This window comes from Pipistrellus hanaki (assembly GCF_964339955.1).
Source record: "Pipistrellus hanaki genome assembly, chromosome: 5".
NCBI classification, from domain to species: domain Eukaryota; kingdom Metazoa; phylum Chordata; class Mammalia; order Chiroptera; family Vespertilionidae; genus Pipistrellus; species Pipistrellus hanaki.
Window position 1 is genome coordinate 23,755,231 of NC_140507.1, and position 130,297 is coordinate 23,885,527.

At 39.7% G+C, this 130,297-nt stretch overlaps 1 protein-coding gene across 3 annotated transcripts; it reads left to right on the forward strand.

The window, feature by feature from the left end:
• Positions 1-6,938: 6,938 nt before the first annotated feature.
• On the forward strand, positions 6,939-106,301 carry NR3C1 (nuclear receptor subfamily 3 group C member 1). 3 transcript variants are annotated; one of them, XM_084884983.1, is made up of 9 exons: positions 6,939-7,183; positions 11,472-12,677; positions 78,202-78,368; positions 85,745-85,861; positions 89,516-89,794; positions 91,317-91,461; positions 95,332-95,462; positions 101,441-101,598; positions 102,144-106,301. In XM_084884983.1, the coding sequence occupies exons 2-9, from the start codon at positions 11,485-11,487 to the stop codon at positions 102,294-102,296; spliced, it is 2,343 nt and encodes a 780-aa protein (XP_084741109.1). In that variant the 5' UTR covers positions 6,939-7,183; positions 11,472-11,484; the 3' UTR covers positions 102,297-106,301. The 3 variants fall into 3 exon arrangements, with proteins under 3 accessions (XP_084741109.1, XP_084741108.1, XP_084741110.1); XM_084884982.1 differs by lacking the exon at positions 6,939-7,183 and adding an exon at positions 8,711-9,058; XM_084884984.1 differs by lacking the exon at positions 6,939-7,183 and adding an exon at positions 8,711-9,058 and having other exon boundaries at positions 78,202-78,365.
• Positions 106,302-130,297: the final 23,996 nt, after the last annotated feature.

A 130,297-nucleotide genomic window follows, 5' to 3' on the forward strand; every position in this document is an offset into this window, starting at 1 on the left:
TGAGGCATTGGGGTGAAGAAACAATCCCTTGATGTAGGCAAAAATCTCAATCAAATTTCTAGAGGAGTAAGAAAACTGACAATGTGAGGTCCAGTTATGACATGTTACTGTACTTGGAGTCCCCCATCTCCTCTCCCCCCATCCCCATTCCTATTGTAAGACAAAGAGGCCCAGCTTTCTCCAGGTGTTTCAAAGATATTTACTTAAACTCTAACACTACCAGTATTTCCTTACCTTCTTCCACACGCTGCTCCTTACTCTGTTCCTCAGGTATAGCTTTCTGTGCACTCAATTCCTTCAACCATTGAGCCTTCTTAGTATCCGCCACGCAGTCTTCCTTTAGCATGGGCGTTCCTTGAAGTCCATCTCTTCCATAGAGCTGCAAATGACTGGATTGCCTTCCTTTAGTCTCCAAAATGCTTCCCTTGTCCCACCATAGCTTCCCACTTCCACTGCCACTACCTTGGTACAAATCCCATCTTTCCCGAACCAACGCCCCTGCCTCCTCACTGCTCTCTCTGCTTCTTTTCTTTGCTCCTACATCTCAGGCTCCAATTGTAGGTGGAATGATCTTTTTGAATGGCTAACTAGATTGTGTCCACCCCTGTGCTGATAAATGTTTAACAACTGTTGGGAGTGGGGCAGTATGTATGTATTTTCAAGGGAGATGAAAGTGAAACAACAAAGATATATGATAGATGACATGCATTTTTCAATGATGTGAGAGACTTCTTTGCTGATCAGATAAAAGTTTTCAAGTACTAAATAGATATTGCCTCAATTTTTGTGTGTTATTCATAAATTAACACAGTTTTAAGTTTAATTATCATTATTAAAATTTCTCCCCTCACTTTCTTAAATTGAGACAATCAACAAACGAAATAAAACCTAATTTGTAGTGTTTTCCAATTTTCACAGTGTAAATACTCTGCCGTGGTTGATTTCAAACTATCAAAACAACATTTCTGAATGCAGCATTGAGAAGAGATATGCAGTATCACACCATATAAAATAGATCCAATATGCAGAACAGAAGAAAATAACCTTATAAAGCATATATATTAGGAAAATTTAAAATAATTAAGAAGTTACATATTCAACATTTATTGCCTTTGTTTAAAAATATTTTACTTAATTTTTAAGCTCATAAATAATTTAATTTTTAATATTGGCCAGGATTAACAACTAATTTACACAATTCCTGAGAATATGACAGTCAGCTCCAGCACACTACTGAGTCATCACTCCTCTGCCTGGACCTTTAGGTCTCCCATTTGTATGGGTTATCTGGGGAATGAGTGAAGAGAGGCAATGATTATATATATATATATATATATATATATATATATATATATATATATATATATGCTAATTAACCAGGATGCTGTAATGGGTCAATGGGACAGGAGGAGGTTGCACACGCAGCATCAGAGGCGGCAGGGGCCTCTGTGCACCTGCACTGGGGAAGGGCATGATCAGCAGTGGTCGTGGCTGCTGTGGGGCCCCCGGACCAGCGACTCAAGGGTGGGTGGCGCCGTGCAATTTTGAATCGCGCTCTGGGTTCCTAGTTTTTAATAAAATTAGTGGTCTCTTTTGTTGTGGTGAAATGATGATGCAAAAATTCTACAAGTCCCTCCTTGTTTTCCCAGCCAGGCTTGGTATTGAAAAACTCATTTGGAGCCTCCCTTAGGTGTTCCTATGAGACAGGTGGAGTAGATACCATTATCCTACTTTTACAGATAGAAAAACCACGGCTGAGAATAAGTAAGTGTCTGCCCCAGCTCCTTTGGTTAAGTCAACAGCAGAACAGGATTTCAAACTCAGGTCTTATGTTGAAAACTTAAGAAGAGGCTAGAGAAAATTTAATTAATACTGATATCAAATTTTTAAAATTGTAAATGTCCTTTATAACTCTTCAGTCTGATATAAAGCACATTCCTATCTTGTTCTAGGATCCCTACACCAAGGATATTTGGATCTTTTAAACCCCACTATTAAACATGTTGTAAGCACAAAAATGAAAATGCAGGTTTTCAAAAGTGAGCTGAGAGGGCCCACCTAGAAATTGAGCTGCTTGAAGCAATCTCCACCAGAGAACGTGGGATAGAAAAGGAGATTAAATCAGTAGAGGAAGAAAGCTAGTGGCATAATGGCCAGCCACAATGGCCACAAATGAAAAACAAAGTGCACAATACTAGCTACAGTTTTTCAGTATTTGCTCTACTGTCTCCAAACACTAAAAACATTTGGTTTCTGCTTATTTCAAAACTTACCCTTTTTATCTGCTGATATTCACCTCATCCTTGAAGCAGGTATTGCTTAAACTACATTCTGCCAACATAAAGGATAAAGGCTACATGGATATGAGCACAATTGTGATATTTTAGGTTTTATGATGGAGTCATTGAAAATATCATGAGAAGCAGCAGGACACCAAGGATGTTGGTAATAACTTAGCATTTATCAGTGCATGTGGTAGTGCTAATTCTAATTATAAAGAGAAGTACTAAAGTGAAATTCATTATGCTTAAGAATGTGCTATACTACATGTGAGTTGTTTATAATAGGCATATCTGGTATAAAATGGAAATATTGAAGCAGAAAAAGATGGGATATTCAAAGCTCAGCTGGGTTCCCTTAAACCTCTTACCTTACAAAGTTAAACAAGAATAGAAATGTATCCTAAAGTCAAGGTATTATTTTTAAAAAGCATCTAATAGCTATGATATCTGCAGGAACAATTTTTTAAAGTAAGTTTTGACAACCTACAGGATCTGTTCATGTTGGTTTAATATACAACTAATATATTCAATGATTTATCATAACTCAAAATGACTTATACAAACATGATCATTTATTGCAATTTACATTTAACATCATAGATTTAAAGTAAGTGTGTGGGGAGACAGGAAGATACAATAAATAAAACTAGAACCATGACAAGGAATTATGAGCTATAAGAAAATAAGTCACAAGGAGGTGTCCTTATGTAAAAGGAAATAAGTGATAAACAACAGTGGAGGTGGGAATGAATGTGGTAAAAGCTGTGATCTCTCTTCACCAACACTACTCAATGCACTCATCTCGGCTCACCCAGGTTCTCCCTTCTCCCTGGAACACGTACTGATTGATGCTCAGGATGTGCTGAACACTGGAGCCAAGGCTAGTATACTCTATACATTTCTTCTCCCATCTGTTAAGCTGTATGTTTACCAATTAGTCCCATGTGTTTTTTCCCCTCAAAACATGTTTATTTCCCTCAAAACATTTTTATTTCATTTGCACTTGTTATTGTATTTAATTACTTAAGTAAATAATGAAATGAGTAAAAAAAAAAAAAAAGAAATAGTTGTTCTATACGATCTAAATGTAAAACTGCTATGTAAACAATTGCTATTAGATGAAGTGAGTGTAAAACAACTTTAAAAGATTAAGATGAGAGCAAGGGGATGAAATCTACACTCTCATGAGTTAGTACTATTCTCATCCTCCTTTCACACATGGTGGAAACTAAGGCACAGGTCGTTAGGCTACCCAACATTACTTCCTCAGAGAGGTGGAGGGACCCAGGCAGTCTGGCTCTTCATTGCAATGCTATAGTGCAGTTCATACATGAACGAAGGCAACAAACTCCAGTCAGTGGGCTCACAAAAGCTTTAGACCTTTAGCAAAGGGTTAGGAAACAAATGTTTAATTCTAGGTTTTAGGTTTCAAAGCCTGTATAATTTTTTTATGATTCCCTTGCTTTAACTGACTTTTTAATCAAATATCAGTCCAATTGCATCAACTAGAAGATTTTGCCTGACCTAGAAAGAAGCAGGTAAAAGACAGTCTTAAATACCCAAATGGAAGTTAGGAGTCTGCATATATTACCCTGTTTCCCCGAAAATAAGACAGTGTCTTATATTAATTTTTTCTCCGAAAGTTGCACTAGGTCTTATTTTCAGGGGATGTCTTATCTTTCCATGTGCTAGGTCTTATTTTCGGAGGATATCTTATTTTCAGGGAAACACGGTAGAATAGGAAGTCATTGTAGTTACTTTTTCTGAAAGATAAATTTTTAATTATATTAAATTATAATTCTATAACCTGCAGGCCTAACATTTAATGCCTTTTCCTAATCTTTTCAATGCCTCATTTTTATTAGATATATGGAAATATAATTTATTGAAGGATAACTAAATATCAAACCCAAACATCACCTCATGTGCATCTAACCATCACAGGCACATAGAAGAAGTTAAATGATTTGTTCAGGGTCATACAGCTAGAATTTAAAATCTGCTATTTACATCCCAGAAATGACGTTAAAGCCCAATCTTAACTATAAAACTACTTTCCCTCTCCCCCATTTAGCATAGCTTCAACATTTTCCACACCATTAACAGTAATAATGTACTGGCAATCTTGACCACTTTATTGCATATATACACCATGATTTGTTACGTGAGTAGGAACATGACATGATTTGATGATGTGTTAGAGGAGTAACCTGGCAGTGAGGCATGGATTGTTTTAATGGAAACGGAAATAATAATACATGTGAACAGGATGGGAGAACTCACTTGGATAATATATCAATTGCTGTACAAATTTAAAAGGTGGTTTGGTTACTATTTAGATGTAAGGTTTACTGGCCTTAGGTTATAGTCTTAGACTCTTTCCATCCATACATTCATTAATTCATTAAGTAATTCATTTATTCAACAAACATCCACTGAGCACCTACTATGCCGTAATGATACAATGATAAAAAAAAAAAAAAAAAAAAAAAAAAGGAAGAAAGAAAGAAAGAAAGAAAAAGAAACACAGGCTCTGCCTTCACAGAGCTTATGTTCTAAGCAGGGGGCAGAAATTTAAGAAATGAGCCACAAATAATGAACTACCCTTGTAATGTGCTACCAAAGTACAGGAAACTATGAAAACACATAATAATGGGTCCTAGTTGTTTTTTGTTTCTGTATAATGAAAGCACTCTGATATTTAACCATGCGATAATAAAAATTAGTATCTGAGTAATACTTGTGCGCTTTTCATTAGCTCACTTGGCCTCCACAACAACCTAGTGGTATTGGGTCTCCTTGGCTCTGTTTTATAACTCTGTAAAATATTTGCTGAGCACCTACTATGCAGTGGGCTCTGTGTGGGAGTGGAGCATACAGCAATGAAAAAGACTGATCAGGTCCTTGCCTTGATGGGGTTTGGATAACTCACCTTCATTCCCACCTCTACTACTGAGACATCAATTATATTCCCCCTCACATGGGATTCATCCTATTTATTATAACTTCTGAGGGTTACTGGTTAGTAATTGTCATAGGTAAAGATTTAAGATGGTACGTATAAAACACTGTCAATAATGCCTAGCAGACATAAGCTCAGTAAATTACTAGTAAGTTTGCTTAAATTGTTAGAAATCCTGTTATTATTACAATGTTTAATCTCACTTTCTTTCTGGTACATTGGATTTCATTTCTTGAACTAAATTCTATACACTTTTTTTTTTTTTTTTTTGCAAGCCTATCATGGGATTTTCATACTCTTTCATGGGAATTATGAGATCAACAAAGAAAAACCTCTTTTAATATTGTCTAATTCTACCTTCCTTCTCCAGCCAAGATAATCATGTGACCTTGGATAGGCATCATCCTCTGTAAGCTTCAGTTTCCTCTTATTTTCATGAAAACTGACAATAAGACCTATCTATTCAGCTCTTGTTTGAATTTAAAATGAGTGGGGGGAAAAGTTGATTGGGAATGTTTGGATATTATTTTAAAAAGCAGAGTATCCCCACCTAGAATTTAAATAAGTAAAAAAAAAAACACACACACACACACAAAACAAGGCATATTCTTAGAGCAGGGTCATACAATTAGAAATTAATTGGTTTATGTTTTGGGGAGAAGTTAGGTAACTTATAGTGTGTGTGTATATATATACTATATATATATATATATATATATATATATATATATATATATATATATATAATTTATCCTATATAATAAAAGGTTAATATGCAAATTGTGCCCTGGGGAGTTCAACCACTCACTATGATGTGAACTGACCACCAGGGGGCAGCACAGAAGGAAGGCCCTGCTGGCAGCCAGTAGGGTCCCTCCCCATGCACAAATTTCATGCACTGGGCCTCTAGTGTAATAAAATGAAAACAAAAGAAAAATTGGGCTACAAGACACTGAAAGGCAACCCAGGGAAGGAAGGCCCCTATAGGCTCTGATTGCCAGCCAGGCCTCAGAAATATAATTTATTGAAGGATTACTAAGTATCTCCTACCTGTGCATGTATTTTGTGCACTGGGCCTGGATTAAGAATTAAGACATTCCTAATATAACATTGAAGCCTATTTAGAAGGGGAATCACATTGGCATGAGTTATTTAACTGCCTTTTAAACCATGCATAACATTATTGCAAGCTTGAGTCTTGACTTTCTCCCTCTTGTACTGCTGGTGGTTTGCTGACCTCTGGCTCTAGCCCTGCAGAGGTGGGAGGTGGGACACAGGCAGGCCTGCCAGGTAGCTTTCCGAGCAGATTTTCACTTGTCAACCACTGTGCGCCCCTAGGCAAGGCCGGCACCAAGGGAAAAGAAAGGAGAAGTCATCCCTTCTGCGTTCAGAAGAAGGTGGGTTGCTCAGTACCCTTCATAGAAATCCCATCTGGGCCAAGGTTTGGTGCCCTCTCCTTTGCTTCCCTCTCCCTTTGCCAAGATGGCGGCCCTGACGGAAAGCGCGCCCAGGGCGCCTCAGGAGGAGCCGCTGTCTGAAGGCTTCCTCCTCTCCTGTCACCCCCGGCCACCCCGGAGGCGCGACCCCCGCTCAGACGCGAGGAAGAGCGACTCCGGAGGCCCTGAGCGAAGCGCTGGGCCAAGATGGTGGCGGCGCGGCGGGCGGCGTCAGCGCCCTTTACCAAGATGGCGGCGGCGGCTTCCGGCACGCGCCGCCCGCCCCGCTGGAAGGTGTCAGAGCGGAGTCGGCCAGGCCTGTAGGAGAGTGGCTGCGCCGCGCTCCGGGCAGCGACGAGGTGGAGCGGCGGCAGCCTCCGCCCCCGGCAGGAGCTGGCGAGCGCTGTCACCTGTGGGGGCGCACAAGTTACCTCCCGACACCCCGAAGCCGCGCCGCACCGCCTTCTCCCGAGCCGCGAACACCATGGTGCGTGCCGCTCCAGGTAGGAGGCTCCGGCCCCGCGCCGCCGGGCGCCCCGGGTCCAGCGAGCGGGGCAGGGGGCTGGGCGGGCACCTCCCGCGGGGACACCCCGGCCCCGGCCCCGCTCCCGGGGGGCTGGCCGCGCGTCTCCCCGCGTAACGGGAACAGCTGGAGGGAGTGGGGCGCTGACATGTCCAAGCTGCGTGCGCTTCGGCTGCGGAGGGCGGGCTGGGGTCCCGTGGGCACGGAAGGGCGGGCGGTGCACGGAGTCGCGTGCAGCCGAAGTCAGGATTCCCGGAGGGGCCTCCCCCGGACGCCTGGGAGCCGGTCCCGGGCGGGCGGGCTGGCGGGAGAGGTCAGGAGTTTGGGGGGTGAGGGCGTACTTGACCGGCAACAACTTACTGTTTCGCCTGCAACTTGCTTTTAGGCCTGCCACCCCCTGCTTTCCTTAAAAAAAAAAAAATAATAATAATAATAATGGGGGGGGGGAAGTACAAAGAAATGCAGCTCGCTGGAGGTTTTGCTTCTGGCGTGCAACTTCCTTCAAGTGTGAGCGCGCGGGGAGGGAGGGTGGGGGTTGAACTTGGCAGGCAGAGCCTCCTGCCGCCGCCGCCGCCGCCGCCGCCGCCGCCCGGGAGGCTGGGGAAGCAAGCGGGTGGGGGCCGGCCGGACGCGGGGTAGGGTGGGTTCTGCTGGCAACTTCTCTCCGGGGCGGGAGCGCGGCGGCGGGTGCCGACCCGGCGGCCCAGAGGGTGCGGGGGCGGGTGGGGGCCTGGTGGCACGCAGCCGCCCCCGCGCCCGGAGTCCCTACGCGCCGGCCCCCTCCCCGCCCCGCTCCCCGAGGCCTCCCCGGAGGGCGTGTCGGGCGGACCGGCCCCGCGCACAGACGCTGCGGCACCGTCTCCGTGCAGCCCCGCCGCCCCGCGCTCAGGGCCGCACGTCGCGCACCCCGGGGGCGGCGGCGCGGACCCCCCGCGGCTCCCGGGGCGGCGCCCAGGTCCCCCCCCCCACCGCTGTCTGTCAGCCGGGGGCGCCGGCGGCGGCGGTTCAGGGCGAGCTCCCGAGTGGGTCGGGAGTCGCGGAGCTGGGCGGAGGCGGGAAGGAGGCAGAAGAGAAACTAGAGAAACTCGGTTTCCCTCCGGAGCGCTCCCCGAGAGATGAGGTCTGCCCCCGCCGCCTCTCCTTTTCTCCTGGGGGGTTGGGTGGGCGAGGACCCTCTCCGCGCGGCCCGGGGGCGGCGGGGGCCTGGGCGGGGGCCGCGGGCGTGGGAGGGGGCGGAGGGCCCGCGCGGAGGGCGTGGGGGCAGGGGCCGCGGACACCCGTGCAGTTGCCGAGCGTCGCCAACAGGTTGCACCGTTCTCCGCGCCGCCGCGCAGCCCCTCTGGGCGGGGAGCGCCGGGGGCGGAGTGGGAGCGCGTGTGGAGAGAGCGCGCCGTGGCGCCGCCCCCGCCCGCCCGCCCGCCCGCTCCCTCGCCGCGGCGGGGCGGCCCTTTCGCGTGTCCGCACTCCCTCCCCTCTCCTCTCCTCTCCTCCTCCTCCATTTTGCGATCTCGAGTCGGTGACGGGAGCCCGAGTCGCCGCCGCCCGTCTGTCCGTCGGGGCCGGAGTCTCGTGGGTGGAAGGAGACGCCGCCGCCGGAGCGAGCCGCCAGGCGCCGGGACGGAGGACGCGCGCCCGAGACCCAACCCCGGCAGAGGGGCTCGGGGCGGGGGCCGGCTTGTCAGCGAGCAATGCTGGACTTTTCTTAGAGAGGGGCTCCCCCCCACCCATGGAGAAGGGGGCGGCTGCTGACTTCCCTTTTCCAGGGGAGAAATCGGCCTCTTTCCCGTGCTGAGTTGTTTATCCGGGCTGCCCGCCGTGGGAGCGCGGGCGGCGGGCGCGCGGCGCCTCCACAGAGGTAAGCGCCGGGGGCCGGCCCGCTCCCCGCTCCCCGGAGGCGCTGCTCGGGGCCGCGGCCGAGCCTGCAAACTTTTATCAGCCGCGGGGCTTGGGGGCGGGGGGGCTGCCGAGGGCCGAGGGCCGAGGGCCGGTGACGAAAGGGCAGTGCGCGGGTGCCAGCGCCGGGCTCTTCCTCTCCCGGGGCCGAGGGGGAGGAAACTGGGCTCCGACTCTGCGAGTGGAGCCCGGTCCGGCTGCCTCGGGTTTCCAGCCTCTCTTTTTTGTTGTTGTTGTTTTCCAAGTCCCCTTCCTTTGCTTCTCCGGGGGTGTGTTTGTGTGTGTGTGGGGGGGGGGGGGGGGGAGGGTGCCCAGATACCCATTTTCATGGTGAATACCAAACCGCTTCTGAATTCTGTTCGCCCGAGTCTTCTCACTCCGCCCCGGTGCGCCGAGCGCGGCTGGGTTTCTGTCAAGGCTCCAGCGCGTCCCACTCGGGGCGGGCTCGCCCGCGGCTGTGGTGCGGGTGGGCGTGCGGGTGTGCGTGCGGCTGTGGTGCGGGTGTGAGTGCGGGTGAGCGTGCGGCTGTGGTGCGGGTGTGAGTGCGGGTGAGCGTGCGGCTGTGGTGCGGGTGTGAGTGCGGGTGAGCGCACGCCCGCGGGAGGCTGACCGCCCGCCGCCTGGAGACTTTGGCCGGGGCCGGCGATCTCGGGTAGGAGTGGGCGTGTCGGGAAAGAACGCAGCAACAGGTCTAGGCGCCTTTCTCTCACCTCCCACCCCCATCCCCCAGCTGAGGTTTGGCGCTTGGCGGTATTTCTCACCTGAGTTTTATAAGTGACCCTTTTTCCAAAAGACCCTCCCCAGTCGTCACCGCTTTCTGGTGCGGTTTTGACGAGCCGCGCGTTGTTGGACGTTTGGGATGTAGGCTGGGTCTGGCAGCCCGGGACTGGCCCTGAAGACCCCCGCAGCGCGGTTCCTTGAGGTGTCAGTTATTTGCATCTTAAACTGGGGGCTAAAGCCCTTGAAGGAAGGGATCGTTTTCGTTTCAGGAGGCATTGTTTTGGTTTAGAGTTGGGAGGCAGCTGTCAAGACGGTGTGGAAATTCATTAGGTTCCACTTGATGCCCAGTGTTTAAAGATCCTTATCAGATAAAAGGGGGCGATAAGCAATTTACCACCAAGATTTCTCCCTTCCACCTTCATCACACTCCATTTTTTCTGTGAGGGCCAGTGAAGTTTATGTTTTTTAAAGTCTCTGTACAGGACAAGTTTCATTTGGGTGTGATTTGACTATCATGTCGCAAATATGCTTATCAAAGTCTTTGCCCCCCCCCCTTTTTTTTTTTAAAAAAAAATCCTGATTATTGATATACTGGCAATCTAACCGACTTGAGAATAGGCTCAGAGTTGTCATAGGTGAAGGTTTAGAATGCACAGAAAATTAGCAGCATTTTACAGGATTTTTTCCCGCATGGATTTATACGAATTAAGATTTTAGCGTTCTGGGTTTTTGTCTTGTTCGGTAGTTAAAAATTGGAAAGGAAACGTCTTTATTTAGAAATATATTGTTTTATACTGAGGATCTTAAGCAGTTTTAAAGAACTGTAGCGTCATCCATATTTTATTGTGTTGTGCAGATTGAGAGGCACTGCATTTGTTATATTTAAATAAGTTAAAGTTGTTGTGAAAAGAGCTATGTTCTCTTCTGCTTTTTAAAATCTAAATTTTAGTTTGCCTTTATACAATGTATTTCATTTGGTATGTCAAATTTGAGGGCAGGCATTATTCAACAGGTACATTCAATAAGAAGTATGAGTTAAAAATAAGAGCCTTTTCCTAGCCTATTGGAAGATAAGCAAAATCATCATTGTTTATTTTTTTCAGATAAAATGAGCATGATTTACTAGGAGGTTGTACTAAAAGGTTTGAATGTATGACTAGCTAGCTAGTAGGAGGGTAATTGGGGAATAATCAGATAAAGAATTCTATCATAGTACTTATCAAATTTTATGTGTATTGATTCTCAGAAAAGCCTTGATTGAAAAGAGGCAGGAATTTTAATGATCATAGTTCTTTTTTTAATGAAATACTTTGGCATCAACTCTAACCTTTAGAACAATCAGATGTAATGAATGATAATGTCTGTAATTAACAAGTTACAGTTCTGTGAGTGTCAGGATGAATAGCCAAGCTGCGTTGGATATAATTTTTCTCTCAGCCATGCAATGGACTGTATCGTACTTTCAAGTGTGGCACACTGAATGGGAGCAGGGGACGTGCATGGCTTTTCATTCTGCATGACAGAAACTACTCTTCTGATAATGAGGAATTAGATTCAGGGTTAACTAAAAGGTTCATTTAACAAGCTCTTCTAAACGGATCACGGAGATAATGTGACTTTATAGCTTATTATGCCCCCCTCTCTCTTTTTTGTAGCTGATTTTCATTGATGGACTCGAAGGAATCCGTAGGCTCCCCCAGTAAAGAAGAAATCCCCAGCAGCGTGCTTGTTGGGGAGAGAGGAAAAGTGATGGACTTCTATAAAACCCTAAGGGGAGGAGCTACTGTGAAGGTTTCTGCATCTCCCCCCTCACTGGCTGCTGCTTGTCTGACAGACTCCAAGCAGCAAAGACTTTTGGTTGATTTTCCAAAAGGCTCAGGAAGCAATGCGCAGCAGCCAGATCTGTCCCAGGCAGTTTCCCTCTCCATGGGACTGTATATGGGAGAGACAGAAACAAAAGTGATGGGAAATGACCTGGGGTTCCCACAACCGGGCCAAATCAGCCTCTCCTCTGGGGAAACAGACTTTCGGCTTCTGGAAGAAAGCATTGCAAACCTCAGTAAGTCGACCATTGTTCCAGAGAATCCCAAGAGTGCAGCGTCTGCTACTGTTTCTGTTAACCCCACAGAGAAGGAGTTTCCAAAAACACAACCCGACATGTCTTCTTCGGAACAGCAAGATTTGAAGAGCCAGGCTGGCACCAACGGTGGCAATGTGAAGTTGTATTCCACAGACCAAAGAGCCTTCGACATTTTGCAGGATTTGGAGTTTCCTCCTGGGTCCCCAGGTAAAGAGATGAACGAGAGCCCCTGGAGACCAGACCTCTTGATAGATGAAAACTGTTTGCTTTCTCCTTTGGGAGGAGAGGATGATCCATTCCTTTTTGAAGGAAACTCAAATGAGGACTGTAAGCCTCTCGTTTTGCCAGATACTAAACCTAAAATTAAGGATAACGGAGATCTGATTTTACCAAGCCCCGGCAGTGTGGCCCTGCCCCAGGTGAAGACAGAAAAAGAAGAAGATTTCATTGAACTCTGCACCCCTGGAGTAATTAAGCAGGAGAGACTGGGCCCGGGTTACTGTCAGGAAAGTTTTTCTGGGGCAAACATAATTGGTAATAAAATGTCTGCCATTTCTGTGCACGGTGTGAGCACCTCTGGAGGACAGATGTACCACTATGACATGAATACAGCATCCCTTTCTCAGCAGCAGGATCAGAAGCCTGTTTTTAATGTCATTCCACCAATCCCTGTTGGTTCAGAAAATTGGAATAGGTGCCAAGGATCTGGAGACGACAACCTGACTTCCTTGGGAACCTTGAACTTCCCGGGGCGATCCGTTTTTTCTAATGGCTACTCAAGGTAAGATTTGGTTTTCCATTTCTTAAGTCTGAGACAGATTGGTAGAATTAAATATTCATTTATTTGTATGTTTTCTCCAGCAATTAATGTGCTTCTTCATGTGAATAAGTTTAAGGAGTTTTTTTTTTTTAAAGTAGACATGGTAGACAGCCTATTTCTATACATTTCAAGTTTTTGTCTGAATATTGGCATTCAGTATCCCATTGGCAAATGGTTGAAAATTTTATTTTTAAAAAAATACTGCTCATTAACAGGGATTTTAATTAAAAATTGTATAAGTTCAAGAGGTTTTAATGTTTGCAGATACAGCATGTTCATGGTGCATGTTCATTTAAGCTGTTTTAGAATATGCTTACATCACAATGAAAAGAGCCCTTTATACTTCACATAACCAAGAGTTGTGCTGCTGTGTTTGCACACTTGTGGAATGTAACGAGATTAAAGGGTTAAAAATCAGAAGTACTGACAAGTCACAGAAATGCAGTGAACAATGTATGGGACCACAGCATTAGGCAAAGGACTTGCTTATGAGGTTCCTGACCTAAAGTAGCCAAGTCTTGTTTGCTGATCAGTCTCTTTAAAAAAGGAATTGGTGGCAACATAGTGCAAAACAAAATTTTACTTTCAAATGTTCCCACAACTTCTTAAGTAGAAACTGATGGCCAATATTGTTAAGCTTCAATTCTCACCGTCATTTGATGCTTTTCTTTGTTTATCTCAGTCGCTTAAAAGTGTATTGACATTTCTGTTTGACATCCAAGGGATCTATTAAAATGGAATTACTGGGGAAAAAGTTCTGAATTTAGATGTACCTGTTCTTAGTTCTGTACCTGCACCCCATCCCCAATTCAGATAAATACCGGGTTGTATACCACATTTTGTGTGTGAAGGAAAATATTTTAAAATGTGATTATAGAGACAGTCAGTGGTGGTGGTTTTTTTTAAAGGCACAGTAGACACAGTGATTTATTTATACATAAGCATTTCAAGCTTTTCCTTAAATGTTAGTGATAGTCCTTGTTCCCATTAACTAATCACTGGAGATTTTATTTAAAACTTCCTTTAAAATACTTTTTCTGTTAAAGGGATGTCCTAACAGAGGTGTCTCTTCTTCCCCTCCTTACGTAGGAAGCTTTTCTTGATCGGGAAGAATTTTACACTTAGATTTAAGCTATGTTTTATTCCTTTAAAGGGCTTAGTTGTTTCTCATCAGAAAAATATCACCTTGGTTCTTGTGTGTCTAAATGTAAGCAACCTACTACTAGTCTGTTATTTAAATAATAATTATCTTCCTATAAAAGAACACTACTCCAGCTTTGAATTGCTGTCATTCTGAATTGAGGTTGAAAATGTTTTCAGTAAAGAGATTTGAGATGTTTCTTACCACATAAACTATTCTGTTTGAATGTTAAAAGACATGCCTGTGTTTTAAATTTTTTAATCTAAATTTTTGGCAGTGGAATTCATGGTTGAATGTGCTTGGTTGATTTGACTAAGCTATCTGTAGGAAGTTATCTGTAAGAAGTTATTATATTGATTTATATAAAAACAGGTAATTGTACAAAGTAAAGTAACATATTTGAAGAAACTCTTAGGGATTATTAATGCATTTTGGTCTGATAATTATCAAGGTATTGGTGCCATTTTTCTTAACTATAAAAAAATGCATGGGACAAGGTTATTTTCCATTTACAATGAACTTTCGTTAAGCCCCATGGGATCTGGAGCATAAGTCAGGTGACATAATTGCTCGTAGATCATTATAATGCCTTCTATAGTAATTTATGACATGTAAAAAAGTACCTTCATATTTTGAATTTGAGTCTCATAGCAACCTTATGATGTTGTGGCTCTTTTGAGATTTTTAAATATCTAATGCAAAAATTATTGTTATGCCGATGTGTAATTTGAATTATAAACCTGTAGTGTGTGTCCTAGTGATAAGATATAATAATTTGTAGGGAATTATTTGGTAATGTTTGAAAATTTGGGCACCTTTTGGCATTAACATTGGGAATTATGATTACCCAGAACAAAGCTGCTTCCAAATAAATTGAAACAATGTTTCTTTTCTAACCATCATTGAATTACTCTATTGTTTCCAAACAACAACCCTGATAGAAACTAAAATTGGTTGCTTTCTCCTCTCTATATGCTACTTGGTTCTAGCCAAACATTAGCTATGACCGTGACCCTGAATGATTAGCAGATAAATCAATATGTTGAGACCACAACAGTATTGAGTACAGACTTTCTGACTTTTGATATAAAAATATTAAATGCTAATAACTGCACTTGCATTCCTTTTACATAAAAAGAAATAATAATTTGACTTTTTAAGATGACACCTAAATTTTTTTTTCTCAGAAAGCTTAAAAGTAATTACACTGTTTTGAGGGGAAGGTAGTTTGTTTTTGTTTTTTTTAACTCATTTTTTTTAAAAAAAAAGAATATGTTTTTATTGATTTGAGACAGAGAGAGAGGAAAAAAGAAAACAAAAAACAATAAACCAGCTGCCTCCTGCATGCCCCCTACCGGGGATGGAGCCCCAATCCCTGCAGGAATGGGAATCCAAGGATGACCTCTTGATACATGGGATGACATCCAACCACTAAGTTATACCGTCTGGTGCAGAAGGTAGTGCCTTCTGATATGTAAACATAGCACAGTTTCCAATTACCACATTAAATTGTAAAATTATGGATGTCGTGATGAACATGTTAGGAGTTCATTAGTTGATAGTAAAACAAGAGAAATCTTATTGATATTCATATACATTCGTTATGTAAAATGAACTAGCCATTACAACTTAATATGTTTTTTAAATACTGAAATTCAATGAATTTAGCATAAAGTTGTAACAATGATGAAGGCACATTTCTGCATCATTTGGTTTTCAACATTGTTTCACTTTAGCATTGAGGGTGAAACGGCTGAAAAGGGGCAGGGAAGGAAGTAATTGGTTTCAGGTGGAGTTAGAGCTTTTATTGGGATTATGTTGAAACTTTGGTGTTAAAAGTTTCTGAAGCATAAGATTATTGGAGGGAAAGAAGGATGCAAGATGAATTTGTATTCTCAGTCTTGGAGTTTAGGGCTCTGATGATTGTGTAATGCTGTATTTATAGGTATTCATTACACCTAATGAAGCTACAAAAATTTGTCTATTTTAACCTTTCTCATTAATTGCATGTGTGTCTAATTTTATTAAGATAATGAAAGTGAAGACCTATACAAACGCAGGATGAGTGGAGCAAACTCTGTCCCTTGCTCATTTTTATTATTAACATTGAATAGAATGTTTCCTCGGAAGTGGAGTAGACATAAGGAAAATACTGTGTTTTGAATTTATTTATCCCCTTTTTGGATAGTTCTTTACATTCTTCCTCTCCTCCTCTTCTCCCCTCCCATAGGATCTAGCAATGAGTCTTTCAAAGTTTTTTTTTTAATCTTAATATTTCTGATATTTACTCATATAACATGATTACTAAATGTTAAAGGAGATTTGCTTATTTTCAGCTTTATGGTAAGAATCTTTTTTTAAATGCTGTACTTTGCTATGGCTATATTAGTAAAATATTTAAAAAGGTAACTCACTGTGTATTTTGGTGTATCATTTAGTGTGGAATGATTACAGAAATGTGTGACTAACGTGTGGTCTGATTTTATTGAAATTATTTCTGGTGACGTTTCTTTGGCTAACCCATGATATTTTTGTAATTAATAATGTGATTTTTATTATAATGCTGTTTTGGTTTTGTCTGTTGGTGTTGCAGGTATTTTAATTAGTCTGTGTGACCACTTTCAGTATATTATTGAAAGTATATAAATTTTATGACTTATTCTGAAATACACTTTGCATAAATGTAGGTTAAATGCATATTGTATTAATAGTGGAATTCATAAGTGGGTAGAGATCACACTGTAGGGGCCTTCTGAGATTTTAGAGATTGGATCATAAGGATTTAATTTAGTATGAGTGCCTGATGTGAAAGAGCATCTGTATTAATTGGTTGATTACATAAGGCTTATCCATTCTGGTCTGTAGGTGATTAAAATAGCCTAGTTGTTAGAAAACCTTAATTTACATTGGGTTTAAAATAAGTCTGGGGTATATTCTTAAAACATTTTTTTTCCTTCTTTAAAGATCACACCAAATTTTAATTAGCAGTTCTCATTGTATACTACTATTTAAGTCAACAAATTAAATAGGAAAAACAGGTTTGTGCTTTTATTCCTCTAAGGACATCCTGATAATTGTGTAATGCTGTATTTATAGGTATTTGCCAAATTAAAGGGCACTTGCTTCCATATTTCTGAAGTCTTGGAAATATATATATATATATATATATGTACACACATACATATATATGTATATGTATATGTATATGTATTTGTTGAATTAAGCTATAACTAAAAAATATCAATTCCTTATTAACCTTTACAGAGGGTTTAAAAGCCCATGCTGTCCTTATTTTTGTCATTCCACAGAGCCAAGAGCCAACTGTTCGTTCTCTCTCTCTCTTTCTCTCTCTAGTTTATTCTACATAGACTTTGTATTTTTCAAGTAAATAAAAATATTCCTGTGGAGGACTTTCATTAAAGAAAAGATTCATTAGTACCCCCCCTTTAAATATATTTGTATTAATTTCAGAGAGGAAGGGAGAGGGGGAGAGAGAGAGAAACATCTATGACGACAGAGAAACATTGATCAGCTGCCTCCTACTGGAGACCGAACCCACAGCTGGGCATGTGCCCCTTGATGAGACTTGAACCTGGGACCCTTCAGTCTGCAGGCCTATGCTCTATCCACTGAGCCAAACCAGCTAGGGTTCCTTTCCCTTTGAATTGTGTGTGATTGTTTCTATGCTAAACTGGATTAGAGCTTGACTTTTAATGGTGATTTTTAAAATTTATTTTACACATTAAGGTATAATTTAGAAAATGTCCAATTTTATTGCAGTTCAAATTAAAAATTCATTGTAGACAGTGATTTCAATCCCCAAACAAGTAATTTTTGTCAGGTGGCCTCCTTTTAACAAACTACCATCACCAATGCCCTTTAAATACAGGATTTACAATGGGGTTTTTGAATTAATGAGTGTTATGGGAAAGGCAGGGTGTCAGGGTTTGGGAGAGGAAGGAGCAGAAGTGTGGAATGGTAAGAGAAAAGTTTAGAAATTTCAAAAACAATTCCAGAAACCAACAATTTGGCCAACTGACATTAATTCAGAGAACTAAAAAGAGAAAAATTTGGAGCTCTGTTTATGTAAAAAGAGTGTATCAGCCAGGATTACACGTTAGTGTCTTTAATTTGAGAAAGAAATTGAAAGCTAATTGTGGCAGTATAGATCCGTTTATCTGGTTGTCATTGGCTTTTGCTAAATTTTATTACCCAAAAAAGGATGGAATGAACATTTTAATTCTTTTTAGATTACTTCAGCTAAGATCAAGTTCATATTTGTCTAGTTTTTATTTTAGCTGCTATTTAATCAATGAAAATCTAATTACTGGAATGTAGTTGAAACAGTTATGGTATCCTATTGTTATAACCACTTCATATTTTATGGCTTGCTTTTATATTCATTGTCATCTGACTATGGAATCAACCCTTTCCTTCAGTAATTTATTTCCATGGGTTGTGTACTTTTTGCTAGGTTATTAAATTTTCATTTAATGCTGGGTTATATGTAGAATAAATTATAGGGTTCTGCAATTGCTAGACAATCTTTTAAAACTATTTATATTGCACTATGGTCCTTAAAACCAATTATTTTGAATGGAAGTGTGTCATCCCCTAATTTATCTCGTAGCCAGTTTAAATATTAGTGGCTGATTATCTTGGTAGAGCTGCATGCTTAAACATACTTTTTACAGAGTAACTCAAACATTAATTTTGATTGCTTTAAAGTATTTTTTCTTTTCAACAAGATTAATAGTGTCTACAGTGCAGCAAATTTAATAAACATACCTTTTATTTTAGAACGAGAGGCCCGATGCATGAAATTCATGCAAGTGGCACAGCTCTTGAGGCCCTGGTTGCCCCCTGACCCTGCAGCCCTGCCCACTTGTCCTTCCAGGTGGTTGTTCTGGAAGGCTGTCCCACCATCAGGTCTAATTAGCATATCAGCTCTTTATTATATAGGATTTATTTCACTTACCCTGCAGTGCACCAAATATATATATATATGGGGAAAGAAAGGTTTAATGATATGGTCAGTTGCAAATGTGTATTCACAGTATCTTTAATAGAATTTTTATTTTTGTAACAATTTGAGAGTTAACCTAAGTATGCAATGTTTAGGACATACAGTTACAATATATGATTACTTTTATTTCTTTTTAAGATAAAATTAGCCTTTATTCTAGTTTATTTCATAATTTTCCATAATATTTAACTGAGTCTATTATGAAAGTTTATTTGATAGCCAATTTTTAAAAGCTATTGTGAAATGAACAAATAATTTAGTTCATGATTTATTATTCATGTTTGGGGCAATGCAATGACTTATGACCTTATGATGGTCACATATTGAACATTAAAGCTCTACCACTTTGTTATGAACACTGTTTTACTTTGTTGTTGTAATGTTTTGTTGTTTTGTTTTGTAATTACTGGGAATAAGGGCTTTCTTGATTTCAAGATGATTTAAATTGCAAATTTGGTGCTTTAAAAAGAAAAGTACACACACAAACGAATCCCTTTCAAACATTTGATTTAGTTATTAAATAATAGAAATAGTAGAAAATAACTAGACTAAAAATCAGACTTGAGTTCAAAGGCTGAACTGAGCCAGTCTGTGACCTTGAGTAATTAGGTGTTTTGGAGTCAAAATACTTTTACAATTATATAATAATTATTTTCAAAATGTGTGTATATGTGTTTCTGTTTAAAATTCTACCATCCTCTTAACATCACTTTAGTGACAGAGGCAATTGTGGTAGGGAATGGTAAACAAAGTTGGTTCTGGGGATTTTTTTTCTTTTGGTGTATTATAAAGATAAAAGGAAAAAATGAACCCAAATTTGGCATTTTTGTGAGATAAAGTTTAAAATAATGTAGTTGGTGGAGCAGAGACATATGTAAACACTCCTGTTAGCAGTGCCAGAGAGGTGAGGGTCCCTTGGATTCTCAGAACTGGATTTATGTGTTGATAACAATGATTTTTGATGCGAGGTTAAAGGAACGTACACGTTCATCGACTCCCCACATTCTTATGTTTTCATCCATAGAGAGTGTCTAGAGAAAGATCACAGAATTAGTTAGTGGGGTTGAATATCCTAATTCTCGGTATCTAAGCTCCCCAGGGGGCTTCTTTTTAACATCTGGTCTCCAGTTCTAGAGACCTGAAACATGATACAGATTAGGTAGGAGTTTATGAAACATCTAGTTTAGATTTTTAAAAATACACAGTATTCACATTCTTTTTAGTATGTTTTTACCCTCTTTTTAAAATATTGAACATAATAATTATGTGGCAGCAGAGGACTTTGTATGCATTCATCTCATTTAAACCTCATAACAGCCCTATAAAGGTTTTTAATTCTACTTCCTCTATTAAGTTATTGATTCTGTCAATATCTATGTATTACACAGTCAGCTGTTATTTACCTTGTTTTTACAGGTGAGACATTTAAAGAGAAAAAAAAGAAAAGTCAGAGGAAGTTAATACTGTAGGGAAATATAATATAATATTATGATAGAAATTCCTCCTAGAGATTCAAAATTTTTGTCTGGATTGAATCTTTAAATATTTAAAGGAGAAATGGGATCAAACCCCTGTTTTTCTGCATATTTTTGTATAATCATTTATTGCTTTCTGTCAAGTTTCAGCTTCTGTAAAATAGTAAAAACCCAGCATTTCTGCCTTACAGCATGGGTGTTTACTTTGAAAATTAAAATGTGCTATAAAAATTCAAGGTGGAATTTTTAAAGCTCTGCCAAATCTATTGAGTACAAACTAGCATGACCCTCTTTAGCTGAATACATTAGGGCATCTGCCTGCGTAGGTGTTTTCTATTCATCAAGCATTTAGACTTTTTCAGTGCCTATTAGGGTATGTGTGATATTTGAAGGCACACATCCTAATTTCATATGGACTACTATCTTTAAAGCTCTCTGCTGACAAGATTATCATATTTACATTGATTTTTTTATTGCTAGCTTTTCAATGGATATTGTCAAATATTGGTTACTCCTCTAAATTTAATAGCTATATTGACAACTTTACCCACAGTGTAATCTTTTTATTAGTAAATGCTCTAGCTATAATATCACTTTACTGTTTTATTGTTAATCTTTTAAGAATATGTAAAGATTCTTATTCATTTCCTGGAAGTGAGAATGAAGTTATCAGCTTTAAATTCTTTTTGTGTTTATTATATTTAGCAAAGATGTGTGAAACGGAGCTTCTAACTGTGATGAATACCAGAATTTATCCTAAGTTCATAATTTTGAGAATTATGAAACTTGTAAACTACACTTACTAACATTTTCTTTACTAGTCAAGTGTTTGAAAAAAACTTGAGTAAGACAAATTTGACAAAGAGCCAAGTACAGAAATGGTATTTTAAATTGGTAAACGTATCCATATAAACTGTAACTTTAAGTTTGTAGGCAGCTTTCTTAAAGAGAAACTTTAAAAATTTAATTAGAACACTACATGAATCTAGCTGAGTTTATTAAGGACAAAGTCTGACTATAAAATAGATTAATTTTGTTTACAACAGGAAACCCAAAATAAAAGATGCGTTTCTAAGCCTCCACCACAGAAAGCTATATGTATTATTCCTTTTCTGAAATTGCCTTCCAAACCACCTTGTAAGCCATAAAAGAGAACTGGACTTATTCATTAGACTGTAGTAATACCTAAATATTATTGCTTGATCAGAAAATGTATTGAGCCTGGCCGGCGTGGCTCAGTGGTTGAGCGTTGACCTATGGACCAGATCATGGCACATGTATGAGTTGTGGGCTTGATCCCCGGTGTGGGGCATGCCAGAGGCAGCCAGTCAATGATTCTCTCTCATCATTGAAGTTTCTATCTCTCCCTTTCTCTCTGAAATCAATAAAATATATACTTTTTTAAAAAGAAAATGTACCAAATATATTACTAGTAGCTTGATCATTTTTACCTTATTTATGTGATTCCAAATTATTTGAGTTCTTCCAGAAATATAGAATTTTCATTTTCTCCAAAATTACATTTTATTTCATTGAGGTTATTAAAAAAAAAAAAAAAGACCCATGTAGGTATTTCTATAGAAGATGTTTAAAACTGTGTTGAATAACCCTGAAATAAGCTCTTAGCTTCCCAAGGTGACTAATCTGAAGTGGACTGTGCTTAAGTGGTTAAGTTCTGATTTGTTCCCTTTAAGCTATCAAGGACTTTTTTGTTACCTTATATATTCCCTTTTCCTGACATAGTTCACAAAAAATAGAGATTACTCACCTCTGCACCTGATTTTTTTTTCATGACTAGTTCTTTTGTCTAGTGAGTAAGATGGGCCTGTCTTTGCCTTAGCCTGTGATGGTATAAATAAATGTAAATTTCTGCAACAATCTCCAAAATACTTTAATTTCCCATTCCTGTTCTCCATGTATCAGGGAATTAACTGTCTGGCAGTCATTATGATAAGAACAACTCAAGTCTACTAAAATTATTACACCCATAAAATAGTTTAAGAATTATGTAAACTTCACCTATTTCCTATTTTATTCCTCATAACCTGAAAATAAATTTTCTGCTATTTTAGTGAAAGTACTTTTAAAAACTAAATGGCCTTTGCCAAAACCGGTTTGGCTCAGTGGATAGAGCTTCAGTCTGTGGACTGAAAGGTCCCAGGTTCGATTCCGGTCAAGGGCATGTACATTGGTTGCAGGCACATCCCCAGTGGGGGTGTGCAAGAGGCAGCTGGTCGATGATTCTCTCTCATCGATGTTTCTAGCTCTCTATCCCTCTCCTGTCCTCTCTGTAAAAAAAAAAAAAAATCAATAAAATATATTTAAAAAAATAAAAACTACGTGGCCTTAGCCTGTGTGTCTCAGTTGGTTGAGCACTGCCCCATGCATGAGAAGTAGCAGGTTCCATGCCAGTCAGGGCACATGCTCTGATTGTGGGCTAGATCCCCAATAGGGGGCATGCAAGAGGCAGACAATATTTCTCCCTCTCTCCAGCTCTCTCAAATTAACATAAACATTTTTAAAGGCACAAAAAATAAAAACTGAATTTTGGTTGTTATTACCGTGTTGTTGTTTTTTTAATTTAGTCATGTTTATTCGTAAAATGCTAGATTTGGAATGGATTCCATACAACCTTTGAAATCATAAAGATACATGCAGTGGCACTAAAAATAGGATATACCTTTTGTAACCCATGCTGTTAGTGCTGAAATTCTTTGTGGCTTAAGAACTTTGTTTTCTGTGTTTGTACTAAAAACAACCTTTTTCCTCAAATATTCTTTCTCCCTCAATAATGACATAAGTTTTCAGTGGCTAAGAAGAGGGGCTACAGAGCCATAATAGCATGGCAGAATTGCTTTATTGCTAGTTTTGGTTTTATATTTTTACTCTTTAAATCTCCCAATTCTGTTAATATGAAGGTTGATAGAGTTTTCATTTATGTAGAAAATGTTTCTTATAACTAAACACGTACAGTGGGCTTGTATTGGTATAGTTGTGGGTACCAAATTTTACATACAATCAAAGGAAAATAAATGATTTTAGAGGAAAGGCAAGGTAAAGAGATGAAATCTCTAATTTAGTATATTAGAGATGTGTGACCCTTTTAACCAATAATGTTATTTAATAGGACTGCATGGTGCTTTAGGGATACCACAGACATATTTAAAAGAGAAAAGTGAAGGCAAAGGGAAAAGTTAGAACTAAGAGATGCCTGGGAAAAGAAAAAGCTTTAAATTCTAATTCCAGTGTCTGGTTCTGTGTGAATACTGGGAAGTCTATGAGCAGCCTGTCACCTTATGTAACAGGAGAGAGATACACAAATGCTTGTTCTTAGAAAGGAATTGTTGAGATGGGTGGAATGAGAGGTTAACCTCATGATTGCAAAGTTCCTTCCAGCTGCATTGTCAGCAGCAAACATGGAGCTAGACATTGGAATCTATAATAATAAAAGCATAATATGCTAATTAGACCAGATGTCCTTCTGGACGACCTTCCTGACGAAGCTGGGGCTGCGAGGGAAGCCCGGGTCCCGGGTGCCAGAGGGAAGCCGGTGCCTGCAGCTGGGGGAAGGAAGGCCTGCTCTTGCACAGATTTTTTGCATCAGGCTTCTAGTATAGAGAAAAAGAAGATTAAAAACAAAAACAAAACAAGTTCCCAAATCACGCTCTTTGGTGATCTTCTAGTGCAGCAATTTTCAACCGCCGTGCCGAAAGAGGTACTCTAGTGTGCTGGGAGAATTTTAAAAACATGCAGTACTGACTATTGAGACGGGGCACTGACCTCTTTTCCCTTAGATCGTGTTGGCTGTTGTTATTTTTAGCCAGTGTTGTTGTCAACAATAACCATTGGTGTGAATGGACAAAAATTACATCTATATTTCTTGTCTGGTTGTCAAAAAAATATTTTTAGTGTGTCACCAAGTTTTAGTACTTAGTTTATGTGTTCCATGAGATGAAAAAGATTGAAAATCGCTGTTCTGGTGATCTTCATACCTGTTCCACCTCCCGCCCAATTTGCTTTTTAAAACATGCACTTTTTTAAATGTGCACTTGCCCCAAGGAAGGCATAATTGAAACTTCATAGAGGTAAGTGTGGGGATGAGTGGAAAACAGAGGAATTGACTCAGCGATTTGGAATGAAAAAGGAGGTAACAAGGAGTCTGAGACAGGAGAAGAAAATGATGGAAATTATGAGCTGATCAGATGAGGATTGCGTAGTTGTGATTGAGCCAGCAGGAAACCTCAGTCTCCTGTGAAGGAAATGAATATGTACAAACTGTCATCCTATACATTTGTGATGCAAGACGAGAAAGCAATATTTTCACCCTTAATGCATAACCATTGGTTTAAGACTTTTTTTTTTCTTCTAGTCACTTAAGAATATCTTCTTATTCTCTAGGAAATATTTCTGGGTCCCCAGTACATGAACCCAAACCCAAGGAATTTTTGCCTGTAATGTTCTTCCTCCAGGTATCCACAGGGCCCATTCTCTCACTTTACTTCAGGTCTCCGCTTAAAAATGCCAGCTCCGTAGCTGAGGCCTTCTGACTGCTCCCTCTGAAATAATGGCCTCTTTCACACTTTGTTCCCTCCATTCTGCATCATGTAACTAATTGTTTCTGTCTTGTCTGTCCCACTGCTAGAATGTAAGCTTCGTGAGATCAGTGATCTAGTCTGTCTTGCTTACTCCTGTTCCCAGCAAGTAGAAGAGTGTCTAGCACATAGTAAGACCTGAATGTATACATGTTGAATGTATACTAATAAACAAACTTGACATGTAAACCAGGAAGATATGTAGGGATGGATTGCACTCTGTCTTCCAAGAGAAGGGAAATGTCAGCAGGTTTGATAAGAGGGATGAGAGCCCAGGGTATCTTTTCCAGATAGGACGTCAATTTTACGATGGACAAGTTATTACGTATACAGAGAGGAAATATACATAAAGAAAATGTATTTTTAATTGTTGTAAGTCTTTTAAGTTTGCTCTAGACTTTGAAATGGATTGCTTTTTGCAGATTCTTAGAGCAGCTCTGGAACTTTCACCATTGAACAAAATTAGGTTAAAATATTTTGAAATATAGATTAAAATATTAAAAGCTTGGAAATGTAGAGTTTGAGGTTTGGCTTTGTTTGGTTTTATTTGTCTTGCTCAGGACAGTAACCTTTTGTAGCAGAAGTTTTCATCTTTACATTTTTCACTTGTTTACAAATTGAGGTTATTCTAGTAGCTGTCTATGCATTTATGTAGATTTATCTAGAAATTCAGGCAAGAAATCATTTTTCAGATAAGTGTGTGTATAATCTCTGAATACTCCAAGGAAGGAGAGGTATCTGATTTTTGCCTGAATTTCTAAATTATCTTTCTTTAGCTTACTTACATTTTGGATTTGACTTAGTTCTATCTATCTATCTATCTATCTATCGAGATATATATATATATATATATATATATATATATATATATATATATATAATTTTTCTTTTTACATATTCTATCTATAGTATATATAACAACAATTAAGAAGGTAATAAATAAAGTAAGTTCTCTACTAAGAGTGGTGGGGAAATTCAACCTAACATGGTAAAGACAGTCCAGCAGAGAGAAAATGCAAGGTAGGTAGTTTTAGCAAAGCAAGAAAATCAGATGAAGTCATGTAAAAATTAACTGCTTTAGTGTTCAGAAAAAAAAAGAGGGGAGGACCAAGAACAAGGCTCTGGAAGGCATCCAAGGGGTGCAGCCACAAAAGATAATGAGTAGCTGGAGAATTGGGAGACAAAAATATTAAATTGGGGTGGGGAGAGAGGAGTTTGTGCTGTCAAGTCAACTAGGGTAGAAGCAGAGAACAGAATATCGTAATTATGAGAGAGAATTGTGGAAGCCTTTCCTCAAAAATATGTAAACATTCTCAAGAAGTCAAAGCCAGAGAAATCAGTAAAACCCCTAAATAAAACAACATAACGAGTGATTAGCTTATAATTTTTTTAAAAGAAGAAACCCTAAGTTTGAAAGCCCAACCAGTCTTTGAAATCTAGATTAAAATATTAAAATAGGTAATAAGGAACACACAGCTGAGACCACAAAGACCCTAAGACTTTGGGGGGGGGGGGGAGAGAAGGGGTCAGAGACAAGGGCTGGCGAACATGAGGGTGTTAGTTTTTGTTCTCCAAGAAGACAGCATGACAGAAACAAACGGGCCATACCCTAATTCAGACTCTTAATACTTTTTCAAATGTATTCTTACTTTCCCCTTCTCCCTTCTCAATCCATTCTGCACTCCCTGCCAGATTAGTCATCTTACAACACTACTTTCAATCTTATTCCCCTAATCAAAAAACGTCTGCAGTTATGTTGCTCACAACATAATGGTTCTCCCTCTTTCCACCACCATCCATATGCCAAATGGCACATAGCAAAGAGCCACATGAGTACCCCAGAACCCTGGAAGGATTTGGGTTATGCACAATTTCATGCTACTCCATCTCATCTATCTTTTATGCAAGGAAGCATATCTGAGTTTAAGCAAGATTATTGGAATAGTCTGTGAATTGACTTTTTGTACTTGGGTTTTTTTTGTTTGTTTTTTTAATATTGATTTTTTTTACAGAGAGGAAGGGAGAGGAAGAGAGAGTTAGAAACATTGATGAGAAAGAAACATCAATTAGCTGCCTCCTGCACACCCCCTACTGGGCATGTGCCTGCAACCAAAGTACATGCCCTTCTTGACTGGTGACTGGAATAGAACCTGGGACCCTTGAGTCCACAGGCCAGTGCTCTATCCACTGAGCCAAACCGGTTAGGGTTGTACTTGTTTTTATCCATTATTATTTTTGCAAATACCTTTTCAAAATTTACAAAAATAATGTGTGTTCATTCCCTTTAGGAAAATTATACCAAGAAAAGTTCATAAACTTATATCACCTCTCCTTTCCTTTTTCTCCCTTTCCTTCCTGCCTGTGCCCTCCCAATCCCCACTCCCATATAAGGCAATCTGGGTTTTCCGATTTTAAATAAGAATAGGAGCATATATGCCACAGGCCAGTTTTCTCTCAGCATGCTTTTTCTCACCTAACAGTACACCTGACATCCTTTCAGATAAACAGATGTGGATCCCATTCTTTCTAATAGGTGTGCAATATTCCATTCAGGTTGTTTAATGATTTTTGCCACTACGAACAAGGCCCCAATAAACAACCTTTTCTGTGTATCCTTTCATATAACAACTTGTGTTTCTAAGTATAGATTCCCTACAGTTGCTGAGTCAAGGGTATGTATATTTAATTTTTTTAATGTTTTTTTTTATTGATTTCAGAGAGGAAGGGAGAGGGAGAGAGATATAGAAACATTAATTATGAGAATTGTTGATCAGCTGCTTCCTGCATACCCCCCCTATTGGGGATTGAACCCACAACATGGGCATGTACCCAGAACAGGAATCAAACCGTGACCTCCTGATTCCTAGGTTGACACTGAACCACTGAGCACATTGGCCGGTGTGCATGTTTAAATTTTTAACAGATATTTCTGGATTACTTTTACAAGGATCACAGCAAATCACAGTGTAACCTGGCAGTGTTTTATTTTTCTTCCCATTGAAAATACATGCTGTTACCAAAAACTTCCTTGCCGCAAATGCTAAAATTGATCACAACATACCAGTGATATAGCTGAGGACTTCTGAGACTCGGGCTCCTCCTGAGACTCGGGCTCCTCTCTGCTTTTAACATTGTGTAGCCTTCTAGGTCAGTTTAATGCCTGCTACTTTGTACACTTTCCTTTATGTAATTCACTCATAGCACCCTTTTCTGTATTGGGAGGTGTCCTATAGCAACTGCTAGCCATAGTTCTTTACGCCTAACTCAGTGATAGCACATAGTAGGTGCCTAGTACTAGATTCTTGTTGGGTTAATACTGTTTTCTTTATATATTTCTGGTGTATATTTTTTCAATTAGATTTATTCTTCTTAAGGACAAGAAATGTTTTTATCACAGTAGCTAGTACTTAGAATAGTCGGTTTAGGTTGGCTATTTGAACAAGAGACCATGAAGAAAATAAAACAAATAGCATGACCTTGCCTTTAATCATATATTTTACCCCTTTTAGGGGTAAATCCAGTAACCGCAATAAGAACAGCACTTGTGTTGTGCAGTTACTATATGCAAACAGTTCAAGTTGCAAAGGATACAGTAGTGAGCAAGTCTGATGTTGTCTCGGTACTTGTGGAGCTTATGGTCTATGGATATTACAGTTAGAAGATTTGTGGAGAACATTAAACAGCGGTATCCAATTTCAGGCTCTTTCCAGCAGAGGCTGTGGGATATTTATCCATTCCGTCAACATTTACTCTGGCAAGCACTAAAGAAAAAGCCCAGGGCAGCCAGACCTTTGCTGGGAGGTGGTGCATGCTTATGGATAGTAGACTTGTTTCCCCAACTAGCTTCACTACTGTGCGTATGTGTACATAGAAGCAAAGGACTAGATAGAGTGGTTAATGTTAGCATGTACTCCAAGGACGTTCCTTTTTAGAGAAAGGTGCCAATCCCTGTCTACCAAAAACACAAACCACTGAAGAATATGCTTCTGTCATTGTCCATAGACCAGTCTTGATATCCACTCCTCACTTTTCATGTGAGGAAACTAAGGCTAGTACAATTAGTATAGTAATGTGGGTAAGAATTAGGGCTATGTAGTCAGATTCTGTGGGTTTGAATCAGTTTACCAGTTTTATGACCTTGAGCAAGTGCATAACCCTACCAATCCTCGGGTCTTTAAAATGGGCACAATGAAATAGTGCCTATAAACCACATAGCACAGTGTCTGGCAGTTATAAAGCACTCATGAGGTATTAGCTATAACTTTTAGTGAGATGGCTAAGATTAGACAGCTTATTAATGCCAAAGGTTCCTTCTTAAGAACTCTGTTCATTAAGCTATTTCAACCTATTCATAAACCCTTTTCATTAATTGATAGTTCTTAAACTGGCTCTATTATGCTCTTAACTTTCAAACTAAGTGCAGGCACACCTCATTTTATTGTGCTTCTCAGATGTTACATTGAAGGAAAGACCCTCCACCAGCAAAAAAAAAAAAAAAAAAATTCAACTTGCTTTATTGTGGTGGTTGGGAACCAGACCAGCAATCTCTTCGAGGTAGGCCTGCAATTATAGTTATGTAATGGAGACTTTAACCTTTAGTACCATTATCACCTTTTTTTTTTTTTTTTTTTTGGCATATGTTTGAAGAGGAACTGAAAATTGCATATGTGATGCGTGTTTTGTTAGAATGGGTGCTGAGTGCTTCCCATCTGGTTCTCTCCCCCTCTTCCCCCACCAAGTTCCTCTACTCAGAGACACTCTTCCACTATTTGAAACTCATAGGAACTTGATTAAGGTAAATTAGAATAAATCTGAAGGAGAGCAATCCTCTCATGTCTTCACAAATTGGTGGGGCTTTATAAATAATTTCATTGCTTCTGTTTTCTGATCTCTATATATCTTTGGCTTCTTTTTTAAAAATATATTTTATTGATTTTTTTACAGAGAGGAAGAGAGAGGGATAGAGAGTTAGAAACATCGATGAGAGAGAATCATCGATCAGCTGCCTCCCACACACCTCCCACTGGGGATGTGCCCGCAACCAAGGCACATGCCCTTGACCGGAATTGAACCCGGGACCCTTCAGTCCGCAGGCCGACTCTCTACCCACTGAGCCAAACAGGTTTTGGCATCTTTGGCTTCTTAAAGAGAATATTAATTCTCTGAAAGTTCTATTATAATACAAAGGTTCTGTCTTTTCAAAGGAGGACTTTTAAAAATAGCTTTTTATGCTTCAGTATGAATTAAATCTGACAATTAAAAGGACTTTACTTTCTGGGTTTATATTTTCAAATGCATAACTGTTCATGTTCAAATCTAAACTTACTATATACTCTGAAGCACCTTGCACATTCTTGAATGGATCAAGTCACATGTTTCAGTACTATTTTGCAAATTTAAATAATTAAGGATTAGTTGAACAAGTCCCTTATTTTAATACCAACAAGGTTTTCCATGTCGGGGCCCTTTTTTTTTTTTTAGAAGGAACCTTTCGTTTCACTTTCTTTGCTTGCTCGAATTGGGATTTGTTGGGTACTTGTGTCAGATAGTATTTGCTCTATAACAAACCACCCCAAAATGTAGTAGCTTTAAAATAACAATTATTTCTTATTCCTCACAAGTGAACAGGTCAGCTGGGCAGTTCTGATCTGGATAGGCTCCACTGATTTCATGATTTCGCTGGGCTCCCTCAGTATGCCATGGCAGCTGGCCGGCTGACTGTGTTAATGACGGGGACAGCCCCGTCTTGTTATTCAGCAGGCTCTCGGAGCTAGTTCACAGAGTAGCCGGGCTTGGAAAGAACTGGGCAAAGCTTCTTAAGGCCTGGGCTTAGGACAACTATTTTCCCCACCACATTCTCTTGGTAAAAGCAAGTTACAAGGACTGTCTAGATTTGGGAGGAAGAGGAGCTGCAAAACTGTACTGCAAAGGGCATGATCATAGTGAGGAGTCTCTCTCTCTCTCTCTCTCTCTCTCTCTCTCTCTCTCTCTCTCTCTCTCTCTCATAATTTGAACTGCTTATGAAACTTCTCCAAACTGGAAAGAGAGTCGTCAAAATCAAAAGGATAAAAGCTTAGAGTTTATAGACTAAGGTTCAAATTCTAGCTCTGTTTCTTATTTCTGCACTCCTTCACAAGTTACATAACTTTCCTGGTAGGCACTCAGAATGGTTGATTAAGCTGAACTTCAGATCTTTTTATGTGTAATTTATTATAAAGAAATGGTGATGTTCCTGCTAAGTACTTAAATAATTTCTTTTAATAACATTAAAAATATTTTTATTCTTGTCTCCCACACTTCAATAAAGGTGCAAGACCCAGTCACTTCCTTGGAATAAAAAGGAAGGAAGAGAAAGTGTGCTAGGAAAGGGAAATCTTTGACTAATTTTGGCCTCAAAATGAAGTGACTGCACACTGGAGTATTTTCCTCTAAGAATGGTTGAGATCAAAATAGTTAAGAGATAAAAATCTACAGGTTTCCTGGGGTAGGATTCACTGTTATTCATGGGGTGAGAGCTGTAACATTCAACACAATCTAAATCTAGATTTAAAGTAAATGAATTCTGGCCCTTCTTAAACAAAATAGGTACCTTAACACTAGATTTGCGAGTTGCCACACTTAGAAATCGGTTATTGAATGAGATCGGGTGGGCGGTGGGAAACTATTATCTCACATGAACAGTTAGTTGTATGTTTACTGTTTTTAAAAAGTTAAGAGGAGCCTAGAAGTATCTCTTTTCCTGAAAACAGTTGTCATGTTGGGTAGAAACTCAATGCTTAAATCTCTGCAATCTACTAGTAGTAAATAGAAGAGCGTGCGCCACACACAGTAACATTGGATTAGCTTAAATCACACAAAGGGCCAGATATTTCAGAATTCACTCAATCAAAAATATTAACGAGCCCTGGCCCATGTGGCTCAGTTGATTGAGCAAAGTCCATTCACAGAGGGGGACTTTGTGTGATTCCTGGTAAGGGCACATGCCTGAGTTTCTGGCTGGATCCCCAGTAGGGGGCGTGCAGGAGGCAGTGATCAGTGCTTCTCTTTCATAGAAATTCTCTCCTTTTCTCCCTTCTTTTCTTAAAAAAAAGAAAAGAAAAAAATAAAAATAAAAAAAGGAATGTTTTAATGGGTTTTTATTGCCTCTCTTAGGAAACATACCAGTAAGTGTTCTGAAAAGAAGTGACAGCTGAGATTGAACTATCTCTGGCATTAGCTAGCCATGGAAATACAAGCAAGTCAGTTGACCTGTCTTCACCTTTCATATTTAATAATTACATGTTGTTCTAAGAAAAGAAAGTTCGGCTATAGTTTTTTGATTTATAATAAAATATTTTAGGATGGACAATGAAAGTGCTTGGCTTTGAAGCCTTTCGTCTTTTTTTTTTTTTTAAACTTAATTGGTCTTTATATATTTCAATCTTTGCTTTTTTTTAATCAACATTTCTCAGTTTCATTCTTTACAAAGACCATTTTCAACCAGAAACCAAAGGAAACTTGAGCTTCCCCAAACATATTTGGGACTCAGGAATATTTTCCCAAAATATTCAGTGCTAATTTTATGTCAATTGATGTTTGCAGAACCAACAGAAATAGACTGTGCTGAGGAAAGAATTTTAGTTTGGAAGGACAGTTAGTTGGAAAGAAGAAACTTTTGACAGGCAAGTAAAGTTCAGTGTTCAGAAGCAGAGGGTCATAAAGAGACGGCAGGTGAAGAGTGTTGCTCCCCACTATTACCTGCTATTCAGGGGGGTCAGTAAATGTGTTATTGAGGACTTATAACTTGTTCAGTGCTGCAGTTTGTATTCAGGAAGAAAGAGAAATCATGTTCCTTCTGATTGCAAAGGTTCTTGTATCAGGCTGGGGAGACGATGCATATACATGAAATAATTAAGAAACAGTGAACTAGAGCAGGTGCTGAAGAGTATTCCAGGAGATCAGTGAGAGAGGAAGGACAGTCCATTGCTTCATCAAGTGGTTTTTCCGTCTGCAGATTGACATTTTCTGTGGATCAGGTCTGTGCTGGCGTCACAGCACCTCCATAGGTACTACTGTCCTAAGGCTGGCTTTTGAGGCAAGTTTCAAATCCCACAATATTGAGTCATGACCTTTTTGGGCCTATGAAAAAGAAGCTGCATCAGATAGAGAAACTGTTGAGTACTGAGGGGCATTTGTATTTTAACAAGTGACACAACTTTAAGGAAGGAATGAAATTATAATGGTGGAGTTTAGGCATTTTACTTTTGTTTGGTGAAGTTAGTGAGCTAATTGGAGGCAGGAGAACCTTTCAGGTGTATCTTAGTCCCATCACCTGCCTCATCTACACAGGAAGCCACTGCTACCCGCCTTTCTCATGGGGCAGGGTCTGCCTTCTTTTTCTCCCTCCCCTATCATTCTTCATCTCTAGTCCCCCACTGCAACTTTTCTAAACCCTGATATCCTTCAGGAACTAGTGGTACCAAGCTCTTGCTGGGATATGTTTAAGAAAAATATGGATTTCCCCATATTGCTTCTTTCCTATGCTTACCCCTCTTTAAGAGTTCTAGGGACAGAGCCCAAGAATCTGAATATTTTTTAAAACTCTCTAGAAAATAACCCATGTGTGGAACCACTGCTCTATGAAAGCCAGCAAGGATGCCAATAAACTCTGTTGCCAAGGAAATGGTCATGGGACTTGGACCCTGCTAACATGAGTAGAAACCCACCATAGCCAAATAGTCCATGTGCCCAGGTACCATAAGGCAGAAGCAGCTGGGCAGGTGGGCTCTGGCTTCGTACCCACTATATCTGGCCTGACTTTCTCCTGAGGGAGAGGTCATGAGCCTAGGAGGAACGTGGGCACTAAAGTGGTTGCTCTGGATGGTCAAGGGCAGGAGGTGTGACAGAAAGAAGAGACTGCCTTAAGTCTTAGCTCTTTGGGGGCCTATATGCCCATATGAGAACTTATCTAAGGTTCTTTCCCATTCTTAACAATCTAGTTCTTACTGCATTTGTGAGATGGAGAAAGACTGTGCTCTAACCCCCTTCAATTACAAATAATATATATAATATTATTGATTTTAGAGAGGAAGGAAGAGGAAGAGAGAAATATCAATGAGAGAGAATCATTGATCAGCTGCCTCCTGCATGCCCCCTACTGGGCATATCAAGCCCGCAACCTGGGCATGTGCCCTTGATGGAATCAAACCCAGGACCCTTCTGTCCAGACCGCAGGCCAACTCTATCCACTGAGCCAAACCGGCTAGGGCCAATTGTTTATTTACTGATTGTCTCTCCCCCTTTCTCTCTCTCTCTAAAATTAGTCAGGGACAGACATCAGCCTACTGTTACACTTATTTATGCATTCATTGGTTAACTCTTTTTTTGTGTGCCTTGACTGGGGATCAAACCTGCAGCCTTAATATATTGGGACGATGCTCTAACCAACTCAGCTACCCAGCCAGAGCCCCTGATTCAGTTTTTTAATTTTTTAAATTTATTTCTCCCACTGCCTTTGTGTGTCAAATATAACTTTTTCAGCTTTTTGTAATTCTTCCAAGTTTACACTTTTTTCTCTCCACACCTCTCAACTTTCTGACAGATAATGATTTCTTCTAGTTTGCCTTAGAAAAATTTTAATTGGCACAGACCTAATTTTATGGAGCCTCCCTTAAAAGCTAACTAACATTGAGGTTTTATGAAAATATGCTGCCTACTTTAAAAGGGGAGAAATAGCAAAAAGTTGCAAAATACCAAACCGGGCCCTGTGTTTTGCTTTCTCTCAAGTATTTATCCAAAGACTATTAAGAAATTAACACACTATTTTGAAATAAGGATTTTTTTTCTTGGTTTTCAAAAAAAGCACTTTACACTTTAACTTTTTGGTTCCTCTTTCACAAATCAATTTAACAAATAATGAAGTTTATAAGTCAGTTCGCAGAGAAGTAGTCTTGACAGTCATAGGTGGCAGTGTGTTATTATGACAGGTACTACTCTCTTGATTACTTTTGATGTTTTTAATATTTTCTTGGAAGTTGACAATTTACTTTTGACCTTGAACAATGTGGGATTGGGGCATCAAACTCCAGTGCTGTTGAAAATCCGCATGTAACTTCTGATTCCCCAAAACTTAACTATGAGTAACCTACCATTTTTCAGAAGCCTTACCAATAACATAAACAGTCCACTAACATATATCTTGTATATACGTTGTATGTATTATATACTGTATGAGCAGAGAGAAGAAAATGTTATTAAGAAAATCATAAGGAAGAGAATACATTTATAGTACTGTACAAATTTATTGAAAAAAGTATGCATTTAAGTGGGATCCACAAGTTGAAACCTATGCTCAAGAGTCAATTGTACTTTTATATAAAAGAGCATATTTCTTTAAAATTTTTAAATTTTGAGTATTTTGTAAATGTCAGTGGGTGTGTAAATTATGTCTCTTAGAAATGTATCATGGACTTCATTCTAATAGCTAAATTGATATATTGTAGTGTATTTAACCAGACCTCCATTGATGGGAATTTAGCTTAACTTTATTTATACTACTTTATTTAGGGGGGTTCCATTTTTCACTTCTCAATAAGTTTTATGTATTTCTCATGCTTCTTCACTCATTAACTCATCTAGTTCTGACGGGTTACTTGGTGTCATTTTGGTCTGCCAACCATCTTCATAACAAGATTTGTTGATAAGTCATGGAAGATTAATTTTTTTGCTATTATAATGTACATCTCTCTGTGTGTATACATATATTTTCCCTTCTTACTCTTTCAAGTATTTCTGCAGGTCTAAGTACCATGAGAAGCATCAAATTTTTTAAAATTACATATTACCTGTATGATTAACTTTAATTTGTTCTGCATAAAATTCCTGACATTGTCAGTTAAGAATAGATGGATGACTAGACTTTCTTCATTGAAAGAGTAAGGGCCTGTGAGGGATTTTGGAGAAGCCTGTTTGAATATAGCTGCTGACCTAATGTCAGCTGGAGTCTGGCAATGAGATGTGTTGAATCCAGCATCTGCCTGTATTTTGACATCCCATTACTGGAATTTGTGTTTTTCATTACTTCATGGTAACCATCCCGAGTTATAAGATGGGAAAATAGATAGAATGTGAAGGCCTACAGAGCTTGTGGAAAGAAACATAGTCTAGATTAGGGGTGTCGAACTCAATCAGAGAAGGGGCCAAAATTTAAAATCCAGCCTAAATCGTGGGCCGAATGGTTTACCGAACAGTCATAAACTGACAATGTCATAAACTGACAGCGGAGTGCAGTGATGACAGCGCGGTGCGGGCCACATTGCAAGGCCTGGCGGGCTGGATTTGGCCCGCGGGCCTTGTGTTTGACACATGTGGTCTAGATACTCAATAAAACATGGCCTGAGAATCAAGTCTCAGGCCCTAAATTCAGCTCCCATCTTCTTCCTTTTTTATCGTTTTTAAGCCTTTGGTATCATTTGCACTCTCCACACTAATATGAGGCTGAGGCAAATTATTAATGATTTAGAATATGGGAAAGTTAGTATAAACATTGAATAGTCAACATCCTGGAAGGGCAATAAAGGCAGTAGCATGTTTTATATATTAATCGAATGGCAAAATAAGACTAGAAGCTGAAAGACAGGAAAGAGAAACTGAATTTATGAACTATCTTAAGAACATTTTCTGTATTATCATAGGAATCACACTTTTGTGAATTATTTCGTACATATAGAAAAAAATATATACTACTTTGTATGATCTACAGAATAATAAAGCAAGCACTTCTTTGTACTTACAATCTAATATATAGAAAAGATCATGACTATTGGAGCTCACTGAATGCACACCTTCCCAGACATATATTCCTCTCTCCTGACCCATGGTAACTATAATACTGAATTTTGTGCTTTTGCTTTAAGATTCTACTATCAATTTATACATGTTTAAATATGACATTACAGGCATACCTTGGAGATACTATGGGTCTAATTCCAGACCACCAGAGTAGAGCAAATACTAGAGGTCTGGTGCACAAAATTTGTGCACTGTTGGGAGGGGCGATTCCTCTCAGCCTGGCCTGTGCCCTCTTGCAGTCCAGGAGCTCTTGGGGGATGTCCAACTGATGGCTTAGGCCCAAGCCATCAATTGGACATCTTCAGTGCTGCCGCGGAGGCAGGAGAGGCTCCCGCCACCACCGTTGTGAGCCCAGCTTCTGGCTGAGTGGCACTCCCCCTGTGGGAGCACACTGACCACCAGGGAGCAGCTCCTGCATTGAGCGTCTGCCCCCTGGTGGTCAGTGCATGTCATAGTAATCAGTTATTCGGTTGATTTGTTTGGTTGATTTGCATATTAGCCTTTTATTAAATAGGATAGCAAGCAAATCACATGAAGTTTTTGGTTTCCTAGTGCATGTAAATGTTATGTTGATGGTATACTGTACTCCAGTAGTCTATTAAGTGTGCAATAGCATCATGTCTAAGAAAACAATGTACACATCTTAATTAAAACATTAACAAATAACAAACATTGATGAACATTTGCATTTTGAACAGCGTTGCTGTAAAAAATGTCTCTTGATTCATACTCTAAAAGTATTCTCTTAGGGATTTATACCTAGAAGTGGAATAACTAGGTCATAATGTATACACCTACAACTTCTAGGTAATGCCAAATGGTTTCCAAGTAGTGTCATAAGTATTCTTTATGTCCCACATCTTCACCAACATGTGGGAGTGCTAGTCTTTTACTTCTGCACCAGTATGGTGGGTGTGAAATGTTTCCATGATGGGTTTTCATGGTATCATTTAAATAGATTTAAAAATAATTAGAAATCAAGGCAGGTTTGTGTATTGTTTTAATGAAGAAAACGAGATTAGGCATGGCATACACATTGATTATGAAAGTGGCTAAAAGGGTCACTTTTTTGGTGTTCTGCCTCATTGAATAAAACTAGTGTGTTAAATGATGCATGTGTGGTTCTGAAAGCAGAGCTGTAATTATGCTTGTTGAACAGAATGATAGTAAGCTGTTTCTGAACAAGGCACTCTTGCTGTGGGTCAGTTTCAGTCTCCCCAACTTTTATATGCTGAAACTTGCAACTAGGTTTAAAGACACATTTTCTGAGCAAGATGGTCACCAGCTTATGATAAAACACCAGGAAGGAATTCCTGCAATAAATTTTGAAGTTTACTCTTTGGTGTTAAATGAGGACAGAGTGGGGAAAAGGTTGAAGAGGATCAGTTTAGCAGTTTGAGGGTAGGCAGAACAATTATCTAGGACAGTGGTCCCCAGCCGATGGTCCGTGGACCACTGGTGGTTCGCGAGGTCTGAAAGGTTGGCAACCACTGATCTAGGAAATGATCAAGAAGTGTGATTAGTATTTTACTTTTGCAACAGTGGCATAGATAATAGTAACTTATAGTCACAAAGAACTCCAGCCATTTACTGAACATTCACATTTGTTATCTCATCTAATGATGGTGCTAAAGGAAGGGTATAATTTACCACTGCTTCAATGATAAGGAGGCTAAAGGTAAGAGGTGAGACAAGTGGACCAAAGACGCCCATCTGGGAAGTGACAGAGGTGTGTGTCCTCAGGATTCTTGCCAAGCCCACGGTTCTTTTGCTTCATATTTTTCTGCTTCCTCAGCACCACAGCTGCTGCTTCTGCTGTGGGTGGTGTGTGTCAGCAAGCACTGGTCCTCTGCCTTCTGAGCACCTCTGTGTCTCTCTGGGCCACGTTCCTGCCCAGGAGCTCACAGTCCCGCGGAACAAGGGGAAAGACTGATATGAAACAAGAAGAGATCAAAATGGTTTCTAACGAAATGCTAGACTATAGTAAGAATCTGCTCTAGATATAAATCAAAAGCAAGGGAGCATTTCAGAATGTAATACACATGTGAATTTTTTTTAAAGTAATTTTCAAAATTTGCATCAAGTTTGCTGTTATGAAAGCTTAACTTTTCATCCTGGTATTTAAGGTATTTAATTTGTCTGATAACCTCAAGTAGCCATCTAATGTAATGAATGATGTACATACAATGAAAAAAACAACACACATTTTATTTTTAAAGAGAACTTCTGAGTCCAAAATAAAGTGTTTTTTTTCCCCCCCCCTTTAGTGATCTTAGGTCAAATAAGAACTCATTTAGTTATCAGAGTAAGACTTATAGAAAATATTTACCTTGCTATATTCCTATACTTTTTTTTAATATATTCCTATACTTTTTAAATATATATATATATATATATATATATATATATATATTTTTTTTTTTTTTTAATTGATTTTTTACAGAGAGGAAGGGAGAGGGATAGAGAGCTAGAAACATCGATGACAGAGATACATCGACCAGCTGCCTCCTGCACACCCCCTACGGGGGATGTGCCCGAAACCAAGGCACATGCCCTTGAAACCAAGGCACATGCCCTTGACTGGAATTGAACCGGGGACCTTTCAGTCAGTCCACAAGCCGATGCTCTATCCACTAAGCCAAACCGGTTTTGGCTATATTCCTGTACTTTTATTAATAGTCCTCCATGCCTTGCATCTTACTTTTCATTTGTAATCTAAAGAATCCATGGACATTTAAATTTTAACAGCTTTATTCTTAATTGATACATCTCTATGGTCAGATTGCCTTCACTTCACTCAGCAAGAGTGCCTTGTTCAGAAAGTGATACTAAGTTTCAGTATCTTATAGGTTCCTGATCATTTTCTTTTATAGAGACCTAATTTCACTTTATTTAAACATTAGGTGTTTTTTTTTCCTTTAATTGCTATTTTATTCAATTCTTTTTATTTATTGATTTTTAGAGACAGAGAGGGAGAGGGAGAAGGGGGGAGAGAAGAAGAGGGGAGGGAAGGAGGGATGGAGGGAGGGAAGAAGGGAAAAAGAGAGAGGGAGAGAGAGAAACACTGATTTGCTGTCCCACTTATTTATGCATTCATTGGTTGATTCTTGCATGTGCCCTGACCAGGATAAAACCTGGAATCCTGGTTTGATCACTCTTAGCCAACTGACCTACCCAGCCAGGGCTCTTGAATTCTTTAAGTTGAGAGAAAACTTCCAAGAGGGAATCTTTGGGCTTCTCCATCTGTCATGAAGCTGAGTAGGGGTAGAGCCTGTAATAGCCTGACACCAGACCAATAAACCTCAGCTAAATGCCAGTCATTGCCAAAGCCTGGAAGGAGTAGCATGCTCTAATAGATCGGTAACCAGTGTCCTTAATATAATGGCTACACATCTTAAGACTCCTTTTCCTAAAAATGCAGCTTAATAAATTCATGTTGTTGTTCTGCTCCAGAAGAGATATCGTCAAAATGAATTTATCCCTTCATTTTAAGTAAAGGTGGCTAAATAATAATGACACGTTTATAAATAGTGAATTTTGAGAAGGATGATTATGTTACTCCACAGAATTAACACTTTACAGGCCTTTAAAAAACAAGTCAAGGGGAAAGACTGATATAAAACAAGAGATGAAAATGGTTTCTAATGAAATGTAAGACTCTGCTAGAGACTGTGCAAGCGGTACCATCTCGTCATTGGTTCCTGGCTGTCGGTGAAATAGTGACATGTGAGAATTCCAGGTTCTCAACACCATTGCCTATACTGTTGTTATCTGCCTTTTTTATAATAGCCATCTGAGTGGGTGTATCTCATTTTTATTTTGGTTTGCATTTCCCAAATGACTAGTGATATTTAGCATCTTTATACAGGATGGGGCAAAAGTAGGTTTACAGTTGTTTCTATGGAAAATGATACAATAACTAATAAATATAAGATTCAACTTTCATGTACTCACAACTGTAAACCTACTTTTGCTCTACATTGTATCTGCTTCTTGGCCATTTCTATAACTTTGTAGAAATGTATTCAAATCTCCTGCCCATTTTTTATTTGAGTTGTCTTTTCATTACATTGTTTGTAAAAGTTCTTCATATATTCTGAATACTAGACCCTAATCAGATATCAGTATATGTTTTGAAGATATTTTCTCCCACTCTGAGGGTTCTTTTCATTTTCTTGATAGTGTCAATTGACTTCTAAAATATTTTATATTAATGAACTCGCAATTTTATCTGTTTTCTTCCACTGATGGTGCTTTTGGTGTCCTATCGTTTTTTAAAAAGTTGTCTAATCCAGGGTCACAGATTTTCACCTATGTTTTTGTCTAAGAATTTTATAGTTTTAGCTCTTCTATTTAAGTCTTTGATTCCTTTTTAGTTAACTTTTGTATGTGGTGTGAGGTAGGGGTCAAACTTTATTCTTTTGTATGTGGATATGTAATTGTCTCAGCACCATTTGTTGAAAAAAACCACAACTGACCTTTGAACAACATAGGTGTCAGGAGTGCTGATCCCTGCACAGTCAAAAGTTTGTATATAACTTATGACTCCCCCAGAACTTAATTTATAATAGCCTACTGTTAATCAGGAACCTTACCAAGAACATAGTCAATTAACAAATATTTATATGTTATATGGGTTATATTGTATTCTTACAATAAAGGTAGAGAAGAGAAAAATCCATAAGGAAGATAAAATACATTTACCGGATTGTATGTATTTATTGAAAAAAAATTGCACTTAATTGGACTCTTGCAGTTCAAACCTATGCTATTCAAGGTTCAACTGTATTTCACTCCAGTGAACGATTTTGATACCCTTGTTAAAATAAACTGACCATAAACCTATGGGTTTATTTTTGGACTCTCAATTCTATTCCGTTGGTCTGAGTGCCTTTTCTGATTATTAGTACCACCCTGCTTTGATGACTATCTTTGTATGAAAGTCTGAAAATGGAAAATGTAAGTCCTCCAACTTTGTTCTTTTTTTCAAGATTATCTTGGCTATTCCGTTTTTCTTGCAAATCCATATTAATTTTAGGATCAACATGACCATATCTGAAAGACAGCAGTTAGAATTTTGATAGGGATTGCGTTGAATCTGAAGATAAGAGAGTATTACTACCTTAACACTATTAAGTCTTCCAGTTCATGAACAGTGGATGTCTTTCCATTTCTTTCAACAATGTTTTGCAGTTTTCTGTATACAACTCTTGTACTTCTTTGGTTAAATTTAGTCAGAAGTATTTAAATCTTTTTGAAGCTATTGCAAATTTGTTTTTTTAATTTAACTCATATTGTTTATTTCTACTGGGTAGTAATTTAACTGATTTTTGTATGTTGATTTTTGTATTCTGCAGCTGCTGAATTTATTCATTAGTTCTATTAAATTTTTTGGTAAATTCTTTGTGATTTTTTTATGTATAAGATATTGCCATCTGTAAATATAGTTTTCTCCATTTCTAATTTGGATTATTTTTTATTTTATTTCCTGCCTAATTTTCCTAGCTAGCACATTTGGTATAATGCTGAATAGTTGTGGTGTGAGAAGCCGCTTGAACTGCTCCTGATCTTAGGGGCAGATATTTTGGTGTTAAGTGTATTTCAGCTGTGGGGTTTTCATCGATGCCCTCTATCAGATTGCACAAAGTTCCGTTTTACCCTTGTTTGTTGAGTTTCATTATCATTAAAGGATGTTGGGTTTTTGTCAAATGCTTTACCTTCATCTGTTCAGATGATCATGTGCATTTTGCCTTTATTTTTTTCTATATTGTTTATTACATTAATTGATTTTATATGTTGAACAGCCTTGTGTTCCTGGGATTACCCTATCTTGGTCTTGGTTTATAATTGTTTTCGTATGCTTCTAGATTTAGTTTGCCAGTATTTTTGTTGAGTATTTTTACATTTTCTTCATAAGGGATAGTGGTGTGTTGTTTTATTGTGATACCTTTGTCTGGCTTAGATATCAGAGTAATACTGGCCTCAGACTGAGTTTCCCTACTCTCCTATTTTTTTGGAAGAGTTTGGAAAGCTGTATTGTTAATTTCTCTTTTAAACATTTGGTAGAACTCACTAGCTAAGCCATCTGGACTTTATTGGAGGTGTTTGATTACTGAATATCCAGTAGACTCTGCAGTTGCTGAAGGAAAATGCTACATCCAATTGTCCTGCAGCATGATGCGCCTCATCCCCTTTCCTCCTTCTGTGGGATATTGTATTTAAAGTTACATTCAGTATGATGGTGTAGCTTTTGTGTGTTTTATTTGTTTCTGTTTTCCACTAGATAGACTACTAAAGAAACTTTCTATGTCCTCTGTAGCAGAAGTTGTCAGTTTATAGTGACGACAACCTGTAGAGCTTCCACGTATCTAACTTGGAAGTCACTCTGCTCTGTACTTATCAGTTGCTTTACAGGAGTCCCTTCATGAGATAACAGAAGCCATAGAAACCTCCATAGGTGGAACACCCTCACTAATGTTTCATGAAATTTCATAGGTAAGACAAGGCGTGGTGCCAGTTTTGGCATCTGTGTGATTAAGCACTGCATTTCTTTATTTTCATGTTGACATTGCTGCTTTAATGTGGCAGAAGAAAATTTTAGGCCAGCCTTAAATTAGTCAGCAAAGATAGAAGTCTGAGAGGATCCTGAATATTTTGTGTTTCTAAATAATCTAACAGTGATCTAGTAAGCTACTCCCACAGTTGATGAGCTTGAAAACTTTATTCTCTTCTAAGGAACCATCTTGAATTTTACATCTCTTTAAGCTAAATCAAGTTCTTTCTGAAGCAGGGCAGGCATCTTTTATGAATTAAAAAAAAAATAGTTAATAGTGCAAAAAATTGCAGAGAAAGAAATTACACATCTTTCAAAACTGAATCATATATTGTACAAGGAGTAGTTTTACTAAGTTTACAAATAGTGGTAGAGATTAGAACTCATACATTGAGTATATTTCAAATTTTTGATCAAATATTTTATGAAAAACACTGGATAATAATTCTTTAATCATATTTGTGAAAAATGTGGCTTTTCTTTTGCAACCTAAGTATAATAAAACTTTCCTGTGTGCCAAATTGTGGCTTTTAAATTTTTAATTACTCAACAGGGTAAGCTGAAGCCACAAATACCACTTAGGGCAAACTGCATGCATTCATATAAGCTTGTTCTATAAAATACTCAAATCTTCATTTTTAAGATTCAGATGTGGGTTTTATTTTCTTCCCTAGAAATAAAAGCCTTGTTTTTAAAAATCCAGGCTGAGGAAACAATTGTGTGCATTTCTCTGTGAACAGTCTTAACTACATGCCACGTGGCCAGCCCATTCCTTAAAAAAGGCAGTCACTTCAGGATCCATGAGTGGCAGAAGTCAGTGGGTAATTTGGGAAGTAAGAGGAGAAAGCTTTTGCTGAGGGAGATTCTAAGGCGATAATGGGCAGAATAAGCAAAAATCTAGAGACTCATTATAGGCACTCACAACATTTTTTTTAGATGAATAAATGAGTGAATTTGGCTTATTGAGGGACAAGGAGAAAACATACCGACTGGAATGGTAGAGAGTTCCTGCAGGAGACTGTGAGGGAGAGGTGAGTTCAGATTTTGGTGGGCCTCGTTAAAGTTTGGGCTTTACTAGCATTTTTACAAGGAGGTTTGATTGGGGTTTGAAAATGAGGGTTGGGGCTGAGAGTGGAGACGAAGTGAGGTTTTAGGACAGCGGTTTCCAAGCTCTGTTTAAATACAAAATTGGAAGGTAAGCCTAACATTCCAATTTCAGTTTTACTGGTTTTGTCAAAACAGCCTCACTCATCTCCATGATTGTTTCCTGTACAGATTAATGTTAAAAATTTAAATGGATAAAATGTGCTTTCTCAGTATAATAACACGTTTACCTGTTTTATATATTGGGGGTTCTGCATAAAGTTTAATTTTTTAAGAGAAATAATTTTGCTGCTGGGTTTTAAAGTGTGTTAGGAAAAATGGATGAGAGCAGGTTGAAACCACAGGCAAAGAGAACAGTTAGGAGGTCCTTACGTTCACAGATTCTTTGCAAACTTTCACAATAGAATTCCTGCCATGAATATTTAATGGCACCAGATATTAAATGGTCATAATGGCTGAAGTGTTCCAAGGATGTTACCATATTCATGACTCATGATCAGAAGGCATTAGGGCTATCTCTCTTCAGAATGAAATCATTTACTTCTGTGGAATACTTGCTGTTAATGCAGATGTCCAGGGCCTTTCTTCCTCTCTCGGGTCTTCTCATGGCCTTTCCACTGCTGAGCTAACATCTTTGGTGGGGAGTCCTCTGGTTACGGGCACATCCCCAGTAGGTGTGGTGCAAGAGGAAGCTGATCGATGATTCTCTCTCATCGATGTTTCTAACTCTCTATCCCTCTCTCTTCCTCTCTGTAAAGAGTCAATAAAATATATTTTTAAAAAAATACAAAACTTGCAGTTAATCCAGTGTTTTGTTTATTGGGGTGGAGAATAAGAAGAGCTCCTGGTAAAAAAGGGTGTGAAGAGAAACGATATCTACCTTCATTTCCTTGCAGCCCCATTTAGCCTAACATACTTGACTGAAAATAAGTTTCCTGTTCAGTACCTCGCAATGACCTAAACGATTAAGTATTCTTAATGGGCTATTTTCAAGTGAAAAAAAAACTGTTCATTTTGCTTGAGTATATATTTGTTCAAGAAAATGCTGCTTTTTTTCTTGTTCATCTCAGGCTTTTCTGTCAGCTATTAAATCAGAATTTCAGATGTAGTTTAGATCTGGCAGTCTAACAACTATATAAGGCAGGGGTGGGGACCCTTTTTTCTGCCAAGGGCCATTTGGATATTAATAACATCATTTGAGGGCCATACAAAATTTCCAGCTTAAAAAATTAGCTTGCTATATCTGGTGAAGCATTTAATTTACTCACCCCTAATGCACTGGCAGGCCAGACCAAATGATTTTGAGGGCCTATATGGCCCACAGGCCAGACCTTCCCTTATTCAGGGAAGGGGAAAGATGGGAAGATATATGAGGAACAGACCTTAAAATAGGAGATAAGTAAATTAGAATAAAATAATGAAGGCCTGTTTGTTTAACTGAGGACAAGTAATATATTACTACAGTAATTTCTTTTTTAGTGAGTGTTAGAGATGTTATTTAGGTACTACCCTGAAAACCTTCCTAAAAAGTAATAGGGGAGTGAAGAAGATTAAAAAGGGATCATGGCATTCCCCAATTTGTAGTGAGTGGTCTCAGACTAAACTGCCCTTCCTTAATTCAGCTACAAGCTGAAGATTACAGAATTATTTTTAAATGTCTTCATTAGAAAATAATTTCTCACATAATAGGTACAATGTGCATCTTTTGATTTTCTTCCATTTCTTGCTTTCTCATGCTATAATGCTCAATTTTGTATAGAAATGGTGTTTTTTTATTATTGGTTAAATTTAAAGAGAAAGTGAATGTTAGAAATTTATCTGTAAATGGAACTTCTCCTATAATATATTTATCAACCTATTAAATTTGAATTTTCTTTGTCAAGACTGTATAATCTTAGCATCAAGCTATTGATCATTGTGTTGACAAACCAACTTGCTTTCCTGTAGCGAATCTACTGGAATACAATACATATATAAAATAAAACTTTAAACATATTTAATGAATAGTTGATGATTTTTAATTCTTTGGATTTAGAAATGACGGAAGTGAGGAAGTACCACTGCCCCTGAATTATTTTGAAATCCTGTTTATAAGCTATATAATTTTTCAGGCCATGAGTATGGCACCTTTCCAATTATTCATTTATTTATTTATTTACCTACCTATTGATTGAAATCAAATTTAAACCTCACACCCTAGTGAGATCTTAGAAATAACATATGCACACTGATCTATAGCTAGTCCCAGTACTCTCTGGGTATATTCTTGTTTGGGCTCCTAAAAAAGAAGATTGACCTAGGTATGCTGATCATGAACACTAACCACTCTCCCCTCCCCCAAAAATAAAAAATAAAAATTTAGAAAGCAGTATAGGATAACTTAGTGAGCTACTTAATAGAACTTGCACATCTTTTTTGAACAAATGGGAATTATGAGAAACACAAAAAAGTAAAATATATAGTAGAAGAAATATTATTATAGGACGAAAGGTTGCAGGAACTAAAACTACAAGAAAATTTTGGGCATAATGGACTTAAAACACTGGGGTGGGGGGGACAAACCAGAAAGACAAACCCAGACTAGCTCTGAGGGTCTAAAAAATCCTATATCAAATTGCTAAAATACTAGAAAAATGGTTGTCATTTAAATGAATTATTTTGAGGACTGTAATAGTGGGAAAAATGTAGGTCTCTAGACCCACTGAAAAATTGGCTCAAGAAGCACATATAAGGAAGAAGCCTGAGAAGCTAAGTACCACACAACAGCGCTTTCTGCCTGTTTGAGATGTTTGAAAACAACCAGCTTTGCATGTTTTCTGTGGTGTTATAAGATTCATCTTTCCACAGAGAATGTTGAAGGTATCTGTCATTTCTGTGGTTGTCATCTCTTGGCCACAGATGTGTGGCTTACAAAGTTCTTTTGGTTCCTATGGCCTTTTGAGCTGGGGGTTTTCCCAAATGCTTGTTGAGCTGATTCTCTGATCAAGCTGAGGTAGCCCGATATATTCCCTTTTTATTTCTGTCACTCATGTTCACATTCATTGAACTCACTGAGTGGGAGATATATACTGAACTTTCAGTGGTACCTGATGCCAGTGATGGCATGTAACCTTGGGAAGACACTTAGGGAACAGTTATCGTAGACAAGTTTGGTCCAAGAGAAAAAGGTTTCTTATTACCCAGTTACCCCTGAACTGGCCAATGGCCACACAGCAAACCCAATTTTTAAGGGCAGACCAGGAATCACTTATTTGAATCATTGTGTTTTTCTTACCCACTTTTCATGATAATGGTGGTTTGTTTTTCCTGTTGTTTATCCCTTCTCTGGACATTCTAGTTCTCCTGTTACTCTCAGTCTTTATGCTAAATATTGCTTATTTAAAAGTTTTAGTCTAATTGATTAAGTTAAAACCCATTTTAGATAGATATTATGGCCTTTAAAAGTTGTATTAAAAAGGCACTTAAAATGATTAGAGGACCCACCCTTTCCACGAATAAGCGGTTATTTTGTCTCCTGAGGGGTGATTATTTGAGTTAAAAATGCTGAGATTATGGGAACTGGATTGGAATATTTTGCAGCAGAATTAAAAATACCTCTGAGAATTTAATCAAGCTCATAAACCCCTATTTCCCTGTTGCTCTATCTTGAAAAGACAGTTTGAGTATGACTGTAGGCATTCCGTCTCTGTGGCGTGATTGGTAGACAGGGAGTAAACAACTTACTGTAAATGGGCATCATGCCAGCTGGCTTCAGGCAGCAGCAAGCTTGTGATTTGCAGTCATGGTTAGGAAAATGCCTTTTAACTTGTTCATTTCCGCTTCTTTGGGAAAAAGGCACAATCATACTAATTTAAGTACTTTATAAGATCGTTTAGGGTTTGCAAGATCTTCTAGGAATCCCCCCAGAAATTATTAGTCCTGTTTCGCTGAATCTGAATACCTCTCACAAAATGACAAATTTTTAAAAGGAAATTTTCATCATTAAAATGAATTTTTTCAAATAGGTTTGCCCTCACCCTGTCTGATTTATTTGGGATTATATTTTGGAGTTTCTCTGACCTACTTTCAATGTATTTGATTTACTGACCAACACTATTTTAAAATTAAAAAAAACAACAACTTAGAAAATAGGTAAAGACCTTCCCTTTTTCTTTAAAAATATATAATGCCGAAAGCATTTGTTGGGAACTGGTGAATCATTTAAGCACCTCAGGCAGCTAAGTGTCAGCCATGCATGGAAAGTGGAGGCTGCTGAATTCTGAGCAATTTTTTATTAAGAAACTAGTCAAAACCTAATGGTATTATTGAACACTAGAAGCCCAGTGTGCGCAATCGCACTGCCCTGCCCACCTCTCTGCTCTCACCTCCCTGTCAGCTGCCAGCCTTGCTGCGATTTGAGCCTGTGGGCTGTGCTGCGTGAGACAAAATCATGCAAAACCCCAGACCTGCCTTGCAAGGTGGGACCCCAGACCTGCCTCGCAAGGTGGGACCCATCAGTGCGCCTCCTGGTGACCAGTTGTTTTGCTATTATGGAGTTATGGTCATGGGCTTTATTATATTGTATATTGAATTACTGAACTCAAAAAATGCTTGTGCTTAGTCTGTGTGTGTGTGTGTGTGTGTTTTTAATGAAGATTAGAACAGTTTTATGGAATCCAATTACTAATTGGAAGGTTTCTAAAATATTTTTGTAGATTTTTATTTACTTGTAAATAGTATGAAGGAAATGTTCAAAATAAAATTTACTTTGAAACATTAAAATCTAAGAAGAAAGTTTTAAGTATATAATAAGTCTTTGTTATTAAAAACAACCTCTTAAGAATACAGTAATATAGTAGTTTATATCATTCATATTTAAATAATTTAAAATCTTTTCCATATCTGAAAAGCTTTCAGGGTAGAATTTTAACTGCATGATGTAAAATTTGATTATTAAAACAAATTAGTACGTATTCTTTGGCAGAAAAAGGTATTTATTGAATTAGCATGTTTCTCTTTACAAGATCTCTTAATTGCCTGTGCTTTCAGTGAATTTTAAAACTGATAAAACTACAAGCTGGAAACGAGACATTTGATTTTAGATGGCTGCCCATCCTTCGGTGTTAAAATATGAAAATATTTTTTAAGAATTTACAGTGCATTTTAGTGAACCTTTCAATTCTCCCTGAATCAGTATTTTTAAGCTCTCTGATGAAAAAATCAGTATTTTTAAGCTCTCAAACGCATATACTTTAATATTACGATTGAGGAACGTCTTGGGCCTAGTCAAAGCTTATTCATGAAACTGAAGTTCAAATCCTGTGGTTCTGTCTACATTGCAAACAGAATAAAACCTCAAAAGTTTAGGTTTGAACATCTCTATTGTCACCACTGTTTAAGAACTAAAATAAAGTGAAACTCCTTACTTCCTGAAAAGTAGAAAAGCAAGTCAAAACTGGGATTAGCATTTGCTATTTCATACAATAGTGCTTTATTTTAAATTACAGCAATAAGCTAAAAATTAGGTTACGATAGTTGATGATGCAAATAATACAAAGAAATGGGCTGTTAGCTCTAAAGAGTATCCATGGCAGTTTACAAAAAAAAAAAAAAAAAAAAAAAAATCAGGACACTGCTCTTGATTTGAATTAAACTAAACAATTAAAAATGACAGTGGCATCAAATAGACACTGTTTTGATTTTGTGCCTCATGTGTACCTAACAAATTATATGTTGTCACCTCTAATTGCTACAAAAAGACTAGAATGAGTAAAAACTGAATTCTGGAGTTAATCACCAAATCAGAATCAGCTGGAAAATTCTTGAGCTGCACACCAGATTTCCCAAGTCAGAATTTGGGGGTTTAAGGTGGGTAAGCTATAATTTGAGAAGGCCCTTTAAATGCTTCTGACATTTCTTCCGGGAACCATTGGTAACATAATAGCTGTGTCCATTAGAGTACTCTATCGTATTTAAATATTAATAATATTTTGCAGCTGTAAAACACAGCATGTAAAAAAGATAAGAAATGTGTATTGTAGAAGATGTTGAATTTTTAGCAATATTAGTGAAAATGGTTTTTCTCTCACTGAAAACATGCTAAATTATTAAAGAAAGGTAACATACTTCATGGCATTCCTCTGTAAACTATGATGTCTAGGATAATCAATTCATACTATTAATCAAAATTTTAAGGTCACAATGATAAATTTTCACTGTACCGTTCTAAGGAAATGTTTAATAAATATTATTTGTTTGGGATATAGGATTTATAAAGAGCACAGTAATCTGATGATTGATCCTGGGATCATTTCATTTATATTATCATTTATGATCTTTATATGTGAACACATATATTTATATATAATTTATTTCACTCACCATGTATTATAATGTAGTACCATGGCAAGCAGAGTAAGTTGAAATGAACATCTTTGCTAAGTATATTTTATTATCACTGCACAATATTAAGTACGTGTGTTGTCCACATGTTTGTCTATTTGTGTGATTTTACAGAATCTTAAAAGCTATAAAGAAAAACAGAGTTTTGAGAGGATGAGAATGTTGTGAGGGATTCAGCTATGCCTAAAAGTACATAACAAAACCTGCTTAATTTGTTAGGTCATTTTTAACACTTTCTTAGATGTGTCATAGGCCTCTGATTGTTTGGGTTAAAATGGTCTGTAAGTCTTAACATGGCTTTTGACCCACATTATTGTTTCTTGATAAGCATCTGGTATAAACGAAGAGCTTGCTTGTTTAGTGCAGTATGTACAAACTACCATCTTCCAATTGGAAACCATCAGGCACCTTCTGCAAGATTGGTTGAAGGGAACCTTTAAAAAGGAAGCCATTATCTCTTCTTTCTTTTGTCATTTTAGTTAGCTGAGGATGTTTAGAATGAGTGAGCTGATAATAGGGTGGAAATGTTTTCTAATTTAACAAATTAGTATTTATAAAGTGCATTACAATGTTACAAATACATTTCCCCCTTCTTTAAGTCATGTGTGTCATGTCAGAGCACCACAGGGAGTATCTGTGTTATATGACAGTTCTGCTCTGTCAGATCTTGTTTGTTCATTGTGCTGGGATGAATAAAGAGAGCCCTGGACCCATGCCTTAAAAAAATAATAATAATAAAAGAAGAAGAAATTATTCTCACCTACATGCCCATAATGAAAATCTTGACTTTTTAATGTTTTTTAAAATTTTTTAATGTCAGCATTTTTTACAGTCAGATTGGTGGAGGTGTCTGGAATATGGACAAAATGCTGGATACATATATTGGAACCACATAATAAAATTCATTGAATGTAATGGTAATGAGTTCAGATTTTTATTCTGAGAGCAGTCGAGAACCATTATGCAATTGAGCCAGGATTGGTTTGGAAACTGGATGTTAGAAAAATTACTCTGGCAGTCATGATATGAGCCAGTCCCAAAGATCAGGCAAGTAAAAGCATGAACAGCAGTGAGTGTGGAGTGGAGAGGACATGCAGATAGACATTGATAGGCTTCTGAAAGTTATGATGAGGCCACTGGCTTTGGGAATCACTGACATCTTTCCAAAGCTACCAATTACTTGTTGTTGTTAAATCAGTGGATACTTTTCAGTGACCTGCTGTGCATCACCATACTTTTCAGGATCCTGTTCTTAAGGGTTTGTTCCTATCGTTTTTGCAATAATAGTTCCTAGTTATCCTCCTCCTACCTCATTGGCCTCTTCTCTGCAAGTTCCCATTCCTTTTACTGTTTCTCAGAATCTGCTCCAGGCCCTCTTCTCACTTTCTCCCTCTCTTTGCGTAATCTTATATCTTCCATTGCTTCAGTTGCCATCTCTCCATATGCTTTGGACACCCATCTTTTTGTATCTCCAGCTCAGACACATTCTCTTGAGATTTGGCCCTTACAGTAGTCCCCTCTTATCTGCAGTTTCACTTTCCATATTCAAACCCTGTCTGAAAATATGAAACGGAAAATTCCAGAAATAAATGCATAAGCTGCTACTTGCAGGCCATTGTGAGTAACATGATGAAATCTTGTTCCATCCCACTTGGCACATGAATCATCCCTTTGTCCATCCTAGTCACGCTTTATACGCTCCCCACCCATAGCTGTCACAGTTATCAAATCGACTTGGACTGTCATGGCATCATATTGTGTGTGTGTTCACTTTACTTCATACCAGCCCCAAAGCATATGAGTAGTCGTGTTGGCATTTTGGATATGCCTAACGAAAGCCACAAAATTCTCCCTTTAGGAGAAAAAGTATGAATAGGAAAAAACATTGTGTGTGTGTGTGTGTGTGTGTGTGTGTGTGTGTGTGTATAGTTTAATACTGTCCATAGTTTCAGGCGTCTGCTGCTGGGAGTCTTGGAACATATCCAAGGGGGGGGGGGGGGAACTACTGTATTTCCAACTACCTATTGAGTATCTTCTCTTTAGTGGGTCAGAGGCCTCTTGAATTCAGCATGTCCAAAACAATTCATCAATTTCTGGCAAGCTATGCTCCCTCTTTTTTTTTTCTAAATACATTTTATTGATATTTCACGAAGAGGAGGAAGGGAGAGAGATAGAGAGCTAGAAACATCGACCAGCTGCCTCTTGCACACCCCCTACCGGGGATGTGCCCGCAACCAATGTACATGCCCTTGACTGGAATCGAACCTGGGATTTTCAGTCCGCAGACCGACGCTCTACCACTGACCCAAACCGGCTTTGGCCATGCTCCCTCTTTCTCCAGTGTTCCCTGTCTCAGAAGATGCACAGTACTTTTTCAGTCTCATTTCCCAATGTAGAAGTCTGGACATAACCTTCAGTTACACCCCTCTTCCCCCCCCCCCCCCCACACACACACACATTACATTTCAGTCATCAAGTCTCATAGATTTGATTAATGGAATCCTCACAAACCCACCTACTTACTAACTTTCTCTAGCCTTAAGAGTAGGCTGCCATAACCCTGTAGCATCATCATTTTGACTGGCTCTCTTTCCCTCTTCAGTCTATATTCTATATGCAGCTAGAGCTTTCAAACATATAATGTCCAGTCCCTGCTTATAGCACCTTAGGGCCTTCCCAGGACAGTGTGACTGTTTACTATGGCTTATAAGGGCTTTTGTCATCTGGTAAGCTTTTGGTGCGGTGTAACCTTTACAAACTGCTTTTACTTCCCTATTTCCTGCCCTATTTCTTATACAATGCCCTTCCCTATTCTTCACCCCACCTCTAACCCCCATTTCCTTTCTATTTCTGTAGCCACCTCCTGGGTAGCCAAATCCCAGCAAAAACATCATATCCTCAAGCAAGCCCCATCTCTGGACCCCACATCTAAATTAGATATCCCTCCTCAGAACCGTCACAACACCAGGCATTTCCCTATCAGCATCTATCACCTTGTGTTGTGGCTCTTTGTTCACTTGACTCCATCTCCCCCTGGTCTAAAGGTTCTATGAGAGAAGAAGACCATGTCTACAATTTTCACCAGGATATCCCCTAGTGCCTGGTACATGAGAGGCACTCAATAAATATGTGTTAGATGTATAAATGAATGTAAATGTAAGCAGGAAAATGGAGGTGGTTTGAAAGCAATGAAGCAAGACTATGAAAGATGTAGAAAAGGGGAAGGTTTGGAGATGGAAGAAATGTTGAGTTTGTCTTGGGAAATTCCGAGTTTTAGATCCCAATATCTGATGCAAAAAAAACTGAGGCTCGGGTGTGTGTGGAATCATCAAGCACTGGATAGTGGCGGGTGATGGATGGAGAGGAAGATAGCCAGGTTCCAAAGTAGACCTTGAGGAAGGAGTGCAGTCCTCCAAAGTGGTAAGTGGTAGCGAAGATTAGGGGGTGGAAAGAGGAGCTTACCCCACCTAACATCTCAAACAGGTGAGGGATGACGGCGCCCTTGGGAGGAGAGTGACAGCAGAGCAGAGTGAAAGATGAAATGCAGCCGTTAGAGAAGGAGGCCATCCTCTGATGGTGTTGAAAGGAAAATGGTGTGTGGTGGCTTTGGTATCACGAAGCAGCTAAGGAAGAGTGTGCTGCCATTTTTTAGCCACCACTACTGAAGATGGCCTGATTATCTTGGACTCGCCCCATCCTCTCTCTGGGCATTGGTATTGGAAGGATAAGAAGAGAAAAATGTGTATAAGAGGAGGCTCATTTCCCCACCCACCCTTCAGTTTTACCACACTTTACTCAGCTATATTTTGTATAAAATTTCACTAAGATGGCATGCGTAGAGAGAAAAGTAATTACTTGCCAATAATCCAGAAGAGCATTGGTGGGAAAATATTTGGTGGGAAAATATTTACAAATATAGTAAGACTCATTATTTTTCTATATGTATATAAAATTTTAAAATTGAACCCTTATCTTTTTTGAAAAAATGGCAATTAATATTCTGATAGAAAGTCAGAATATTACATATATATTATATATAATCTGACTTTCTGTCAGAATATTAATATATATCATCTAATTAAGGAAATACGCTAATTGACCCTCATACCCTCACAAAGATGGAGGCACCCACAGCCACAAGAAGGCGGCACCCAGTCCCCTCAGCCCCGTCGGGGTGACAGACACCTGGCACAGACGGGCCTGCCCCCAGGCGGGTCTGGCTGCTCCTCACACCTGCCTCTGGAGTCCCCCAGTCCTCTCAGCCCCCAAGTTGCCCAGGAGCATAGGCAAGCCTCGGATGGCGGCTGCCCAGCCGCCCAGGGCTGCCTGAGGCTAAAGTAACCAGGGCCGGCCAAGGCTTGCATTGCTAGCAGTGGCAGCAGCTGAGATGTGATAGGGGCATCACCTTCCCCTGATCTCTGGGTCACCTTCCACCCCTGAGGGCTCCTGGACTATGAGAGGGGGCAGGCCAGGCTGAGGGACCCCCACTCCAGTGCATGAATTTTCATGCACTCCTGGACTATGAGAGGGGGCAGGCCAGGCTGAGGGACCCCCACTCCAGTGCATGAATTTTCATGCACCAGGCCTCTAGCGTGTGTGTGTGCTTGTGTGTAAATCTGTTGAATGAACGAAGGAATGACCAGTGGAGGGAGGCATGAATATATCGATGGGTAGATGGATGGGTATGCGTGAGGGATATGGGTAATAGGTGGATGTGGATAATGCTTCTAGGTCTACATGAGGGGTCAAGCTACAATCCACAAGCCAAACCTGGCCCTTGAAAGCCATGAATTAAGAATGGTTTTTACCTTTTTAAAGACTAAAAACAAACAAGTAAGCAAAAGAAAATATGTAACATATTTAACCTTTTGCAGGAAAAATTTGCTGATCTTTGATTTACATCATCCTGTTTAATAGAGACCTAATTTTCATCATATGGATATGTAGTGGATTCTCATTATTCACTCTAGTTATGTTCTAAAATAGTCTCAGTGAACACTGAATTAGCAAATATTGAGCCATTGCTCCTTGGGAAAATGGGATTACAACCTCTGGTCATACTATTTTTGCCAACCTATCGGTGTGGAGCCTTGTTTTGTGTGTGTTTCTGTTTAAAGACACCTTTTAACATTGAACTCAAGGACAGTACATGGTGCCTAGTCAAGGCTTGTCTGATACCCATTCTTCCTCCTTAATGGACATCACAGCCTTTTTGTGCTTAGGAATACTGAGCACTTCAGCATTAAAATAGCTCTTGGGGCTATTTTAAACAGGCAAATCACCAACAAAAAGCACAAAAACATGGTACTTAATATCCCATGAAAAGGACACATATCCACTTGGAGTTGAAACAGGAAGGCAGGTCACTGTGATGGGCTTTAGCTGGGAAGGTGCACACGGAGCAGCTCAGGGTTGTGGCCACTGTGTGCCTATCTTCAGGTGGCCAGGAAAGCAGCGCAAGGGTTGATGGTGGAGTTACGAATAACGTTTAGCAAGTAGGTGAACTTGCAGGTATGTAATCTGCAAACAGTAAGGATCAATTAAGCTATATCAGTTTGTTTGATCATTAAGTCAGCTTTTAAAAATAATGTTACAGTACCTTCTAACGTTATTGCCCTGATTTTGAGTCAGTCACTCATTGAATGTTATAGTTTAGTCTCGGTGGGCATTTTTCGGCAGTTTTATTAGAAGTCGCATTTCCCATTTATAATTGAAGCTCCAAAGTATGCTACCAGAAAGGTGAGTTGATGCTGTGAGGCAGAATCAACACATAATTCATCATCAGAGCTACAGGCTGGAAAAAGTTTTACACCGTCACGGGGGCCCTGAGGTTTGGGTTAAACACTGAAGAATTGTGTGCAGGGTAACGTGGTCAGGCTACCTGTGCCTGATGTTAGTTATTTTTACAGGGTTATTACATTGTTAAAGAATTAAAGGCCTTTTTCACTTGTAAATTCCACTTAAATTACATGAATTTCTACTATCTGTTATAGACATTAGACATGGCTTTTTGCTGAATCTATTTTAGTATACATAAAACTGGAGATTGCTAAGAGCTTAATTAGGTATGAACTTTTACTACCTTAGAATTTTAGCCTAAAAAGTCCACCTCTTCCCACTAATCAAGAACATGAAGTCACATTCCCATTGTAGAAACTTAGGCCAAACTAAACACATAGGAATAACGTAACAGTGCTATCAGATCTATGCTACTAAGTTTTCATGCAACCCCTCAAAAACCAACAGCTCTGTTTGTAGGATAAAGTCCATGTTTCCTCGGTTAGGAAATACAGTTCCCCATCTGCCTCTCCAGATTGGGCACTTCCTCCTTTAAGCACCCACTCAGTGTCAGCATTCAACCTCTGTCCTCCCACCAGTTTCACTGAATTTCTGTCCACTTGTCGTTTTGGTCTAAGGCCTTGACCAAGGATACACATCCTACCTCCTGCTTTGGGAAAATAACCTAACCTTTCTTCATCCATAAAAAAAGGCTATTAACACATATGAGAAATGAGAACGCTGACTTAACTAAATGCTAGTTATGTGGCCTTGGGCAGGTAATTTCTCTGAATTGGCATTTCCCTTGTCTGCCTGGGCATAATAATAGACCTGCATATGGTTATGGTAGGGATTGAATAAGGTAAGTTTTTGTAAGGATTATACTGAGCTAATATTTATGAAGTACTTAGTACTTAGGCTAATGTCTAGCACATAGTAAGTGCTCAGTATTAAGTGTTTTTATTATTATTTTGATGTGGTTCTTGTTTGGTTCACTTGAAATAAAGATTAATAAATAAAGATTAACTGACTTCATGTTAGAGAAATCAAACTGTTATACAATAATTAGTAAAGAAAACTTGGGGATCTACAGTATTTGTCTCTTTCATGCCTAATTTATCTTAGTCCTTTTAAAGTCTGGATTCCCTAAACTAGACATAGCAAAATATAATATTTAAATGCTAAGCACTATTATATCACAGCACAGTAACTTAAAAGTTGCTCCCTGTTATACTTTATGGGAGCATAATAAAATATAATTTAGAGAAATTGCTAGCCTAAAAGAGTTGGTTTATAAAGATAAAGTATTTTATTAATCATCCTTTTCTAAATTAATTAACCACACAAAGTTAAGTGAAAACATTTGCACTTTCTCATGTTGGTTTTCTGAATCTGTGTAATTTGCTATATTTGGAGGAACACAGAAAGAGAGGTCCCAAAACTTGGATTCTAGCCCCAGTGCATCACTGAATCCCTGCAGGACCTTGCAAGAGCTTCAGTTACCTCATCTCTAATGGGGATAGCAATACTTGTTTTGTATACCTTCCAAGAATATTAGGAAGATAAGATAAATTGCTAACATGAAGATACTTTGAAAAAAGGCTAAGTATTATTAGTGTGTGCAGGGTAACAGTACTGGGACTATTGCTGCTAACAGTGTATAAAAGAGAGGCAGGAACTCTGGCTGGAATGCCTAGAAGAGAAACCTGGCTCCACTAATGCTAGTTATGACCTTGGGCAGGTAACTTCTCTAAGTTTGCATTTTTCCTGTCTGTTTAAGGATGATAATAAAAATTGCCTCATGTGGTTGTGGGGAAGATTGAGTAAAGTAAGGAATGTCAAGTGCTAGCCCATTGCTTGGTCCTTAAACACAGAATTAGCTACTAGTACTGGTTCTAATTAAGATAGTGATATTGCTGTGCATCTCTGGTTGTTTGCCTTTGTATATCTGAGTTAGAGAATCATGGGTTTAGAACTGAAAGAATCCTGAGAAAATGATGAGTTTTAGCATCCTATAAGTTAAGTGGCTTTATCTGTGAGTCTCACATGAAGGAGCTTTAAGTCCAGGGAAGCTGACTGCATTGTTGATGGTCACCAAGTGTGTTGGTGGTAAGCTATCTGGGATCTCTGTGGTTGCCCATTTCTGGTGGGTGGAATGCTTTGCACTAGAATGCTGTGCCAGTCTAAATAAGAAAATGCAGTAAGATACTTGGTTTAAGATTTCTCTCTTGCCACCTTTCTTAGATGCTGTCTTATCCTTGCAATTGATGAAATTTAGCCTATGGTTTCCAGATTACTGTGGAACCTTGGTTTGACAATATTTCTTTTCTTTAAAAAAAATATTTTTATTGATTTCAGTGAGGAAGGGAGAGGGAGAGAGATAGAAAGAAACACCAGTGATGAGAGAGGATCCTTGGTCAGCTGCCCCCTCCATGCCCTCTGACTGGGAATCAAACCATGACCTCTGGGCTCATAGGTCGACACTCAGTCTCTGAGCCACACTGGCGGGCAGGCGGACCGTACTTTCAAACGTTCTTGGTATTTTGTTGGTTCTGTTCTGTTGCCTTTACTTTGAGTTTCCCAAATTAGTGTGCTCTGGGTATTAAGAGGCCTCTGCTCATTATCTTCTCTCCTCATCTTCCCTCTCCAACTTAACCTTTCTAGCTCCTAGCAATGAAGCCATGTCCTCCAGGAGGAAGCTCCATCAACCTCTCTAAGCGAAGGTCCTTCCACATCCTCCCTCGCAGCAGGAATCACAGTGTGTTATAATTACCCATTTCCTTATCGATGCCTTACAGTGGGCTGTGGGAGCTTCATGAAAGCAGAGATTGTGTCTACCCTAAAGTTGATTATTCAAATGTATATCCAAGGTAAATTTACGGATATATCATCAAAACGGGCAGCAGCAATAGAACGCAGTGAAGAAACTCTTCAGCAGGAGGTTTGAGAACCTAGATTCCTGGTCTCAGCACTACCACCTCAGTGGCTCTGAACAGATGACCCCTGCACCTGTTTTCTTGTCCTGAAAGTGGGGATGTTAATAAAATCCATTCTCCAAGGCATCACCAAAATGAAAATAACCAAGATAATTTCTGAACAGCCTTTGACACAGTGCCTGACACATACTAAGTAAAAGTTAGCAACAATTATGTGTACATTAAATTAGGGAAATTAACAGTTTAAATGAAGTAACGAAAAGGAAAAAAATTCTGTTTTCTTGAAACATAATATGTCTCAGAACTTTTTTTTTCCCCTGAAACACCTGCATGGCACTTTGTTGTTCACTCTGTGGCTGTGCTGATTCCTGCCGAAGGTCTGAGAGATCATTCCAATTTGTCATTGGGAACATGGCATCAGTGGAACAGCTTATGACTCAACAATCGCATCATCCTGGACAAGCGTCCGATGGGAGTGAGCCAGGACCTCATGTGATGAAAGACACTCATTTCTTCTTCAGTGTTTTTTCTGCCACAAAACTATCCACATCAAGCTCGTAGTAGTAACATTTAGGTCAAATTCATAAGAGGAATGGAGGGCATTCACCTATATTATCTGTTGTAAATTGAGTAATTAATTATATATTCAGTCACAATTTGAAAAGGTTTTTTCCTTACCAGTGAGTCTACTTTATTAATGAAAGTAATGATTCTCTAACAACAGTTAATAACAGGTTTATTTTAAGTATTTAATAACACTTCTCTTTCATCTTTTTCTGGTAGTAAAACAAAATATGGTAATACCAAAGGATGTAATTCCATGTTCTGTTAAAAGAGTGTTAGCAATTAGAAGACTTGTCTTCTTGCGTTGGGAAGGCATGCTCTTTAGGGCAGTTGTGAGCAGTGTGTGCAGGTGCCCCTAAAAAGACCCTGTGGTGGATGTAGTAGTTCTTTCTACTCTTGTTTTTTTTACTGTTCTGGTTGCTGAGGGAAAGACTTCTGCTTTCGGCTCTTCTCAGATATACTGTTTTCTAGTGAATTTGCTTAAGTAGAGCATCTCCTTTTGCTATAAGCCACCAGAGCCTTTACCTTTAATTTTTAAAAGTACTGAAACAAGAACCTCATAAAGTAAAGTACACCTATAATTCTGAGTTAACACATCTGACCAAGCCTTTGGCAAAATAAAGTTTCCTTTAAGTTGGTTTCTTTTTTCTCTAACATTCCATTATCTTTATGGCTGATTCGTTGGAGCAGTGACTTATTTAATATATTACAGGCATCTGCCTAAACCAAATAATGTATGTTACTACTATTCAGAAACCACAACAGCTTATAAAACATCTAATAGGAGAGTTCTGTATATGCCACAGACTTAAGAATTGTTTTGATTGGAATGGATGAGTTGCCTTCATTGTATATATTTAATTCCAGGTACTCAAAAATATTTGGCAAGTGAATGGAGATATTTAGCCCTCTCCCAGGTCAAGCCAAGATATAGGATCTTCTAAGTCTTTGCATTTCCATGTTAATTGTGGAGTCGAATTGTCAACTTCTATACACACACACACACACACACACACACACACTACTGGGATTATGATTGGTGCTGCATTGAATTTATAGATCAATTTAGGGGAAACAGACATAGCTAACACTGTATATCTCTCCACTTAGTTAGATCTTCTTTAGTTTATGTAAATAATGTTTTCTAGTTTTCCCTTAGAGCTCTTGCATACCAGTTCCCCAATTTATTACTATTTTCGGGTATATGTTTTGCTGCAATTATAAATAACATTTTAAATTTTCATTTGTAAATTTTTTTGTTGCAATGTATAGAAAGAGGGTTGATTTTTGTAAATTGTGCTCTATGACAATGCTAAATTTGGTTCTAATATCTTTATACCCTTTAATTCTTTGAATATATTTTGCTCTCTTCTCACTGTCATCTTATCCTGGGATTCATTTAGGCCATTTGATATTGCCTCTCAGGCCCCTGGGCACTGTTGATTTTTCTTCAGGTTCCACACACACCCCCCCCCTTTGTTCTTTAGACTATATGAACTCTATTGATATTGGGTATATAACAGCTCACTTAATCATCAAGCCACCCTCAACTGGGTCTGGAACCCTTCACTCCAGAGCCCTTTTCTGTTTTGCTCTTAATAGAGAAAGCTTCCAATCTTCTGGATAGGCTGAAAGGAAGGATAGCTTCTATTTTCAAAAACAGAGATTAAAGCAAACAACAGGATGAAAACAATATACAGAGAGAAGGAACTTATGTAAACCTATCATTTATATGCCAGCAATAAGAGAAACACTGCATTCATCAAATAAGAATAAGGGAAGCACTCAGAATAAAACCCAACTCTTAGAAGTTAAAAGATGAAAGTGTAGCCAAAACCGGTTTGGCTCAGTGGATAGAGCATCGGCTTGTGGACTGAAAGGTCCCAGGTTCGATTCCGGTCAAGGGCATGTACCATGTACCTTAGTTTTGAGCACATCCCCAGTGGGGGGTTGTGCAGGAGGCAGCTGATCAGTATTTCTCTCTCATCTATGTTTCTTACTCTCTATACTTCTTCCTTCCTCTCTGTAAAAAATCAATAAAATATATATTTTTAAAAGATGAAAGTGTAAATGAAAACCTCAGTAGACGGCCTGGGAGATAAAGATAAATAATGCAGAAATAAGAGAAAAAAGACAAAAAGATAGAAAATAAGCGATAAGAAAATTACAGGAGCGGTCTAGAAGTTTCAGAATGCCAACAACAAAAGGAAAGATGTCAGGGAGTAGGAGAGGTAATAGAAGGATTAAGTTATCTGTTTCTTTTCCTACTTGCTTATTTTATTTAGAATTTAAAGTTTTTACTATGAAACAAAGCATACATAAAAATGAAAATTCCATTTTATACACTTTAATGAATACTTGAGGCCTCTGGTGTGACCTTACAAGATTATAGTCCCATTTTTCTTATCTTCTCCACTATCTTGATGCTTATGATAATTTTTTATTTTTATTTTTTTGCTGTTCTTATTATATAAACAAGAGAGTTTCCTTTGCATGTTTGAACTTAAATGAGTAGAATATTTGGTTTCATTTTACCCTACATTGCATAGCTCATCCATGTTATTACATAAAACTGTAGTTCATTGTAATAACTTATACATGCATTCTATTCTTGCGAACATTTGGGTAGTTTCTGGTTTTGGTTTACTACAAAAAAATGCTGCCGTCAGCCCTAGCCAGTTTGCTCAGTGGTTAAAGAATCAGCCGTTGGACTGAAAAGTTGGGGGTTCAATTCCAGTCAAGGGCACAGATCTCATTGGGCACATGTGGGAAGCAACCAATCCATGTGTCTCTCTCACATTGATGTTTCTCTCTCTCTCTCTGTCTCTCCCCCCTCTTCAAAAATAAATGGAAAAAATACCGTGAGGATTAACAACAAAAAATGCTGCTGTCAAAATTCTTACACATTTTATTTTATAGACACATTAATTTCTTTTAGTATATATCCAGTGGTGAAGTTACTGAATCATACATATTCTTGTTTTCATCTATACTGGGTAATACCAAACTATCTTCCAAAGCAATGTGCCATTTAAACTCAGATCCTTATAATGAAATGTTTAATTTTTGCCAATCTGGTGGGTGTATAATGGTATTTCATGGTGGTTTGAATTTGCATTTCCCTGGTTACTAATGAGGCTGAATAGCTTTTCATTTATTTGTCATTTGGAGTTCCTCCTTGGTGAACTGTTTGTACATTTTTTTTGTCTGTTTTTCTAGTGGGTTTCATGTCATTTTATTTGAAACCCAAATTTGTCTGAATTTGTACAAGTGACGGGTGCTTTCCTTTAAATTTTTAACCTAAGTCCTTAATTATTTTGTCAGCTCACCGGTGTTTTTAAGGAGATTTTTCAAAATATTTTTTATGCAACATTTTGGTTTTCCACGGTCCCCATAACCTTAACTGTCATTTCTATAAAAAGAAAACTGAAAATATTCTCTTTTTTTCCTATTGATTCACTTTATTAAATTACAGCAGGTCCTTGAGCTACTTCAGAGATCCATTCCTATGCTGCGATGTAACGCAATTTTTGCTGTAAGTCATAACCTACCTACATAAACACCTACGTCACTCACCTGGAGCACATACACAGCAGTAATGAAGTGAAACAGTAAAAAAAAAAAAAAAAAATTAAATTAAAAAATAAAAGATAATTCCTAACATTTACTCATGGTAAATAAATAATAAAAAACAAAGTACATATGTACATATATCAAAATGACAGAACTTTTTTTGTTTTATAAATAAATGGGAGATGGCAACGTAACCACGAAAGGACATATGTCAAGTCCAACTTAACCTGAGGACTGCCTGTACACAATTTATCATAGCTAAGATTTGGAAACAACGTAAGTGCCCTTCAGCACATGAGTGGATTAAGAAACTGTGGTACAGCTATACAATGGATTATTCTGCAGTAAAAAAGAACTCTTACCATTCACAACAGCATGGATAGACCTGGAAAGCATTATGCTAAGCGAAATAAGCCAGTCAGAGAAAGATAAATATCACATGATCGCACTCATTTATGGAACATAATGAATGTCATAAACTGATGAACAAAAATAGAAGCAGTCAAATTTCAGTGGGAAGGCAGGGGAGGACTGTCAGGGGAGGGGGTAAGAGATCAAGCAAAGGGCTTGTATGCACGCATATAAGCATAAACAATAGACACAGACACTAGGACACAGACACTAGGAGGGTGAGGGCATGTGCCAGGAGGATGGGGGTGGCCCGGGGGAGGTCAATGGGGAGAAAAGGAGTCATAAGTAATACATAAATAATACTTTAAACAATAAAAAAGCCATTTTAATTAAGTTTATAAAATTTAATTCAAATTATTATTCAAAGTATTACATGAGTCTCCTTCCCCCTACCACCACCCCCCCATTGACCTCTCCCCAGCAGTTCCCACTCCCTATAGATATTCTTAAACAGACATTGAACTGATTTTGACCCCTTTCTTTATCCCCATTTCTGAGTCTCTTGGAAGTCTTGTCATAGTAAGGAGGTTGCTTCTTACGTTCCCTACTGGCAACTTAACAGACTCCAGAATGCCCAGTCTGTGTAAAATGCTGCTGGTATTAGCTCTTCTCTTCTCTTCTCTTCTCACTAGCATTGTGCTAGTGACAAAATATCACTTCTCTTGTCCTTATTCTTAAAAACAAATGCCGTTCCTTTTCATTTTACTGGGTTCCAGAGGGAGCTGAAATAAAATAATGTGCTAACAATATCATCTTTAACCAGAATTACATTTGGCCAGTCATTTTATTTTCAAGCTCACATACACTTCAAATTATAATATGACTAAAAGCATTCTCACGTGAGCATATAGTAAAGGCTGTGAACATCACAGGCCTATACTACCAGAAATTAAATTCTTTAAAATATGACTTAAAATTAGGGCTTTCTAGATATGTCCTCAATAGATTGTGTTGAAATACTTAGTATGTAAAACATTCTGACTAATTGAGAAGACAAACACCCCAATAAAGACATAAGCAATTTTTGTCAATTATTAACCAGATTTGTTTTCTGTGGAGTGAATTCGAGGGAATGCACAAGCCTGCTTTCTAGCGAGAAGGGTGGGTAGGCAGTTTAACAACATGTGCAAAAGACGCTGGATCTGTCCATCAGCTTTCCGGTTCTTCTAGGAATTTAATATGTAATCAAAGATGTTTGTGAAAGTTTCTGCAGTGGTATTTATGAAAGAAAACAAAAACAGAGAATAACCAATAGGGAGCGATTGGCTAAGTTAGAACTGAATACTTAGCAAATATCAAAGAATGTTGTAATAAATGATGTTGTAATAAATGATTATCTATTGACATAGACATTTTTCTCAAAATGTTGTGATGACAACAAATGAACATAGCTTTACATGTAAAAAGCCGCATACAAGACAATCACTTCTGTTGTTATTACCAAATTAAATACATACAAAAAAATTTTTAAGATTAAGGGTATGTGTACAATGTTTATTATTCTCTAGCCCTAACCAGTTTGGCTGTGGATAGAGCGTCGGCCTGTGGACTACAGGGTACCAGGTTCGATTCCAGTTAAGGGCATGTACCCTTGTTGCAGGCACATCCTCAGTAGAGAGTGTGCAGGAGGCAGCTAATCGATGTTTCTCTCTCATTGATTTTCCTAACTCTATCCCTCTCCTTTCCTCTATGTAAAAAAATCAATAATACACACACACACACACACACACACACACACACACACACACCACACCAAAAGTATTTAAATTAGAAAATAAAGCTATCATATTAAAGTATGATAGCTTTATTTTCTAATTTAAATACTTTGGGTGTTTTTCTAATTGTCTAAGTATAACTTTTATAATTTGAAAAGTATCTTCCAACTTTTTATTTGTTCTAGTTGTATATTTCCAAATGAATAAAAAGCAGTAACCTTGGAATAGGTTATGGACTAGATATAAAAAGATGATCTAAGAAAAAAATAGTTTGGGCTTTATGGACACAGTAATGATTTTCCTCAGTGTGGGGTTCTTGCTTATATTGAGTTTATTTAGTTTACCTTTCCCACAGGAGTGAAAAATGGAGCAATGCAACACCTAGGACTGCGTAGCGTGTTAGGACTTTGCTGTCCTTGATGTTTGTGTATTGATGCTAGCAGGGAGGGAGCAAATTGCTTCCTTTTCCAAATGTGACCTCAGGCCCACAACATATCAACCAGTCATTTCCACTGTCCACTGAAGGGGCATAAAATGTGAACCTTTCCTGTTCTCTATTTGCCTTGGTCACTGTTTCTCATTCTGCTCAGGTTTAGGGTTTATGCTACATTTAAGAAATAACACACACACACAAACAAAAACTTTATATTAGTTTATTCTTTTGGGCACTGTGAAAAAAATTGAAATTTACAACAAGAATGTTCTCAGATACTATTTACATCCTTTTGCTACCCTTTTTGGGGAGGGGACAAATTTCCTCAAGCTATGTAAGTAGGCAAAGCTTTCCTAACTGCCTCCATTGTAATTGTGAAAGATTCTCTTCTTCCTCTTGCTTGGTATTCTCAATTCTTATGGCTGGGATGTTAAGATCTAGCCTGGTTTTTATAGAAAGTAATGGATAAGTAAAAAAACAAACATTTGGGTGTCCAAACAGACTTACAATAAGCCCAGAATAGACAAACTCATGCATCTAACAGTCCATATCGTGATGGGTTGTTTTCTGTTCTAAAACTTACCAGCTTTCGGTATTAATGTGGGAGAATCATCCGTCAACAATGAAAACATTTTATCCAGAGTTGTCAGACATTTGTGCTACAAATTAATAATTTGTCCTTAAAATGTTAAGTTTGTGATTATATTTTGGCAGATTCTTATGTTCTATTTTAAACAATGGGTGAAAATTTTGACAGTGTCATTGTTTTTTTGGACCTAGTTCTGTTGTTGTTCTGCTTAACTGTGTTGAATTGTTAAATTTTTGGAAGTGATGATTTTGTTGAAAGTAACAAGTTTTTTTAAACAAAACAAAAACGTGGTATTTTAAATTGAGAACTTTATTTTCAGAAGTTTCATTTCTCTTGGACTTTGGAGCGAGGGTTTGTTGGGAATGTCAGCTCTGCTCTGATATTCGGCATGCTGTTTCCTGCACACAAACTGCTTACATAAGAAAGCTGACTACTCACATTCTTATTCTTTTAAGGAGGGATTTGGTTTAAAGTAATTTTTATAATACCTTTGCAAAGATACAAACTTTGACTGAACTTCTCAGACAACTTTGAGACAATTACAGTTATTAATTTTATTTTGAAACCTGCAAATTATTTTAGAAATAGAATTACTATTGATCCTAAATGCTTATCAATTTCAAAGTTTTCCAGTGGGAAATTTTCCACTGCAACAATAGTTACTATTTATTTTTATTTTAAAGTGCTGCCTGTGCCCTTGAAATTTTTATATACTGAAGAATATCCCCAAAACTTTAAAACAAAAATCACATCAGTTGCTTTCAGAGTTTCTCTTCCATTTCCATATGGTTTCTAAAATGTTAGTTGATACCATTTTAGAAGAAATGGAAGTTACTTTTCTGTTGAAATTTTTAGAATGAATATTTAAAATGAACTGCAGTAATCAATACTTATGTAGGCTGTGAAAAACAAACCAAAGCTTTTTTATGTGTGTGCTAAATTTAGCAAAAGTGAAACTACATGATAGCTTATGTTGCTTATCACTGTTATTTATAAAATTTTATTGAGAAAAGGGGTATGTGACAAATACATTTAAATGAGAGTACATATTATATAGAGTGCCACAATACATTGTTTTCAATATCTTTTGACTGATATTTAATTATATAATATTACAATGGCTCTTACCAAAGTAAGGCAATTACTGAATTTTAGCACAATTTACATGTAGTTTTTAAAAATGTTGCCCGTCCTTTTTTTTATGTCTGGAGCATGCAGGGTGAATAGATGAGTATTGGTCAAAAGTATTAATTCTAGATCTATGATAACTGTTCCTATGAGCATCCATTCACCTCATAGGTTTGTGGAGAAGATTAAAGGGGATAATGTATATAAGGAAAGAACTTGCATATTGAGGTGATACCTATATCGTGGGTATAATCTCATAAATATCTACCATGTTAGCTGCCTCAAATTATTTTACAGAACATAAGAAGATATAACAATAAATATTGAATAGAGTAAATAAAATAACAAACACTGGACAAGATGCTGGGCTCTATCTGAAAGGAATCTATATTAATAAAAGGGTAATATGCTAATTAGACCAGGAGACCTTTTGAGACTCCTTCCAGATATCCTTCCGAACAAAGCTATGCTGGTGGGGCCAAGGCAGAGACTGTTGGGGGCGATCAAGCCAGGAGGGGAGGGCAATTGGGGGCAAGCAGGCCGGCAGTGGGGTCCAGTTGGAGGCGATCAGGGTGTCATGGGGGGGCAGTTGGGGACAAGCAGGGTAGCAGGGGGAGCAGTTGGGGGCAATTAGGCCATCAAAGGGGGGGGGGGGCAATTGGGGGCGATCAAGCCAGCGGGAAGGGCAGTTGGGGTCAAGCAGGCCAGCGGGAGGGGAAATTGGGGGTGATCAGGCTGGCGGGGGAGGGTAGCTGGGGTAAGAAGGCTGGAAGGAAGACTGGTTAGGAGCAATCAGGTAGGCAGGCAGATGAGCAGTTAGCCAGCGGTCCAGGATTGTGAGAGGGATGTCCGACTGCTTGCTTAGGCCGCAGGGATCGGTCCTAAACCAGCAGTCAGACATCCCCTGAGAGGTCCCAGAGTGGGATTTCTTGTTGTTTTGTCGATAATTTCTTTTGCTGTGCAGAAGCTTTTTATTTTGTTGTAGTCCCGTTTATTTTCTCCTTAGTTTCTCTTGCCCTAGGATCTGTGTTTGTAAAGATATTGCTACGACATATGTCTGCAATTTTGCTTCCTGTGAAGTCTTGTAGGATTTTTATAGTTTCCCATCTTACTTTCAAGTCCTTTAGCAACATTTTGAGTTTGTTTTTGTGTATGGTGTGAATTGGAGATCGTTTCATTTTTTTGCATGTATCTGTCCAGATTTCCCAGCACCATTTATCAAAGAGGCTGTTTTGACTCCATTGTATGTTCTTGCGTCCTTTGTCAAATATTGAGTCTAATGGCTTGGGTCAATTTCTGGGTCCTCTATTCTGTTCCATTGGTCTATATGTCTGTAATTGTGTCAGTACCAGGCAGTTTTGAGAACAGTGGCTTGATAATATAGTTTGATGTCTGGTATTGTGATCCTTCCAACTTTGTTCTGCTTTCTTGGGACAACTGTGGCTATTTGGAGTCTTTTTTATTCCAGATAAATTTTTGGAGTTTGTTCTAGATCTTTGAAATATGCCATTGGTATTTTAATAGGTATTGCATTGAATCTATAGATTGCTTTAGGTAGTATGAACATTTTAATGATGTTGATTCTACCAATCCATGAACATAGTATGTTCTTCCATTTGTTTATGTCTTCCACTATTTTTTCAATGTCCTGTAGTTTTCCAAGTACAGGTCTTTTACATCCTTGGTTAACTTTATTTCTATTTCTAATTATCTTAATTTTTTTTGGTGCAACGGTAAATGGGATTGTTTTTTTCATTTCTCTTTCTATGAGTTTATTGTTGGTGTATAAAAAGGCCATTTTTGTATCCTGCTACATTGCCAAATTTATTTATTAGGTCTAGTAGTTTTTTATGGAGTCTTTGGGGTTTTATATGTATAATATCATGTCATCTGCAAATAAGGATAGTTTTACTTCTTTTCCAATTTGGATGCCTTTTATTTTTTCTTGTCTGATCACTATGGCCAGTACTTCTATATCAAACAGGAGTGGTGAAAGTGGGCATCCTTATCTTCCCTTTTTTGGTTCAGCTGCGGTGCTATTCTCTAGGTACTGCATACATAGTGAGATGTATGTAAGAAGACAGTAAGTATGCCATTGTATCAAACCTGTTCTTGCCTTCTTTGAAGATGCCACATGCATAATTAGTACCACCAAATCAGTGATCCTTCAGCTAATTTAGGCATAAAAGGACATTCAGAAATATCATTGCCTGGTGTGTATAGCTGAACATTTACCTTTCTCCTAATGAGAAAAGCTAAGAAAAGTGCAGCTGACTTTAATGTGTAAAAACCACCATTTAGGATTAGCACTAGAGGGAAGAATAAAGTTAAATTATTGACTCAAGTTAATCACTATGGCTGTATAGTTTCTGGCCTCAGCTCTGTTTTGAAACTCTTTTTTTTTTTTTTTTTTTTATTTGTCTCGATTCAAATAGTATTTAGAGCTGCCTTAGGGCAGTTGCTCAATTTTCAAAGATAGTTCAGAAGGTTTTTAAAATGTTTCTGATTCTTGTTAAATTTTTTCCTCTGCTTCTTATTGCTTTATAGCTTTGTGGCAAGTTCTTAACCCCTCAACACTACTGACTTTGCAGCTGAGTAATTCTTTGCTGGTGGTGGTGGTGGAGGGTGTCCTGTACAGTGTTGGATGTTTAGCAGCACCCTAGCCTCTTCACCAGATGCAGTAGAATTTCCCTAGTTTTGGCAACCAATAACATTTCCAGCCTGGAGACCAAAATTGCTCCCAGACAAGAACTACTGCTTTATGGTATTGGGACAAAACTGGTAAATCAATGAGAACATATGTAATTCCGTTTGTAGTTGGTAAAAAATTAACCCAGTTGTAGCAGCTTTATTTCCAAATTTTCCCTCATGTTAATTAATATTTGTTCTCTGAGGTGATAATATGGTTTTTCTTTTTCCCCCAAATGGATTTATTGCATTTCATTGAAAAGCTGTTGATTAAATTTACTTAAATTGAAGGGTCAGGGTTTGTAATAGTTTAGCATCTCTGTTCCTTTCTCTCTGGGGAAAGCCTCTAACTTAGTGAGCAATATGTATCATTCTGCCAGGTACACTACAGTCCCCATTAGATATCGGGCGATTGAGATTTAGAGAGATTAAAAGGTCACCAAGCTCCTACAATGCAGTTAGGTAATGAATTCTAGCTTGCTGATGCATCCTCACTATTTTCTATGATAGCGATTCTCAGTATGTGGTCCATGGATCCCAGGGAGCCTCCAAGGTCTTCTCACAATGATTTTCATGATAGTCCATAGTTTTCATTTGCCATGTTCATTTTGCTGATATTTGCAAGAATAGTACCACAATAATGATGAGTAAAACTACTCGCATCTTAGGGTACAGTAGTCACTACATTCACTGCCATGCATTCATGTTTGTTTTTACAAGAAAACCTGTTCCTATTAACCCTGTTCCTTGTGGAAGCAAAATACGAATTCTATTAAATATCTACCCTTGAGAAGGTGTCTTTTAAAAAGCCTCTGTGTGACAAAATGGGCAGGTGCAGAACACACTGAGCTGCGTGTAGCATCTGATGGCTGTCTCAGAGGAAAGCATGTGTTAAGATGAAGTTGTGAGCTGAATAAGCCCCTTGTTCATGGTTCTCCATGTACCAGCTACGATTCTCAGCCTTGTTTACTTGGCATGTTTTCTCAAAAATGACTGAAGTGAGCTTATCACTTCAAGGAAGACAACTGACAGTATTTGTTACCAGTTGATAAAAATTAGAACTTCTAAACAGAATTTAGAACTTTGGATGACACAACTGCCACTGTGAGCTTAACAAATGTGACTCCTTTATACTGTGTTGTAATGAACTATGCCAACACTTGGAAGGTCTGCATAACTCAGGGAACCAATGTTTTCCAAATGACTAATGTGTGACAGGACATAATCACACATGGGTTAAAAGATCCTTTCAAAGTGCAAGACAGACCAATGGATTTTAATGTAACAGACAAGAAGTTTGCTAATATGGTTTCAGATTCCAGATTGAAACACCTTTACAAAACGACATTGTCGAATTTTGGTGTAATATAAACACTATATATATACAATTACCTGAACTTAAACTTTTGAAGGGACCATTAACCTAGGGTGCTTCAAGAAGTGAAGGAGGGGAAGGGTGAAAGAGAAAAAAGAAGTTAATGGGGAAGAGGGGTGTTGAGGAGAGAGAATTGTTTGATTGATCATCAAGTGTATGCCCAATATTCTACATGGGTGTGAATATATCATCCACACAAAAATTCCTACAATGGTAGTAATAAGGAAACAGACTCAGGAGTTGATCAGCTAGCCACTGTTGCCCAGGAGCTAGAATGTGAAACCAGATTTGTCTGTACATGTAGCTGATTATCTTCCTAGCAATGTATGACACAAGAGGTAGCTAAAACATATTCTGCTACTCCTACCTAGATCTGTTTCATTTCGGGATTGCATTTCATGCATGACATGGCTTCCTTATAAGATATGGCCACTCAGGTGCCAGGAAGTATGTGCTTAAGAAAGGGTGTAATTTGCCTGAACATTTTACATGCTTCTCAAGGTGTATGATTAATTTTTATAATCTATCCATGACTGTCCATCAGTGATCCTCCTTCCATCGGTTGCTTTTCTTGCAAAAGAGTTAAATAGGAAAACCCAGTTTTGTACATCTTTTTGTTCTCATAACCTTAGTAGCCTTAGGAATTACATTGGTGTCCATTCTGAATGGGAAACTGCCTTTAAGTGTTCACCTGAAATAAAGCATTTTGCTCACATAATTCTTCACTTAGAAGAAAGGACCCTGGACGTAGTCAGTTTCTAACAGAACCTCAGCATCTCCAGAATGTTTGGCATCACTATAAACACACATTGGATATTCTAGCTTTTCATGTAAAGAGAGTGAAATATGAACTCATATCCTGAGGTGCTTTTTATCTCTTTCTGCCATGTATCATTTTTAAAATGGCGATTCCATATGGTTTTCCTTTGAGTTCTCACCATTTTGTTGTATCCTAGCCCTTTTAGCAATATTGCAGGGTCACATTTGCAATTGAATACCATTGCAAAGTCATCCATTTTCCCAATGATGTTCTTTATAGGCCATCATGGTCCTCATATTTGTGTGACAAAAACTGATTTTTCTCCACTGATGTCTGTGGTATACTTGGAAAACAGTTCTTATCTGATGTTGCCCAGAATGACCACCTGAAGGGATGCCAAGAGCCTGACTTAAGTTCCAGATTTTTAGCTGCAGTTCTACCGTGTTTCCCCGAAAATAAGACATCCTCTGAAGATAAGACCTAGCGCATGGAAAGATAAGACATCCCCTGAAAATAAGACCTAGCGCAACTTCGGGAGAAAAAATTAATATAAGGCACTGTCTTATTTTCAGGGAAACAGGGTCCTAATCCATTTTTCTTTTAGTTTTAACTTTTCCTTGTGTCATCTGTTGCTTCACAGTGCAGTGGCCTGAACACTTGCAGGTGCTCTAATGTATAAGTGACAATTTGGGAATGCTGTGCTAGGTTTTAGACTTAAAACTACTTTCCACTTATATAATCCTATATAGTTAAGAGGTAATATGCAAACTGACCATCACACCCTCACACAAGATGGCCACCTCATGATGCCTGGCAGGGAGGGGGGGCAGTTGGGGGCAATTGGGCCAGCAGCGGAGCAGTTAGGCACAATCAGGCTGGCAGGCAGAAGCAGTTAGGGGCAATCAGTCAGGCAAGCAGGTAGCAGTTGGGAGCCAGTAGCCCCAGATAGTGAGAGGGACATCCCAGGTTGGAAAGGATGCAGGTTGGGCTGATGGACCCTCTCCCCCTCTCTGCCAGTGCCTAAATTTCATGCACCGGGCCTCTAGTACTTATATCTTTGCTGAAGATAAAAGAATGAACATTTATCGAGTGCTAGCTAGATGTTGGAACTGTGTGCTTGACATTCTACATATTCTGTTTTCCTAACACACACACACTGTCCTTCCCAGTTTACACATGAGGAAACTGAGGCTCAACCTTTTTAAGTGGGAGAGCTGGAATTGAGACATGGCAGTGTAATCCCAGAAGGCTCCCTCATCAACCTCCTGATTTGACATGACCTCATCAAAGGCTATGGCATATTTTTCACCAGGTTGTTGAGAGAAAAGGTGAAATTCTATTCAGAAAGTGTTTTAAAACTATAAAGTACTACAAATACTTTAAAAATTTTAAGTAAAAAAAAAATTAAATACATATATGTAATTATTACATATCAGAATTAACATTTCAAATATTTAAATATCACACTTATTTTCTATAAACTAAATACACAAACAACTGGTTGGTCCCTAAAAATAGATGTCAGATGACAGAGACTAGCTGGGCAGGAAGAGGGGCATCTTCAGAGCAGAAGCCGACATTTTTGCTTCCCTGACACACTGCTCCAGTCTCTCACTCTCAAGCCTTCCAACTTCTCTGGGAAACTCGGCTCAGAGCAGCTTCTCTGCATTAGTCACGAGTTTCTATTAATCAAGGGTGGCTCCTGCCAGACCTACGGCTGAGTCCTTTTAGGTTATTTTCTTTCATTGTAGGCTTTCAATATGCCCTCAGTCCATTCCCAGCGCTAGCAGAGAATCAATGCCTTGTGATAGGAAAGCATCCAGAAATTATTCACAGTAGTCAGAGAACATGTGAAACACCGGGGCGTATTCCCAAAATTGGTGTGATGGTAATGCTGTCTTGTTGACCAAGCCTCTTAGACAAACAAGGGTTAGCAAGGTGCAATGAGCTTCGTGTGAGGACAGATTTTCGGGGGAGGTTTAGAGGCCCAGTGACATAAGGTGATGTTTATAAAACAATTGTCATTCTATAATTACCTTTTAATTTTTATTCCTAAAACAGAACAAAGATGTTATTTCATAAATATAATTTCTAACTTTGTTGATAAGCAAAACAATTTAGTTTGCTCTGAGTTTGTGCATATTTGTAATTGAGATTTAATATACTGAGTCCTCAGTGTCATCCGTAATTTCTGTGGCATTAAGCAAAATAATGTAACAAAACAATATTGAATGGAACAATATTGTTTGAGGACATACTGTACTATTATTGGCTATAGTTATAAAAGATAGCAATGGGACAGCTAACAGGATAAGCAAATTAAAATTTTAGAAAGGAGTAATGGTATACTAATGAATTTTCTTATATAGTTGATAAATAATCTACTTTAATATCTATTGTTCCAAAATCAACAGATTGCTGCCATTCACAGTTTTGAAAAACATAACTAGAAAAGTAATGGGAAGTTTCCAGAAACTCTTTTTAGAGACTTTTTAGTTACAGAAAGTTACATGCTTAGAAACTCTTTTGAGTTATACCATGCAATATATAATAATACAATAACTTTGGTTCTAAAGTTAGCATATATGATGAAAATTACTTAGGAAGATGAAACATTAGAAAGCATTGTGTGATCTATTATGAAGTATTTCATAGTTAATTTTTTCTTCAGCATTAAAAGGATTGCTGGAGTGGGGGTCCCTCAGCCCAGCCTGCCCCCTCTCACAGTCTGGGAGCCCTCAGGGGTGGGAGGCAACCTGGCGATCAGGGGAAGGTGATATCCCCATCACACCTCTGCTGCTGCCACTGCAGGCAGCACAAGCCTCGGCTGGTCCTGGTTACCTGAGCCTCAGGCGGCCCTGGGTAGCTGGGCAATCGCCATCCAAGGCTTGCCTGCACTTCAGGCCAGCCTTGGGTGGATGGGAAGCTGCCATCCGAGGCTTGCCTGTGCCTCAGGCTGGCCATGGGTGGCTGGGGGTTGAGGAAACTGGGGACTCCAGAAGCAGGCACCCGGCCTTGCTGCATGTCTGCCACCCCGGCGGGGTTGAGGGGACTGGGAGTCGCCATCTTTTGAGGGCATGGCAGTCAATTAGTATATTCCCTCCTTATTGGCTGTGTGTGCTACCACCTTTGTGATGGTTTGAGGGCCAATTAGCATATTCCCTCTTTTATTAGATAGTATGTGGCAGTGTTAAGAATGGTGAGTACAGGTGAAAAGTATATATCCATTGTACAATTCTTTAATAGGAAAATAATGTTTACCTTTAAAAACCTGTGCCCACTGTGGTGAAAAATCTGCAAAATGAAAATTGATGCCCAGTACAAAAAGCAGATTCCCATTTTCCACCTTCTTCTCCAGGGCATCTCTTCATTGAGGGGCGAGGGCAGAATGGTCCTTAGTGTGAAAGCCTAGTGCTTTTTCCAGTCGTTCACTGCAATCCAGACAAGAAAGTTATAGAAAGGAATGTTTCTGTATCAATCTCTTCTAAGTCCTAAAAAACTATAAAAAGTTTTATAAAAAAATTTTGACTCAAGTGGAGGCTATGAGAATTATGTAACATGGTTGAATGAACAGAGATGCCTGTCCAAGATAATAAACTTAGAGAGAAAAAAAATATGTCCTAGCAATTAAAGAGGTAAGAGGAATCTTTGGGGAAGTGATAGACATACACTCTCTCTCAATCACAGTGTTAGCTTTACAATTGTCTATTTAACAAAACTCATCAACTGTATACTTATAAACGGTGAAAATTATTGCACGTAAATGGGAACTTAAAAAAGACGATTATAAATATGAACAAATCCTAAGCAACTAAACATTATAATTTCTAAGTGAAGCACAACTACTTAAGGAATACTTTTATTTTTTATTTTTTTTTAAATCAATCTTTATTGTTCATATTATTACAAAGGTTCCTCATTTCTTCCTCCCTCCACCAGGTTCCCACCCCACCCTCTGCCCCCTCCCCATCCCCCATTGTCCTCATCCATAGGTGCACAGTTTATGTTCAGTCTCTTCCTCCCTCCCTTTCCCCGATAGTAAATCCCTTTTCAGATAGTAAATCTGTTACTTAGCATTTTCTCATATCAATAATACCTCCACATGCCCAATGATACACTTCACACAAAAGACATTTTCAAATAGGTCAACCAGCCTCATCCAGGCCCCACCCAAGGCACTCACAGATCAACACCCCAGCGCTATACTAACTCAACACATCCAGATCTAAGCCTTCATCACTTGATTCAGCAGACCCTCAAGTTCCCGCAAAAGTTTCCAGCCATGTCTGAGAGGCAGCCGTGGGCAGGTACAGGCGAGGAGCAAGCTGTTTCGGGCCTGGCTGCTCCGGGCCTGGCCTCTGTTGCTCTGGTTCGTTCCACAACCAGCTGCTCCGGGTCTGCTGCTCTGGTTCGTTCCACAACTGCCGCTCCCGACCTAGTTGCTCTGGACTTGGCTGTTGCTGCTACAGGCCTGGCCACACCCGACCCGGCTGCTCTGGGACCGGTTGCTCCGGTCCCGGCCGCTCCGGGCCTGGCCGCTCCCAGCCTGTCAGCTGCTGCTCCGGGCCTGGCTGCTCCCAGCCTGGCAGCCACTGCTCCTGGCCTGGCCGCACCAGACCCGGCTGCTCCGGGCCTGGCCGCTCCCAGCCTGGCAGCTGCTGCTCTGGGCCTGGCCGCTCCCAGCCTGGCAGCCGCTGCTCCTGGCCTGGCCGCACCAGACCTGGCTGCTCCGGGCCTGGCCGCTCCCAGCCTGGCAGCTGCTGCTCCGGGCCTGGCCGCTCCCAGCCTGGCAGCCGCTGCTCCTGGCCTGGCCGCACCAGACCCGGCTGCTCCGGGCCTGGCCGCTCCCAGCCTGGCAGCTGCTGCTCCGGGCCTGGCCGCTCCCAGCCTGGCAGCCACTGCTCCTGGCCTGGCCGCACCAGACCCGGCTGCTCCGGGCCTGGCCGCTCCCAGCCTGGCAGCTGCTGCTCCAGGCCTGGCCGCACCAGACCCGGCTGCTCCGGGCCTGGCCGCTCCCAGCCTGGCAGCCGCTGCTCCTGGCCTGGCCGCACCAGACCCGGCTGCTCCGGGCCTGGCCGCTCCCAGCCTGGCAGCTGCTGCTCCGGGCCTGGCCGCTCCCAGCCTGGCAGCCGCTGCTCCGGGCCTGGCCGCTCCCAGCCTGGCAGCCGCTGCTCCGGGCCTGGCCGCTCCCAGAACTTAAGGAATACTTTTAAATAATGAACTCATTCTTAATTTTGTATTAAAGAACAAAATAATTATTTGAATATGTTTCAGTTGGTAAGATATTGTGATGTTTGCTAGTATGTGAAGCCACAGTTCAGTATGAACATGCTTGCTGGGGAGGGAGAAGCTGAGAGAACTGTGTTTTGATGTGTGGATCTTTTTTTTACAGTCATGACAACTAAATCCTAATGCTGCTTTCTTCTTTCTTTAGCCCGGGCATGAGACCAGATGTCAGCTCTCCTCCTGCATCCAGCTCAGCAGCATCAGGGCCACCTCCCAAACTCTGCCTTGTGTGCTCTGACGAAGCTTCAGGATGTCACTATGGGGTCCTGACCTGTGGGAGCTGCAAAGTCTTCTTCAAAAGAGCAGTGGAAGGTAGTGTGTGTTTTGAAGAGTTTTTATTTTTCCTCTACTTGGTTCTTATTTCTCAGAGTGGATTTTGAAATTTCTGTAAAAGGCAAAGCTCTTTAAGGCTTTGTAAAGAGGGGAGAGGTAATGGCTGCTAGGTTTCTAGGGGGAAAGAGACATTTTAAAAAGCAACATAAAACAGAATCAGAATAGAAAAGTATAAACTGAAGGGAGGATGCTTGGCCAGAGAACAGAAAGTAACTTTAAGAAAGTGGTATCAGCCCTAGGTGATTTGGCTTAGTGGATAGAGCATCATGACTGCAGACTGCCGGGACTGGTTTGGCTCAGTGGATAGAGCGTCGGCTTGGGGACGATTCCGGTGAAGGGCATGTACCTTGGTTTCGGGCATATCCCCAGTAGGGGGTGTGCAAGAGGGTCCTGGGTTCGATTCTGGTGAAGGGCATGTACCTTGGTTTCGGGCATATCCCCAGTAGGGGGTGTGCAAGAGGCAGCTGGTCGATGACTCTCTCTCATCGATGTTTTTAACTCTATCTCTCTCCCTTCCTTTCTGTATAAAATCAATAAAATATATTAAAAAAAAAAAAAAAAAAAAAAAAAAAAAAAAAAAAAAAAAAAGACTGCAGACTGTAGGGTCCCAGGTTCAATTCTGATCAAGGGCACATGTCCAGGTTGTGGGTTAGATTCCCAGTTGGGGGCATGCAGGAGGCAGCCAATCAGTGATTCTCTCTCATCATTGATGTTTCTCTCTCCCCCTCTTCTCTCTAAAAGCAGTAAAAATATATATTTTTTTAAAAAGTGTTATATGAAACGATGGGGTTGGATTTGGGCAGCAACAATACTCACTGTATTAGATCATGGGCTTTAATTTTGATCAATAAACTGTTTTTAAAGTCACCAACTATTTCAGTCTGGCAAAAATAAGTGACAGTGAGAAATGGGGGAGGGGGAGGTTGGAGGGAAAGGTATTTTGCTTTTGGGCCAGGGCACTGTGCTGAGTGATATAAAATACAACATAAGACCTGACCCCTGCTGTCGTGATATGTCACAGTCTACTGGCAACGAAAGGTGAGCAAACAAGGCACGGAGATTACAGTACACAGGAGCAAATGGTAAAGTGCCGAGGAGTCAGAAAAGGCCTTGATTTCACTGTACAAACATGACATTAACATAAACTTTACCTTGTAATAGACTCAGCTTGCTGACAAGGACAATAGCATCAGTTCTTTAAAGGAGGGGAAATTCCTTCTATAGCAAATTATTGTTAGAAATCATTTTCTAATATTAACAGTGAATCCTCCTGTGAAATATGCAATTAAGTCATCTGTGTGGCCTGAGTAGATTACCTAAAGATTACTCTGGTTGTATTAATTTTATTTAAATTCTTTATTGTTTAAAACAGTGGTCGGCAAACTCATTAGTCAACAGAGCCAATTATCAACAGTACAAGGATTGGAATCTCTTTTGAGAGCCTGATTTTTTTAAACTTCTTCTAATACCACTTCTTCAAAATAGACTCTCTTAGGCTGTGGTATTTTGTGGGAGAGCCGCAGTTTGCCGACCATGGGTTTAAAGTATTACATACATCTCCTTCCCACTTTTCCTCACTGATCTCTCCCCAGCCGCTCACACCCCAGCACATGCCCTCATGCCCCTACTGCCTGTGTCCATTGGTTATGCTCATATACATCCATAAAGTCCTTTGGTTGATCTCTTACCCATCACCCCACCCCCACCCCCACCACCTCTTCTGTCTGCCTCCTGAGGTTTGACAGTCTGTTCAATGTTTCTCTGTCTCTGGCTCTATTTTTGTTCATCAGTTCATTATATTCCACAAATGAGTGAGATTATGTGATATTTATCTTTCTCTGACTGACTTATTCCGCTTAACACAATGCTCTCCAGGTCCATCCATGCTGTTGCAAATGGTAAGAGTTCCTTCTTTGTTACAGCAGCATAGTATTCCATTGTGTAGATGTATCACCATTTTTTAATCCACTCATCTGCTAATGGACACTTAGGCTGTTTCCAAATTTCAGCTATTGTAAAGTGTGCTGCTATAAACATAGGGGTGCATATATCATTTCTGATTGTTACTTCTGATTTCTTCGGATATACTCCTTGAAGTGGGATCACTGGATCAAATTGGAGTTCCATTTTTAGTTTTTTGATGAAATGCCATACTGTTCTCCTCAGTAGCTGCACTAGTCTGCATTCCCACCAGCAGTGCACGAGGGTTTCTTTTTCTCCACATCCTCACCAGCATTTGTCATTCGTTGATTTGTTGATGATAGCCATTCTGACAGGTGTGAGATGGTACTGCATTGTTGTTTTGATTTGCATCTCTCAGATGATTAGTGACTTTGAGCATGTTTTCATATGTCTCTTGGCCTTCTGTATGTCCTCTTTCACAAAGTGTCTATTTAGGTCCTTTGCCCATTTTTTGATTGGATTTGTTATCTTCCTTTTGTTAAGTTGTATAAGTTTCCTATAAATTTTGGAGATTGAACCCTTACTGGAGATAACATTGGCAAACATGTTCTCCAATGCAGTGGGCTTTCTTATTGCTTTGTTGTGGTTCTATTAATTTTTATTCATTCACAGTATGAGAAGGATTTGGCTAGAGTTGTGTTTGCATCCTTAGGAAATAGATGAGTCAGTTTCTTTTCTTTGGACTACTTTTTAATTCATTAGCCAACTATAAAATTGCTTGTTATCCCACTTAGAGCACACGGGTGCAGGTTTTCACCTGTTCAATAATTCCCAACTGTTGAGTAAAGTTGTGACTAAAGCCCACTCCTGCTTAGAGCAGTGCTTCTAACAAAGTAGATCTTATTTACCACAAACCCAAGAGAAGGAAGCAGCTTCTTGTCCACAATTTACTTTACTCATCACTTTCTTACCTGGTGAATTATCCATAACATAAATGCAGTGATAACCATACTACAGTATTGCTGTGCATAAATAATATTGACCGGTTGATTTCTGAAAGTGAAATTTAGAATGAGACATTGAAAAAAACATGGTATTTAAAAAAATAGTTTTCATTCTCCATTTTAACTATTCTTTAAAACAGGGCTGCAGATTTAAATGCCTGCAGGGACCAAGTATGTCATTCTGGAAAAATATAACTTGGGGAAGGTGGGCAGTTATTGCCATTAGAAAGTAAGGGCATGCCCTAGGTAAAAGCATTCAAATGCAATTTAAAAAGAAAAGAAAGCTAAATATACTTCTCAAATAAAACATTACTCCAAGCTATTTGCTCTTTGGTCTTAATCCCTGCTTTAGAATTAAATTCTTATACTTGTTTTTAGGTAAAATTTAATATCAGCTCTACTGTTTCAAATATTTATCATTTAAATATTTCAGTTAAGTGTGATGTCTAGATTGCATGATTAACAGGAAAAAGCTTAAATGTGGATGGTTGAGTAAATCCTTTCCTTGGATTTTAATGTTCTCCAAGGCCCCTTTAAGCTCTACAATTATGCAATCCTTAGACAACCTCTCTAGACACTATAAAAATGTTTTAAGGTAGATACATATTTTGGAGCACTTTTTAAAAACTCTGAAGATATAGCTTGTACGATTTGCATTATACTTAGTTCTTCATTTATAACACCTGCCACAAATGATGAGTATTACCCTAAATCAGCATATTATAGTAACTGCCAAACATTTAACTGTCGATGGGGTTGCTGTCCTCTGAAGGCTCCTGCCACCCATTAGCATTGCTTTTGGCAGAAGCTTCAGTTCCCCACTGTGTGGGCTCCTCCAGCCTGCTGTCAGCTGGCATCCCCCAAATCAAACGATCCAGAAGAGAGAGTGACCAACATGGAACCAATGTCTTCACAGCTTAATGCTGTCACTTTTGCCATGTTTTTATTGGTTACACAGACCAATCCTGGCAGAGTATGGGAAGGGACTGCACAGAGACCATTGGGGGTCATGTTGGAGGCTGACTACCACACCTGCCACAAATAGAAACTAGAATCACTTGCCAAAAATAGGTTTTAACCACAAAAATAAATACGATGCAAACAAAACAATGTTAAGAAATTCCAGCTGGCTTGAAGGGTTTTCTCCTGATGTCTACTTCCTATTGTATTTATTAGTTAGAATGGGAATTTACCAAGTGGTACAGGACAGGGACTCCAAACTAAGAAATCCCTTTGTCTTATCAAAGGGATTGGCAAGGACTGACTTTAGTGGTTCATGTCCAGGTCTTATAAAATAGTCACCACTCATCATTTTATAAATTCGACACAGACTTGCCCAATTTCATACTACTAACTAAATAAGACTAATTTTAACTTATACAATGCCCACTGATCCTCTAGCTCAGATTCTTACATGTGCTTAAAGACATACCTGGGATAAAGAAATCATTATTAGCATCATATGCACATTCTGATATTTTGGTTGGATACAAATAAAGCATTACAATAGAATTTTTTGTTTTTAGCAATAATTTTTTCAACTGCCTTTTCCAGTAACTGCAGGACAGTGATTTGGCGATATTCTTATGGAGCCTAAATTATAACTGATTCAACAATGGATACATCTCTTATTCCTACTTTTGCTTTAATAGAGGATAGAATTACTGGGTAGAATTATTGGCTTGACGCACTTTATGTTCAAGTAAAGCAGCTAGCAAATGTCCACAGCATGGACAGGACTGAAGCAGCTGGCAGACTTTTGGCCTTAGAGAGCAGTTCTGGAGCAGGGCCATTAGTCAGCTCTGTGGCCTATGCCTCACAAAGAGTTGAACTGGATACAGTTAACCACCTACCCAGAACTAATGCTTAAAGAGCACTATGACTTACCCTATTAGGAAGAAGTAAACACAGTTTATTTTTAGGAAAGTCTTAGGTTGTCCTGTGTGTAAAGGATCTGTCCTTAAAAATCAGAACTAGGTGTAGTCAATCTAGTGAATTGAATTTGTCTCTTATTGAGTATAAGTTATTTTGAGAAGAGAAATGGCTTGCAGTCTTGTGAAGACCACCCCATCTGGTGTAAGGTACATGACTTAGTTATCTAGTGTATTTATTTATATACCAGAGGCCCAGTGTACGGGTGGGGTCCCTCGGCCTGGCTAATGATTGGAGCTGACTTGCCCAGTCCCTATCGGGGACCTAGGGAGGTTGGCTGTGGGGGTTCACTGACCACCAGGGAACAGCTCCTGCATTGAAGGTCTGCCTCCTGGTGGTCAGTGTGTGTCATAGTGACTGGTTGACCAGCTGTTCAGTTGATTAGGCATGCATATATATATATATATATATATATATATATATATATATGCATGCCTAATCAACTATACACACACACACACACACACACACACACACACACACTAGAGACCCATTGCATGGAGATTCACACAATAAGCCTTCCTTCCTCTGGCTGTCGGCACCAGTTTTCCTCCGGCACCCAGGCCCTAGGCCCCTGGCCTTCGTTCTGGCTGCAACAGAGAAGCCAAGCCTCTTCAGTCTTTACTCAAGCCAGAGCCTTCAGTCTTTGCTCTGTATCTGCGTATACAAACTAACCTGCCATCTTTCTTGGGTTAATTTGCATACTTCTGATTGGCTGGTGGGTGTCATGGAGGTATGGTCAATTTGCATATTTATCTTTAATTAGTGTAGACTAGAGGCCCAGTGCACAAAATACGTGCACGTGGGGGGGGGGGGGGGTGTGTCCCTCAGCCCAGCCTACACCATCTTCAACCTGGGACCTCTCAAGGAATGTCCGACTGCCTGTTTAGGCATGATCCTACCTGGATTGGGCCTAAACGGGCAGTCGGACCTCCCTCTCACAATCCTGGACTGCTGGCTCCCAACTGCTCGCCTGCCTGCCTTCCTGATTACCCCTCATTGCTTTTGCCTGCCAGCCTGATCACCCCCTAACCACTCTCCTGAAAGTCTGATTTGTGCCTAACTGCTCCCCTGCTTGCCCCAAACTGCCCTCCCTTGCTGGCCATCTTGTGTCCACATGGGGGAAGCCATCATGTGTTTTGGAGTGACGGTTGCATATTATTTTATTAGGATTAGGTAGGATAGAGACCTGGTGCACAGGTGGGGGCCAACTGGTTTTCCCTGAAGGGTGTCCTGGATCAAGATGAGGGTTCCCTTAGAGTGGCCTGGTGAGGAGCCTGTGGTGGTTTGCAGACTGGCCATGCCCCCGGCGACCCAAGTGGAGGCCCTGGTATCTGGGATTTATTTATCTTTGATAATTGAAACTTCGTAACCTTGAGTAGAGCCAAATATCCTGCTCGCTCTGTGGCTGCAGCCATTTTTGTTGGGATTTATTTATCTTCTATAATTAAAGCTTTGTAGCCTTGAGTGTTGGCCTGGGCCCACCAGGGTATGCGAAAGCTTGGCTTCCTCCATTGCCAGGAAACCCAAGCCTCCTGCTCTCTCCATGGCCACAGCCATCTTGGTTGTGTTAATTTGCATACTCTCTCCTGACTGGCTGGTGGGCATGGATTGTGGGTGTAGCAGAGGTAGAGTCAATTTGCATATTACTCTTTTATTAGATAGTATGCTTGTCTTGTGGAGGAGAATCCTTGGTTCTTGCCAGGCCAGCAGATTCTGTTTTCTTCATCAACCAGGTTCAAAGAAAATTACAAAATTATGTATATAGGGAGAAGGGAGGGAGACTTTGTCTTTTCCTTTGAAATGTCCTTCTGTGTCTAACACACTATTTAATAACTGGCACCATTTTAAACAGTAGTGGTCTTTAATATTTGGAGGGGTTAATGGTGAATTCAAACATTATTATATTCTAAAAGCCTGTGAAATAATTAACACGTCTCTGTAGGATTTACAGTAATTTCATTTGTCAAGTTAGTGTTCACCTAAGTAGCTGATGGCAACCTTAAACTTTAACTGTTTACCCATAGCTTCCTTTAAAATCACATTTTATTTGCTTGTGGTAGAATGTTACATGAAAGTCCTGTCCCTTTGGGACTCTCAGTATTTTAAAACCAGTTTCCTTTTTCTTTAATCCTCCTCAGCATTAGGTCTGAAATCATAATAAAATAGTGACTACAGACATCTCCTGTAACTGTTAAAACAAGAAACTGTTTAAAGCACAATTTATCACGAAAGAGATTGCCCTTGGTGGGCACTTGTGATGTATGCTCTGCTTCTTGATCTGAGAGCTGATCACATGGAGATGTTCCGTTTATGAAATGCTCACTTTCCTATCTGTTCCAGAACAGTGTATTAAACACTTTATGGCAGCATACAAACAGACATTTTAGTTTGAGGCTGGTCCACTGTCCCTTCTTCAGTCAGTGCCTCTGCTCTGCCCAAAATGGAAACAAAGTCACTCCAGAAAACATCTCCTTTGAGACCTGTGAAATTTTAACAGTGCTTTTATTTTCCATATAGGGCAGCACAATTATCTTTGTGCAGGAAGAAATGATTGTATCATTGATAAAATTCGAAGAAAAAACTGCCCTGCATGCCGCTATCGGAAATGTCTTCAAGCTGGAATGAACCTGGAAGGTAAGGTCAGACCTGAATGCAACTGTCTCTGTATCTTATGAAAATTTATTTTACTTTTTAAAATGTAAGTAAAAGATTGTAATAATTTAATTTAGTTATTGTGGTATATATGTGCTTGACTGGCACAATTTTATATTATTCAATTAAAAGCAGAAATTTTTTAATGAATATTTCATTATTGCTTAAGTTTATTCACCAGCTCTTATTACTGAAGTCAGTATAGCCAGACTATGTACTAAAAAAGGAAATTATATAATAATGGTAATTACAAAACTTGAAGCATTACTTTTGTAGATCTGCAGTGGGGGAAAAACTCCTTAAAGTGGCCTTGGATGGGGTTTGTTTGTTGTTTTGCAAGTAAAGAAGAAACCTGAAACTAGGTACAAGTTTGATTTTCAGATTCCTGTTTATGTAACAAGTTATATAATTAACATTGATGTCATCGTTTAAAAATGTTCCTCTGGAAAGTTAGGAATTCTGCTTTGTCTGAAATTGCAAATTCGGTGATGGTGATGATGGTGATCTAATAGCTTACTATTGTTGTGATAGCAGCATTTCATTCAGCAGTGCTCACCAAGAAGGCAGGCACAAGACAATGAATCAGTGCCTGTATTCTAGGAATTACCTATCTAGTTAGGTTCCAGAGTCAAATCACAAAACAGGGTCGCAAATGGAATAGTGTCACCTGATTCTGTCCTAGAAGAACCAACATTAAATTTGAAGTCTAAAAAAACTGAGTAGGAATTAAGTGAAAATAATGGCAGAGGACATTATCAAATTTGTATTTTAGAAAAACAAATCTTGTAAAGAGTGATGAATTAAACAAGACATGGTGACAGTAGAGGGAGAATGGAAGCCATGTGGTTCTTTTGATAGGAGACTGTTAGAGCTTTCTGGCACATACTATGTATGTGTTTTTAAATACAAAGATTTAGAGATGTGACTACATAGTTCCAGTTTGTCATTTAATAATATAAATATTAGCACATATCGTGCAGTTGATAATTTGTAGAAGAACCAAAAGGCTTTTAAACATCTAAATTCACAGAGTTTTTGCATATGTGTGATTTTAGTAAAAAAGCTTTTTTGTGTTCAATTATTCCAGTGTATATAAAACCTTTATTTGGAGTAAGTGCCAGAAGTGTCTAGCAGACCATAATACTTAAGAACAATATAATCTTTATATTATTTTGTTCACTGGAGTGTTTCCCCTAAGTCAGGCAGTTTCATAATAACCCTAGAGTAGCTTCGCAGAAGCCACTGGCTCACTCTCTCCATAAAAGTAACTTAATACTTCTGCTGTACCAAAGAATACTCAAGGTATTATTTTAAGACAGCCTTCTTCCTTGCCTGAAGTGCCTAGCATTTGAAAACAGATAAAGGTTTTTAATAGTGATCCCAAATGTTTTATACTTCATTTTAAGATATATTATTATCATTCTAAAACACATCTTTATTTTTAGAGTCGAGAATCAAATAGAATTTAAAGGCAAGGAGGCTTATGAAATTATTAGATTTCATACCTAATATTTTAAAAGCTAACTTTTAAACTAAGATGTCTCTACTTTTATTAACAAAGAAGTGGGACTCCAGAGTTTCTGTAGAGATCACATATTGAACATTAATCTACCATATGCTACAAGGAGTCAGAAACTTCATCTACAGTAAAAATCTTATTAAATTGCTTTAAAATAGTAATTTCTTAATGTATTAAATTAAAAACTCCTCAGTTCTGGTCAGTACCCCACCATTGGATGTGCTCTTTGAGCTTTATTCAGAGACACCAGTCCTCTCATGTAGGACTGTAGGTGAATAGTAAGAAATTAAACTAATTATGTGCTAAGTCACAGAAGGTTTTTAAAATTTAAATTCCCAGCTTGTCATATCCTTTCCTCTTTGTTCTAATGTAGAGTGTAGGAACACACAGCTTCGGCAATTTAGAATTAGTAAAAATGAAGGGTTGTACAGTCTGATTTCAGTAGGCTGATTTGGGCCATGCATGTTCTTTCACTTTGTCAACCAAGTACATGCCATGGTTTTTGAGATCTGGGCTTCATTGAGATACTGTTCATTGTTTAGAGGTACTTATGTCCTTTTTAAAACTTCATCACTTCTCTGTAGACTTGCTGTCTGAATTCAAAATATTCTAAGGCCAGATGAGGTACTGACAGTTCTTATACTAGTATGTAATGTGTGCCAGGAACTGTTCTAAGCATTTTACACATGTTACCAGACTTAATTCTCAACCACCCTACAAGGTAGGTGCTACTATGTTCCTCATTGTATAGAGGAGGAAACCAAGGCCCAGAAAGTAATTTGCACCAATACCTGAAATTCAGCCATGGTGGTTTCAGATTTGTGCTCTTTACTGCTACTCCATACTGTGTCTTCAGTATAGTGTAGCAAAATAAAGTTGGCATGATCCTGTTTTAAAATGTTGACTAAAAATTCTTAAATTTCTCAGTGCCACACTTCAGCACAGAGCAAGTAAGAAGTGGGACTATTCTACTCAATGGAAACGATGGGACATTTTCCCTAACACCAGACATTGGGATAATAGTTCCCGTCACAAATCTATCTTCAACAAACTGGCTTTTATTTTTAAAGGTGATTAGCACTTTTCCCTTAGCAAAATGCGTTTGCATCTCTGATAACTGAGACAGGTACATTTCCCTATTTATATAACTGTCGGTCCCTACGCTTCCCTGGTGCTCTGCATGCTCTCTCTTCAAGAATACTATAATTCCGTGCTCACTTCAGCAGAACACATGCTAAAAAATAATGTAAATCTGATTTGTCACTAAACAACAAAGAGTAAGTATTCATTTACTCAGAAGTCTACAGAATCCATGCTGTAATTTGATTACATTGTTCCAAACTAAGTCAAAATTAAAAGAGAGCTTTAGTTACTTTACATATAATACGAAAATAGATGCTTTGGGTTTATAGTCATCAATAGAAATTTCTTATAAAAGAAAAATTACCTACTAGTAATTTATGTGAAGAAATGTAAAGTTTTTCTCTTCATCTTCCTCATCTTTTTAGTCCTAAATAGTATTCATTACTACAGATTTTTTGAAAAAATAAAAAAGTGGATTTTTCTGCTTTTAGAACTTCTACTGTCTTCAGTGTGTGATCTGCCATGTCTTCTTCTATTGATAAGGGGAGTTTGTGCATGGCTGTAAACAGTAAAGCTCTCTTCATTATGCATATTATAATTTAGAGCAACCTTAAGCCAGAGTTTCTAGTTTGGTATTACAAGCTTAGATTCTTTCAATTGATAATAAAAGAAACTTGCCAAAAAAAGTGAAAAATTTGACCTTAACGTGGAAGTGAGGCAGAAACTAACTTATGAAAGAATCTATATGAAGGTGATTTATTTACAATAGACTGCTTTAATATAGTATTATAAGACATTTAATTTTGTATAATATCAATATATAACTATAATAAAGAAGTAGCTTATTTGTAGCAGAAATTAATATACAAATGGATTCTGTCACTATCATAATTGCTAAAAAAACAAAAACACTTTCTACTCTCTCATATCTAAATAGTTTGAGAAATTAAAATACCTCTTCAATAAACTTTGCCACCTCCTATCACAACTTATTTCTCTGTGGTTTTTTTTGTTTTTTTTTTTAATACCCATAGCTCGAAAAACAAAGAAAAAGATAAAAGGAATTCAGCAGGCCACTACTGGGGTCTCACAGGAAACTTCTGAAAATTCTGCTACCACGACAATAGTTCCTGCATCATTACCACAACTCACCCCTACCCTGGTGTCACTGCTGGAGGTCATTGAGCCAGAGGTGCTGTATGCAGGATATGATTGCTCCTCCCCAGACTCCACTTGGCGGATCATGACCACACTCAACATGTTAGGTGGGCGACAGGTGATCGCAGCAGTGAAATGGGCAAAGGCAATACCAGGTAAGGTGTAAACGGGGACACGGCTAAGATACATGTTTTGTATTTTCCTTTTTTTAAAAATTATAGTTGCTATTATACAATACTAGAGGCTGCTGATGCATGAAAATTGTGCACGAATAGGCCTTCCTTTCTCCAGCTGCCTGCACAGGCTTCCCTCGCAGCCCTGGCTTCATCCTGAAGGACATCGGGTCTAATTAGCATATTATGCTTTTATTATTATAGATTGTATGAGTTTCTGGTGTACAAAATATAGTGATTCTACATTTTTATACTTGATGTAATCACTATGATATGTCTAGTTACCAAGTTATTAAGATATTATTGACTCTTCCCTGTGCTGTATATTACATCCCCATGACTTATTTTGTAACTGGAAGTTTGTACCTCTTATTCACCCATTCCCCTGCTTTCCTATGGCAACTACTGATTTGTTCTCTGCGAGTCTGTTTCTTAAACAAAAACATTTTGGATCCTTATCTTCATGGTCCATGGTATTGTCTTGTTCCTCATCCTAGTTATAGGAGAGTCTATAGTTAAGTTTTACACTGCTCCCTGCTTTTCAGATAGGATGATGTAACATACAGAATTAACAGGACTTACTCAAAATTCCTTTTACACTTAAGTAGGAGAAAAAAATTTAAACTATTTTTTAGATTTCAGTTTGTTTTCCTTCATTGTATCACTTTTAAAAATATGGTTATTTGTAAAATTGGTAAAAACCAGACATGGTAACACTGTCAAAATAGACTAAAGTAGAATATTTTAAGCTTCCTGACTTCACAGCTAGAGGGGAATTGACAAGCTCTGTTCACACAATCAGAGACAAAGAAGACTAAAGAGACTGACATTTTCTCATCCCTAGTCAGAGGAAAGAGGTAGAGAAATCAGGAGAGTTTTTCATTTAAATTCATTGAGTGAATAAGATCCCCAGCCAGGACTCTTGGCTTTTTCTTTCACTATCCTATATAATAAAAGGGTAATATGCAAATAGACTGAACAGTGGAAAAACCAGTCACTATGACGTGCACAACCACCAGGGAGCAGACACTCAATGCAGGAGCAGGCTTAAACCATTAGTTGGACATTCTTAGTGCTGCCGCGGAGGTGGAAGAGGCGCTTGCCAGCCACGAGCCTGGACCAGGGCTTCTGGGATCGGGCCTAAGCCATCAGTTGGATTGCTAGAGGGGCATCACTGGCTGGGCTGAGGGACACCCCTCTCACCCCCGAGTGCACAAATTTCATGCACTGGGCCTCTAGTTAATTTTATATTTACTTAAGTAGGCAAAAGGTGACAAAAACTGGCTGCTCTGAAGGCTTTGGACATTGAATGCTATTACAGAGCACTGAGGGCTTTGATCTTCACATGTCGCCAAGGGAGACTGAGCAGCTGGGTACTATATGTCCCTGTCTATTAGAGGTCCCCGAACAAGGCTAGTTCATATCTGGTCTTTGGCAGTTTCCATAGAGATGATCTCTTTGGCAACTACAGCTTTTCCTTACACCTTTATTTCTCTTAACTTAGGATTCAGGAACTTACACCTGGATGACCAAATGACCCTACTGCAATATTCATGGATGTTCCTCATGGCATTTGCCCTGGGCTGGAGATCATATAGACAATCAAATGCAAACATGCTGTGTTTTGCTCCTGATTTGGTTATTAATGAGTAAGTCACTTGTGAGTCATTTTCCCTGTGTTCATAGGATTTTATCACCAGCTGATGTTTTCCTGATGGACTGTTATGTGGTGATCCTTCAGGAATGAATCAGTGCTACCAGGTATCATGGAATTGGGAAAACCTGAAGAGTTGTTTATCAATGCTAATGCAAGGCAGATTTAACAGAGCGAATGTACAGGTGGCATTGTTACTGTCCCAGGATATTATTTAAACAGTGAGCATCTCTGGGTTGTAAAGTCTATAGCAAATAAAAAGGAATCTTGCAGTGCATTGTTTAACCAGCTAACTGCCACATCCAAGAAGGAAACCATCCCCACATGCCATAATATTTTAAATTTAACTAAAAAATCAATTTGCAATGAATATTATAAAAATAAATATGTTACAATTTGGGTGTTGAATATTTTTAGCTGAAAATTCTCACGAAAAATGATTTTAAAGTTAGTCAGGGTTGCCACTTAGGGAAAACTTTTTTTTTTTTTTTTTAATAGATGTGCATGTTGTGTGGGGAAGGTCTGCCACTTGCGTCTACAGACATTTATGGGGTACAATGGGTTAATTACATAATCCTATTCCAGTAAGAAAAAGCACATTACAGTTCATGTTGCTCCTGCCTTCTGCAGGTACAGGTGAGGCATCCCAGCTGAGGGGTGGAAGCACAGATCCAGAGAGAATAGTTAGCTCCTCTCATGGCAAATCTTACCAAGTTTAAAAAGAACAAGGGAACAAAAGTTTTTTTGGTTGTTTTTTTTAATTGGGAGAGAATCAGCCAAGCTTTAAGATTTTATAAATCAGCTATTCTCTGGCCTCCTATGCCTATGCTACTCTCTGTGAGGCGTTTCCTACCGACCATCTGTCAACCATCACGTTAACTAATTTGCTCTTTTTTAAGCACAGTGTGCTCTCATCTCATATATCCACAATGCACAGATGCTGTCAGTGTCTCCTCACCTGCCACCCAGTACACTCACTGTGGTTTCTGTCTTTCCAGACCTGGCCTCTCTCTTTCTCCTTCACATATTCATCATTCCCATTCAAGATGATACATTTTACAAACACATCAGCTTATCTTCTTTATTCAAACACACACCTATGTTCTGAATGGAGTAAATGAATGGGGGGTTATAAGGGGGGGGGGGGAAGCTGGATATTTCTTTGAATTCTGAGTACTTAGTATTGACAAGGGTTCAAAAAATATTGAATTATTAAACCACATCAGTAGAATAATAGTGCCATTGCTTGTGAAACAAGCATTGTCAGGAGTCTATGTTCAGAACTGGATGCCATATTAAAAATAACAGTAACAACTTTAAACATGTCCAGAATGGCAAGGAGTTTGGAAATTAACATTAGTTGATGAAAATGAGACTTGAAAGCAATGAGGATAGCCTGAAGAGATATTCTGTGAAGATAATGCAAACACATTGTGTTTATCTCTTGGGTGTGCCAGGCACAAAAATAATGGGTAGAAGTTATAGAAAAGCATCTTTGAGCTGAGTGTTAAATGGCTTATGATGTAGTAAGCTCACATTACTTTAAATGTTTTAGCGGAGACTGGATGGTATCAGCTCCAGATATTGTCAAAGAAATTGGGCTTTATACAAGAAGCTGCAGGTAGTAGGGTGGTTCTAGATTCAGGACACATGAGGACATTGCAAGACAATGTATCTGGCATGGTAAATAGGAACTACCTAAGCAGAGAGTTCAAGTTTTCCCTTTGGTAGGCCAGCTGCATACAGAGTTAGTCTAAAAAACCTGGTTGAGCTATCGAATTAAATGTGGTGCTGTTTCTCTAATGGTGACACTTTCTAGCACAGTATTCACTCTATGTTACATGAGTACTGACTAAGTGCTGACTCTGGTTACACACAGCAAATACAACAGATGATGCCCCTGATGGGGGAAACCACATGACCCAACTTACTTTGGAGAGCCGTGGTATAATATGTGGCGGAGGGAGGGGGGGGGAGTACGTGCTACGTTAGTATGGAGGACCTCGCTAAATAGCTGAACAGGAAACAGAACAAACTTTTTGAAAGGGAGGGCATTCCAGGTAGAAGAAATGATTACAAAGGATGGAAACAACTTTGGTATATGTGAGGAATTTAGGGAATTGGGTGGGGACCATGTGGAGAATTTTGTAGGCCATTAAATAGAGTTTAGATTTTATTCTAGAAGCAAGAAGCCTGTGGAATGTTTCAAAAACGAATAAATAACATGATGGAGAGACTCATATGTGTTGCCTGGTGTTAGAGCAGAGAACACGACCAACAAGGCTCCTCACCTTAACTGCGTGCACTGTAGTTGGGGAGACACAGACAACCACCAAATGAAATCTCAGATTATAATAGAGTTTTTATTAAAGAGATGTCTACTTCAGATAGGGTGGCTCATGGCTTTGGGAGGTGCCATTTGAATTAAGACTTGAAGGAAAAGGACCAAGCCTCACAGTGAGAAGCAAGCGGCATGTGAAACAAAAGAGTTCACTCTGTATTCCAAGGAAGGGCCATATCCCTGTCCTCCACTGACAGGCACTACCATGTGCTTGGCCAGGCCAAATCTCCATACACATACACTCTCAGGGGCCTGTGTCACCTTCACTGTTGCCAAAAAGAGGACGATTCGAACCACTGCATAACCTGATTGTGCCACTTACGCTCCTTACAGAAATGTTTTCTCACAGTCCAGCTCTGTGGAAGGGTAAATGGCTTATACGAATAATAGCTTTGAAGAGGCCATTCTGACTTGACATTCTCTTTTTGTTATGAGGTGGGAAGGCCTCCTCCCCTTTTAGCTCAGTGTTTTCCCCCTCCTGGTGTTTGGAATAGGCAGACTTGAGGGTCAGAAAGTATACATTCAAGTTTGGACCATCTGTATAACTTGTAAAAGTTTCTCATCATTGTCCTTAGGTCAGAGAGTTGTAGAAATACTTTTTTTTTAAACAGCCAACTAGAATTATTTTTTTTTTATTCTACACTATAACTGTCAATTACAACGGATTAGAAGCTAAAAGAGAAAAAGATACCTCACAGAAAAGGAATGCTTAATTCCTATTGGAGCATTAGGAAGGTGCCTCTTACTAGAAGTAGATTTTATATTTGAAGAGTCATAGAGCTCCTGTAATCCCTTTGGCAGTATACCATTCATGTATTATTTATCATATTAAATAACTATCTGTTAAGTCCAAGATCACTTTCTATCAAAACTTTGAAAGAAATACACACAGATCTTGAAGTATTTTTAAATCTGTGAACTGGGCACAGATTCAGGCTCTTGGTTTCACTTAAGAAATTAGGAAACTTTAGGGATCTATTTGAAAATCATAGATGTGATCATGGTTTTTGAGTATTAATTTGGTACCTTTCGTTAGGAGAACATTCAGTCACAATGTCTGTCAGAGGCAGATATGGAGTCTAAGAAAGCCTAGATTCGAATTCCGACCCTCTGCTTAACTAAATACAGTATCCTCCTAGTTGTCTTTAGAATGGAATTCTATGAGGAAAAAAATGCCTTTTGATTTTTAAATGGGTAGGATCTAAAGCTGTGTTGTCTAATTGGCGATATTCAGATACTACCATAAAACCTTGATTTAAATGAGCAAGTGGTAATAAATCCTGTAGGAGTAGTAAGTTCTAAACACTTAAATAAAATAATGTATGGAGTGCATGATGGAAAAATAACTTAATCAATGTAAAATTACATTGTTCAGTAGTCTCTTTATATGCTTTAGACCCAGGAACAAGTTTAATGCTAATTCCCTACAGATCAGAAGTTTCCTTAATCGTAATAGTTAGGTTTCCCTTCATGGAACAAACCCTATTTAGTTCTAATTCAAACACTGACATTTGTCTTTCACAGGAACAGGATGAATCTACCCTGCATGTATGATCAATGTAAACATATGCTATATGTTTCCTCTGAGTTACAAAGGCTTCAGGTATCTTATGAAGAATATCTCTGTATGAAAACATTACTGCTTCTCTCATCAGGTTTGTAAAACACTTCACTTCTATATGAATCATGAAATATAGAAATAAAGGTTTATTTGTATACATAGCACTGATACTTATTTCAAATATGTCTACTATTTCCTGCTAGTCAGATATGTTTTCATAAATGTTAACTTTTAGAAAGGCACAGCCACTAACACACCAAAATTAATAAGACACAGATGTCATGGAGAAATAGAGGTGTATGAGTTGCACAGGGGTGTCTGTTGGTCTGTAATGTGTAGACTTCCTCTTTCCTGTGACCTTCAAATAACACCTCTGTAGGAGGCACGGAAAAAGAACACCAACTGGAATGATTTTGGTTTTTCTACTACATTGTAACTTGGTCAAAAATTTTACTTATACAATGAGTACTACCATGTAGAAGACACTGTGGGAAAAGGATTCATCCTACACAAGGTGTGCGTGATTCCTATTAGAGGACTGGTTAATGCAGCATCCGAGCTGGACTGTTGGGCAGAGGTATTCTATCTAGAAAATGACAATGAGAGTTTATAAAACCACCTTGAAAATTTAGATAAAGTTACTATATATAAACTTTAGTGAGGCTAATTTCACCTAGCAAGTTAAAACTAGATAGCTTTTGAAAAATACAAAGTATTTTATCTATATTAGTAAAATTGTGTCATTTTTGGCATTTTCAATAAGTGTGTGAACCACTTGTTATTGTAAACTTTAGACCATTCCAGTAAAAATTATATATCAATTTAATGTTTATAAAATACTTAGTTGATGGATGAATAACTTTTTCATATACAAATAAGTAAACTTGTAATCTCCTAAAATTCTGTATTCTTTAGTAACTGTGGTTTCAAAGTTTTCACATAACTTGAAGCTATGGATGTTGCACATAACTAAGCTGTTGTAATTCTTTGTTCTACAAAAAGTTGTTTTATCTTCTTAGATTTAAGGAGTATTAATAATAATCAAGGCTAGAAAAATTTCCAAAACCCCTTAAAAAACCTAAAGATAAAGATCATTGCTGGAGACTCCTTTCAGATTACCAATGGCAGTACACTTAAAACGTAAACTGGGTATTGAGCAAACAGTGATTAAGGGAAGAGCTCTAAAATAATGCCTTGTAACTCAAAATTTTCATTTCATAATGAACATAAAAACGGCATCTGTACAGCATAGCAAATCATTATCTTAGCACATTGATAACCCCATTCACAGTACACCAGCTGAAAAAGTTCTGGTTTAACAATCATCAGAAATCCAAAATGAAAGGTGAAAGAGAAAAGGAATTATACAAAGAGAGATAATGGCTAAAAAGTTTCCAGAATTTAATAAAAACACTAAACTCTATAACCAGGCAGTGCAATGAATTCCACATCGTACATTAATAAAATCCTGTTTTCTGAACAGCAAAGTTAACAAGAAAATCAATGAACAGGAGAGAAAAAATACCTTCAAAGGATAAGGAATTTAACCGAACAATAGCTTGAAGAAAATGGAACAATGTCTCTAAAATGCTAAGTGAAGGTGGACTTCAGTTTTAGCTCTCACAAGTAAACAGCTTCAAAGTTATCCTCACAATAAGGAAAAGCTGATCAAACTGAAGATCAGTGACTTTTCTTAGATCCATCAGAGAATTGAGATTACAAGGCAAGCCACCACCTCAAAATCTGTAGAGAAGACAAATGTAGAGAAGCACAGCCAGAATGAGCTTACTGGAAGAGAAGCTACTGGATCCAGTAACTGGTAGTAACATTTCAGTAATTTTGATAAATTCTGTATACCCAATGAGGAATAGCCTGAGAATTAAGAACTCTTGGGACCCAGTATTGGCAGGGGGCTTGTCTCCCCATACTTTCTTGGGGTTTACCTCCTAAAGCCACCCCAGGTTCCCATAGTGAAGATCTGAGAAAAGTCCCCTCATGTTTCTGCATGCTAAAGGAAACTGCTGTAACAAAGCTTTATCTGACCTGGGGAAGTGGATAATTCCAACCCCCTCTACTTTTTGTGTCATGTAAGAGAAGGGGGAAAAGGTCCAGAAACATTCTGAAGGACACAGCCCAGGGACCAAGACTACTAAAAAGATTTAATCATAAAAGTAGTAAACATACCACCTTACCACCATATGATCAGGGTTCCAGTGGGAAGAACTGAATTACAATGGAGAGAGCTGCAGAATACAGATATTTTAAGAAAGAAAATAGGGGACAGGAGAAGGGGGAATAAAAATAAGGAACCGGAACCTCTTAACACCCACACCAAACATTTAATACAGCCTAATCCCTAGCCAGATTAACATAAAACCTCACATAATTTCCAGCTTTTTGCAAAAAATTGCAAGGTAACAAGAAACAAACATTAGAATAAGATATAGCACAGATGTTGTTAGTTATCAGATAGGGAATTTGAAAATACCTATGATTAATATGTTAAAGACTAATGGAAAAAGTAAACAACATGTAAAAACACATGAATATTGTAAGCAGTGAGGTGGAAATTTTAAGAAAAGGAAATGCTAGAAATTAAAATACTAAAATATGGAAATGAAGAATTCTGTGGATGAGCTCATCAGAGGATTAGATACACCAAGGAAAGAATCATTGAGCTTGAAGACACTCAGTCAAAATTTACAAAATTCAAGAGCCAAGAGAAAAAAAGAATGAAAAAAAAATAGAATATTTAAAAACATTGGGGAAAGTTACAACAAAATGTGTAGTATACCAGTAATGGGAATATCAAGTAAAAGAAGGAAAGGAACAGAAAAAATATTTTAAGTAATAATGGCTAATAGTTTTCCAGAATTCATGACAGGAACCAAAACATCAATCTAAGAAGCTCAGAAAGTGCCAAGAAAGATAAATACCAAAAAATCTATACCTAAGCCTATTGTATTCAAACTGCAGAAAACAAAAAATATGGAGGAAATCTTGAAAGTAGCCAGATTGGGTAAAAGAAAAGCTTACCTATGGTGGAACAAGAACAAGAAATATGTTCTGCTGAATTTTCATCAGTAGAAACCATGTAGCAAGAGTGGAATCACATATTTAGTATTGAAAGGGCGGGGGGGGGGGGGAGAAATCACCAATTTATAATTCTGCATTCAGTGAAAATTTCCTTTAAAAGTGAGAGCAAAATAAAGACCTTCTCAGACAAACAAAACTAGAATCAGTTACTACCGTGTTTCCCCGAAAATAAGACCTAGCGCATGGAAAGATAAGACATCCCCTGAAAATAAGACCTAGCGCAACTTTGGGAGAAAAAATTAATATAAGACACTTTTATTTTCGGGGAAACAGGGTAATAGATCTGCCTTTCATAAAATGTTAAGGGAAGTTCTTTAGAGGAAAGGAAAATAATATAGGTCAGAAACATCATCTACACATAGGAAGAGTATTAAGAATACATGAAGATAAAACTTATTTTTTTTCATAATTAATCTAACAACTATTTAAAGTATTAATAATGTATATTGTTTGAGCACAACATACGGATAAGCTGAATGAGTGACAGCAATGTTAATAGGGATGGGAGGGAGAAGTTAGGAATACTCTGTTTTAATGTAGACTGCAGTTGTACTATAACAACATGGGCTTGAACTGCTCTGCTCCATTTATTCATAGCTTTTTTTTTTCCCCCCAATAAGTAGTCTTTCTTTTGTATCTATGGGCTTTACATCCTTGGATTCCACCAAATGCAGATCGAAAACTATTTTCACATTCCCAACTGAAGTTGGTTGAATCCACAGATAGGAAGAGCCACCTGTAGAGTCAGAAATTATACCTGGATTTTCAAATGCAAGGGGATCCGTACCCCTAACTCCCACATAGTTTAAGGATCAACTGTAGTTGTCAATGCAAACTCTAGGGCAACCACTAACAATAATTTAATTTTTCATCACCATTTATCCCCTCTATGAAAAAAAATAACTTTGAGAAGAAGTAATGATTGATATACTGAGAGAAATCATGTCATATGAAATGCTCAATGAAAACTAGAAACAGCAAAAAAAGAGAAGACTAAAAAGGAAATGAAGAACAAGTGCCAAGAGCAGATAATAGTTACAAACATGGCAGGCAGTGCCCAGCCATATCAGACCATTGCTTTTCAATGTGAATGGTCTAAACATACCAGTAGTCTATTTTTAACTTATTTTTTTGTTAATGGAGGCTCAAACAAAGTTTGCCACTAAACTTAGTATATAATATTACAAAATGTACTTAGGCAAAAGGGAAGTAAAGACATTTTTAAGAATGTTAAAATAAGTGGTAAAAAAAGAAAAAGTGGTAAATATGTAAATAGATTTAAACTAACTTTACTGAATAAAATAACAGTAATGTCTTTGGGGGGTTGAAAATAGAATTAAAGTATACATTAATTACATATAAGCAAAAATAAGAATTTGGTAAATTAAGACTGGGTGTTTACATTTTAAGTACGACAACTAGAAATACAAAGTGAACATAAAGTACCAAAGCATTAGGGGAGAAAGAATAACATAGTAAGAAAAAATCCAAAAGAATGAAAGAATTGAGAGGAGCAGGGAAAAGCATAAGAGGAAGTAACAGATGGCATAAATACATTCAAATGTATAAGTAATTTCACAAGAGGTATATCTAGATAAAGATATTTGACAGCTTAAGTAAGAGGATATACTATGCATGGTATAAACCCAGTAATGGCAAACTTTTTTGTAAAGGACCAGATGGTTAATGGTTTCAGCTTTGCATAGTCTCTGGTATAGCTACTCAATTCTGCCCCCTGTGGCAGGAACACAGACCAGGCTGACTGCCAACAAAACATTATTTACAAACACAGGCTGCAGGTGGGGATTGGGCTTGGAGCCATAGTTTGCTGACCACTGCTTTAACCAAAAGAAAGGTGAGGCAGCTGCATTAGTATCAAAATAGACTTTACGGCAAGAAAACAAAGTTCTATATTTAAAGATACTCATTACATAAAAAGCATTCCATTCACCAGGAAAATATTTGTAAATATATGACCTCTAAAAACATGAAAGCAAAAATTCTTGAAACTACAAGGTTAATTTGGGATGGATGAAATTCTTTTAAATATAAATATAAAATAGGGCTGAAACCGGCTTGGCCAGTGGATAGAGTGTCGGCCTGTGGACTGAAAGATCCCAGGTTTGATTCCGGTCAAGGGCATGTACCTTGGTTGGGGCACATCCCCAGTAGGGGGTGTGCAAGAGGCAGCTGATCGAAGATTCTCTCTCATCGATGTTTCTCTCTGTCCTTCTCCCTTCCTCTCTGTAAAAAATCAATAAAATACATATATTTTTAAAATAGGGATATTATAAACCATGCAACTGATCAGTTTTCCCCTTTGCATTGGCTGATATAATGCTCAGGGCAAACAGGTGGTTGATCTCCAGCAAAAGTCTAGAATACTTTTGGTACCCATTTGAGACACAAATACACTGAGTAGCCAGATTATGTGTTCAGAGGTCATAATAATCTGGTCACTGTGTGTGTGTGTGTGTGTGTGTGTGTGTGTGTATTACATTAAAAATAAGATTTCTCTTTAGATTGGAATCATATCAACTCAGCGTTGATGCATTAATTAACAAAATGCATTGCATGATTTTAAGGGTGTAAGTGACTGGTAATGTCACATATATTCCAGGATGTTAAGGTGGAATAAAACACTGTTGGTGACGTTTTCTTTATGTTTAACCAAACGGAAGGGCAGAATGGCAGGCAGTGTGTTATTTATTTGGTCTTCATGACAGCTTTGTGAACTGGAGAGGAAGATATCTGCACAATTTACCTAAAGTTAAGGCCTCCAGTCTCCCATTGGCCCCTATTCTCTTGGCTGTGGTTTCACGATCCTTTGAAATGCTTATGTTTTAATCGAGTGCATTAAAAGCATATAGACAATGTTAAGTCATGGAATATGCTATTGATAATAAATGCCCTACTTGCTTGTATGAAAAGTTATCACAAGAAGTTTATTGAACTGACTACATCTTAATCTTTTAGTTCCTAAGGAAGGTTTGAAGAGCCAAGAGCTGTTTGATGAGATTAGAATGACCTACATCAAAGAGCTGGGGAAAGCCATTGTCAAGAGGGAAGGGAACTCCAGTCAGAATTGGCAGCGGTTCTACCAACTGACAAAACTCTTGGACTCCATGCATGAGGTAAGTGTCAATCACAAAGCCAAGTGTTAAAAACTTCCTGGGATATGAAGTTGTGTTCTGATTAGTCTATGTAATTATATACCGATTTATTTCCCATTTGTGGATACTGATAATGGTTTGAGTTCAGTTTGGCCCACAGTTTTCCTGAGGCCAATTATGGAATTTCATTTCACCTGGTCATGTGCCTGTAGCGTCCTGATGCCAGTACAGAGTTCAACAGCACTGTTTTTTTAAATACAGAATTCCCTGGCTTTGCTTGATTAATCCATTAAATTAGAATATGTCTTTCCTGTGTTATAGTACTGCAGTTCATCAGGAAACACTCAATTACATATAATTCTACATCCAATTTAAGGGATTTAAGAGGTCTTTTGTACCTGAGTGCTCATTTATTTAAACTTTTTGTTTTTACTTGGGGAATTCCAGCAGAGATTGGGTATATTCTAAGTCAGACATTTAAAAAGAGAGAGAGAGAGGCCAACAAGCATGAGATGTTCCCACTGATCGGATTTTAAGGCTAATCATTACCATATCTTCTCTTGTAGGTAGTTGAAAATCTCCTTCACTTTTGCTTCCAAACATTTTTGGATAAGACCATGAGTATTGAATTCCCAGAGATGTTAGCTGAAATCATCACCAATCAGTTACCAAAATATTCAAGTGGAAATATCAAAAAACTTCTGTTTCATCAAAAGTGACTGCCTTAATCAGAAAGGTTGCCTTAAAGAAAGTTGACTTTATAGCTTTTATTGTACAAACTATCATTTATCCTATAGCGGTTATGTTGTTTTATTTTTTTGTTTGTTTATGTCTGATGTTTTTGTCTTGTTTTAAACACGCACTACATGTGGTTTATAGAGGGCCAAGACTTGGCGACAGAAGCAGTTGAGCCCTTGCTTTTCAGTGATGGGAACAGTAGGAAGTGATAGTTGGTGGATCCTGGAAATGAGAAACAATGAGGTGGGGTCATCTCCTTGTTGGAGAAGGATGGCACTCTAGCCACCAGTGCCCAAAGCCTGCTTAATGAACTTCCTGCTCATACTTATCACAGTTGGCTGGATAAAATCTTCTAGACTTTTTGTTGGTGTATTTGCCCTGTATAGTTAGGATAAAATTTTTTGATTTATGCATGGAAACCTGAAAAAAAAGTTTACAAGTGTATATCAGAAAAGGGAAGCTGTGCCTTTTATAGCTATTGCTGTCTGGTTTTAACCATTTCCTTTATATTCAGTGAACTACGCTTGCTCATTTTTTCTTACATAATTTTTGTATTCTAGTTATTGTACAGTTGTTTAAGATGATGGGCAACTAGTTCATAGCTTTCCTAAATAAACTCTAAACATTAATATCTTGTGTGAAAATGGGTTGGTGCTTCTAACCTGATGGCACTTAGCTATCAAAAGATCACAAAAATTGACTCAAATCTCCAGTATTCTTGTAAAAAAAAAAAAAAAAAGCTCACATTTTGTTTGTGTATGTATATATAATCATACACTTCAGTGGAGAATTAGAGGTTGTGCAAATTAACCACCCTAACTGGTATCGAGCACCTACCTGGTCCAAACCTGCAGGGTAAACCATAGGTGATGGTTGCAAAAGACTAATTTAAAAAAACAAACACAAAAAACTACCAAGAGGCCCTGTCTACACCTAACGCCCTATCCTTACAATGGTTAAATGGCAAGAATGAGTTTCCCGTCTTTCAGGACCTTTTGTTGTAGTTTGTATAACTTCTTAAAAGTTAAGATTGCAGATAACTAGCTGAAACAAAACTGAGGGATTTTAATCAGACCAAGCAATTCCTCTCACTTTACCCAAAAAAATGAAATCTCTGACGTGGCAGAAGTGGCTAGACACCCATTTTCACATTCCCGCCTGTCACACTGGTCTCCTCTCCTGGCGACACAGGGAAGCTCGGTTGCTGCTCCCTGTGACTTAGGCTGCGAGTCAGGCTCCCTGTGTGTAAACCACACCCGCCCATCCTGTGTGCCATGGAGTTTAACAAGTCTTGTGGATTTTTTTCCTCACTGTTGAGAATTAATCATTTTAAACAGAATAGAAGCTGTAGTAGCCCTTTCTGTGTGCACCTTACCACCTTTCTGTTAACTCAAAACTCTTACTTATTAAGCCACAAGAAATTCAATTTCTATTCCAGGTGGCCAAATTATTTGTGTAATAGAAAACTGAAAATCTAACATTAACAATATGAAACTTCTAATATATTTTTATATTTAGTTATAGTTTCAGATATATATCATATTGGTATTCACTAATCTGGGAAGGGAAGGGCTACTGCAGCTTTACATGCAATTTATTAAAATGATTGTAAAATAGCTTGTATAGTGTAAAATAAGAATGATTTTTAGATGAGATTGTTTTATCACGTTATATATTTTTTGTAGGGGTCAGAGAAATGTCGGTGGATAACCTATATGATTTATAGTGTGTGCAGACATTCATACAGGACAGGCAGCAGTGGTCCCAAACACCAAACGGGTTTGCTCCCAGGGAAGAGGGAGATGGAGACTGGCCCTGAGGCTCCCTCCCGCTCAGATCACAGATCACAGAGGGAGTCACCCTGCCTCCCAGCATGACCACCCTCTCATTCCAGCGGTGAGTCTGGCTGACTAAACTGACCCTTGTGCTAAAGCGGGTGAGCAGGAGCCAGCAAGGTTGTGCTCACACATGGACAGGCACCAAGAGCAGGGTTACTTTCACAGACAGCCTCACCAACAGTGTAATAGAAACAGAGGTTTGAGAAGTTTGGCAATAATATGCACAGAGGTACCAGCAATATGTGAATCTCATTGGTTGCCAGTAATACACTAATTCCTTTTTATCCTACGAGAGTTCATTTCCAGACAAATGAGGGTGTTTATGTTTTCTTTGAATGCTTTTTGAATGTTTTTTTCAGTATTTTGGAGAAATTATTTAATAAAAAAATAATTTGCTTTTTGAATGCTCTCTAAAAGGGAATGTTCTTTTTGTAATGGTTTAATTTGGTTCAAAGTATTTTAAGGTTGTTTGTAACCCAGCTGGATGTGAAATTTCGGGTGCCTAAGAAATATCGCTTTATTATTATTATCAATGACAGTGTTAAGAATCAAACGGAATTTCTGAAAGTTCACTTATAGAATGTTATATGGTTAAAATAAGAAAGCACATCAGACAATTATATTTTAGTCCCAGCATCCTCAGCTCTTAAAAAATAGAGGTCAGTGAAAAAAAATGACATGCTCACTTTGTTGTTAAAAAAATCAACTGACATTCATAAAACTATAGGAGGCTGTACATTAGATGGAAAAATAAGCTCTGCCCTTTTTGAATATGTGGAAAGGAAGTTATCTTAATTATGTTGTTCCTCTAAAAAAACAATTATGTTGTTTTTTTTTTTCTTCCACTTAAATTATGGATTTAAGTGGAAGAAAAAAAAAGAGGTGCTATTTGAAAGTAGCTTCATTTTCGGTGTATGTGGTATCTTGCCATCCGAAGTTACTTAAGTTTGTAATGTCAATGAGAGTTGGTGACAGGCCTAGATGACTCCCAACAACCCCTGAAAAGTATTTTTAATTACTGGGGGAGAAAAACTACCCTCTTGGTGTTTTTAGACCTTGCTATGGGATGCAAGTGCTTTTGGGGTATATTTACCCAATTGTCTAAGAATATAGGAGGGGAACCTCAAGGAGTACCTACCTTCTCCTGAAACAGGAAATGCCATCCCCAAAGGAAAACTAACAGGGTCCGGGTCTATGGAGAGCTTGGTAATCAGCACAGGATGGATTTGGACATGGAGATAAAGGAAAGCCAAAAGCCAACCTCACTTCAGAATTGGGGGGCGAGGGGAGCAGTTCCAGTTTTACTTATCTATACATCCTATTATCATTGAGTCTTATCATTTTAGTTCTATGTTAAATACCCTATACTGCATCTCCATGGAACAAACAGTATTATTGCACTTTGATCTGTCAGAAGTCTAGAACCATGGCAGCCCTCAGTGGCCTTCGAACTCGGTCGGTCGTTCAGACAGTAGCTATAGACGAATGTGTGTTTATGTGCCTGGGTTGAGAGTTGAAAGGGAAAATAAATTAGTGTGAGGAGGACTCTTGAACCACTTGGAGTGGAAGTTTCATCGTTTTCCTGACTTTACCAGTCAGCCTGGTCCAACAGGATTAGTGACCAGGACTTTTGGGAAAGAGCCAGCTCCTCACTAGGAAATGACTGAAAGGAGTTTATTTTCTGATGAAAGGCTATATGAAAAGACCCTCCTCAAGTAACTTGCTTAACTACAAATAGATTTAAGTGTGTCAATATTCTATTTTGTATATTAAACAAATGCTATATAATGGGGACAGATCTATATTGTGTATGGCATAATTAAGAAGCTTTTTCATTATTTTTTATCATAGTAATTTTAAAATGTGTAAAAATTAAAAACCGTGACTCCTGTTTAAAAATAAAAGTTGTAGTTTTTTATTCATGCTGAATAATCTCTAGTAAAAAAAAAAAAAGTCTTTATCTACGCAGTGAAATGTCAGACTGTAAAATCTTGTGTGGAAATGTTTAACTTTTGTTTTTCATTTAAATTTGCTGTTCTGGTATTACCATACCACACATTTGTACTGAATTGGCAGTAAATGTTAGTTAGCCATTTACAGCAATACCAAATATGGAGAAACATCATAATAAAAAAATCTGCTTTTTCATTATGTGACTCCAACATGCTTCTGTAGAACTCATGCAGTTACAGTTTTCCTCCTTTTGTCCTCCTTTTTCTACTGAAAGTAGTTATCACTTCAGATACCTTCATATGTGAAAGTGGACCTTGTAACAGTGAACTGCCTGTTAGTTTGGCATACATTCAAAAAGAGCTTAACCCTGGTGCAACAGGCCCGACTGTCCCATCCATGCCTCGTGGCCACGTGCCAATTACTAGAAGAGGGCAGAGGGAAGGCTTCTCCAAATTCAGCAGTCTGTCACAAAAATGGTATTTGTGAAAACAAATGTTATCTAGCCAAAATCCTTACCTTATTTTAAAATGAATTATCGCAAAAAAAAAGCATAATTTAGTGAATGTCGTAGCAATGTTGCACAACTATTCTATACAATCTATTCATTCCCAAAAAAACATACTATCTTGGGGTCATATCCATGATTGGGTAATCTAACAAACTTTTCCTATAAATACTCGCTTCTCCACAAAGGAAAAAAGCATTATGGCTGAAAAACCAAATTTGACATACGTCTACGTATCTGATAAATATTGAAGATAGAATATGAGTAAGAAAAATCCCATCACTGTCCTCCATCACTTACAGTATGTGGTTGGACACGTCTGTGTACAAACTTCCTTCCCAATGTGTTGGGTACAATGCAGAAATACCAGATAGGGCCCAGTATGTATACACATTGTTACTTTACCATTCACTTCAAGGGTTTCTTTTACATCTGTAGGACACCTCAAACATTATACCAGTTACTCCCCAGCCACTGGATGAGTGAAATGGAAACGAGTGCTGAAGACACTAACTCCATTTTATAAAAAGATTTTTCAAAAGGAAACAGGTTCAGTGTTTAAACACTGGTCTCTAGCTGCTAACTCCCACCTAATTGAAGTCTGAATAGAAAGTCTAATGAGGCCATTTACTATATGTCTCTGATCTACAAGCTTCCCAGGGAACTGGTGTTTTCTGTTTTTAAATTTCACTGTTTTATATTTACTGAGCACTTTGTACCAGATAACAAGTTTTAATATATTACCTCATTTCAGCTTAGCATTCTCTAAAGTAGGGGTGTTGAACTCAATCAGAGAAGGGGCCAAAATCTAAAATCCAGCCTAAATCGAGGGCCGAATGGTTTACTGAACAGTCATAAACTGACAATGTCATAAACTGACAGCAGAGTGCAGTGATGACAGCGCGGTGCGGGCCACATTGCAAGGCCTGGCGGGCTGGATTTGGCCCGCGGGCCTTGTGTTTGACACATGTGCTCTAAAGTATAACTGTATTATTATTAGCATCATTGCATTTCTCTGAAGAAATAGTGGCCTAAAGAAATGAGTAACTTGCCTAGCTTAGAAGTGGTAAAATAGGACTTTTTCTTTTAACATGCCATCTGGCTCTCAAGTCCATGCTTTAAGCACCACTAAGAAATTATTAATATGAGTCTCCAAACCAGGTTCAACGAGCTCATATTAAGCATTGTGTATCAGGCCTTTTGATCTGATTTAATCTAATCCCTTTTGCTACCCTCTTTCCCCGAAAATAAGACAGTGTCTTCTATTAATTTTTTCTCCCAAAGTTGCGCTAGGTCTTATTTTCGGAGGATGTCTTATTTTCGGGGAAACTCGGTACACATTAGTTTTGATCTATTATTTAAACAATGATATTTCCTCCTCTTAAAACCCTGTGTCCTATCCTCTGGAGATATGGGTGGTGAAATATAGAAGCTGCCAAGAAATAACAATATTCCAGTTTTATCAAATACACAATAAGGAACCGGTCTCACTAGTATCCCCAGGAAAGTCAACACACTTATTTCTTCAAGTGAAGCAGAGCATATAGGCTACACTCAAAGGAAGGAAGAAAGATGTTTATAAAAACTGATACAAGTCAGAATTTATTCTTGGTTTGACAGAATAAGAGCCAGATTTTGGGTATAGAAAAGAGGTTGAAATTACAGAGGCATTTACACTAGCTGAATACTTTTTAGACCTTCAACTAATCTTTCCTACTTGGTAATAAGTAGCTTTTAACAGCATTAATAACTTTATAGCAATTTCTTTGGTGAAAATACCCAGCCCTTCTTGTATCAGGCTTCTGTTTTCTAAAATGAAACCATACTTTGGTAGGGAAACATTTTTACTTTATTTGGGTACAGACATGTTAATCTCCAAACAAAAGAGTTCACCCAAAAACCTTCCCTCACTTTCCCCATTATTGTCTCTAATAAGAGAAAATATACAATCTACTCATCTATACCTCACCAGAACTAGTCAACAGAGTATGTATATACAATGTAAGTCATTTACATTCTATGGGTGTCAATGTGGCACTTTATGAAGTGCTGTCCGAGTATACCCGGGGCTCTGCTGGAAAGAATAGAGGCTATCCAAAGCCATTAGGAATTTTGCTATGATTTCATGGATCTGAGATAATAAAACTCCAGGTGTGTGGGGGGGGGAGGGAAGGTGCTACATAAAAACCAAGCAAGGGCTAATGGAACATGAGACTATGTCATTTCCTGACCAGTTTCTCTGCCCACACTGGGGCAGGCATGCCAGATGAGCCAATCTGAAGAACACTAAGGCAACACTAAAACTTCAAAGGTTCCTGCCCACACGAATCAAAGATGCTCATCAATTCTACTCTAGTGTATCTATGAAATATGTACACACAACAGCAAACAAACACCTAAATGTTCACAACAGCCAGGGAGTGGAAATAACCCAATGTCCATCCACTGATAAATATAGAAATAAATTGTGGCGTGTTCATACAAGAGAAAACAATTAAAAAAAAAAAGAGAGATAATGATGTATACTATAATAAGGGTGAACCTCAAAAACATCATGCTACGTAAAGAAGTTGGACACAAAAGACTATATTATTTTATTCCACTTATATTAGATGTCCAGAAAAGGCAAATCTATAGAGAAAGCAAGTCAGTGGTTGCCTGTGGTTGGGGGTGACATTAGGGCTTAAGTGAAAATAGACCTGAGGGAACTTCCTGGGGAGATGGAATGTTCTAAAGCTGGATTATAATGATGGCTGAGCAATTCAGTACAGTTAATAAAAACTGTTAAAGTGACTATATTTTATGGTATATGAATTATATGAGCTACATTTATTTTTAAATATCTATTTTTAAAACATCAGGGTTCAGAGGATTTAATTGCCCTTCACCGGTATCAGGAGCTGACACAAAGAATGTTAAATGCATACAGGCAGGTGCAGCTGTGTTTAGGAAGGCCTCTGAGAAGAGGACTTCATTGTGTGGATGTGGAAGGGTGGGCTGAAGGTTAGCAGCTCGGTTACTTACTCATTTCACAGTAACAGATTTCCCTGATAGTTAATGAGATGCATGTGCTCGCCCTGAGATAACAGCCAGGTACAAAGAGATCGCCAACATGACAAGTAAACTGCTAGCACATGACTGCCCATTTTAAATACACAAGAATGTGTGGCACACATACTGTGTTATTAGCTGTGAAGCCCTTAGTAGTTACAACTTTATAATGAGACAAATCTGAGTTCAAGTCTTGCTTCTGTCACTAAGCCTGCAGTCTTGGGAAAGTTCTACAACCACATTAGACCTGTTTCCACATCTGGAAAATGGGACCAATACATCTTAAAGGAATGTGAGAATTAAATGAGATAAGCTACACGGAAGCTGCTTAGCTCAGTTCCTATCATACAGCAAGAGCTGCAGACATCTTAACTGTTTTTGAAATCCTCAGGGACATTTAAGAGGAACGGGACATTTTTTCAATGCTCTTCCCAGAAATGTATAGAAAAAGTCAACGTGAATAAGGAAAAGAGATATGAATACAGGGACTGTATACAAATTTCCAACTTCACATACCCTGATTAATAAAGGTTATGCATCTGGCTGGGGCAGGCTGTTATGTTACTGGCCTACATTTTCATTCTCTCTTCTCATATTCCCAGCTGTCAGGCCTTGACAAGGGTCACCCAGAGGCATTGCACATTCTTTCAGAAAGCATCTTACATTTCCATCTAGGATCTCAAAGCACAGATGAGCAGCACCAAGGCAGTGGAGATCAAAAGAGAAGGAGGAAAGTTATAGATTTAGTTGAACTAGTCTTTTATACAGAATTTTTCCTGGTCAATAAGAATTAACAACAAAGAAAAGGAACCAGCCTGTTCATCTGTTGCCCCACATGAAGTTTCCCCTCTCATTAGCATTAATGAGAGGAGGATGAGCTGAGCTCAATGTTAATATTATATCTTTTTTGTATATACTCAAAAGAATTGAAAACATGTCCACACAAAAAACATATACAAATATTCATAGCTTGTATCATACTCATAATACTTAAAAAAATGGAAACATCAACTAAATGTTCATCAACTAATAAATGAATAAAATGTGGTAAATCCACACAATAGTACTTGGCAATACAAAAGAATGCTACAAAATTTGCAAATATGCTAAATGAAAGAAGCCAGTCACAAAAGACCACATACTTTATAGTCAATTTATACTGGGTAGGGCAAACAGGTTACAGTTGCTCATATGGAAAATAATACAATAATTAATAATTCAAGAGTAATCACTTTTGCATACTCAACTATAAATCTACTTTTGCCCAATCCTGTATTAGGTGTCCAGAATAGGTAAACAAGGCAAATCTATAGAAAAAGTAGGATCTGTGGTTTCAAGGGGCCGTCGGAGGGAATATTGAAGAGTGAGCACTTACTGGGAACTTGGTTTCTTTGGGAGTAATGGGAATGTTCTAAAATTAAATAGTTGACAGTTGCACAACTCGAGTATAAGAAAAGCCTTTGAATTGTATATTTAAAATGGATAAATGTTATGGTATCTGAGTTCGAATTCAAAAAAAAAAAATAGGTCACTTAAATAACCCAATATCTATTAGTTAAACTGAATTTGTAGTTCAAAATCTTCCCAAAGAAAACCCTAGGCCCAGATGGTTTCACTGGTGAATTACGGCAAATATTGAGGGGGAAAAATAATACTAATTCAACAGAAATTCTTTCCGGGAAAAAAACTAAACTGAAGAGAAGGAAATATTCCTCAATCCATTCCTTGAGGCCAGCATTACCCCAATATCAAAATTAGACAATTATAAGAAAACTACAAATTAATATCCCTCATGAACATGCATGCAAAAATTCTAAACAAAAATTTGGTAAATAGAATCTAATAATATATAAAAAGGATGACATACTAGGCCTGAGGGGTTGTTACCCCAGGAATACAGGAATTCACATTTCAAAGTTAATCAATGTCGTTCACAATAGAGGAAAACTGAAAAAAAAAACGACTAGACTTCAAAACATTAAGACACCAAATTACTATGTGACCCAGCAATTCCACTTCTAGGTATATACCCAAAAGAACTGAAAACAGTACTCAAGCAAATAACAGCAGCACTATCCACATTGGCCAAAAAGATGGAAATTGCAACAGTCCACATGCCCATCAATGAATGTGTGGATAAGTTCATTGCCATATATATATATATATATATATATATATATATATATATATATATATATATATATATATATATATATAATGAAATATTATTCAGCCATAAAAACGAAGTACTAATTCACACCACAACATATGGATGAAACTCTAACACATTATGGTAAGTGAAAGAAGCCAGACACAAAAGGTCGCAAATCCCTAGAATAGATAAATCTATAGATACAGGAAATAAACTGGTGGTTGCTAAGGGAAGGGGATAATGGAGAAAATTTACTTCATGGCTAAAGGTTTGACTTTGAAATTATGGAAATGTTTTGAACTAGACAGAGATGGTAATTGCATAACACTGAATAACCTAGATGCCACTAAATTACTTGTTTTTAAATGGTTAATTTTGTTATATTAATTTCATTTTAATAAATTACCATTTTTTTAAAGCTACTAGAATCAGTGAGTTTAGCAAGGCTGCAGGATACATCTGCAAACCACCTTAGCACCTGTTTTAAATAAAATGTTTTGCAATACAGACATTCATTCATTCATGTGTTGTCTAAGTTGCTTCCACACTGCGATGGTAGAGTTGAGTAGTTCTGACAGACACAGATGGCCTGCAAAGCCTAAACTATTTTCTATCTGGCCTTTTACAGAGAAGGTCGGCTAAGGTCTGGGATTACAGATCTATAGGCAAAAATTAATTTTTCTATGCACCAAGAAATAATTACAAATTGATGATTGAAAACAATACCATTTACAATAGCTTTAAAAATATGAGATACTTAGAGATAAATCTAGCAAAATATGTGAAAACCCTGTACAGTGAAAAACTACAAAATATTGCTGAGAAAAATTAAAGATAATTTAAATACATGGAGAGATATATCTGCTCGTGTAATAAAAACTTAACATCATTAAAATTTCAAGTTTCCTCAAATTGACCCATAGATTAATGTGATCACAATCAGAATTTTGGCAAAATTTGGTGGAAATTAGAAGCAAATTCTAAGATAAAATACGTAAATGAATAGACCTACAATATCCAAAACATCTATGGAAAAAAAAACAAAACACAAAGTTACATGGCTAACTCTCCCTGGCGTCAAAATTTATTATAAAATTACAGTAATTAAAATGGCATGGTCCTGGAATAAAAAGTGTCCAAATTTCTGTAGACACTGATTGTCCACAGGCAATGCAATGGAGAACGAGCCTTTTCAACCAGCGTGTGGGAACAACTGGTTATTCATGTTTTAACAAATGAATCTGGATCCATACCTTGCACCATATTCAAAAATTAACTCAAAATGGAGCACAGAAATAAATGTAAAATCTAAAACTATATAATTTATAGACTAAAACATAGGGGGAAATCTGTAGCCTTGAAGTATATACATACAATGGAACATAATCTAGACCTAACAAAAAGGAGATTCTGCCATCTGCTCAATAGTGAACCCGGGGGACATGATGCTAAGGGAAATACGACAGCCATAGGATGACAAATCCTGCCTGATGCTGTTTATAGGAGAGATCTAACGGTCAAACTCCAAGAACCAGAGAGCAGAGTGGTGGTGCCAGAGGCTGGGAGGAGGGGGAACGGTGAGTTGTAATCCATGGGCATGAAGTCTCAGTTATGTGAGACCAATATGTTCTAGAGATCTGCTGATACTCTATGTACATTTAACAATGTTAATATGTTAGGAAAAATCGTTTTTCTGGCTCTTAGAGCCCTTCCTGAAGAGTTTATTTAATGCACAATGTCGATAAATAATTTGGAAATGCATTCAAACTGATGGCCAGGGTGACTTATAAAGCAAAGAGAGTTTTGCTACTGCATATGTTTAGTGACACCTTAGAAAATCTGTGCTTAGCAGGTGTTAAAAGTCTGGGGTAGTGCCGAAACCGGTTTGGCTCAGTGGATAGAGCGTCTGCCCGCAGACTGAAAGGTCCCAGGTTTGATTCCGGTCAAGGGCATGTACATTGGTTGCGGGCACATTCCCCAGTAGGGGGTGTGCAGACTATACTCAAGGGACTGAAATAATTGTAACATTATATCTAAATAATGATTTTTTTTTCAGATATAGCTAGAACTTTCAATAAAATCAACCTGACAGCTGGCAAAAACTCAAGCCATAATTAAGAATTTTCAAATATTAACCTATCAACTTAAAATAACACAATAGCATAATTATTCTAATTGCAAACTTTATGAAGTAAAAAATAAACCAAAGATTAAGATGAAAATGCTTATTTTGTATTGAAAGAATTGAACTTATTAAAATGTCCACACTACCCAAAGCAAGCTACAGATTCAAGACAATCACTATTAGAATACCAATGACATATTTCACAAATCTAAAACAAATATTCCCAAAATGTATTTGGAACTATATAAAACTTGAATAGTTTTGGCAATCTTGAGAAAGAGAAACAAAATTGAGGGATCACAATACCAGATAGCAAACTATACTACAAAGCCACTGTAATAAAAACAGCCTGGATTAAACTATCTACTTACACCACAAAAACAAACGCAAAATGAGTAAAAAGCTTAAATTTAAGTTGAAAAACCATAGAAATCCTAAAGGAAAACATAGGCAGTAAAATCAGACATCTCACGTAGCAGTATTTTTGCTGATACATCTTAGGGCAAGAGAAAGAAAAATAAATAAAAAATTGGGACTTCATCAAACTAAAAAGCTTCTGCCAGCAAAAGAAGCAATCAACAAAATGAAAAGGGAATCCACTGTATAGGAGAACATATCCACCAATGATACATCTGATAAGGGGTTAATTTCCAAAATATGTAAAGAACTCTTACAATTCAACACCAGGAAGACAAACAATTCAATTAAAAAATGGAAAAAGGACCTGAATAGACACTTCTCCAAAAAGGGCATACAGGTGGCTAAGAGAGGTATGAAACAATGCTCAGCATCAGTAATCATTAGAGAGATGCAAATTAAAACAATAGGTATCACCTTACACTTGCCAGAATGGCTACCATCAACAAAGCAACAACAAGTGTTGGTGAGGATGAGGAGAAAAGGGAACCCTAGTACAGTGCTGGTGCAGCCACTGTAGAAAACAGTATGGAGTTTTCTCAAAAACTTAAAAATAGAACTGCTTTTTGGCCTAGTGATCCCACTTCTGGGAATATATTCTAAGAATTCTGAAACACCGATCAGAAAGAATATATGCACCCCTATGTTCATAACAGCATTATTTACAATAGCCAAGATCTGGAAACAGCCCAAATGCCCATGAGTAGATGAATGGATTAAAAAGCTGTGGTACATATACACAATGGAATACGATGCAGCTATAAAAAAGAAGGATCTCTTACCCTTTGTGACAACCTGGAGGGACCTGGAGATTATTATTCTAAATGAAATAAAGACAGCCAAAGAAGAACAAATATCATGACATAACAGTATATGTACAATCTAATGAGCAAAATAAATTTCCTGACAGAGTGAGGTGTTTTGTAAGAGTTTTGTTCTATGTTTACAACATGGGACTAAGGCACTGCAATAAAGACGATCCTGGAAGGACCCTGTTTCTCCTGCCAGTATGGGGAGTCAGAAATAGATCTGACAGTAATAATATCACCAATAATGGTCATTGTCTGGAAAAGAGCCGACGGCCTCAGCAGGGAGGTAAAACCCTCAACACTGTAGGCAGGTAAAGGGTCAACTACCTACTAACATCCACTGAGTGTTCAGCATTCCATCTTTAAAGAAAAAAAAATTATGCCTCCCCTACTTCAAATCCCAAAGTCTGTGATGTTAGCAGGGGCCCTTAAGGTCAACACACTGAAGCCAAGCTCGAAGCACCGTAGATTACATGCACTGCAGAGCTAAGGCCTCCGTTTGCGTTAATCACCGAGCCCCAGGGGTTAGCACAGAGATTAGCATTTTATCGATAATATTTTTTAAATTAATGCTTGATGAAAACCACAACCTGTAATGATGACGCTCTCCTGTTCTCCCACCGTCCCCTTAAAGGGTCCCAGCAGCCTCGGTGGTGGGAGGAGCAGGAGTGGCCTGGCGGCCCAGCTTCTCCAGGACCCCGGGCCACCGCTGCCCCAGATGCCCACGAGGAAGGTCAGGCCCTGCCTGGGGGGCAGTGAAGGAGGAGTTCAAAGAGGCTGTCAGCTAAGCCCGCTCCTGCCAAGGTGGAAATGAAGCCAAAAGTAGGCAGCAGAAAAGGATAAATCTGCAGAGCAAAAAGTGCAGACAAAAGGAAAAAAGAGGAGCAAAGGGAAAACAGGCAGAAATGGCCGAGAAACTCAAGATTTACCTGCAGAAAACAGAGAAACAAAAAGCTAGGAGAGGTCAGCTTCTGATGAAGCAAGAGAAAGAAGCCAGGTGTGATTAATAGCGTACTCCAGGTCTTAGTGCTCCGTGTCGCCCTTCTCATATAATGCAGAGGAACATGTTTATCAACTACTTTGTAAACGCAAGTTTTTTCATAACTCTAGAGACATTTTGAAGGAGGGAATCTCACTGCATCCCATTTTTAAGTTTAAGTACTGTTTTTAAGGTGAAATCATTTGCTCGCTGTGTGTTGGTACAAGCAGAAAACAGTGGGGGATTGAATGTGGGAGCTTTGATTGCTTTGAGTGTCAGCTTAACATTTATCCTATAATGCAAAGCATAGGAGGTGGCACTTTGGAGTCAGCTGTGCATTCGATGTGTCTTAAACAATTTTAAAATGACTCCTATTCCCATGGCTTTGGCAGAATTGTTTCCTAAAGAAAACCACTCCTTGATCGTCGCTCTCCCAGTTAGAATTTCCTGCATCTGTAACATCTTTGGTGTGGTAGTCATTTGCCTAGTAACTCTGTTAACATGCTGTGAAAGATTGAAAATTTGATTGTAAAATATATGATATTAAGTTGTGAATTGGTCGGACTTCGACGTAAAAACATATCAACATTTGAAGATATTGGTACCTGATATTCTGTTAAGGAAAATTAGTCTCTGAACTTTAAACTGGAAAGTCACTGGGATAACTGTTGAGAAAAGAATCTCTACTGCATGACTTTCTTAGTTTTTGGTACATGTGTTAAGAACTGTGTACAAATTGAAATGTCTGTGTACTTATGCTTGAAACAACTAATAAAATCTCTGTGGAAGAATAAAAATTTTTAAAAAGTGTTACCAATCTACTTTTGTATCTCCTTATAAAAGTAGTAAAAGAAGAGAACTTTTTGAGATATTTTTTCAAGCTCCATTCTTTTTTCTTTTTTTTTTTTTATCTTCATCTGAGGATATTTTTATTGAACTTACGAGAAACATCGATGTGAGAAACATAGATCAGCTGCCTCCTGTCAGAGCCCAATGGGGGATTGAACCTTCAACCCAGGTATGTGCCTTTTTTTGTTATTGTTAATCCTCACCCGACCATATTTTTTACATTCCTTCTTTAGACAGTGAAAGGGGAGGGGTGCGAGGAAGGGGGGGGGGGGAGATAGAGAGAGAGAGACAGACAGAAGGAGGGGGGAGAGAGGGTAAGAGAGAGAGAAGGGGAGAGAGAGAGAGAGAGAGAGAGAGAGAGAGAGAGAGAGAGAGAGAGAGAGAGAGGGAGGAGTGGGGAGGGAGGGGGAGGGGGAGAGAGAGAGAGAGAGAGAGAGAGAGAGAGAGAGAGAGAGAGAGAGATAGACAGACAGACATGGATTGGTTGTCTCCCACACACGCTCAGACCAGGTTCTGGAATGAACCTGCATCCCAGGTAGGTGCCCTTGACTGGGAATCAAACCCAAGACCTCTGGGCGAGCAGGCCTACACTCTATCTACTGAGCACACTGGCCAGGGCTCACACTCCATTCTTCAACATTCCCTGATTATAGTCACTCTTCCGAAAGCAAACAAAATAACTACGAAGGAACACCACAGAAATCTGTCATCGTTTTGCATCTTGGGCAAAGGATCGGCTGAGATAAATTAAATACCTTATTGGCCAGGCTGCCCATGACGCAGAGCATAGGATAAAAGCATGAGTCCTCAGGTTCCATGGGCAAGCCAGCCAAGCGTGTTCACTACACACCTCCCGTGAGAACAAAAGGCAGTGGTGTACAAGCACAAAAGGTCCTACCTCTGGTGGGAAGGGAGTCCCCTGGTCGCGGCCACCACCACTTTGCGGCGATGGAGCAGCGGGAGGGCAGCACTAGGAGCCCGATGAGGACTGCGGGCGGGAACGAGGGGTCTCCGCGGGCTTCGGGCTCCTCCATCCCCGCGGCGGGCTCTTCCTGCAGGGAGGAAATGAACGTATGTCAGTGTCCCACACCGGGCAGAGAGGAAATGCTCACCAGGGCCAGTACCTCTCCCGGAGCCCTCAGTCCTGAGGGAAAAACACGGGTGTCGCTGTGATCACTAGGCATGGTGTCAGTGGGCACTGCCTTTGTCAGGGTGGTCAGTGAGTCATATAACGGGCAACCACTGGTTTGCACACCTGAAACTAACATAACTTTGTATGTCCACGGTAATTGAAAAATTAAAGTTATTTAAAATTAAAAAAAAAAGAAAGATTAAATACATCCATGCGCACACAAGCTGCCCACAGAAAGCACGCCATAAAGGTTCCCCAAGGGGATGCCCACGTAAACCAGGGGGCGGCCTGCCCCGGGGGAGCCTGTGGCCCTCCCTGGGGGGGGGGGGGGGGGGGGGGGGGCGGGCAGCGTGGCGGCCCTGAAGACTGCGGCGGGGCGGGCCCACACACACTGAGGCCTGGTCGCCAGGGTGAGGCGGACGGATGGACGCTCTAAGCACCTGAGCAGGTGCTTCAAATCAAAAGCGAGCAACTCGACACTCAGACCAGCTTGAGCGATACATACACAGGGAAAGCGGTCCCCAGAGAGGACGATGTCGCGGCTGGAACCTGGGTCCTCGCAGGGCTGCTCTGCACTCCTCAGCCACAGGCAGGCCTGGCTCCCCGCCGGCTGCCACGTGCAGGCCCGTGAGAAGAGCGCGTGTCAGCTGCGGGCAAGCAGCGGGAGGCCTCTTCCCATAAGGCCTTGCGAGCTCTGTTTTTGCCTCTCATTGGCCCAAGCTGGCTTGGGCCCGCCCACCCCTCAACCAATCAGTTCCCAGAGACAGCCGACTAAGCATAATGGACTAAAAGCTTCATTCGCAGGTGAAAGGGATGGTTGAGAGCCAGCCTCAGTGTCTCTCCTGGACACTGAGTACTCATTCAATCAATAGTTCATAAAGGAATGGGTGGAGCAATGAGTGACTGAATCTACAATGGGATGGAATATGTGTTCTTTTTAAAGGTTTTTTCCCCCTTTGGAGGGTGAGGGAAGCTGCTTTTGATTGGAGTTCCACATGATTAAATAGACTCACCTGAGTATACCTTCAATGGCTTTATTGGAAAGTTGTCAGCGATTAAGCACCGGCCACCATTAATGCTACTAAGCAAGTAGTCTGCGTCAGGCACTACGTGGAGTGTGACTTGGGTGTAAAAGCACAGGATTTGGAGTGCAATAGGCCTGGGTTCAAATCCTGACCCTACCCTTTACTGTGCATACAATCTTGTTGCTTCACCTCTCTGGGTCTGTTTCCTCATCCACCAAAAGGAGAAACAACAGTTCCGACCTCGTGATGCTGTGAGGATTCAGTAGTAAGCCCTGTGAAATGGTCAGCACACTGAATGTTTAGTAAATGCTAGCCATTACTATCATTCGTGAAAACCCGTCCTGAATCTGCTCGTTTCATGTAAACTGTGCATGAGACTAGAAGAGGAAAGACATCTGTTCTCTGGCCAATAGTGTGTACGATCCACAAATGGAATGACAATCCCTAAATAGTCCGCTTATCAGCTGGTAGGACTAGGACGGGCAGGCCTCTCCCGTCTAAAGTAGAGGCCACCCACTGGGGGACCCCAGTCCTGTTCTGTGACAATGCCACCCTGGGTGCCCTGTACTTCCCCCCTACTCCCAACATGCAAGTTACTACTAAGCTACTGTTTTAAAACTAGGCTACTGTTTTACCCAAAAGAAATGAAAATATAAGGCTTGTACATGAATGTACATAGGAACTGTTCCCATAGTAGTCAAAAATTGTAAACAACCCAATAAAGAAATAATAAGAAACACATGATTCTTTAAAAACAGTTTATACACTATATTTGAAAATAATAATGAAAGGACTTGCTCTCCCAGATTCTTAGACTTATTATAAAAGTTATAATTATTCAGATACATGGTATTGGCAGCAGGATAAATGAAAAGGCCAATGGAGACACCAGAAACAGATGCAGACAATAAGAAAACTAACTTGGTTCATGTCAACAGTGGCACTGCAGAGCAGATGGTCCTTAGAATAAATGTTTTTTGTTTTTTGTTTTTCCTGATTTCAGAGAGGAAGGGAGAGGGAGAGAGATATTTAATGATGAGAGAGAATCATTGATCAGCTTCCTCCTTCACAGGCCACACTGGTGATTGAGCCCACAACCTGGGCATGTCCTTGACTGGGAATCAGATAGTGACCTCCTGGTTCATAGGCCGATGCTCAACCACTGAGCCACACTGACCGGGAAGTCCTTAAATAAAAGAAACAACATATTAGAGCACTTGTAAATTCTTGTGATGGTCAGTTTTACGTGTCAGCTTGGCTAGGCTGTATATAGTCCCTTGTCAATCAAAAGTGAATCTAGGTGTTGCTGTAAAAGCATTTTGTGGATGTGGTTAAAGTCTGTAATCAGTTAGCTTTACCTAGAGGAAATCATCCTAGATCATCTCAGCCTGCCTGACTCAATCATTTGAAAAGCAGCACAAAAGTTTCTTTTGAAAAATCCCACCTGTGGATAAGTTTCAGCTCCTGCCTGAGAGTTGTAGCTGGCCTTCCTGGCGGCCTGCTCTATGGATTTCAGGTTGGGCGAGCCAGAGGGAAAGCTTGTCCACAGAATAGTCATGTGCAGCAGGTGGGATGGTTAGATAGACTACAGCACCTCCTTCATATATAATAGGATTATGCGGCTATTAAAAGTATGCCTACAAAGTGCTTAACAAAATGGAAATGTTTATGCTGTAATCTTATATAATAAAAGCCTCGTATGCAAATTGTCCCCTGGACCAGAGTTCTTCTGGGAGTTCGATCAGGGGGCAGGCAGGCCAGGGGAAGGGAGGGAGGCCCCAACATGCAGCCAGCAGCCACTAGGGACCCTGCCAGAGTACGAATTTTGTGCACTGGCCTCCAGTTTGAAGTAACAATGATCAAACTATGTTTTTTAAAAGTGTGCATGGTGTACATAAAATTCAGAACAGATAAAACTAATCTATGATTTTAGAAATCAGATAGGGGTTACCCTTGAGGGAGGGTTATAATTGGAAGGAGTGAGGTGGGGGATTTCAGGAAAGTTGATATGTTTTATTTCTTAATTCTGGGTGTGGTAACATGCATTTTGTTTCCTTTGTGAAAATTCATTGAATTGATATATATATATATATATATATATATATATATATATATATAATGCATATATGTTATATAAAATATATATTTCCCTTTAATTAAAAATTATTTATAGAAGAAAATATAACTGGTGGCTATCACAACAATATTTTTCTTCTCTATTTTTTAAAAATAAACATGGGTTAGTTTTGTAATGGGAGACAAATAACTAGTTGACCTTAGTTAATTGTCAGGGACAGCACGCACAATAATTCTTTGGAGTTGAAAGGAAGAACTCAAGATGGGCTGCTGTGATCTGGAAGACTTCTTGGGAGTAGGAGGTGGGATCTTCACCTCAGGCAGGAAGAAAGGGAGAAAAGTGGTTGGGAGTTTGGGAGGGAAAGGGGACCAAGCCAGAGAAATAATATGAGCCCATCTGTGGAAGCAGGGATATGATGGACAATTATTGCTTCAGTTGTTGAGAATTCATTTCCCTTCTAGCAAATGCCCCCCCCCCAATATTTCTTGGGAGAAAGAACCCCTCTCCCATTCTAGGCACAAGTGCCAACCTTGACCCTGAGCTCAGAGCAGGCAGATGGTGAGTCAGCAATAGATGGTCTTGTTGGTCTAAGGTAAAACTTGGGAGTTTGGCTGAAAACTTTGGGACAGAGAGATGCCCTGAGGTACTTTAGCTGATGCAATGTCTGCCTGGAGCTACTGGAGGCCACGTGGATACAAGGAAGGGAACATCTTCCTGGAAGGGAAACAAAGGCTGAGGTCAGAGACGGAGGGCAGCTCTCAGATGACATCACGGAGCAGCAGGTACCATTCTGAATGCAATTGCATCTCCTGGCCTTTCTACTGATGTGGGCCATAATTTTTTTTAATTTAAGCTGTTCTGAGTTGGGTTTCTATCGCTAGCAACCAAGAGCTAAGTGGTATGGACAGAACACTGCTTCCTGAGGAGTATTTTATTATGAACTTTTTTGTAACTACTAGCTCATAATAAAAAGCACAGCAGATTTTCATCAGTTTTATTATTTACACTAGAGGCCTGATGCATGAAGTTCATGCATGGGGGTGGGGGTGGAGTTGTCCCTCAGACCAGCCTGCATGCTCTCCAATCTGGGACCCTTCAAGAGATGTCCGACTGCAGTCAGACATCCTCTCACAATCCAGGACTGCTACCTCCCAACTGCTTGTATGCCTGCCTGCCTGATTGCCCCTAACAGCTTCTGCCTGCCAACCTGATCACCCCCTAACTTGCCAGCCTGGTTGCCCCCAACTGCCCTCCTCTGCAAACCTGGTCATCCTTGCAGGCTTGGTCACCCTCAACTGCCCTCCCCTGCAGGCCTGGTTGCCCCCAACTGCCCTCCCCTGCAGGCCTGGTCCCTCCACATTGCCCTCCCCTGCTGGCCATCTTGTGGTGGCCATCTTGTGTCCACATGGGATTGGCCATCTTGTGTGTTGGAGTGACAGCCAATTTGCATATTACTCTTTTATTAGATAGGATTCTCTATAGTCAAGGCAAGTCCTTACTGCTGGCCCCATGGCACTCAGCTCCCACTGTCCCCTCTGCCTTGCTCTGACACACACCGGTGAAGAGGAGCCACAGATGTTGAACTACTACTTCAGTCACCCCATTTATCAATACGAAACTGAGAAGTTTCTTATCGAAAAGAAGAGAATAAATTAGGCCAAGGTCTGCCTTGCACTGGTCCAGAGGGGCAATAAGAAAGGGGCACGGAGGGCCTAGTAGCAGAAGCTCACAAAATAAAACCCTCTGTGGGCCTGGATGCTCCTGTCCCACGGCCTCTGCCGTCACTGGGTGTGGGCAGGGCGGGGAATGCTCTTCAGTCCACAGCTTCCGTGCTCAGGGGTTAGGCCTCATTAGTCAGCCTCAAAGACTCATCTATTTTTATCCAGACAGACACACTGGCACTTAGACTGGGTCCTTGACTCAGACGAGACTGAACAGCTGAGTAGAGAGTAAAAAGCTCACCAACACTGGTGCATACCATCTTAAGATGAAGCTCCGGGACGGGCTCTTGGGGTTGCAAAGAGACAGGGACTGCTCCTAAAACAGTTTACAGACATCTCTGGGTCAGGGGCCAGCGGCAGTTACAGGTTCCCATATGCTGATGAGGGATAAGATTTAGACCACATGTGTCAAACACAAGGCCCGCGGGCCAAATCCAGCCCGCCAGGCCTTGCAATGTGGCCCGCACCGCGCTGTCATCACTGCACTCTGCTGTCAGTTTATGACATTGTCAGTTTATGACTGTTCAGTAAACCATTCGGCCCGCGATTTAGGCTGGATTTTAGATTTTGGCCCCTTCTCTGATTGAGTTCGACACCCCTAATTTAGACTCTAGACCAGCCCCTCCCATCACAGTTAGATGAGTGTTTTGGAAACAGTAAAATCCCCATTTCCCATCCCCGAAGATGTTTTTCCCCTTAGTCACTCTTACCCCTGGCTAGTTGTAAAACAAACAGCAAGGCTTCTCCCTCCGTTTCTGCTCACGCCCTTCATTTTGTCTGGCTGAAAAATGAACTGCTGAAACAAGTTACCTTGAAGGAGAAGGAAAGGGTGGGGAGGGGAGAAAGTACTAGATTTAGTTATCTGTTGTGGTCCTGGACGAGTGTTGATAAGCAGGGTCCAGTGTCTGAAAGGTCTGGGTTCCAATCCCAGCTCCATCAGTGATATGCTTTGTGAGCCTGGGCAAAGGATCTCACTGGGCCTTAGTTTTCTCATCTGTGAAAGGGGGATCATCACATCAACCTCACATGGTGCTAATGTGGCATGAAAACAGCTTCTCTCGTTAGTGCTTGTGGGCCACAGTCATCCAAAACCCAGATGATTCTTTTCTAAGCTCCTTTCTGACCGGTGGTTCCACACGGCACACGCTCTGGCAACAGAGGTCTGAGCCTCGCGGATCACAGGCTCAACTCCAGACACCCTGGATCCCCGATCTGGACTTCAGTCGTTAATGGCTCTGAGCTGCACTCAGATGTACCAGAAATACATAAATTAAGTAATTATGGTGGCACAAGCCAGGGCCGGGAAAGGGCAGGCTGCAGAGCACACAGCTGAGGGGCCCTGCCTGGGCTGAGGCCCACAGCCTCTCCTCCCCAGGTGGGACATGAACTTGAAGAGTTAGCAGTTGTTTTGCTGGGCTATTGTCCCCCCTATCTGTTACCACCCCCCCAAAACAAACAAACAAACAAACAAAAAAACTGGCTGCTTTCTTGTTTTAAGGATAAAAGAGGTTGGTGAGCTAGACCTTGCAGTACACAGTCTTCCTCTTGGATGAGCTGCCAAACTGGCCCTGGCCCAGCCAGTGCCCTGCACTGAGGCTTCTGCAGCCGACCCTCCGGGTTCAGTGGGAGTGGCCGATGAGGGGACGGTTTCTGTCCCACTGTGCTGGTCCTGACAGGATGACCAAGGGACAAGGCCTCCTCAGCAGCTCTGTCCTTCACAGGGGGAGCCTTCTGGGGCTCACGGCTGATGTGTTAGCTCTTCCTTGGAGCCTTGCTGACCACTCCCTCCCAGCATCCCAATGCCCCCCTCAGAACTCTCACAGCTTGCATTTTTTTAAAATTTCATTTGTGCACACTTCACTAATGCAAACAATCCGTTTCATGGCTTTCTTCTCTGCAGGACTGTGAGGTTTCAGAGAGCGGGAGAAGGTCCGTCTCAATCACACCTTGGACCCCAGGATTCAGCATAACGCCTGGTGCCTGCAGGTGTGTGCTGAGTGAGTTGTGTGCGTGCACACGTGGATGGATGCACGCACACCCCAGCCTCTGCTGCTCCTGGTTATAAGAACGGGGGTCGGTCCTTCATTTCTGTGGGTTTTGCCTCTCCAGTGACAAAGGACTTGCTTCTAGATCCCTGAACAATGCTACACCCCGATTCCAAGAGGAGAGGGCTGGAGAGGGCCGGAGCAAGTTCACCAGCAAGTCAGGCTCCCTCATGCTCCAGGTCTCTGGCGGGAAGCCAGGTTCAGAGCTGTGCCAGGCCGCTGTCTGAGTGAATGAGTCAGCTGCTCTCACATCCTCGGCATGGTCAGAGCCCTACCCCCCTGAATGGGGTTCCTGGTCAAAACCCAGCTGGAGGTGTGGCATCCACGGCAGTCGAACAGATGCCCCTGGGAAGCTGTCCACAGGAGGCCTGGCCTTGGTCAAAACTTCTTTTGTTTTGGGGGCTATGCCCTCCACCCTTCCTCCCCACTCCTGTCCCTCCTCCCCCAGCAGTGCTGCTCTGATCCTGGGCTAGAGGTTCGGACAGGTCAGGAGTCCCTGGCCCAGCCCCAGTCTGGCTCGGAGTAAGGAGGTAGTCTTACAGCAGACCCGGCAAGTGCCTTGCAGTGGCATCGTTTCAAAATGGGATTTCACAAGTGCCAACTCTAGAAATGTCCTCCTCCTCCTCCTGTGGGCTCTGTGGAGTCCTCATTTTAAACCTGAAGGGATGGCTGATGATAATGAGCTAATCTGATGAGCCACCTCCTCTGCTCTCTCCCCCAGCAATTAAGAGCAGCTTCCATAAACATTGACATCAAAATGCACTTACCTATGGACTAGCAGTTCCGTGTTCAAGAATCACTATTACAGCTACACTTGCTTTTAAAGTGTAAGTGATGACGACAATCCGTGAAAACTTGTAGTAATGAACAACCGAAAGGAGCTTAAATTTCCACCCTTGGGAGACAGATTCTATGAATGCCCGTAGTCCCAAATGACGCAGTTCCATGTAGCCATTAAAGACTGTCTCAGGCAGGAACTGATAAAGAAAAGACCCCAGGGATAGTCCATTTACAAAGCAAGATGCAGAAGAGTGTTTAGTGTGCTGCCATTTGCTTAACCATTAGCACCTCCTCCAAGGTCTCTGTGACATGGGTTGCTCTGTGTGCTCCCATAACTCACACGTTGGAGTCCGATAGAAAGCATGCGAAAAGAAAGGGAAAGTTTAGATGAGCATGCACACAGGAGAACACCACGTGAACACAAAGGCAGATGTTGCAGTGAAGATTCTAGAAGCCAAGCAATGCCAAGCATGGCCAGTCAACTGCCCAAATCTGGGAGCGGGCGTGGAGTAGATTCCCGCTCACAGCCTTCAGAGGAGATCTTGATCTCAGACATGTAGCTCTCAGCAGCCATAGTAAACAAATGCAGTGTGTGCGTCACACACACACACACACACACACACACACACACACACACACAGCCGAAAGCCTAATGTATGAGCTGCATCCAGGGAAGGCGACTGGAGAATGAGGTGGGAAATAATTTTCACTTTTTTTAATTTTAAAAAAATATATTTTATTGGATTTTTACAAAGGGATAGAGAGTTAGAAACATTGATGAGAGAGAAATATCAGCTGCCTCCTGCATACCCCCTACTGGGAATGTGCTTGCAACCAAGGTGCATGCCCTTGATCAGAATGGAACCCTGGACCCGTCAGTCCGCAGGCTGAAGCTCCAGCCACCGAACCAAACCAGTTAGGGCTTCACTTTTCTTTCATACCTTTTGAGCTATATACTGAGGTTTGGGTATTGCCTTCCCCTACTCCTCCCAAATAAATAATTACATGTACAAACAAATAAAGGTAGCCTTCTGGAGAGTACACTCCTCCCCCAGAGCACAGCCACCCTTCCTCCTCTACCCTAGGGGGTCAGGACGCTTTCACCTCTAGTGCCAAGTCCTGTGAGGGGCTGTTGCTGGGAGGGCTGCGCTGACACTGATACTGAGGCTTCCACTGGGCTCCAGGAGCATCCATCAATCCATTAGAATGTCTACAAGGTGCACTGGGGATCCGGACAGGAGCTGCCAGCCTCTGCAATGCTGCCCTCCCCCACGATCGGCACAGGGTGGGCCTTTCGGGGTTACTTTAGGAGTGCAGAGGGTAGAACACAAAGAATATTCATCTTCCTGCAACAGGGAGCCCACTCTTCTGAAGATCTGGTTATATAGTCTGTGTGTCAGGCAGGTGGCTACGAAACATGTGATCTGATGACTCAGCTCATGCCTGAATCTGGGCCAACTGTGTGTGAAGAAATCCTTTTTCCTTTCTGGAGTAAACGAGCAGATGGATAGTCACTATGTGAGTCACGAAGCCGGAGGCCCCACATGGCTGTGCAGATGGAGACGAATGAGATCCTGTGCAGGCGGCTCCCATCGCCTAAACGGTGGGGTCTGACCCCTGCCTGGCCCACACCTGCTGGGGTGCGTGTGCTCCAAGAGGCGGGCTGAGCCCCCACAGCGGAGGGTGGTGTAGAGACGTGGTGGTGTGATCATGGCTGTTGCCAAGATGTTGGCCGGCCTCCAACACGGGAATGATCAGACGCCTGGAACAAACCCCAACGTGGGAGAAAGTAGAATGAAGGCTATTCAGTGTGTGCCAGGGTCAGTTTAACCCTGTTTCCGAATCTCTCAGGAGAACACGGCCACGTGTGGAAACCAGCATGTCAGGTGTCAGCACTGGAAGCTGTTGACAGCAGATTTCTACGTGGTGGATCCTCTCTCTGAGGGATCAGAGCCAAAGCCCTTTAACAAGACCCACTCTTTCTCTGATCTCATATGGAGGTCAATTTCCCAGCCAGCCAATCCAGAATGCAGTTATTTTATGGCAGAGAAACATCCCCTCAGAGATCTTTTGAGAAGTCAGGGGATGAGAAAGACAGGAAAAGAAAGAATGCAAGTTCAACTGAAGGACGCTTGAGACAAAGGTGACTTTGGAGCCTTGAACTCCACCTGTCGTAGACTCCACTTGCTCATAAGAGGCCAGATGATAAACGCCAGTAAAGAGCAATGCATCCGTGTGCAGGGCGCTCTGTGGTGAGGATGCTTATCCACCTCTATTGCTGGGAGTCCAGAGGCCAGCAGAATAGTACCCTTGACCTTGAAAGACATACAGACTCCTATGTTATAATCGCAAAGGTGCGGAAAACATGCCCTGGGAACGTGGAAGAAGAAGACAGGAAGACTTCCTCCCAGAGAAGGTGACTTTTGTGCTGAGCCTGAAGGGTGATGAGGAATCTTCCAGGCTGAAAAGGAGAAAGGAGAATCCAGACAGAGAGAAGACCTTGTTCCAAGGCCCCCCGGGAAGGCAGGCAGGCCGGGAAGCAGGGAGCAGTATGGTGTGTGGGAGGGCGGGGTGTTCACGGCCAGATGATGCTGGAGAGATGGGCTGGGCTGTGCTTGGCACTCCATCCTGAGTCACTGGGGAGCCCACACACGTCTTCGAGTTGGGGGGAGCACTCACACTTCCCGGTGTGGAGCTGTAAAGCTTGAACCAGAGTGGAGGGAGGCGGAGGGAGGGAGGCCTGCTGGGAGGCTGCTGACACAGCCCACGGGAGAGATCACATGTGCGCATGTGAGGCCGTGAAAGTGAAGAATGGGATCTGAGCGGCTTGAGATTTGGAATGGACAGGAACATCTTAAAAAGAGGGTGTGGGGAAGGATGGTTTTGAGGTTTCTGACCTGTTTGGTGGCATCACCCAAAGCAGGGCACATGGGAGGGTTGTGAGGTGTTTTTGGTCATGCTAAGCCTGGTGTGTCTAGCTGGAGATGTCCAACAGGCAAGCGAAAATGTGGGTGTGGAGCTTGGGAGAAAGGACGCCAATGGAATATCTTTCTGATGACACATTCCTGTTAAGCTTCCATTCCGTAGGTTTGGCAAAGGCCACTGTGGACAGATTGATGGGGGAAGTGCTGTTCTGAGGTCCTGGGTGGAGTCTCACAGTCCTAACTGCCAGGCAGCCTTCCTCCCTTCCTCTGCTTAGGGACCAGCCTGTGCGCTGGCTCGTGTGCCTGGCAGAAGGGAAAGTGAGAATGTATTTCACAGCTCAAAGCCTAGCATTGAAGTCCCATCTTCAGCCACATTTTCCAGCGAGCTTCTTATTGCCAGAAGGACAGACCTCTGCAGAACCACAAGAGGCTCAGGGGCCCAGGGGCCAGGCTAGCAAACTGAACCTCAAGGTGGGAGAGGAGGGCAGAGGAGGAAAGCACCCTCCCAGGAACCCCGTGGGAAGGGCCTCAGGAGGAAATGAGCACTACAAGCAATGGGTGGTTGCTGTTACAGGATGCAGGCCGGCCAGCACAGGGAGAGGAGAAGGAGAAACATTCCCAGCAGGTCTGAATAGAATCATCTGGATCTAGATAATTGCAGGGTAACACGATGATATTATTTTACGCCTAACAGTATTGTGAGAGGCTTTGGGCACATAGCCTCTGTTGTTTGCACGACGTCCTTGACTAAACACCATCCCTGTGAGTTTGGTTTTCCCCATTCGATGGATGAGGAAAGTGGAGGCAGAGAAGCTGCACGACCGCCCGTCTGGGCAGCAGTGTATCTGGGACACAGCAGCAGGCTGTCTGCCTCCGCACCACAAAGCCACAGGCTCCCCAGCACACGTGGGTAATGGATGTGCTTCCTGGCCCGCTGCTCTGCTGAAAGCACTCTCTTACAGTTAATGTCCTGCAAATTGGCAGTGGTGGGGCCAAGACCGAACCTTTCACTGACATAACTTTCCCCACAGTCTCTGGGGCTCGAAGGTAGAGCCAGGAGCTGGTGCACTGCAGTCCCTTCCACACCGGCCTAAGCAATGGTGTCCAGTGGACCCAACAGCCCCACCTATGCAGGACGCACTGCCTAAAGCCAACCTTCCTGTAAGGCCATGCGTGCCCCCAACCCCGGCCATGGCGGCTGAGAGGAGCTGAAGTGAAGTGACTCACAGAAGGCAGGCGAGAGCTACATTTCCTGCTGCAAAACTACAGCATGTGAACCCCTGTGCTGCTTTTGCACTCCCTTTCTTTTTGGCTCCTAAACTCTTTGGGACACACTCAGGGACCTATTATTGGGTTAATTGACATGATAGCTCTCAGTTACTTAGTATGTGTGTCATACTTTTCTGAAGTCTTAGACTTACAGAAAAGTTGCTAAACAAGTAAAAATTCCTCGACAGTCTTTACCTCATATCTCAAATGGTAGCATTTACTATGTTTGCTCTATCTATCCATCCTATTTTTCTTTAACCATTTAAGATGCTGTAGATCTAACGCCCTTTATCCTTAAAGAATTCCTGAAAGCCTGCCTAAAAATCTCGTC

What these genes read in the sequence shown, in the direction of transcription:
- NR3C1 (XM_084884983.1), top strand. Translation starts at nt 11,485, where the DNA reads ATGGACTCGAAGGAATCCGTAGGCTCCCCCAGTAAAGAAGAAATCCCC. An exon ending in TTTTCTAATGGCTACTCAAG is followed by an intron (nt 12,678 to 78,201) that starts GTAAGATTTGGT and finishes TTCTTTCTTTAG; the next exon opens with CCCGGGCATGAGACCAGATG. An exon ending in AGCTGGAATGAACCTGGAAG is followed by an intron (nt 85,862 to 89,515) that starts GTAAGGTCAGAC and finishes TAATACCCATAG; the next exon opens with CTCGAAAAACAAAGAAAAAG.